Source organism: Moschus berezovskii, chromosome 25 (assembly GCF_049115385.1).
Source record: "Moschus berezovskii isolate FMDL1 chromosome 25, NW_MosBer_1.0, whole genome shotgun sequence".
Lineage (NCBI taxonomy): Eukaryota > Metazoa > Chordata > Mammalia > Artiodactyla > Moschidae > Moschus > Moschus berezovskii.
The window spans coordinates 48,406,864-48,546,114 of NC_142484.1; the positions used below are offsets into that span (position 1 = coordinate 48,406,864).

Sequence of the window (139,251 nt, forward strand, 5' to 3'; positions counted from 1 at the left end):
CTTCATTCATTTATTTAACAATATTGGTTGAGCGGCTCATAGTAATGCCACGTTCTTCTTCAGGCCTGTGTTTTAATCCCACAGGCATGGCTTGCTCCCAAATGCCCGGAAGACAGTAACAGAACACTTGTTTGGTGACTCAGAGACTCACTGAGCACTGCCATGCGCTGGGGCACTGTGCTCAGCCTTGCGGAGGTGGTGATGAGCAAGACGGACAGAGTCCTTTCCCTTCAGAGTTTACGCTGGCAGAAAAAATAAACAAACTGTGTTTACAGTAAAGGGGATACATGTTGTTACAAGAAAGAAAATGGTGTGAAAACCATTCTTTTTGTTCTGTTGTTTTCCCCCACATCAGAATTCTAATTAAAATCCAGTCAGGTTATTCATAAAGGAATTAGTAATTCCTCTCCTCAGACTGGTTTTAGGTTTTATGTAAAAACTGAGAGCCTTTGGGCCTTAGCCCAGGAATACTGGAAGACTTCAGGATGCTTTTTTGTACTTCAAACCGCTCTGGTGTCACAACTGGTATGAAGGCTGTTGAATAAGCCAGTCAAAGGGACATCCCTTGTTCAGGTTAACTCTGGGTATTTTAGAAGGGGATTCTAGAAGTTCTGAGTCCTTTGAGTTCATGTACCTTTTTCGAACCTTATCGCAACAGAGCTCATTTGTACTCCATTTTTCAAGGAAGTTCTTATTCAAAACATGAAGATGGTATTAATGTAGACCATGCAATAACTGCAATAGTAACAAAATACATCCACCAACTCTGCTGCCAGTGTTCCTGATCACTACTGTCCTCAACACTTTAATAGGGAAAATGAAAATTTTCAATTTTGTGTGTTACACTACAAACAAAGCCATAACTAAACAGAGAGGGGAAGAAGAAAAACACCATCTTTTGCTGTGGATACAGGAAGGCACTTAATTTAGAAGCAGCTGTCTAGAATCTAGTTCTGGCTCTTCCATTAATTAGTGTGTGACCTCGATGGGTCTGGGCTTCAGTTTTTTTTAAATGCTAAATGATCCTTAATTAGCCCTAAAATTCTCATTCAGTGAAACTAGATGGAGGAAATGGTGTCATTTTACACTTACCTCTCCTGCCTTCCTCCCAGCTACACAAATACATCAGAAGCCCCATCACCACTGAACAGATGGATACTGAAGCAACTTGCTTCTCTAACCTTGACGTTTGTGCGAGCCGTAAGCTAAAGCCTGAGACCTCGATGTCTACCTGCTTATCAGGACTGAATAGTGAACTGACACCAGGTCCTTGGGGAGTGCTGCGGCTTCTCTGAAGGAGAACCCTGCGCCGGGAGCGTTCACAACCTCAGCAACTCTCAGCCTCCGTAATGCTAGTTCGCGCAAAGGGTCCCGTTTCAAACACCGTAGACCTTCCTAGGACCAACTATTCCTACTTTTCTGACTAATAATATCTGCACTGTCTAAAATCTTACGTTACTCTGCCCACATCTGTGCAATCAGCTTTCTTCCAGCAGACACCACCGGCCAGATAGCATCAAGCTTCTGTCCTGAAGGAGCAGCAGTCGCCCAGGTACCTGTGAACCTGGTCCTACCTTGCCTGGGTCTGTTCCTCTGCCCGTGGCAGGCCCTGTGAAGCCCCGGTTAGCCTGCCCTCAAACCTCCTCAGGTTATGATAAGCCCATAGGCATATGTATGTTTACATGTCAGAAGATGGAATTATTTTTTAAATATTTATGTATTTGTTTGTTTTTAGCTGCATTAGGCCTTGGTTACAGCATGGGGTCTAAGTAGATGTGATGCATGGGCTTAGTAGCCCTGCTGTATGTGAGATGTTTGTTAGTTCCCAGACCAGGGATCAAACTCACATCCTCTGCATTGCAAGATGGACTCTTAACCCCTGGACCACGAGCGAAGTCCCTGGGATTATTTGTTATAATTAGAATTTTCCTCGAATTAGCCCTCTCTAAAATTTATTACTTTTAAATTAACTTTATTTACTGTGGCCTTATTTCTGATGTAATCCACATGATACATACGAAGAGAAATGCAGATTGTAACTGTATCAATAAATTAACTTTATCAATATATTGCATTATAGTATGGCACAGCTGTACTTGTTAAAATGCCACTGAAAAGTATATACTCTGTTAGCTCTCAAATTAGCTTTTAGTTTTAATTTAAAATGATAGCCTCTAGTTTTCAGAATTCTTCCTATTTAAATAACTGAAAATTTTGAGAAAATAATGATCAAGATAGTCAAAGCAAAATTGTAAGTTTTCTTGTTCTCACATTTCAGTCTTTTTAAATGTATTTCACTCTTCTGCAATTGGCAGAGCTTCTCCTTGTGAGGCTGAGCTTCAGGAATTAATGGAACAAATTGACATCATGGTAAACAACAAAAAATTGGATTGGGAAAGGAAGATGCGGGCTCTGGAGACACGATTAGATCTTCGGGATCAAGAGTTGGCAAATGCACAGACGTGTCTGGAACAGAAAGGTCAAGAGGTACTGCATAGCTGTGTTAATAAATTGTTCATTCCTCAGGCTGTTATAAATAGTGCTAGTTCCATCAGAATGTCTTTTTCATTATGTATACTTTGTATAGGCATCCACAATAGCTTGAAACTCCCTGAAATTCTGTCATAATGGGCTAAATGTATGTGTTCTATCACGTAAGTGTCAAGCAGAGCCTAAACCTATAGTAATCTGCCGATGCAGACGGAGTCCAGTCGATGCCATCTAGGAAAGGAACCGTTTGACATGCATGTGAAATACTGTTTTCAAGCAAGGATGTCAGTGCTTTCGCTGCTACAGAAACAGTAGCCATCAGAGCTGTGCCTTTGGAGCAGGCAGACTTCAGGAGCATTTGCCTTTTCTCGTCTGCTAGAAAAGTCTTTCCTAAAAGAAGTGAAAGATAAAGCCTTGATTGGAGGTCAAGAGAGAAGAGAGTTTGGTGAAGGGGGTAAGGCCTGGGCGCCCACACAGCTCAGTGATACAGAATCTGCCTGCCAGTGCAAGAGACACGAGAGACGCAGGTTTGATCCCTGGGTTGGGAGGATCCCCTGGAATAGAAAATGGCAACCCACTCCAGTATTCTTGCCTGGAGAATCCCATGGACAGGGGAGCCTGGTGGGCTACATAGAGTTGCAAAGAGTCAGACCTGACTGAGTGACTGAGCATGTGCACCACTTAGGAGGAGCATCCTGGGCCTGGGGAGGCTGCTTGCGGCCAAGCTGGTGAAGCTAGAGGGACGTCTGAGTGCTCTCGGGCCTGCTGTGGAGTTCAGCAAAGTCATATGCTTCACCTGACGGGGACTTCATGTCTGTGAATTTTCTTTGGGACAAGGCATAAGACAGGTTTACTGATCGTATGCTAATAACTAAAATGTCAACAGTCAACTTGTTCTGCAGCTGTTTTCTACCTCTGCTAGACTCAATGGAACTTAAGTTTTGTCTTGGTTAACTATGTTGTTGGTTGGCCCAGTTAACATAGATATCAGTAGAGGCAGGTCATGAGATTGCACATGCAAGGGACTACTTTCTGACTCTTGGTCCTGTCACAACCCAGATGTGCAAAAAGAAGCCTCACGTGCTATTTAAGCAGGCAAATTCTGTCAGTCAAATCCCTCTGCACTCCTAGACATTTTTTCCTTTTTTCTTTTTCACTCTGCTGGGTCTTCTTTGCTGCTCCTGGGCTTTTTCTAGCTGTGGTGAGCAGGGGCTACTCTTGGTTGCACCGGCTTCTCGTTGCGGTGTCTGCTCCTGTTGCAGGGCACAGCCCCTAGGCCCACGGGCTTCAGTAACTGCAGCATGAGGCTCTGCAGTTGCAGAGCCCGGGGCCTCGAGCATGGGCTCAGTAGTTGTGGCACAGGGGTTTAGTTGCTTTGTAGCACGTGGAACTTTTCCAGACCAGGAGTCCAGCCCTTGTTCCCTGCATTGGCTGGTGGATTCTTACCCACCGCACCACCAGGGAAGTCCTATTTTTCTTTTCAATTTGTTAGTTTTTATTAAAAAAATAAAAAGGCAACAATTATTCCATAACACCACTAAAACAGAGCTCCTGTTGAAGGCAGCAGAGCCTGAAATAAAGGCTGAAATGTGTTGGCAGGGATTCTGCCCCAAGAGTGATGACATAAGTCTCCCAAAAAGACAATGTGAAGTAAATTTTAAATCTTGCTTTAATGTGCCAGTGAGAAGGCTCAACATCCATACCATACTGTCCTAATGTGTACCCAGTGGAATAGCCCCTAACAACATCTGGTCTTTGTGAATTTAATTATTAATGACTATTTTAAGAATCTGGGTGGATCACAATAAACTGTGGAAAATTCTGAAAGAGATGGGAATACCAGACCACCTGACCTGCCTCTTGAGAAACCTGTATGCAGGTCAGGAAGCAACAGTTAGAACTGGACATGGAACAACAGACTGGTTCCAAATAGGAAAAGGAGTACGTCAAGGCTGTGTATTGTCACCTTGCTTATTTAACTTATATGCAGAGTACATCATGAGAAACGCTGGGCTGGATGAAGCACAAGCTGGAATCAAGATTGCCAGGAGAAATATCAACAACCTCAGATATGCAGATGACACCACCCTTATGGCAGAAAGTGAAGAGGAACTAAAAAGCCTCTTGATGAAGTTGAAAGAGGAGAGTGAAAAAGTTGGCTTAAAGCTTAACATTCAGAAAAGTATGGCATCTGGTCCCATCACTTCATGGCAAATAGATCGAGAAGCAGTGTCAGACTTTATTTTTCTGGGCTCCAAAATCACTGCAGATGCTGATTGCAGCCATGAAATTAAAAGATGCTTACTCCTTGGAAGGAAAGTTATGACCAACCTAGATAGCATATTAAAAAGCAGAGATATTACTTTGCCAATAAAGGTCCATCTAGTCAAGGCTGTGGTTTTTCCAGTGGTCATGTATGGATGTGAGATCTGGACAGTGAAGAAAGCTGAGTGCCGAAGAATTGATGCTTTTGAACTGTGGTATTGGAGAAGATTCTTGAGAGTCCCTGGGACTACAAGGAGATCCAACCAGTCCATTCTAAAGGAGATCAGTCCTGGGTGTTCATTGGAAGGACTGATGCTAAAGCTGAAACTGCAATACTTTGGCCACCTCATGAAAAGAGTTGACTCATTGGAAAAGACTCTGATGCTGGGAGGGATTGGGGGCAGGAGGAGAAGGGGACGACAGAGAATGAGATGGCTGGATGGCATCACCGACTCGATGGACATGAGTTTGAGTGAACTCCAGGAGTTGGTGATGGACAGGGAGGCCTGGCATGCTGTGATTCATGGGGTCACAAAGAGTCGGACACGACTGAGCTACTGAACTGAACTGATTCTAAGAAGCACACTACAAATATTTACTCTTGGTTTGGTATAGTGGTTTTATTTGAATTGTACTCCTCTTTTGTACATTTTCTGATTTGTCAGCAAAGTTTAGAAAAATTAAAATTAAATTTTATTGTTAATGCAGATGGGGTTACTTCGACAGAAGTTGGACAGTTTGGAAAAATGTAACTTAGCAATGACTCAAAATTACGAAGGACAGCTACAAACCCTGAAAGTTCAAGTAAGGAAACTTATTACAATTTAGTATCATGTTTTGATACATGTTTTGACCTATAAAATTGTGTTAATTTTGCTAAAATTAATTATTTTAATATAGGCAAAAGTTGTTGTATTTTAAGTGCAGGTTGTATGTTCGGCCCTGTCTTTCATTGTTTTCCGAGTATTGTTTTCGTCTGTTGTATTAGATTGTAAGCTCTCTATCCCTCTGATAACACAGTGCTAGACTAATGGTTTTCTATTAATCACTTTCACTTTTCACTTTCACACATTGGAGAAGGAAATGGCAACCCACTCCAGTGTTCTTGCCTGGAGAATCCCAGGGATGGCGAAGCCTGGTGGGCTGCCGTCTATGGGGTCACACAGAGTTGGACACGACTGAGGCGACTTAGCAGCAGCAGCTGATTATATTATGATAATTAGCTATGTGAAAAACAACAACAAAATATCATATTAGTCACTGCTTCCTAATAGGGGTGTCCTTTCTTCTGTGGCAGTTTAAAATATGGAGGTCAGGAAGATCCCGTGCAGTAGGAAAGGGCAACCCACTCCAGTATTCTTGCCTGAAGAATTCCATGGAGAGAGAAGCCTGGCAGGATACACAGTCCATGGGCTGTAAAGAGTTGAACATGACTGAGCGACTTTCACTATTATAAAATAGATCGTTGAAAGAACAAAACTGATCTTTATTGGTTTGTTACGCATAGGTGTTTCATAAATGAGAGGGCTTCTGCTTATATGGTGGGAGGGATTTCTTTATGATTTATCCCTATGTCATACTCCCTACTGTGCTGGCAAACAAAAAGTCTCTTTCTTCACACAGATGACACGCAGGGCAATAAGCATCTGAGCATCTCAGGTCTACTAGGTACTAACTACATCCTTGCTTCACTTAGTAAATTAATCAATGGGGAAAATGGTTTGATTATGAATTTTACTTTATAACCAACTCTTATTGAAGTGCAGGGATTTCACAAATGGTAATGTGGTTAGCGGAGAGTCGGACACGACTGAGCGACTGAACTGAACTGAACTGAACTGAATGTGGTTAAGGGAGCCCAAAGTAGTTAAAGCTCCTCCTAACATACCTTATTTAAGGAAGTGATCAGCCATTACAATAGGACTATGAAGCATTTGATGCACTTAACGGATATGATCTTACAAGACTAGCTCTTAAGTCTATCTAGATATTTTGCCTTCAATTTAAATAGCTGCTGCTAGATGGTAACTTGAATTATGAAACTATATATGCTTATTTTCTTAGCTAAGATTCGAAGCATTTAACACTTAAGTCAAACAACCTTGTTTTTTCTATTAATATAAAGATGAAGCTCTAATATAGCAACATAAATATTTAATCACTATAATAATTCAGTGTAAACAAAGAGAACATGATCTAGAATAAGTCTGAAAAAAACACAGAGATCTAGATACAAGTTAAGTACCATCTCTAAATTACATTTAACTAGTTCAGTCACGGAGAAGGCAATGGCAACCCACTCCAGTACTCTTGCCTGGAAAATCCCATGGGCGGAGGAGCCTGGTGGGGTGCAGTCCATGGGGTCGCGAAGAGTCAGACATGACTGAGCGACTTCATTTTCACTTTTCACTTTCATGCATTGGAGAAGGAAATGGCAACCCACTCCAGCTTTCTTGCCTGGAGAATCCCAGGGACAGGGGAGCCTGGTGGGCTTCCGTCTATGGGGTCGCACAGAGTCGTACACGACTAAAGCGACTTAGCAGCAGTAGCAGCAGCAGTTCAGTCACCAAATCTTTAATTTCTGTTTTGTTTTGTTTTTTTTCCATGTCTATTGTTTAAAAGTTTTGGGCTTGTTTACTGAGACTGTCATTTACTATGTGAAATAAGTAAGGGTCATTTACTATATGAACCCTTACCATCTGATGCTTTGCAGCTCTGTTTTATCACTTGGCTGCCAGCTAGCCAACAGCTCTATTTACAGCAGTTTTCACAAAAATGTGTTGTGTACACCAACACTGAGGGCTCAGGAAGCGCTGTTCACTCCTGGACATTTATTGCTGGGCATTTGCGGTACACAGGAGCATGTTACAGGCTGGGAGAAGCCCTGCTCTACAAACATCCATCTAGCCTTTTTAATCCACCACTTTTCAAACGTATTTGACCACGGAACCCTTTTGTTTTTTAAACTAAAGCCAGCAAACGCTGTTGCACAGCTACAGTGTAAACACCATAAAGAGATGTTTGGCAGAACACACTTTGCAAACACGACACCGTTGTTGGGCGAACAGCCAGCAGCTTCCAGTGCAGTTTTCTACATTTCTTTTCTTCTCTGGCTAAAAGGAAGGGAGAGAGGGAGGGAAAGCAGAAGAGAAGGAAGAGAAGAGAAGGAAGAGGAAAGAAGGGTAAAAGAAAAAAGTACTGTGTGTTTGCCTCAGTTTGCATAATAGCTAGTAATATGTCATTTTTTCTAACCAGAAAATGATACCTTGTGACAATCGTGCTTTTGTTGCTGCTAGTTTACTGCTTCCTTCTTTGATATTCTTCTTTTATTTATTCTCTTCACAACCTTATTTTCCTAAAATACTTTAAGGATACGTTTTACCACATTCTGCCTTAAAAAAACTCTGACAAAACTTTCTTTCGAAATTGCTTCCTTTTTTAAAATGGTGTGTTTTCTTTTCCTTATAAAATTATAAGACTATAATTTATATATGTATATATTATATGCATTTGAGATTTATTCTTCTGGAAAGGTGGAGTTAATGTACTTTCCCCTATTCCTCCTGCTAAATGCAACTAGAAATCCTAGACATTATTTATAAAACAACATAAGACTGAGAAGTGGAGAGGAAAGACAGACCAGCTAGGATCTTGGGACCCAAGGCAAAACATGGTGTTGAGTTCCTGGAGTTTGTTTCTGCCTCTCATATCATAGACTGGATAACAGAGACTCCAGCAGGCCTGACTCTCCAGTGGGCACAAACCAACCAAAAGAGGAAGAAAGCCTCTTCCTTGCAACTGAAAGACCCAAAGAAAGACAGCCTACCAAGATTAAAGGCTTTTTGATAATAACTGCTTGACTCTAGCCGAAGGGCGCAGAAAAAGACTACAGCTGCAAACCCACTTCACCAGCAGAGACCGAGTAGATAGCCCCAGCTCCGCCCTCGCCTTCTGTAATGAGGTGGTCCAGGCCACAGCCTCAGGGGAGTCGGAGCAGACAGTGGAAACGCAGTCCGTGGTGTCAGGGCCACCGTAGCAGAACCTGGGCTTCTCTGCACCTCTGCTGGTGGCGTGGCACCCTTCTCTCTGCAGTGGTGTCAGGGGAAGCCTAACGAGGGTCTGGACATTCACTGCGTCTGTGGTAACAGGGCTCCTTCCCTCACCACAGTACCACTGAAGGCCGTGCGAGAAGCAGGCACGCAGCATCTGTGCCCCTTTGGTCAACGCAGTGCCAGTGAAAGATGTGCAGATCCTGAGCTCCCACTCCCACTCAGCAGTAACGAGTAACACCGACCTCCTCCCGGTTACCAGCTTAGGCCAAGTTAAGACCTGGACTTTCACTACCACAAGGCAGTAATGAGGCGCCGTTCCATGTTTCCCTGCTGGAACATTGTCAGAAGAGGACTGCTAAAACACAGGATTTCTATGAACTCTGGAGTCACATCACAATACCCCAGAATGGTTTCAATTTTTAAAAAATCACTCATCGTAGCAAAAACAAGGAAGATCTCAACTTGAATGAGAAAAGTCAATTAAGAGCCACCAACACTGAGTTGATACAGATGTTAGAATTATCTGACAAGGAGTTTAAAGCAGCTGCTATAAAAATGCTTCAATGACCCATTATAAACATGCTTGAAACAAATTAAATTAGAATGTTTTAGCAAAGAAAACTATAAAGAACAAGCAGCTAGAAATTGTATAACTTATAAATACAATAACCAAACTAAAAAATTCAATAGATGGATTCAAAAGCAGAATAGAGAGGACAGAAGACACACAATGAGTGAACTTGAACATAGCACGATAGAAATTACCCAATCTGAACAGCATATTAAAAAACAACAAAGACAATCTCGACAGCATATTGAAAAGCAGAAACAGTACTTTACCAGCAAAGGTCCGTCTAGTCAAGGCTATGGTTTTTTCAGTGCTCATGTATGGATGTGAAATTTGGACTACAAAGAATGCTGAGTGCTGAAGAATTGATGCTTTTGAACTGTGGTGTTGGAGAAGACTCTTGTGAGTCCCTTGGACTGCAAGGAGATCCAACCAGTCCATCCTAAAGGAAATTCCCTGAATATTCATTGGAAGGGATAATTCCCTGGTGGCTCAGGGGTTAATGCGTCTGCCCCCAGTGCGGGAGACCCGGGTTCGATCCCTGGGTCGGGAAGATCCTCTGGAGAAGGAAATGGTAACCCACTCCAGTATTCTTGCCTGGAGAATCCCATGGATGGAGAAGACTGGTAGGCTACAGTCCACGGGGTCGCAAAGAGTCGGACACAACTGAGCGACTGAACAGAACAGAACAGATTCATTGGAAGGACTGATACTGCAGCTGAAGCTCCAATACTTTGACCACCTGATGCAAAGAGCTGATTCATTGGAGAAGACGCTGATGCTGGGGAGGATTAAGGGCGAGAGGAGAAGGGGTCAACAGAGGATGAGATGGTTGGATGACATCACTGACTCAATGGACATGAGTTTGAACAAACTCAACGAGATAGTGAAGGACAGGGAAGCCTGGTGTGCTGCAGTTCATGGAGTCGCAGAGTCGGATATGACTTAGCAACTGGGCAACAACAAAGAGGTTTTGTTATCAATAGATCTACCCTAGAAGAATAGCTAAAGGAATTTCTCCTTGGTAAAAAGGAAATGATAACAAAAATTGGAAAAGTGATAGCATGGATAAATGCAGTAGATTTTACTTCTCTTGAGTTTTCTAAATTTTTTACAACTGAAGCAAAAATTATAATAATAGTTAAAGTGGTTCTTAATGTATACTGAGAAAATAATTAAGATAATAATGTCAGAAATGGATCATGGCAAAAAGAACTAAGATTCTAAACTTCACTTGAACTGGTAAAATGTCAACACCAGTAGACTATAATAAACTCTATATGTATAATATTATACCTAGAGCAATAACTAAAAAAGCTAAACAAATAAATACATTTAAAAGTACTATAGATACATCAAAATGACATTCTAAAAAATGTTCAAAGAACCCAGAGGAAGATAGGAAAGCTAAAACAGATAAACCAAAAACTAGGCAACAAGCATGAAACAAAGTCAGTCTTAAACGCTAATATAACAATAATTACATTAAATGAAAATGGTCTAAATATACTAGTTAAAAGAGATTTGCAGAGTAAATAAAAAATATATGACTCATCTGTATGCTTTGTTGCAGAAAGTCACTTCAAATATAACTACTTATGTATGTTGAAAGTAAAAAAATAGAAAAAATGTACCCTGCAAAGACTAATCTAAAGAAAGCAGAAGTGGTACAAAAATAATTCAGTGGAAAAGGAATAGTCTTTTCAACAAAACAAGACAATTGGATATCCACACGAAAAAAAGCTAGACTGGACCCTTACCTAAACCATAGACAAAAAATAACACAAAATGAATCAAAGACCTAAATGTAAAAACTAGATCTGAAAAACTCTTAGAAGAAAACATAGGAGTAAATCCTGATGGTTTTGGATTAGGAACAGTTTCTTAGATTTGGTACTAAAAGTGCAAGAAAAATTAGATAAATGATTTCATCAAAATGTTAACAACCATTGTGCTTCAAAACACACCAAAAAAAACTACAACAACAACAAAAAGCTCACAAAGTGGGAGAAAACATTTGAAAATCACATATTTAATAAGGTACTCATATCCAGAATTAAAAAAAACTCTGAGTAGTCAATAGTAAAAAGACAAATGACCAAATTTTAAAATGGGCATAGATATAAATAGGCATTTCTCCAAAGGAGATATATAAATGGCCAAATAAGCATGTGAAAAAGTGCCCAATGTCATAAGTCGTTCAGTTCAGTTCAGTCGCTCAGTCGTGTCCGACTCTTTGCGACCCCGTGAATCACAGCACGCCAGGCCTCCCTGTCCATCACCAACTCCCGGAGTTCACTCAAACTCATGTCCATCGAGTCAGTGATGCCATCCAGCCATCTCATCCTCTGTTGTACCCTTCTCCTCCCACCCCCAATCCCTCCCAGCATCAGACTCTTTTCCAGTGAGTCAACTCGTCGCATGAGGTGGCCAAAGTATTGGAGTTTCAGCTTTAGCATCAGTCCTTCCAATGAACACCCAGGATTGATCTCCTTTAGAATGGACTGGTTGGATCTTCTCGCAGTCCAAGGGACTCTCAAGAGTCTTCTCCAGCACCACAGTTCAAAAGCATCAATTCTTCGGCGATCAGCTTTCTTCACAGTCCAACTCTCACATCCATACATGACCACACGAAAAACCATAGCCTTGGCTAGATGGACCTTTGTTGGCAAAGTAATATCTCTGCTTTTTAATATGCTATCTAGGTTGGTCATAACTTTCCTTTCAAGGAGTAAGCTTCTTTTAATTTCATGACTGCAATCAGCATCTGCACTGATTTTGGAGCCCCCCCAAAAAAAGTCTGTCACTGTTTCCACTGTTTTCCCATCTATTTCCCATGAAGTGATGGGACCAGATGCCATGATCTTTGTTTTCTGAATGTTGAGCTTCAAGCCAACCTTTTCACTCTCCTCTTTCAACTTCATCAAGAAGCTTTTTAGTTCCTCTTCACTTTCTGCCATAAGGGTGGTGTCATCTGCATATCTGAGGTTATTGATATTTCTCCCAGCAATCTTGGTTCCAGCTTGTGCTTCTTCAAGCCCAGCATTCCTCATGATGTACTCTGCATATAAGTTAAATAAGCAGGGTGACTATACACAACCTTGACGTACTCCTTTTCCTATTTGGAACCAGTCTGTTGTTCCATGTCCAGTTCTAACTGTTGCTTCCTGACCTGCATACAGGTTTCTCAAGAGGCAGGTCAGGTGGTCTGGTATTCCCATCTCTTTCAGAATTTTCCACAGTTTATTGTGATCCACACAGTCAAAGGCTTTGGCATAGTCAATAAAGCAGTAATAGATGTTTTTCTGGCACTCTCTTGCTTTTTCCATGATCCAGTGGATGTTGGCAATTTGATCTCTGGTGCCTCTGCCTTTTCTAAATCCAGCTCGAACATCTGGAAGTTCATGGTTCACATATTGCTGAAGCCTGGCTTGGAAAATTTTGAGCATGACTTTACTAGCGTGTGAGATGAGTGCAATTGTGTGGTAGTTTGAGCATTCTTTGGCATTGCCTTTCTTTGGGATTGGAATGAAAACTGACCTTTTCCAGTCCTGTGGCCACTGCTGAGTTTTCCCAATTTGCTGACATATTGAGTGCAGCACTTTCACAGCATCATCTTTCAGGATTTGAAATAGCTCAACTGGAATTCCATCACCTCCACTAGCTTTGTTCGTAGTGATGCTTTCTAAGGCCCACTTGACTTCACATTCCAAGATGTCTGGCTCTAGATGAGTGATCACACCATTGTGATTATCTTGTTCGTGAAGATCTTTTTTGTACAGTTCTTCTGTGTATTCTTGCCACCTCTTCTTAATATCTTCTGCTTCTATTAGGTCCATACCATTTCTGTCCTTTATTGAGCCCATCTTTGCATGAAATGTTCCCTTGGTATCTCTAATTTTCTTGAAGAGATCTCTTGTCTTTCCTATTCTGTTGTTTTCCTCTATTTCTTTGCATTGATCGCTGAGGAAGGCTTTCTTATCTCTCCTTGCTATTCTTTGGAACTCTGCATTCAAATAGGAATATCTTTCCTTTTCACCTTTGCTTTTCGCTTCTCTTCTTTTCACAGCTATTTGTAAGGCCTCCGCAGACAGCCATTTTGCTTCTTTGCATTTCTTTTTCATGGAGATGGTCTTGATCCCTGTCTCTTGTGCAATGTCACGAACCTCCGTCCATAGTTCATCAGGCACTCTATCTATTAGATCTAGGGAAATGCAAATCAAAACCATAATGAGATGTCCCTTCACACCTGCTAATTCCTATAATCAAATGATAGATAAAAGCAAGCATTGCTAAGGATATGGAGAAATTGGGGCCCTATACATTATCACTGAAAAGGGGAAAATGGTACAGCCACTTTGGAAAACTGTTTGGCAGTTCATTAAAAAGGTAAACTTACAGTTTCTACATTTCAGTTCCCAGTTTCAGCTATTCTACTCCTAGGTGTATATAACCAAGAGAAATAAAAACCTACATCCACACAAAATCTCCTCCACAAATGTTCATAGCAGCATTTCGCCATAATATTGAAAAAGTGGAAACAATCCACATGTCCATGAATTGATGAATGAATAAGCAAAACATGGTATATCCATGCAATGAAGTATTATTCAGCCATTGAAAGGAATGAAATATTGACCCAAGCTACAACGTGGATGAACCTTAAAAGCATTATACTGAGTGAAAGAAACCAGACACGGAAGACTGCTTATTGTATGATTCCATTAATATGAAATGATCAGAATAGGTAAATTCTGATTAGAATTAGAGATTCGAATTCTGATTAGAAACAGAAATTTGTTGTTGCTAGGGCCTGGAGGAAGGAGGAAACGTGTAGTCACTGTTAATACAGTTTCTTTTGGAGATGATGAAAGTGTTTTGAAATTAGATAGTGTGATGGTTACCCAACTGAATATCCTAAAAACCAGTGGAGTAATACTCTAAATTTTGTGGCAGGTGCATTATATCTCAATTGTAAAAACTATGTGAGAAAGAAAAAGGAAGCAGAAATGACTACATTACTGTCAGATATAAAATAGACACAGTTGTTCATAGCTTTCTTTGTAATAGTAAAAAACTGGAAACAACCAAAAATATCTCAATATGTGAATGGTTAAACAAACTGTGGTTACATCTGTACCATGGTTTAATACTGAGCAATAAAAAGGAGTGAACTATTGATACATTGATCACATATTGTACTGATATAAATTTCCTGAGTTTGATACTGTACAAAATTCAATAAGATGTAAATATTGGGGGAAACTCGGAGAAGGAAATGGCAAGCCACTCCAGTTCTCTTGCCTAGAAAATCCCATTGATGGAGGAGCCTGGTAGGCTGCAGTCCGTGGGGTCGCTAAGGGTCGGACACGACTGAGCGACTTCACTTTCACTTTTCACTTTCACACATTGGAGAAGGAAATGGCAACCCACTCCAGTGTTCTTGCCTGGAGAATCCCAGGGACGGGGGAGCCTGGTGGGCTTCCGTCTGTGGGGTCACACAGAGTCGGACACGACTGAAGTGACTTAGCAGCAGCAGCATTGGGGGAAACTGGGTGGAGAGAACCCAGAATCTCTCTGTAATATCTTTGCAGCTTCTTGTGAATCTGTAATTATTTCAAAAGAAAAAGAAAAACAAATTTTGTAAACAGTTTAGAAATTTCCTAACAGATGTTGATAGACCATGCTGCTTTTAATCTATTATTTGAAGGTAGAACAAGAAAAAAAAAATTACAGTCTAAGTTATAACAAGAATTACAGATAAGAGAAAGATTATATCAAACTTTATATTTCTGTCTGTCTGATAGTCACTCAGTCGTGCCCGACTCTTTGCGACCCCATGGACTGCAGCCCACCAGGCTCCTCTGTCCATGGGATTCTCCAGGCAAGAATACTGGAGTGGGTTGCCATTTCCTTCTCCAAAACTTTATATTTAATTTTATTTAAACTTACATCGACATAAGTGTGTTTGTATTTTTTCTGTTAAGTCCTCCATTTCCTTAAAAGAAGTGTAAGTTGGTCATTTTATAGATTGAGTTATTGAAATTAAAATTGTCAACACAAGATGGCACTAAATAAAAGTAAGAAAAAAAAACTTGGTTGTTTTAAATTGTGAGCTTTTCTATATACGGTTGAGATAAAACTGAACAAAACATTTTATCAAGTGAATTGTTGTTAAACTGTGCAGTAAATGAAATTCCAGATTTACTTGAAAGCTGAATTGTGTTCAGCTTCAACAATTTAGTTTTAATAACTGGTTCTATATTCACTACTTGGAACATTTAGGCTTTACTGCATTTCCTAATCATGACCTAAATTTTGAAAGAGGTATGCATGAGAACTATCATGAAATCAATTTAAAAATAACCAGTAGTAAAATGTTAGCATTCTCTATTATTTACAGTTTTCCAAACTAACTAATAGCTTTGAAAAACTGAGATTACACCAGATGAAACAAAGTAAATTTCGACGAAAAGAAGTACCACACCTCAAAGAAGAAATGCCGTTTGAACTGAACAGTTTGAACCAGAAATTAGAGGTAAGCTGTATTGTCTTAGTTTATCCCTGTGTGTATTAAGATTGGTTTTTGTTGTTGTTGAGGGCTATTTGTCTCCAGAATGCACAGTGGCGTGTCCCGTTGTGGTAACAAAGCACCATTAGAAACCTGCTTCCCATTGAAGACAGTTTCTTAGTGCACCTTCCTTCAGGCACTTAGTGAATTAAAACATCACTTTGATTTATCCATCTTTTGTACATATCAGCACTTTGGAGAGCAAAAAAATGTTCAAAGAAACTGCAGATGTTGAGTGAAATTGAAGGACATCCCTGGGGTCAGTTAAAGTGAGTGTCTAATAAATCTTTTAATGGCTATTTAACTGTTAGGTACTTAAGTCCCGATGAAGCCTCATAGCAATTTTCAGAACAGAGCTTGAAGTTTCAGGATCTTTAAAGAGGTAGTTTCACTCCAATATAGTGACCCTGGGTCACCCAGAACTCCTAAAATCTCAGTCCCTAAAAAGGTTAACCATGTCATAGAAACACTTATTTCAATCCCCTTAACTTTCCAACCTTGGAAAAAATAAATAAGCTATTTTTCTTCTCTGTGCCCTTGTGCATTCCTGCTACTGGCCACGTAACAGCAGATAGAGTCTACTGTGAGTTCCTTTTCTAACATTAGCTAAATTCCCACTGTGGCTCAATTATTGTTTTCTAATTGACCTCCAGTTGACCCCATCATGTTCTCTCACTCAGGTTTTTTTCCCCCACCATTCTCACGGCCTAAACAATGGTTTCTGCCCACAGCCAGCCAATGATTTCAGTTTCTTCTGCTTTGTTCATAGTTAATGGCTCCCTATGTCCCTGATCAGAGAAGGCAATGGCAACCCACTCCAGTACTCTTGCCTGGAAAATCCCATGGATGGAGGAGCCTGGTAGGCTGCAGTCCATGGGGTCGCGAAGAGTCGGACACGACTGAGCGACTTCATTTTTATTTTTCACTTTCATGCACTGAGAAGGAAATGGCAATCCACTCCAGTGTTCTTGCCTGGAGAATCCCAGGGATGGCAAAGTGGTGGGCTGCCGTCTATGGGGTTGCACAGAGTCAGACATGACTGAAGCAACTTAGCAACAACAACAACAACAAATGTCCCTGATAGCTCAGCTGGAAAAGAATCTGCTTGCAGTGCAGGAGACACCAGTTCAGTTCCTGGGTCAGGAAGATCCACTGGAGAAGGGATAGGCTACCCACTCCAGTATTCTTTGGCTCCCTGGTGGCTCAGATGGTAAAGAATCAACCTGCAATGCAGGAGACTTGGGTTCAGTCCCTGGGTTGGGAAGATCCCCTGGAGAAGGGAAAAGCGACCCACTTCAGTATTCAGGCCTGGAGAATTCCATGGGTTCGCAGAGTCAGACACGACTGAGCGACTTTGACTTCACTCACTGTGCGTCCCAATCACCCAGGTAGAAACCTCTTAGGAATCTTTGATCTGTTCCTTTCTTACTCCTCCTACAGCCCAGATTTGCCTCTTTTCTGTGTCTAATGCCTCTTATATCTGTCTTCCTCCTGTCATTGTCCTGTTTTATACTTCATCTTTGTCATCTAACTCTTCAGTTAACAGCCCTTCTCAAAATTTTCCTCCAAAATATTTTTCAGTGCAGGAAAAAAAACCTGGAACCACAGCCCTAAAACCAGCCTATTGCAAGAATTTTGCTGGAAGTGTTTAGTTTTAGTTTTTAAATTCCTGTAAATTTTACATTGTACTACGTAAGGAACATACATTTTAAAAATATAAAATTACTACCACTAAGTAAGGATGACCCTCTAGGAAAATGCACTGTGTATAACTTCCTGCCTCTTGCAGTGATGTAACTAGACTGATTTTTAGAATATTCTGGTCTCGCAGAAAATGCCCAAAGATTGTATTATACATGGGCTTTCGCTGAAAATGCAGTTAAATCACTGACTCATTTGATTGACTTCTCATGGGGATTAGTGGGAGAACTACATTCATAAAATGGTTCAAACAAAGAAAAAGCCTTAAATTAGTATCAAGTACTTTGTGCACATTTTACATTTAGAGATCTAAATACGTAAAATGTACCTCTGAAATTATAGTGGAAATTAGTAGCAAATATGTGATATATTTGTATTTATACAAAATTTTTAAGCATAATATGTAAATACAGTCTCATCTATATCATAAAGGAAACACTTCATGTACCTGTTTTTGTTTAGAGGCAGCTGAAAAATTAATGTGTAGGAGATGGATTGTTCCAGTTTTAGCCTACATCTAAGCATGTTTTTCCTTTGGGACAAACATTTAATACACTGATACAGTGATTGAACAGTGGGAAACAGCATGCGCCAGTGAAAAAACGTGACAGTTTACAGCTTAAAATAGGGCCTGATTGTCTCCCTTATTTGCCCCGTGACCTTTGGACAAGCTGGTGACCTCACGGAGATTACATTTTTCACCAATAAATGGGGGCTAAGATTATCTTATAAGTGACATTGTGGTTATGGAAGAGGAAAATACGTGTGTGCATGTGTGTTTCGATGCTCTCTGAAGCATCTGGGGTAGAAACACATGAGGTCTGAAAGTTGCCTTAAAATACTCCAGTGAAAAAGGTAGAGATGAGATACAGATGCACTGATTTGACAGGAGTTAAACTGGGTGAAGGGTACATGGGAGTTTGCTTTACTCTCTGCTTTTGTATAAGTACAAAAATTTTCATAACAAAAAGTTAAAACTATCTTACAAATGAAGGTTCATAGAGTCCCTGACCTATAGTAATCACTAAAGAAATGTTCATTCTACCTCTTAAGATTTAGTTCAGTTCAGTCACTCAGTCGTGTCCAACGCTTTGCGACCCCATGAATCACAGCACGCCGGGCCTCCCTGTCCATCACCAACTCCCGGAGTTCACTCAAACTCATGTCCGAGTCGGTGATGCCATCCAGCCATCTCATTCTCTGTCGTCCCCTTCTCCTCCCGCCCCCATTCCCTCCCAGCATCAGAGTCTTTTCCAGTGAGTCAACTCTTCACATGAGGTGGCCAAAGTATTGGAGTTTCAGCTTTAGCATCAGTCCTTCCAATGAACACCCAGGATTGATCTCCTTTAGAATGGACTGGTTACTAGATGGATTAAAATATATATTTAACAACATAACTTCTGCTGTAAACTGATTTTAATGCCTCTGATCCACTCTCAACCTTAAAGACCCAGAAAAGGTTTCTAGCCACGGAGAACTCAATCTGGAGGGTTAGACAAGTGTAGAGGCGCGCCAGAGCTGGACCCTGGGCTGACATCTCCAGTGTCTACAAAATTTTCACAGTCTCTTTCTCAGTCTCGGCGTGACCCCAAAACTACTGGATAGTGTGTGCTTGAAACCAATACATCTAAGACCAAGAAAGCCAGGACTGCTATAAGTACCAGCTGACATGTTCATGACACACATTTTAGCCTTGCTTGGCCTCATTCTTGGCCTCATTTCTACCTGTTGTAGAATTTGTAAGGGAGAGACTGATGTTCCTGCCTTCTCCTGTAGCATGCTAGGAAATGTGTATTTTCAAGATTGAGGTTGTTGGGTGTATATATTAGTATTATTGCATTTATTAGTATTATTGCACAGTTCATATCATATCATCACAAGATATGAACTGTGCAAGTCAACCTTAGCCACATTTTGACTTCTGACTCCAAAAACTCCTTCCTAAATTAAATATTTTTTATAATCCACCTTGTATTCATTTGAAATGTTAACCTTTTTTTAATTAGAGCCTAGTTTTGTAAATTTGTCACTATTTCTGAAGACCCTGTTTTCATATACCTTATTTAAAACTGTCAAATGTCAGAATCAAAGTCAGTTACTTTAAATGAACTGTCTCCATGTATCTTAATAAATATAGTCTACTTATCAGGGTATTATTATACATTTAAAACAGGGTCTATCTATATTTCTCCAACTTTATTGCTGCTGCTGCTGCCAAGTCGCTTCAGTCGTGTCCGACTCTGTGCGACCCCATAGACGGCAGCCGACTAGGCTCCGCCATCCCTGGGATTCTCCAGGCAAGAACACTGGCGTGGGTTGCCATTTCCTTCTCCAATGTGTGAAAGTGAAAAGTGAAAGTGAAGTCGCTCAGTCGTGTCTGACTAGGAGCGACCCCATGGACTGCAGCCCACCAGGCTTCTCTGTCCATGCGATTTTCTAGGCAAGAGTACTGGAGTGGCTTGCCATTGCCTTCTCCGCCAACTTTATTACCACCACTCAATTTCAGGTCACTTTTAATTACTACAAAAGCCTACTAATTTAGTAGTGAAGTCTTCCCTCACTGATTATTTGGCAGCTTGTGGATTTATAAAATGAAGATTTCCCCCCAAATTCTTTAAAATCATTACTCTGTAGAAAATGTGAAATACCATATTCTCATTTTAAACAAGATATAGCTTTCATTCTCTAGTCTATTTATTTTCCTGCATAGCCAATCCAGTCATTTCACCCGTCTTTGAAACACCACCAATCTCTCCAAATAGTTCAAATGAACTATTTTCCAATTTGATGTGTTATTGGAGATGGCTGAGATAACTGTGGCGTCATCTGTATGACTTACGTGGCACTGTTATTGCACTAATACTGTAAAATCGTTTGTTTACATGTGCATTTCCCTACTTTGTTATGTGCATGTGTGCTCAGTCATGTCTGACTCTGTGTAGCCCTCCCGGCTCCTCTGTCCATGGGATTATCCAGGCAAGACTACTGGAGTAGGTTGCCAGCACCCTCCTCCAGGGAATCTTCCTGACCCAGGGATCAAACCCGCATCTCCGGGGTCCCCTGCATTAGCAGGCAGATTCTTTACCACTGAGCCACCTGGGAAGCCCTCAGTCCTTTTTTTTTTTTTCCTTTCAAAAATTTGTTTCTTTTAAACATGTATTATTTTTAAATCCTCCTCTTTCCACGGTACCTGCTGGACACTAGACACTTAATACTACTGAAATGATGACAGGAAAAATCAATATGTTCCTGCCATGTATCTACATTCAGTAATATCTCACATGGACTCAGTAGCTATAGTGTTTGTTTCCAGCCGTGTTATTTTCTTTGCAAAATTTAGTGAGAAATGTTTACATTTCTGGAAATACTAATACTGTGCTTTTCTTTGTACATTCAAGAAATGTAAGTGGTGCCTGGCACCTTGTCATGTACTGTGAACAATACAAAAGTAATGAAATCTGTAGTACTTAGTCTTAAGTTGCTTATAGCTTGGGCAGAAAGAGAAGATACAATGGCCAACCTGAGGCAAAGTGGAAGTTGCTTAGTCGTGTCTGACTCTGCAACCCCGTGGACTATACAGTCCATGGAATTCTCCAGACAAGAATCCTGGAGTGGGTAGCCTTTCCCTTCTCCAGGGGAATCTTCCCAACCCAGGGACTGAACCCACATCTCCCACAATGCAGGCAGATTTGTTACCAGCTGAGCCACCAAGGAAGCCCGAAGCTGTGAAGTTTTCTTCAGGGTCCCCAAAGCCACATCCTTTTGTCTTGTAAATCTGTGAACTGATAATCGTTCTCCATGAAGACACAACTTGAGCAAAAGTGTGAAGAACTGAGTGTCGCTTCTTTCCCAGCTCAGCCCAATTGGTTCCACATAAAAGGTCCGTCTAGTCAAGGCTATGGTTTTTCCCGTGGTCATGTATGGATGTGAGAGTTGGACTGTGAAGAAAGCTGATCGCCGAAGAATTGATGCTTTTGAACTGTGGTGCTGGAGAAGACTCTTGAGAGTCCCTTGGACTGCAAGGAGATCCAACCAGTCCATTCTAGAGGAGATCAATCCTGGGTGTTCATTGGAAGGACTGATGCTAAAGCTGAAACTGCAATACTTTGGCCACCTCATGAGACGAGTTGACTCACTGGAAAAGAGTCTGATGCTGGGAGGGATTGGGGGTGGGAGGAGACGGGGACGACAGAGAATGAGATGGCTGGATGGCATCACCGACTCGATGGACATGAGTTTGAGTGAACTCCAGAAGTTGGTGATGGACAGGGAGGCCTGGCGTGCTGTGATTCATGAGGTCGCAAAGAGTCGGACACGACTGAGCGACTGAACTGAACTGAACTGATGCTTAAAATTCTCCAAACCAGGCTTCAGCAATACGTGAACCGTGAGTTTCCATATGTTGGCTGGTTTTAGAAAAGGCAGAGGAACCAGAGATCAAATTGCCAACATCCGCTGGATCATTGGAAAAGCAAGAGAGTGCCAGAAAAACATCTATTTCTGCTTTATTGACTATGCCAAAACCTTTGATTGTGCGGATCACAATAAACTGTGGAAAATTCTGAAAGAGATGGGAATACCAGACCACCTGACCTGCCTCTTGAGAAATCTGTATGCAGGTCAGGAAGCAACAGTTAGAACTGGACATGGAACAACAGACTGGTTCCAAATAGGAAAAGGAGTACATCAAGGCTGTATATTGTCACCCTGTTTATTTAACTTATATGCAGAGTACATCATGCGAAACGCTGGACTGAAGGAACACAAGCTGGAACCAAGATTGCTGGGAGAAATATCAATAACCTCAGATATGCAGATGATACTACCCTTATGGCAGAAAGTGAGGAAGAACTAAAGTGCCTGTTGATGAAAGTGAAAGAGGAGAGTAAAAAAGTTGACTTAAAGCTCAACATTCAGAAAAGTAAGATCATGGCATCTGGTCCCATCACTTCATGGCAAATAGATGGGAAAGTGAAAGTGAAGTCGCTCAGTCATGTCCGACTCTTTGCGACCCCGTGGACTATAGCCCACCAGACTCCTCCGTACATGGGATTCTCCAGGCAAGAATACTGGAGTGGGTTGCCATTTCCTTCTCCAAAATAGATGGGGAAACAGTGGAAACAGTGGCTGACTTTATTTTGGGGGGCTCCAAAATCACTGCGGTTGCTGACTGCAGCCATGAAATTAAAAGATGTTTACTCCTTGGAAGGAAAGTTATGACCAACCTAGACAGCATATTGAAAAGCAGAGACATTACTTTGCCAACAAAGGTCCGTCTAATCAGGGCTATGGTTTTTCCAGTAGTCATATATCGATGTGAGATTTGGATGGTGAAGAAAGCTGAGCGCAGAAGAACTGATGCTTTTGAACTGTGGTGTTGGAGAAGACTCTTGAGAGTCCCTTGGACTGCAAGGAGATCCAGCCAGTCGATCCCAAAGGAGATCAGTCCTGGGTGTTCATTGGAAGGACTGATGCTAAAGCTGAAACTCCAATACTTTGGCCACCTGATGCGAAGAGCTGACTCATTGGAAAAGACCCTGATGCTGGGAAAGATTGAGGGCAGGAGGAGAAGGGGATGACAGAGGATGAGATGGTTGGATGGCATCACCGGCTCAATGGACATGGGTTTGGGTGGACTCCGGGAGTTGGTGACGGACAGGGAGGCCTGGCGTGCCACGGTTCATGGGGTCGCAAAGAGTCGGACACGACTGAGCAACTGAACTGAACTGAAGGTAGGCCTGAGAAGGCGGCTCTGTTCTTGAGAACGGAATGCTCTTGGCTTCTCCTGAAAGCCACAGGGGACAAAGTCACTAAATTAGCCCAATCCACTCCTCACAAACAAGGTAGCAGGTTTGGTGACTGAGTATAAAGAAGGGAAAAAAAACTTCTGGTGTCAGCTTAGGAAATAAAAAGGAAGTACTGGTTGATGCAAAGAATTGTTTGAAACTCCATTATTCGTATCTGTTACAAGAATAACATTCTTAACAAAATCCTTATTTTAAAAAAAAAATGCAGATTAAGTTCCATACTTTTTCCCCAGAACAAAGGTGCAAATGAAAGGTCTTATTTATTGTGCTTTAAAATGAATCATTTTTTTAGCTTCTATTTCTCTCTCTATTAAAGGAATTTAGAGCAAAGTCAAGAGAATGGGACAAACAAGAGATACTGTATCAGACTCATCTGGTTTCTTTAGATGCTCAACAAAAAATATTATCTGAGAAGTGTAATCAATTTCAGGTACATTTTCTAATACTATCTAATACTAAATTAGAATAAATTAGAGGTTAAACACTACTACTCTCTTTACCATTTAGCATGTAATCTTTCTACAGATAGAAATGCCAAGCAAAGAAAATAACCATAGTAGGTCTAACACTCGGTAGAGTTACAGGTGCATGGAATATCATTAATGACTTTATTTGTCCCAGAAGGTGGTGCTATTAAAAGTCTCCATTGTTATTATGTCATTAAATAGCATGCTTTTGCATGCCTATGGGCAAGTCATTGACGTTGAAGAAGGCTTGGTCCTTGCCCCCTAGAACTTTACATTCTAGACACAGAGATAATACAGGTACAGGTCGACAGATAATTAATGACAAGTGAATGGAAAGGATTCAAATCCTTTTAGAGGTCACAGGAATAAGAAAAATTTGAACTGAGATAGTCAGGTGGAACAAGGCGTGGACCTTGAAGAAGGGAGGCATTTTGAGACAGGAGATAATATATTCGGGGTAGTGGAAATAACAAGAGCAAAGTCACTGAAGCAAGAGAGCAGAAGGCGAGTTCGCGGCATGGCGGGTGGGCTGGCAGGGTGGAGGGCGCGTGGGAGGCGGCGGGCGGCGGCGGCGGCGGGGGCGGCGGCGGCGGCGGGGGCGGCGGCGGTGCCTGGGGCTGCTGCGGGTGGTAAAAGCCGGAAGCTTGCCCTCGGGAGTTGGAAGGTTTATTCCTGCCCGTAAGACGCCGTTTTGTTTTTTTCCTATGTACTTCTTTTTCATTCTTTCTTTAAGTTACTTGAATATGTTACACGTGTTCCCTGAATTCAACAGCACAAAATAATCTGATAATCTGATAAAATTGGTACCCTCATCCTCCATTCTTCTCCATTTAATACAAACACTGTAAACAACTGTAAACTTCACATAATTTTTCTTTCGTTTGTACACATATGAAAATCTGTGGATGGAAATTAAATGTTTCTTTTTTCAATTTTGCGTTTTAATCTATGGATAGCGTTTTGAATCACTGCTTAATTATATTTCAGAGTACTTAGTGTATATATGTGTGTGTGTGTATATATATCATATACACCGTAGTATACAGTAGATATATCATAATTCTTTCAAACATTTCTTTATTAATGAACACTCAGGTTGTTCCCAGTTTTCTGCTGTTACACAGTAGTGTAACAAGTGTCCTTGTATAAACATCTTTAAATATCAATACTCTCATTTTGTTAAATAAAAATCTTAGAAATGTTTGTTGAGCCAAAGGGTATGTTCATTCAAATTTCTAATAAATATTAGCAGATTGTTTTATTTAAAAAATTATAGCAATTTACAATTCATGAACAGTCAGAGACTACTCCTGTCTTGCCAACATGAAATATCAGTCTTTTGATTTTTACCAACTTGAGAAACTGATAGTAGTTGGCTTAATTTGCTTTATGTTTCCCTGGCTGCTTGTAAGGTTGATCGTCTCTTCATGTATTTCTTAGCCTTTTTCATTTCCTGATCTGGGAATTGCCTGTGCACAAACTTTGCCCACTTTTCTTTTGTGCTATTTGTCTTTTTCTTGTGATGTATAGAAGTTTTTGTACTTTGGGAATTAGACGTGTTATATGTGTTGACAACTTTTTTCTACAATCCAGAGTTGTTTATTTTATTTTTGGTCATAGAGACATTTTCAACTTTTTTCCTCTTTTTCATATCTTCTGTATTTTATTTTTTGCTGAATAAGAATTTCCTACCCAAAGCCCTCTACCCTATTCTGCATCTTTGCAGATTATAGAAATATGACTTCTCTTTTTGCCATCTGAAATTGAGGTTTTAGAATAAATACAAGGCTGAATTATGAAGGACAGAGCTTCATTATCTAATAATATATTTAAAGATTTTTTCCTAATTTTTTCTGTCACTCTTGAACTTAATATATAAGCTTAGATGTTCCCCACTTCACTGACACAGGTTTCAAATTTCTCAGAAACAGGCACAAAGTTACCAAACTCAGCTAAACGGTAAGAAACAGGGCATGGAGGACAGCAGCCCTGGGATTCCGCGGTTGGTATGCGAACCGGATTCCACTTGTGAAACCAGTGAAAGAGATGAATTCATTATTGAAAAATTAAAATCGGCTGTGAGTGAAATAGCATTAAGCAGGAATAAGTTACAAGATGAAAATCAGAAGCTCTTACAAGAACTGAAAATGTACCAAAGACAATGCCAGGTAAAGATTTATTTATTTTTCAACTGATACTGCCCTTGAGTTATACAAATGGTGACTCAACAGGTATATGGATTAGGAAGCTAATTTTTTTATTACACATGCAAATTCAGTTCACATTTCTTCTTAATAAGTAATTCTTCCTTGATGAGTGAATTTAGTGATCCTGTGCGTACTGTCCCCCGTTAGGTGCTCTTGGGATCTTCAGCAATGCAGTAGTAATTAGCGGCAGCAGGTCTCTCACAGACCTCTGTTCCATGGCTCTTTAGCCTCTCCACACCCTCTGAACCCACTGTTCATTCTCTGACCCTGTGCCTCTGACTCTCAGGAAACCATTAAGGGTTAGACCCTCTAATCACCTCGGTGAAAGGCATGCGGATCACTCCCTGTGATTTATCACTGTTAGGTTTATCATAATGGTTTACCAGAGTTTTATTTTTTTTTTAGGTGACTCCATATTAATAGATATGATCGATGGTTTTTCCAAGGATTAATTTTTTAACTCAAACATCTTTCTTTCTGTCTCTCTCTTGAAACCACAAAGAAGGTTATGTAGCATTCGTTAAAATTGGTCATCACCAACTTCTTGCCCAGATATGTACTTCATATTCATGGCTGTCCCAGTCACTTGAGATGTTCAATGGTTTTGTCTCCCATTCTCCGTCAGACCTCCCGCCTGCAAACCTTCAGCCTCTTTCTACCGATTCCTCTGTGTCAGCCCATTCCTGAATCCCACTCTCTTTCCCCCCAGGTGGAGATCAGGGCTCCAGGTCACCGCCTGAGCGCTTCTCTAAGATACTCCGCCAGGCTCTGCTTCCAGGGCCATTTCTCAGTGTTGGGTCAGCTGCCTCCCTCCTCCTGCCGCGCTGTCTGTGAGATGACACATGGGCCTCTTCTTTGCCCTTCTTTCTCTACATCCATCTTCTGTGTCCCCCGTCCCCAGGCTGGCATGGAGTCAGAACACGGACTCCCAGCTTCTCCTGCCCTGCAGCATTTCTCAGAGAAGCTCTCCACCCCAAACTCCAGCTCCATTGGAGGAGGGGGTGTTATTCTAATGCACGAGAGGAAGCAGATGTAAACAAAGAAGTCAGGCTAAACCGCAAATACTAAATGCTGAGGAACTCATCCAGTTTCTAGAAACAGAAAAGACTTTTCTGGCTTTTCTAGAAGGTGAATGAGACGAGCACCTCCTCTTCTGCTCTAGGGCTCCTCTGGTGTTCAACTCACCATCAGCCCCACAGTGCTGGCAGAGCTGGGTTTGTGGTTCATGCTGCTCTCATGGGCTTCCCTTCCCCTCGGGGCCTGCTTCCCCTTCATCTCCCGGTTAGGAGCCACCGGTCACGCCTCTGGCCCTGCATTAAAGGCAGCTTATGCTTACATCTTTGTAGCTGTCTTTGTACTGGTTGGATCCTGCACCAGGGTCACAGTCAGTAAATGAAATTGATTTTCTGGGTATTACCTGAATATTCTCCCTTTATTTCAGGTTATCCTGCTCAGACTGAGGACTTCTCTTTGTCCCTTCTGGAGGTCTTTTTGGCTCTGGTCCCTAGGAATCTGTTTTCTGCTCTGACCTATTTGTTCTGTTTTCGTTGGTTTGCCTGAAACATATTTCTTCCGTGGCTCTAGTTATGAAGCTTGGTTCTCACTTTTGGTGAGATCCTGATTGTTCAAGAACATTAATTCCTTTTAATCTCCCCCAAAAGAGTTCTGTTTGGACTTATTACAGCCCAAGAATGTTGTCTTTAATAGACAGGGGTTCAGCTTTTGGTTCTTGGCTCACATGTGGAATAGAAATCTCTATTCTTGCCCAGATTTCTAGGAAGAGGTTCTGTTCCCCTTTCATGGCAGCGTGACTGACCTTCTCTGTAATGCTTTCCTTCATCAACCCCACTTTTCTCCTTCTCAGAACTTCATCTTTTATATTTTTCCAAAAAGTACACTGGAGAATCTTGTTAAAAGAAAGAAGGCTACAAATGGAGGAAGTGTGTGCATTGAGAAGCATTAATAAATTAACGTTCCCGGCCCAGATCACAACCCCTGCTGTCTGTATGAGCACCGCAAGCCTGTGCAGCTCACCTGTCATGCTTGGGCTCCTGTGCGCAAGTGAGACAGTGCAGCCTGAGAGTGAGCGCATCGCCGGAGGCAGAGGGCATGAACCTCCTAGTGGCCACGGCCGCAGTATCCATCCTTTAGCACGACTGTCATATTGACTGACCCTTCTAACCCACGATATGACTCATCCCTCACCCAAGATCTTTACAGACTTGCCGGATTGGAGTGGGGGGCTTACCTGGACTCCTGAGAAGGCTCTGTAGGTTGTCTGAGCTAAGGAAGGTCCATGTGAGCAGGAATAGAGACACAGATGTAGAGAACGAACTCCTGGACCCTGCAGGGGAAAGGGAGGGTGGGACAAACTGGGAGAGGAATGTTGCCGTATACACAGTCCCACGTGTAAGATAGGCTGCTGGTGGGAAGCTGCTGTGTAGCTCAAGGAGCTTAGCTCGGTGCTGTGATCTGGACAGATGGGGTGAGGAGTGGTTGGGAGAGAGGCTCAAGAGGGAGGGGCTCTATGTACACATACAGCTGATTCACATTGTTATACGGCAGAAACTAACAGCATTATAAAGCAGTTATGTTCCGATAATAAAATTTTTTAATAAATGAAAGTCCATGTCACCCACTTTGACTTTTCCTTATAAATATTTATTAATGTACTGAATTTATTAACATTCCTAAATATATGCCAACAAAATAAAAACCCAGCTACTCATAGAAGTCTGGGCTTCTATGAGGAACACTAGGCTGGAAGAAGCACAAGCTGGAATCAAGATTGCTGGGAGAAATATCAATAACCTCAGATATGCAGATGACACCACCCTTATGGCAGAAAGTGAAGAACTAAAAAGCCTCTTGAGGATAGTGAAAGAGGAGAGTGAAAAGGTTGGCTTGAAGCTTAACATTCAGAAAACAAAGATCATGGCATCTGGTCCCATCACTTCATGGGAAATAGATGGGAAAACAGTGGAAACAGTGTCAGATTTTATTTTGGGGGGCTCCATTTTTGGGCTCCAAAATCACTGTTGATGCTGAGTGCAGCCATGAAATTAAAAGAAGCTTACTCCTTGGAAGGAAAGCTATGACCAACCTAGATAGTATATTAAAAAGCAGAGACATTACTTTGCCAACCAAGGTCCGTCTAGTCAAGGCTATGGTTTTTCCAGTGGTCATGTATGGATGTGAGAGTTGGACTGTGAAGAAAGTTGATCAACGAAGAACTGATGCTTTTGAACTGTGGTGTTGGAGAAGACTCTTGAGAGTCCCTTGGACTGCAAGGAGATCCAACCAGTCCATTCTAAAGGAGATCAATCTTGGATGTTCATTGGAAGGACCGATGCCAAAGCTGAAACTCCAATACTTTGGCCACCTCATGCGACGAGTTGACTCACTGGAAAAGACTCTGATGCTGGGAAGGATTAGGGGCAGGAGGAGAAGGGGACAACAGAGAATGAGATGGCTGGATGGCATCACCAACTTGAGGGACATGAGTTTGAGTGAACTCCGGGAGTTGGTGATGGACAGGGAGGCCTGGCGTGCTGTGATTCGTGGGGTCGTAAAGAGTCGGACACAACTGAGTGACTGAACTGAACTGAACTCATAGAAGTCAATATAATTATAAAATATTTTAATTGATATTTATACTAAAGTTTATAAATATAACTATCTTAATTGCCTAATTGTTCTGAAAGAAAAGTGTTAGTTGCTCAGTCATATTTGCCTGTTTGAGATCCCATGGACTGTAGCCCGCCAGGCTCCTCTGTCCATGGGATTCTGCAGGTAGGAATACTGGAGTGGGTTGCCATTCCCTTCTCCAGGGGATCTTCCTGACCTAGGGATCGAACCCAGGTCTCCTGCACTGCAGGCAGATTCTTAACCATCTCAGCCATGAGCCACCAGGGAGGCTGATGTTCCTTTAAATCAGTGATTCTCTACTGAGGTGATTTTGCTTCCCCAGTGACACTTGGCAATGCTAGAATACATTTTTGGTTATCACTACAGAGAAGAGGGTTGTTATTGGCATTTAGTTGGTAGAGGTCTGGGTTGCTGCTAAACATCTAAACAGTCTCACAATGCACAAGACAACCGCACAACAAAGAATTATACAGATCAAATTGTAAATTTTGCTGAGGCTGGGAAACCTTGCTTTAAATTTTGAAATGTTATTTTTCTCATAGGCTTCACCAGTAATTCTCTAAGTGTACTTGTGATGTTTTCCAGAGTTAATGATAAATTTTACTGTGACGGAAATTTATTTATTTATAATCCACCAATTTCTATGAGAAAATTTACCAAAATTAGTTTTACAGATTTTTGTTCATGTAAAAATTAATTTATTTATCCTTGGATCTGGGAGCATTAGTAAATTTAAACATCTCCATTTTATACTTTACAAGGGATTCACTTGTTTAAAAAAAGCAATTCAAATTATTCTGGATTAAGTTTCACACACCAAAAAGTATTATAGTTCTAATGAAAAGACTTTTCAGAAATAATTTGCTTCAAAACCTTCAAGATGTCTAAAAATTTTATAACTAAACAGATGGGCCTTAAGCTTGTTTTACAAAAATTATGTTTTACCAAATGGGAATAATTAGAGGTGAACAATCACTATAACCAGTGCATGTTTTTAGAAATTTCTCGTCTCTTTGCAAAACTGTCATATGTTAGTGCTCCACATCTTGCACATGCATTTATAAGGACAACCATTTCAGCCTGAATTGCTGTCACTTATTGTATATAAAATTCTCTTTCGTTTACAACACACCTTAATGCCAGCTGCATCTGAATTTTCACAGACTCACACCTTCTCACGTGTCTTTCTACAACCTTGAAATGTGTCAGCAGACTCATCTGTTCCATTACGTATATTTATTTTCTGTGCTGCACTACACTCACATTTTGAAAGTGTGCAATATTTCCCATTGGTAGTCAATGACAGAAATAAATTGCTCTGTATTTTTTCTAATATCTATGCCAAAAAATATGACCGTTTTTGTTTGCTCGTTAATGTGTCATTAAGGTATTAGAGCCGCTCAGTCCTATAGAAATATAATACTCAAATGTAATTTAAACTTTACTAGTAGCCACATTTAAAAACATCATAAGAAATGGGTAAAATTAATATATAATAATAATATATTTTATTCAGCACAACATGTATCCAAAGTGTTATCATTTCAACATACAATCAATGTCAAAAAATTAATGAGATATTTTACATTCCTTTTCATAATTAGCCTTCAAAATCCAATGTATATATTACACTTGTTCAGTTCAGTTCAGTCGCTCAGTCGTGTCCGACTCTCTGCGACCCCATGAATCACAGCACGCCAGGCCTCCCTGTCCATCACCAACTCCCGGAGTACACTCAAACTCATGTCCACAGAGTCGGTGATGCCATCCAGCCATCTCATTCTCCGTCGTCCCCTTCTCCTCCCGCCCCCAACCTTTCCCAGCATCAGAGTCTTTTCCAGTGAGTCAACTCGTCGCATGAGGTGGCCAAAGTATTGCAGTTTCAGCTTTAGCATCAGTCCCTCCAATGAACATCCAGGATTGATCTCCCTTAGAATGGACTGGTTGGATCTCCTTGCAGTATAAGGGACTTTTAAGAGTCTTCTCCAACACCACAGTTCAAAAGCATCGATTCTTCGGCGATCAGCCTTCTTCACAGTCCAACTCTCACATCCATACATGACCACGGGAAAAACCATTGCTTTGACTAGATGGACCTTGGTTGGCAAAGTAATGTCTCTGCTTTTTAATATACTATCAAGGTTGGTCATAACTTTCCTTCCAAGGAGCAAGCGTCTTTTAATTTCATGGCTGCAATCAGCATCTGCAGTGATTTTGGAGCCCAAAAAAATAAAGTCTGACACTGTTTCCACTGTTTTTCCATCTATTTCCCATGAAGTGATGGGACCAGATGCCATGATCTTTGTTTTCTGAATGTTGAGCTTCAAGCCAACCTTTTCACTCTCCTCTTTCACTTTCATCAAGAGGCTTTTGAGTTCCTCTTCACTTTCTGCCATAAGGGTAGCACATCTCAATTTCGATATTAAGTATCACCGGGAATACCTGATCTGTATTTAGATTTATAAAATTTACAGTTAAAATTTTAGACTTCCATACACACACAAGTTGTTCCAAATAAACTTGACAAGGTTCCCAATAACTGAATCAAGTACCAAAGAATCATTTTCTTGATTATTTGCATCCACACTGGCAAATAATTGATGACTTTTTATGCAAAAGCATGCTAATTTTCAAACTACATCTAAGTTAAATCCCCAATTCTTGTGTCAACCCAGTACTATTGACTTGGAATTCAAAAGGGTATTACGTAAGTCAAAAAAGCAACTCAATTTATCTATATTAGTAAAGCTTCTTTTCTTATACTCTGTAGTAAATTTACATAATGATGTCAGTTAAAAACTCACATATTCCTACATGTTAGAAAAATGTATCAGATTATTATTTATTGTAAGTTTCAGTTTTAATTTCTCTTATCTGTGTAGCTGAATCACAAATAAGCCTTTTATCCCTTAATGATATCTCCAGATGTCACGCTTTTAGGTATTATTGTCTAATGACAGTACATAAATAGACTCCATTATTATCAGATTTTACAGAATTTTTGTCAGTTCTCACCCATGGTGATACTACATTTCGCTGGTGTGGAGTTAGAGCCCTCTTGTGACCCCTCTTCCCCAAGGAAGGCAGGCCCACTCCTCTACATACAGATTCACGTTCGATTGCTCCCTGGTGGCAAATTTGCAATGCAGGGAGCCCAGAGAATACCTTCATAAATTAAATAAAGTAATGCATGACATTCACATAAAGTTTATTTCAGTTCAGTTCAGTCGCTCAATCGTCTCCGAATCTTTGCGACCTCATGAACTGCAGCACGCCAGGCCTCCCTGTCCATCACCAACTCCCAGAGTCCACCCAGACCCATGTCCATTGAGTCGGTGATGCCATCCAACCATCTCATCCTCTGTTGTCCCCTGCCCTCAATCTTTCCCAGCATCAGGGTCTTTTCAAATGAGTTAGTTCTTAGCATCAGGGGGCCAAAGTATTGGAGTTTCAGCTTCAACATCAGTCCTTCCAATGAACACCCAGGACTGATCTCCTTCAGGATGGTCTGGTTGGATCTCCTTGCGGTTCAAGGGACTCTCAAAAGTCTTCTCCAACACCACAGTTCAAAAGCATCAATTCTTCTGCATTCAGCCTTCTTTATAGTCCAACTCTCACATCCATACATGACCACTGGAAAAACCATAGCCTTGACTAGACAGACCTTTGTTGACAAAGTAATATCTCTGCTTTTCAATATGCTGTCTAGGTTGGTCATAACTTTCCTTCCAAGGAGTAAGCATCTTTATCAGCAGTGCCCTAAGAGCAGCCCTGCCGCCATCTTTACCAATAAGCTACTTTATTTTTACTTATTTTACTTATTTTTCATGAAACAATTATTTTTGAGTCTTAAATGTCCTAACTGGACTAGTAGACAAAAGATTTGGATTTTTCCATTGCAGAATCTGCCACTTATGAGCTGTGTAACTTTGGGCCAAGCCTGGCCCTCAATTTGCTCATCTGTGAAAATGGCAATGGATTTGATGACTGATTCACTGCAGGCCATCTCGAACCTTCTCCATTCTCAGAAATTCCCTTCCCAAGCTCCACTTCCACCTCTCCTTCCACTGGCATTGCCTTTGTCCTTCACAAGGAAAATACAAGCCAACTGATAGCCCTTCTCCTACCCCCCCTTCCAAATGCCTGTGTCTCCATTCCATCTTTCTTCCTTCTTTCCTGTTGCCTCTTCTCTTTTAGGCAATTCTTTCACTCGTGCTTTGGGACCCAACTCACCCACCTTCTCAGGACCATGACACCCTTCTCTCTCCCAGCTGGATCCTTCCCAACAGCTTCTAAACTTGCTCAAGCCTCTGCTGTTATCCAAATAAAACATGGGGCTCACAGGATTGCTGGTGTTTCTAGTTACCAGCTAAAGTAGGGCTACTGTTGGGCAATAATGGAACCATAGACCACAGTTTATAATTCAGTTTGTTGTCCAGCTTTGAAATTAGGTTTTTCTTGACCATTCGCAATTATTTGCATTAATCCAAATTTTATGCATTGGTACTCATACTTTTATGTTTCCCTCTTTCATATAGTATGGCCATATGTGGATGATTCTGTGTCTTTATCACTAGACTGTTAGCTCATGAGGACAGATCTGTGTCTATATCCTCAGCGCTGAGCAGAGTTAAGAGTTCAGTAAATATTTGTTGAATAAATGAATGAAATTCTGTGAGACTGAGCCAGCAGAGGACTAGGTATCAGGTCATTTGAAATTAGGATGCTTCATAGATATTAAATATTTTTAAATGTATTGCATACATCATGATATCCAAATGTGAGCATTGAAATTTTCTGGTGTTTTTATTTAGGCCATGGAAGCAGGACTCTCAGAAGTGAAAAGTGAGTTACAGTCACGTGATGATCTCTTGAGAATTATAGAAATGGAACGATTGCAGTTGCACAGAGAACTGTTAAAACTAGGAGAGTCCCAAAGTACTCAAGAAAATAAAAAAAGGTATATTTGTATATTCAGCAACCTGAGAAGAACTGTTCACAACATGATGCTTAAATATTTTTAAGAGTTTTATGTTTGAAATTGGAATTAAAAGTCTGTTTTGTATTATTATGCTATTAATTATTAGGTAATATTAGATATTAAAAATAAAGCTAGTGATTATATTATCTTCAAAGTCAGTGTCTTTACTTACCTGGAAAATTATAGCATGTTCTGATATTATGGATACTTATGAAGTCACATACTTTCTTAGAACTTTTATTCTTCAGAATATTTTATGAACAATAGTATAGAGCTAATATTTAATTATCAGTGTTTATAAATAAGATTTACTACATGTTTTTCAAATGTTTTTATGTTGATGGCCTTAAGTCTCAACTTTTCACTCATAAATGTTTTATTTATTTTGGCCTCCAAACTCATCACCTTGTCAGTTCCATTAAGAGTTTTGTTAGAGCAGATGTTTTTTTCCTATTTTAAAGTCAGGAATAGTGTACTGTATAACCACAAAGGAAATGGCACTGCTGAGGATTATTAAATGTTTATGTTTGTGAATAAGACTGTTCTAACTATTCCCTGTTGTTCCAGTTCTCAGTAGACCTGGAATCCTTCTCACATCTGAAGGCCAATGCCAGATCAGTGATAGTACTTTAGAAACTGAATAGCCAAATGATGATGGATATTTATTGAAAGATGATTACATTGTTTTAAAGTGTTAGTCGCTCAGTCGTGTCCAACTCCTTGTGACCCCATAAACTGTAGCCCACTGGGCTCCTCTGACCATGGGATTCTCCAGGCAAGAGTACTGAGTGGGTTGCCATGCCCTCCTCCCCGGGATCTTCCAGACCCAGGGATCGAACTGGGGTCTCCCGCATTGCAGGCAGGTTCTTTACTATCTGAGCCACCAAGGGAAGCATTATTTTTTCAAAGCTGTAGGACCTGCTAGCATTCCTTTGAGGTCTTCAAATGGCAAATCAGTATTCCCCAAAGTAACCTCTTGTCCCTCTAACCAAGGGTGGTAGAATGCCTATTAGCCAGTATGCACTTTAGAGTGGTCAGATATACAAGCTATATGTCATCACCACTGATCATTAATAAATCCACTGGAAATATATTATGTGTTCTGGTGTGATGAGTTGGTGAAAAATGTCTTCACGTATGGAATGTATATGCCTAAAAACATAAGAAATTTCCTAGAAGAGCAAACCATTCAGCCCATGTCTAGCTTTGGTTTATGAAGAGCATTGTAGGTATTTCCTCTGGAGCTCTATTTCACACAGTCAATTTTTAATTCCAGACATGGCCAACTTTCCTTGAATATATGATTTAATCTAAAATCTTGCAGTTATTTGCATATTTGGCCAATACAACTCTTCTGTTATGCCTGCTTACCATTTTCTGTTTAAGCTGGTATGTATTTTCATCTCCAAACTACATCTTTCTCATTTGGAGGATAGTCTTCAGTTCTAGTATTCTGAGATTCGATGAAACATAGGTATTTAACTTTTCACAGCTTCTGTTGTGTTTTAGACTTCAGGCATAGTCTTCTCAGCCTTCATCTTTCCCATTGAGACTTTTTAATCCTTTTGTTTTCATTCGAATGTGATTCTGTCCTCTTTATTGTTTTTTTTTTGTTTGAATTCTGTTTCTTTTTTACAGTTGTATTAGGGTGAAGCAGCCAAGGCTACCGAGTGTAAACACACAGTAGTTTTATAACAGTAGCATTGTAGTGTTTTTATTTTCAAAACTTTTCTCCATAATGCCAAGATTTTGTTAGCTTTTTCTTTTCTTTACTTATAGAAGCATCTTGAGCTGACATGTTCTGAGAGTTATTAAAAATAATTCCTACATTCCCTTCTTACATGATAAATGACAGTTCCTTTATGTTTTTATGTTAACATGATTCTTGTTTTCTTCTTGAACTTGTCCACATTAAAGCTTGATGTTTGTTCCACTCACTCACTGAAATTTATAAGATCATTATGAGGTCTTTACCATTCAGTTCAACATTCCACTCCCTGAATTGCTTAGAAAGAATTAAAAATAGGAAATTTCATTTTTCACCATTTTAAAATCATAGCAAAGAAGACAAATTTAAGATTGATCCTAAAATAATGTTTTAGGAGAATACTGGATAACATGCTCACAATATATTACTGAGGGGAAACAAAAGGGGCCTGAAAAGCAGCGTGCTATTTGTATGGGAAACATGTGTTTATACACATGTGCATAGACAAAAAAGACAGTATACACAACAATGCGGACAGTGGTTTTTCCTAGATGACAACTTACAGCAGTATATGTACTCTGATAAACTCTGTTTTCTACAGAGTTAACATGTATATTTGATGACCAAAAAAAAGTAGTCCAGTCCAGACACATGCACCTCAGGAATATCACTATAAATTTATACCTTTTATTTTTTTTATCTTTTTATTTTATATTGGAGTATAGCCAGTTAACAATACTGTGATGGTTTCAGGTGGACAGGAAAGGGACTCCGTCATACATAAACATGTATCCATATACACTCTGTTATATTAAAATGGGTAGCCGACAAGATCCTATTGTATAGGACAGGGAACTCTGCCTGAATGGGAGGGGAATATGGGGGAGAATGGATACATGTATAATTTATACGTTTTAAAAGAGCCCTTTATTTTCCATCTTTTCATTAGTTATTTCTCTCGTCTCTCAGATTTTGTTTTGTTTGTATATGTGGCTTAAGTTTCTGCCTTGTGGAACTGTTTTAAAAGCCCTTTGGAAATCTAAAGTCATGCTCAGTTACAGGCAGGTACATTCCTCAAAACCCCAGACACTATCAGGTTAGCCCAGCAATAGTGGAAAGCATGCTGCGTTTCTTGCATGATTATTTTTTTTTAAAGTTTCTAAAAAAATTAATGTATTTAATTGGAGGCTAATTACTTTACAATATTGTAGTGGTTTTTGCCAAACATTGACATGAATCAGCCACGGGCACACATGTGTTCCCCATCCAGAAACCCCCTCCCACCTCCCTCCCCATCCCATCCCTCTGGGTCATCCCCGTGCACCAGCCCTGAGTGCCCTGTCTCATGCATCGAACCTGGACCAGTGATCTGCTTCACATATGATAATATACACATTTCAGCGCTACCCTCTCAAATCATCCCACCCTCACCTTCCCCACAGAGTCCAAAAGACTGTTCTTTATATCTGTGTCTCTTTTGCTGTCTCGCATATAGGGTCATCGTTACCATCTTTCTAAATTCCATATATATGTGTTAGTATACCACATTGGTGTTTTTCTTTCTGACTTATTTCACTCTGTATAATAGGCTCCAGTTTCATCCACCTCATTAGAACTGATTAAAATGCATTCTTTTTCATGGCTGAATAATAGTCCATTGTGTATATGTACCACAGCTTTCTTATCCGTTCATCTGCACATGGACATCTAGGTTGCTTCCATGTCCTGGCTGTTATAAACAGTGCTGCGATGAACATTGGGGTGCACGTGTCTCTTTCAATTCTGGTTTCCTCGGTGTGTATGCCCAGCAGTGGGATTGCTGGGTCCTATGGCAGTTCTATTTCCAGCTTTTTAAGGAATCCCCACACTGTTCTCCATAGTGGCTGTACTAGTTTGCATTCCCACCAACAGTGTAAGAGGATTCCTTTTCCTCTGCACCCTCTCCAGCACTTATTTTTTGTAGACTTTTGGATAGCAGCCATTCTGACCGCTGTGAGATGGTATCTCATTGTGGTATTGATTTGCATTTCTCTGATAACGAGTGACGTTGAGCATCTTTTCATGTGTTTGTTAGCCATCTGTATGTCTTCTTTGGAGAAATGTCTGTTTAGTTTTTTGGCAGCATGGTTATCTTTATTTTTCATGTTTCAGTGATTTTTTATTTTACCAATCTGCCTGATGTGGAAGTGAACATTACCTGTTTCTAGTTTTCCAAATTTCCTGTGAAATTGTACTTTTCTTACCAGCTCTTGCCTTTCCTCTCTAGCGCCAATATGTGGTTGCTATTCCGTTTTATAAATTGAGCAGCTGAAGAATAGACTATTTGAGGTTTCTCTGGGTAGGCTGTCAGATTTAATCATTTTGGATCACTTTTATGGAGTAGTTGTTCCCCTCAGACATATCCTGACATAGTTCCTTTCCACAATGTAGAAGGAGGTCAGGTGTAGTTCCTTTTTTAAACTGGCTCCCAAGCTATTTTATTATATGAAACAGTCTTTTTCTTCTTATCCAAAAATCTTATCTACATATGCAAATTGAGTTTTCAGCCAATTTTTAATGTGTAATTGAAATTCCATATTAATTACTGTGTTTTATTTTCACTAACACTATTATTTGCACTCAGTTAAATATGTAAATACTTATGGGACCTGAATGTATTAGAACTTGCCATGTGTGTAACTAGAAATGTCTCCAGCAGATGAATAATCTGTCTCTGCAGCCTACGATGGCCTAAATTAACAAAGTAATCATAACAATTTATCAAGTTTAATTTTTATTCATTTTAATTTGTAGACTTGAATCGTCTTATTCACTGTCTATTAAAGAATCAGAAAAAAAAAGGAAAGAGCTATTTTCAGTGACTCCAGATCAACCAGACCATGAAAAAGAGTTGAACAAGGTATGGCAAATAAGGAGCTCTGTTCTTCCAGGCAGATCTGAAATCTTTGAATACAAAGGGGAAAAAAATCTTCCCTCTCACTCCCTTCTTCCTCCTGCTATTGATGTATTTTCTCCTAAAACAATATCCTACCAAGCTGCTAATTGTGACACTTCTCAGTGTGAAGCTATAGGGAACACAAACTTTAGGTCAGCACTCTGCTGCTGGGACACTGCTCGTGACAGGTAGAGTGCCTCGGGCTCCATGAAAGGCAGCTGATGGCAAGAGTGAGAGCTCAACCAAGCGCTCAGCCACACGCCAGCTGCATAAGCATGGAAGTCGCCTGTGCCGGTTGCTCCAGTTCCTGTTTCTAGGATGAAGTGAAGTGAAGTTGCTCAGTCGTGTCTGAGTCTTTGCGACCCCATGGACTGTAGCCTACCAGGTTCCACCATCCATGGGATTTTCCAGGCAAGAATACTGAAGTGGGTTGCCATTTCCTTCTCCAGGAGATCTTCCCGACCCAGTGATTGAACCCGGGTCTCCCACATGGTAGGCATTGTAGGCAGATGCTTTACCGTCTGAGCCACCAGGGAAGATCTTCTAGGATGCTGCTGCTGCTAAGTCACTTCAGTCGTGTCCGACTCTGTGTGACCCCATAGACGGAAGCCCACCAGGCTCCCCTGTCCCTGGGATTCTCCAGGCAAGAACACTGGAGTGGGTTGCCATTTCCTTCTCCAATGTGTGAAAGTGAAAAGGGAAAGTGAAGTCGCTCAGTCGTGTCCGACCCTTAGCGACCCCACGGACTGCAGCCTACCAGACTCCTCCATCCATGGGATTTTCTAGGCAAGAGTACTGGAGTGGCTTGCCATTGCCTTCTCCACTTCTAGGATGGGGCTGGGCTAATTAGTCCTACCTCATAAGGTCATGGGGCTTCCCTTGTGGCTCAGCTGGTAAAGAATCCGCCTGCAATGCAGGAGACCTGCATTCAGTTCCTGGGTTGGGAAGATCCCCTGGAGAAGGGAAAGGCTACCCACTCCAGTGTTCTGGCCTGGAGAATTCCATTGACTGTATAATCCATGGGGTCGCAAAGAGTCAGACATGACTGAGCGACTTTGACTTCACTTCAGTTCACTTCATAAGGTCATGATGAGGAGTAAATGAGCTAATACTAGCTGCTAGTTAAACAACTCTTGGGCTTCCCTGGTGGCTCAGATGGTAAAGAATCTGCTGCAGTGCAGGCGACCCCGGTTCGATCCCTGGGTCAGGAAGATCACCTGAAGAAAGGAATGGCTATCCACTCCAGGATTCTTGCCTGGAGAATTCCATGGAGTGAGGAGCCTGGGGAGCCCTAGTCCATGGAGTTGCAAAGAGTTGGACACAACTGAGCAACTAATGTTAAATTGCTCTTGCCATGTGCCAGAAGCTGTTGTAAGGGCTTAGCAAAACCTGATTCTTATATTCCTCACAGCCGTCTGATAAAGTGAAAGTCGCTCAGTCATAGCCAACTTTTGTGAGCCCATGGACTATACAGTCCACGGAATTCTCCAGGCCAGAATACTGGAGTGGGTAGCCCTTCCCTTCTCCAGGGTATCTTCCCAACCCAGGAATTGAACTTGGGTCTTCTTCATTGCAGGCAGATTCTTTACCAACTGAGCTACCAAGGAAGCCCTCCCATCTGATAAAGTAGGTACTAATACTATCCTTTTTTATATTTAAGGAAACTAAACCACAGAGAAGGTCAGTAATTTCGACCAATATTATAGCTATTAAGTGGCAGAGGCCAGATCTGAATCCAGGCAATCTGGCTCTAGAGTTCATCAGTTCAGTGCAGTTCAGTCGCTGAGTCATGTCCGACTCTCCGCGACCCCATGAATCACAGCACGCCAGGCCTCCCTGTCCATCACCAACTCCCGGAGTTCACTCAAACTCATGTCCACAGAGTCGGTGATGCCATCCAGCCTTCTCATTCTCTGTCGTCCCCTTCTCCTCCTGCCCCCAATCCTTCCCAGCATCAGACTCTTTTCCAGTGAGTCAACTCTTCGCATGAGGTGGCCAAAGTATTGCAGTTTCAGGTTTAGCATCAGTCCTTCCAGTGAACACCCAGGATTGATCTCCTTTAGAATGGACTGGTTGGATCTTCTTGCAGTACAAGGCTCTCAAGAGTCTTCTCCAACACCACAGTTCAAAAGCATCAATTCTTCAGCAATCAGCTTTCTTCACAGTCCAACTCTCACATCCATACATAACCACGGGAAAAACCATAGCCTTGACTAGATGGACCTTTGTTGGCAAAGTAACGTCTCTGCTTTTTAATATACTGTCAAGGTTGGTCATAACTTTCCTTCCAAGGAGTAAGCGTCTTTTAATTTCATAGCTGCAATCAGCATCCGCAGTGATTTTGGAGCCCCAGAAAATAAAATCTGACACTATTTCCACTGTTTTCCCATCTATTTCCCATGAAGTGATGGGACCAGATGCCATGATCTTTGTTTTCTGAATGTTGAGCTTCAAGCCAACCTTTTCACTCTCCTCTTTCACTTTCATCAAGAGGCTTTTTAGTTCCTCTTCACTTTCTGCCATAAGAGTAGTATCATCTGCATATCTGAGGTCATTGATATTTCTCCCAGCAATCTTGATTCCAGCTTGTGCTTCTTCCAGCCCAGCGTTCCTCATGATGTACTCTGCATATAAGTTAAATAAGCAAGGTGACAATATACAGCCTTGACGTACTCCTTTTCCTATTTGGAACCAGTCTGTTGTTCCATGTACAGTTCTGAGTGTTGCTTCCTGACCTGCATACAGGTTTCTCAAGAGGCAGGTCAGGTGGTCTGGTATTCCCATCTCTTTCAGAATTTTCCACAGTTTTTTGTGATCCACACAGTCAAAGGCTTTGGCATAGTCAATGAAGCAGAAATAGATGTCTTTCTGGAACTCTCTTGCTTTCTCCATGATCCAGTGGATGTTGGCAATTTGATCTCTGGTTCCTCTGCCTTTTCTAAAACCTGCTTGAACATCTGGGAGTTCACGGTTCACATATTGCTGAAGCCTGGCTTGGAGAATTTTGAGCATGACTTTATTAGCGTGTGAGATGAGTGCAATTGTGTGGTAGTTTGAGCATTCTTTGGCATTGCCTTTCTTTGGGATTGGAATGAAAACTGACCTTTTCCATTCCTGTGGCCACTGTTGAGTTTTCCAAATTTGCTGGCATATTGAGTGCAGCACTTTAACAGCATCATCTTTCAGGATTTGAAATAGCTCAACTGGAATTCCATCACCTCCACTAGCTTTGTTCATAGTGATGCTTTCTAAGGCCCACTTGACTTCACATTCCAAGATGTCTGTCTCTAGGTCAGTGATCACGTTATCGTGATTATCTTGGTCGTGAAGATCTTTTTTGTACAGTTCTTCTCTGTATTCTTGCCACCTCTTCTTAATATCTTCTGCTTCTGTTAGGTCCATACCATTTCTGTCCTTTATCGAGCCCATCTTTGCATGAAATGTTCCCTTGGAATCTCTAATTTTCTTGAAGAGATCTCTTGTTTTTCCTATCCTGTTGTTTTCCTCTATTTCTTTGCATTGATCACTGAGGAAGGCTTTCTTATCTTTCCTTGCTATTCTTTGGAACTCTGCATTCAGATGCTTATATCTTTCCTTTTCTCCTTTGCTTTTCACTTCTCTTCTTTTCACAGCTATTTGTAAGGCCTCCTCAGACAGCCATTTTGCTTTTTTGCATTTCTTTTCCATGGGGATGGTCTTGGTCCCTGTCTCCTGTACAATGTCACGAACCTCCATCCAGAGTTCATCAGGCACTCTATCTATCAGATCTAGTCCCTTAAATCTATTTCTCACTTCCACTGTATAATCATAAGGGATTTGATTTAGGTCATATCTGAATGATCTAGTGGTTTTCCCTACTTTCTTCAATTTAGGTCTGAATTTGGCAATAAGGAGTTCATTGTCTGAGCCACAGTCACCTCCCAGTCTTGTTTTTGCTAACTGTATACAGCTTCTCCATCTTTGGCTGGAAAGAATATAATCAATCTGATTTCCTTGTTGACCATCTGGTGATGTCCATGTGTAGAGTCTTCTCTTGTGTTGTTGGAAGAGGGTGTTTGCTATGACCAGTACGTTCTCTTGACAAAACTCTATTAGCCTTTGCCCTGCTTCATTCCGTGCTCCAAGGCCAAATTTGCCAGTTACTCCAGGTGTTTCTTGACTTCCTACTTTTGCATTCCAGTCCCCTATAATGAATAGGACATCTTTTTTGGGTGTTAGTTCTAAAAGGTCTTGTAGGTCTTCATAGAACCGTTCAACTTCGGCTTCTTCAGCGTTACTGGTTGGGGCATAGGCCTGGATTAATGTAATATTGAATGGTTTGCCTTGGAAACGAACAGAAATCATTCTGTTGTTTTTAAGACTGCATCTAAGTACTGCATTTCGGACTCTTTTGTTGACCATGATGGCTACTCCATTTCTTCTAAGGGATTCCTGCCCACAGTAGTAGATATAATGGTCATCTGAGTTAAATTCACCCATTCCAGTCCATTTTAATTCACTGATTCCTAGAATGTCTGTTCACTCTGCCATCTCCTGTTTGACCACTTCCAATTTGCCTTGATTCATGGACCTAACATTCCAGGTTCCTATGCAATATTGCTCTTTACAGCACCGGACCTTGCTTCTATCACCAGTCACATCCACAACTGGGTATTGGTTTTCCTTTTGCTCCATCCCTTCATTCTTTCTGGAGTTATTTCTCCACTGATCTCCAGTAGCATACTGGGCACCTACCGACCTGGGGAATTCCTCATTCAGTATCCTATCATTTTGCCCTTTGATACTGTTCACACTCTTCCTTTAAGTTAAAATCCAGAAAATAATGCAAGTAAAGTGCTTAGAACAGGGCCTCCCTAGCTCAGGGGAAGCACCTAATATATGTTCCCTGCTGTTACTGTTGTTGGTTACACCGAACATGTGGCAAGTACTTTGCCAGCAGCTGGGAACAGGAGGATGAATAAGACCTGGACACTGCCCTGGAAGACCCTGTGGGTTTCAACTCTCCTACAAAAAAATACCTTCTCTTCTTCCTCTAGTAAAATTCCATAGCGGCTTTTTTTCCCATAAGTTTATCATGGTTGCTACTCACTTCCCTATTCTTTAGGTTTAAGGATTACGCAGCATATTCATTACTGTATAGTCTAAACAATTGTTAAAAGTAGGAAAAACCTGGTCATGGCTTTGAATTATCATCCAGTGCCCAGCACAGTACCTGAACACAGTGAGGGAAAAGAAATATTTAGCGACCAAATCAGTATTAACGCTGAGGTCTCCCATAATTGTATAGGGTCATAAATTCTGTTGTTTGTATAAATTCAACAGACATTTATTGAGTATCTAGTAGGATCCCTCGGAGAAGGCAATGGCAAGCCACTCCAGTACTCTTGCCTAGAAAATCCCATGGATGGAGGAGCCTGGTAGGCTGCAGTCCGTGGGGTCGCTAAGGGTCGGACACAACTGAGCGACTTCACTTTCCCTTTTCACTTTCACACATTGGAGAAGGAAATGGCAACCCACTCCAGTGTTCTTGCCTGGAGAATCCCAGGGACAGGGGAGCCTGGTGGGCTTCCGTCTATGGGGTCGCACAGAGTCGGACACGACTGAAGTGACTTAGCAGCAGCAGCAGCAGCAGTAGGATCCCTGGTGGCTCAGCTGGTAAAGAATCCGCCTGCAATGCGGGAGACCTGGGTTCGATCCCTGGATTGGTAGGATACCCTGGAGAAGGGAAAGGCTGCCCTTTCCAGTATTCTGGCCTGGAAAATTCCATGGACTGTGTCCGTGGGCTCAAAAAGAGCTGGACATGACTGAGCGACTTTCACTTCACTTCAGGACTAGTGCTGTTCTGCTTATTTCTGTAGAAAATACAATAATGTTAGAGACAAACCCCATCTCCTGAAAAATTGACTATGAAGCAACTATTAAGTGTAGAAAAAGTTGTTATGAATTCATGAATGTTTTTCTTATGTTTTTCACATAATCTCCTGGAACTAATTTTACTGATATTTTAAAATATAATTTGTAAAACTGTTCTTTACTGGAGACCCCAGTGAATACCTTATGATAAAAGGTTGATTAAAGCCTCCCAGAGTATAGTTATACTGTTCCTAACCCTATAGATTTAGGTAGAGTGATACAGCTTAGCGACAGACGGAATCTACTGGTGCTCCCTAGTTTTGAAATGGAGGGAGAGAATGCCAGGCACAAATCTCTGCATAGGCTCTGGGAGGCCTCTCGATGACGCATTGCTGTGCAGAAAAGCTAGCAAATAAATTGTGTATAAATAGCTATAATTTCCAGGAAGTGTTTGGAGAGAGCATTTCATTCTGTAATAAAACCAACAAGAGTCATATATTATGACTCTTTCAAGTATTTTATTTTTCTCTTTTTTCAGTATAGAATTACTTTTAGTCACTAATTTTGTGATAAAATTGACATTTTTAATAAAGCCAAAAGTCATTTAGAGCTAGGTAAATTAAGCTCATTTAAAGAGTTTTGAAGTACAGAATGCTTTAATATCTAAATGCTGTGAAAATAATAAAAAATAACTTACTTCTTCTTCATGATAGTATATTCATTTTTCCCCACATTTTAGAAGTACTATTTTAAGAGAACATATTAAGCTACATCAGTTCAGTTCAGTTGCTCACTCAGTCGTGTCTGACTCTTTGTGACCCCATGGACTGCAGTACGCCAGGCATCCCTGTCCATAAACACCTCTGGAAGCTTGCTCAAACTCATGTCCATGGAGTCAGTGATGCCTTCCAACTGTTTCATAATCTGTCGTCCCCTTCTCCTCCTGCTTTCAATCTTTCCCAGCATCAGGGTCTTTTCCAATGAGTCAGTTCTTCGCATCAGGTGGCCAAAGTATTGGAGTTTCAGCTTCAACATCAGTCTTTCCAATGAATATTCAGGACTGATCTCCTTTGGGATGGACTTGTTGGTTCTCCTTGCTGTCCAAAGGACTCTCAAGAGTCTTCACCACCACCACAATTTCAAAGCATCAGTTCTTCAGTGCTCAGCTTTCTTTATAGTCCAACTCTCACATCCATACATGACTACTGGAAAAACCATAGCTTTGACTAGATTAACCTTTGTCGGCAAAGTAATGTCTCTGCTTTTTAATATGCTGTCTAGGTTGGTCATAACTTTCCTTCCAAGGAGTAGGCGTCTTTTAATTTCATGACTGCAGTCACCATCTGCAGTGATCTGGAGCCCAAAAATAAAGTCTGTCACTGTTTCGTTTTCCCATCTATTTGTCATGAAATGATGGAACCAAATACCATAATCTTAGTTTTCTGAATGTTGAGTTTTAAGGCAACTTGTTCACTCTCCTCATTCTCTTTCATCAAGAGGCTCTTTAGTTCTTCTTCACTTTCTGCCATAAAGGTGGTATCATCTGTGTATCTGAGATTATTGATATTTCTCCTGGCAGTCTTGATTCCAGCTTGTGCTTCATCCAGCCTGACATTTCACTTGATGTGCTCTACATAAACAGGGTGACAATATACAGCCTTGATGTACTTCTTTACCAATTTGAAACCAGTCTGTTGTTCCATGTTCGGTTCTAACTGTTGCTTCTTGATCTGCATACAGATTTCTCAGGAGGTAGGTAAGGTGGTCTGATATTCCGATCACTTTAAGAATTTTCCGCAGTTTGTTGTGATCCACACAGTCAAAGGCTTTGGCATAGACAATAAAGCAGAAGTAAATGTTTTTCTGGAACTCTCTAGCTTTTTTGATGATTCAGTGGATGTGGCAATTTGATCTCTGGTTCCTCTGCCTTTTCTAAATCCAGCTTGAACGTCTGGAAGTTCACTGTTCATGTACTGTTGAAGCCTTGCTTAGAGAATTTTGAGCATTACTTTGCTAGTGTGTGAGATGAGTGCAATTGTGCGGTAGTTTGAGCATTCTTTGGCATTGCCTTTCTTTGAGATTGGAATGAAAATTGACCTTTTTCCAGTCCTGTGGCCACTGCTGAGTTTCCCAAATTTGCTGGCATGTTGAGTGCAGCACTTTCACAGCATCATCTTTCGGGATTTGAGATAGCTCAACTGGAATTCCCGGAGAAGGCAATGGCAAGCCACTCCAGTTCTCTTGCCTAGAAAATCCCATGGACGGAGGAGCCTGGTAGGCTGCAGTCCATGGGATCACACAGAGTTGGACACGACTTAAGTGACTTAGCAGCAGCAGCAGCAACTGGAATTCCATCACCTCCACTAGCTTTGTTCATAGTGTTGCTTCTTAAGGCCCACATGACTTCACAATCTAGGATGTCTGACTCTAGGAGAGTGATCACACCATCGTGGTTATCTGGGTCGTGAAGATCTTTTTTGTATAGTTCTTCTGTGTATTCTACATCAGAGGGATGCAATCATAAAATCCAAATGGAGACACATTATAGAACAACCCCAGTGTTCATCAGATAAATTGTAAGGAAAAAAATTGGAGAGAGGAGATGGGAGACAAAAGGCAATGTGTAATACTGTTCTGGGCTGAGCGTGCTTGTACTCCAGCCTCCTAGTTGATGCTTCTGCTCTTACGACTGGGTAATTTAGACCCAGCCAGTTCCTTCCCTGAGAGTCTTTTTTTTTTTTCATTTATTTTTTTAAATGATGGAGTTAGACCATGTGATTTCCAAGGTTACATCGATCTCTGAAATTCTAAAAATGTTAGTGTAAAGAATAGATCCAGGTGAGAGATTGGTGGTATGAAGCCTGAGGCTGGACCACCTGCCTTCCTGACCTGAGTACTTTCCATGTTAGGTCATCCCACTCTGGCTTTTTTCCAATGTGGGACCCACATTCCAGGGCTCTGCTCAAACAGGTTACATAGCACAGTGCAGTCAGACCGCCTGTTACCAGGAATGTGACTTATGAACAGTTACGTATCTTAATTTTCTATCTAATTTGGAAAATAAAGATTGTGGGGATTAAGTAAGATGATTTATGTAGAGTATTTAGAGAACACACACATGCACGCAGGCACAAAGAGAGACTTTAAAAATATAGGAGCTTGTCTCAATGCGTGCACCACATTTAGATCTCTATTCAAACAAATAAATTTAAAAATCTTCATCACACCTCTGATACAAATATAAATTTGATAGTGCCCGAGTATTATATGATATTGAGGAATTGTTAATATTTTCAAGACATTATTCTGGTTATGTTTGAAGAGAGAGGGCACACCCTTAATCTTTTAGAGGTTTTGTCTAGAAATTTTTAAAGATGAAATGAAAAAAAGTTTTTGAAGTAAGTTCCCTGGTGTAAATTCATATAAATCTCTTTGTGCACGGCCCCCGCTTCACCTCCAGCCTTACTTCTCACAGCGCGCTGAGCCCAGCCTCGTCAAGCTGCTTGTGGCTCACTGGGCGCGCCCCGCCCTCTGACCCCTCTCCTTCGGCCGCGCTCGCTGCCTGGGAGCCCATCCCCATCCCGCTCTTCCCTCGGGCTTCCCTTCATCCCTCAGTGTCAGCCCCAGGCCCTTCCTCTGGGAACCCTATCCTGACTCCCACAGGCTGGAGGCAGCCCTGCCTCCACCACACGCTGCTGCTACTGGTTGCTGCACTGTTTGTTTTCCTGCTTCCCCTGATGGACTGTGATTTTCTTTTTTTGAGAACAGTAATTATGTACCTTATCTCAGAACCTCAAGAATCAGAGACAGTGAATTAGAAATGGTGAATGATTTCTAAGGGCCTCCCAGATGGCTCAGTGGTAAAGAATCTGCCTGCAATGCAGGAGACACAAGAGACATGGATTTGATCCCTGGGTCAGGAAGATCCCTTGGAGAAGGAAATGGCAACCCGCTCCAGTATTCTTGCCTGGGAAATTCCATGGACAGAGGAGCCTGGTGGGCTGTGGTCCACAGGAGTGCAAATGAGTTCTAGGAAGATGAGAGGAGGCTGAACTGAGAGGTAGTGGGAATGGAGAGCAGAGGCAGGACTTAGGAGAGGCTGAAACAGAAGGACCATGATCTCCTCCCTGACTTGATTTGGGAGGATGAGGGAGGGGAGGAGTCCAGGGTGACCAGTGGTTTCTACCATGGGAGGTTTAGCGAATGTTAAGAATATGAGATTCCACAGGCTAAGAAAAGTGGGTGATGCTTTTTCGTGAACACAGGAAGTTTGAAATTTATTGTAGCATGATTCTGAAAAACACAGTGTTCAGTCACAAATAGTACAGCACAATTTAGTCCAAAAAAAAAGCACGGAATTTAGAGCCAACAGTCCTAAGTTCTATACCTCCTTCTTCCAGTTAATAGCTTTATGACTTTGAGCAAGTCCCTTCTCTGAGCCAACTTTTTTCTCCCTAAACACTGGTTTGTCAGTCTCTGGGTGGGAAGTCCAGCACTCTTCCATGGCACCATCCCAGAGTGGTGGTTTAGTGGGTATAAAGTCAGTTATACAAGACAAGCAAGTTCCACATCTGCTTCACAACACCATGCAACAGTCAACAGTACGGTATTGTGCGGTTAAAGATTTGTTAGGAAGGTAGAAAAGTGTTCTTACCACACACACAAAATTATTAATAAAACCACAAAGGGACACAGAGAAACTTTTAAAGACAACTGTAATGATTATTAAGTCTATGTCCAAACTCTGATTTTAACCGTGAACTGTGTGCAGTTTTTTCGTATACCAAGTATACGTCAGTGAACCTGGGGGAAACATGCTAGATAATACATTACCCACCTTCCCGTCAAAGTAGTCATCGAAGTGGTATCGGTAGTTGGTGATGACTTGCATACAATAGGAAGTAGAAGTGAAAAAGAAATTTTGAAAGTGGAAGGAAAAAGTAAATGAATCATTATTGTAAGTATCTTTTTAATTCAGTATTGATCAGCAAAGGGGGGTAAGGTGGGGTCTGCCTAAGTTTAAGGTAGGATAAAAAGATAGCACATGGCCAGTGAACCCTTTCAGCTGCCTTCTGAATGATTTGTTACTGTTTTCTGGAAAATATCTGCTGCAGATAAGAAGTCATCTCTATCAGGAGGAAGAGTACCGCAGCTCTGAGCAGGAAAGAATGAGGAATGAAATCTCTGACCTGACGCAGGAGCTTCATCAGAAGGAGATCACTATAGCAGCTGTCATGAAGAAAGCTGCCCTGCTGGAAAGACAGCTAAAAATGGAGTTAGAGATAAAAGAGAAAATGCTATCGAAACAACAGGTATGCAAGGGGCAGGAGCGCCTGTCCAGGTCACCCTTGCTCAGTGCAGAGTCGCCGTCCTCCCTGATTACAGAAAGCGTTCTATTTCTTCTACGGTTTCTGAGTCTAGCAGGACAGAAAGGCTTGTGGAGTCACATAACACCTTGGTGAGATAGTGCAAAGTGTCACCAACCAAAAACCAGGGAAGCAAGTGACAGCACAAGATAATTTCTGTAAATCTCACACTAACGTTTTCTTGTGACCCATATTCTGATCACCCCCAACAGCAACAGCATACAGTAGTCACAGATTGCTTCCCAAATTTGTTTCCCTTAGTTCTCGTCAATTAACATTTTTAACTTAAGAAGAACTTTTACTCCAGCTTTTTGTGGACACTTCTCACTCCCGTTTCATATCTTTATTTTAGAATTTTGAAAAATGGATATTAAAAATGAAGATTAGCTAATATGCACTGAATATTCACTTAATGCATAGCATGGTTCATGGAAAAAAACAGCAATTATAGCATTCTACTGTTCAGATACCGCAAGTGACTTCTAAGTCTTCCCTTCCTTCTTCCCTCCCCTCCTATTTGTTTGGTGGTGGTTTAGGCACTTAGTCATGTCCGACTCTTTGCAACCCCATGCACTGTAGCCCACCAGGCTCCTCTCTCCGTGGAATTCTCCAGGCAAGAACACTGGAGTGGGCTGCCGTTTCCTTCTCCACCTCAGTCCTGTGCTCATTATCAAATTGGTGACCGGCTACGGAAAGTGTAGGGCTTCTCTGCATTATTACCCCAAGTATAGTTTTTGAGAGCACCATTCAATAATTTTCTAGATCTATGACGGTTACTGGGGCGTCCCTGCTGGCTCAGATGGTAAAGAATCTGCCTGCAATGCGAGAGACCCAGGTTTGATCCCTGTGTTGGGAAAATCCCCTGGAAAAGGGAATGGCAACCCACTCCAGTATTCTTGCCTGGAGAATCCCATGGACAGAGGAGCCTGGTGGGCTACAGTCCATGCAAAAAGTCAATAACAGGGCTATTTAAATCCTGTGTGTTGTAAAAATAAGAATATTCTGGCTTTGCCCTATTATAAGCCTTAAACTGTGATTAACCTGTAAAATACACAGGAAAACTACACATGGGATGATAGCACTGGCTGCACTGTATAGGAAATGATATTTTACAGGTGTTAACAGTGATCTAGTTAGTTGGATTATGAATGGTTTTCATTTTAACCTTTATACTCTTCTATATTTTTAGACTCTTGTCAAGGAGAATATAATTTGTAATTTACAAAAGTAAATCTTTTTAAGGAAAGTGCTTTATGTAGAAATGAGCCCTAGATAAATAAAAGGGCAGATGCTGTGTCTAAGTACTGTCAAGTAGAAGAAATTAGGGAGAAAATAAATTAGGAGACAAATGAAGTAGTCATAAAAAAGAAGGAAATTTGGCAGGAGCATCAGGAAGAACAAAACTTAATGTGAAATCATATTTGCATATTGTAAAAATTAATCAGATAATGAAGAAACTTAATGGACAGTGTTATTCAAGAATGTTTTTAAAATTGTGATTTTTTTTTTCTGGTGATAATTTGCATACCATAATAAAACAGAAGTGAGAAATGGAATTGGGGAATGGGAAAGGGTAATCAGTCAGTATAGTTTGTTTTTAATTTGGCAACAATCAGGAAATGAGGGTCCAGTGGGGCCTGCCGAAGATCAGAGAACTGAATGAGAATACCCGATTTGTGACGAGCCCGCCTGTGTCTCCCCTTTGCTACTCTTAGAAGATATTTACATTAACAAAGTAAAGTTAATTTTCATAGAATTGTGGGCTCTCATTATGAATTTTGCATTCACTTTTAACTACTAATCTCCTTTCAGATATTGGATACGCGGTACAAAGGTGTCAGGACTGAAAACACACACCTGAAGGGCATGATGGGAGACCTGGACCCCGGACGGTACATGGTAATGCGCTGACGCCACTCAGTAGCTTGAGCAGAGAGCTCGCCTCCTTGGCCAGACACTGTTTACTGAACACCTCTGCCTGTCAGGCGTGCAGGAGTCGGGCTGACAAAGTATCTCGCGCTTGGATGGAATTTACTTTTATCTGCAGGCTAGAACATTTGAATTTCTGGTTTTCTCCTTGTTCTTTTCTTGAATTGGGCTCAATTCAAATTATTTCCTCAAACATATATTACTGTCCTTGCCTTTGCGTCTGGTCTCCTTCACCCTGCGTGGCCTGACGCCTGTCAGTTCCACCTGATGCCCTGCCCCTGAGACTCCAGACTGGGTAGTTCAGCCGCACTTGGGCCAATTTGTCTCATAGCTTGTCACTCCCCCCCAGATGGGGAGCACGGACGGAGTGGTGCCTTATTAACGTGTCACCAGCACCTCCCAGCATCAGGGGGACAGTCGTCAGTGAATGTTGATTGAATAAAAAGAACAATGGGTCAGTGAACGATTGAGGTCTGACCTTGTGGTTTCTGACTGGTGTCCTCACAGGCTTACACAGGACAGCTTAAACAGATTATGTGCCTTTCTTTTCAGTTGTTTAATATAACAGTTGAGGTTTGGTTTTTTACATGTGAAATAGGAGAACGTTTATTTATTGAACTAACAAAATATCATAGTTACTTGTTTATCATTTATTTGTTTTGAGTAAAAATTCTGAGATAAAATAATTTTCTGCCAATTCAGGGAATGCAGGGGATCCGAGTAAGGCAATTGCTTAACCTGGCCTCGGATTCCTCCCCATAAAGTGATAAAGTTGGATTAGGCATTCTCCATGGTCCTTTCTTAAGTCAGGATACTGTATTTCTTTCCTTGTCAGTATTTTTAGTTTTGAATTTTTAATTGGAGTATAGTTGGTTTACAGTATTATGTAAGTTACAGGTATACTACCTAGTGATTCACAATATTTCAGGCTATTCTCTATTTATAGTTATTATAAAATATTGGCTATGTTCCCTGTGTTGTACAGTATATCGTCATAATTTATTTTATACGTATTAATCTGTACCTCTTAATTCCCTCCTGCTTATTCTATATCTGTGAATCTTTATTTTTTGCTATTTCACTATTTGTTGTATTTTTTATATTATACATAGAAGTGCTGTCATACAGTATTTGTCTTTCTCTGACTTATTTCACTTGGCATAATACCCTTCAAGTCCATCCATGCTGTTGCACATGGCAAAATATCATTCGTTTCATGGCTAAGTAGTATTCCATTGTGTGTGTGTGCGTCCCACATCCTCTTTATCTGTTCATCTGTTGATGGACACTTAGGTTACTTCCATATCTTGGCAATTGTAAATAATGTTGCTATGAACATCGGGGTGTATGTATCTTTTTGAACCATGTTTTTGTTTTTGTTTTTTTCAGATATTTATATACCCATGAGTGAAATTGCTGGGTCATAAGATAGTTCTATCTTTAGTTTTCTGAGAAACTTCTTTACTGTTTTCTGCAGTGGCTGCACCAATTTGCATCCCCATCAACAGTGTATGAGGGTTTCCCTTTCTCCGTGTTCTCACTAACACTTGTTATTTGTATTCTCTATGATAGCCATTCTGACAGGTGTGAGGTGATAATCTCATTGTGGTTTCAATTTGCATTTCTCTGATGATTAAGAATGTTGAGCAATGTTTCTTGTGCCTGTTAGCCATCTGAATGTTCTCCTTGGAAAAATATCTATTCAGTTTTTCTATTTTTTTAACTGGGTTGTTTTTTTGATGTTGAATGTATGAGATGTTTACATACTTTTGATATTAACCCCTATTGATCAAATCATTTGCAAATATATTCTTGCATTTAGTAGGTTGTCTTTTCAATTTGTCATTAGTTTCCTTTTAATTAGGTCCCATTTGTTTATTTTCGCTTTTATTTGCTTTGCTTCAAGAGGTAGATGCAAAAAATATTGCTGCAGTTTGCACCAAAGTGTCCTATGATGGTACTGTATGTCTGTGATAGTATGTCTTTAATTCTCCTAGTAGTCCACAGTCTAGCCTCAAAGAATAGAATCACTCTGGAAGCTTTCTGCATTCTTCTTTGCACCTTGTTATGGATCCTGTGATTGGAGTAAGTGCTGTGCTATCATAGTCACTCAGCTGTGTCTGACTCTTTGGACCCCGTGGACTGTAGCTCACCAGGTTCCTCTGTCCATGGGATTCTCCAGGCAGAAATACTGGAGTGGGTTGCCATGCCCTCCTCCAGGGGATCTTCCCAACCCAGGGATCAAACACAGGTGTCCCTCATTGCAGGCAGAATCTTTACTATCTGAGCCACCAGGGAAGCCCCATTGGAGTATAGATAAAAATAAGGTATGCCAACCAGTCCATTCTAAAGGAGATCAATCCTGGGTGTTCATTGGAAGGACTGATGCTAAAGCTGAAACTCCAATACTTTGGCCACCTCATGCGAAGAGTTGACTAACTGGAAAAGACTCTGATGCTGGGAGGGATTGGGGGCAGGAGGAGAAGGGGACGACAGAGAATGAGATGGCTGGATGGCATCACCGACTCGATGGACATGAATTTGAGTGAACTCCGGGATTTCACTCAGGTAGGCCTGGCATGCTGTGATTCATGGGGTCGCAAAGAGTTGGACAGGACTGAGCAACTGAACAAACTGAAACTTGCCTTTTGACTATATATCATGGATATCTCTACAAGTCAGTAGAGAAACTTCTTTTAATTTTTCTTAATTTCTCAGAAAAAAACATATATACTCATGTAAAAACATAAATTTTAATGAATTGAAGCGTAACTCATATACCAGTGATTTTAGTGAGTGTTGTCACTCTTTTTCTCTTGTTTCTCCCCTTCCCTCCATTTCTCCAGCCACCTCATAACCGATCCATTAGATAACATGTTAGCTCTTCGGTATGCATAGTTTTATGTTTTTTCGTGTGTCTGTGTGTAGTCATATACCTATTCAGGGGTTTTAACTTTTTTAAAAAATGGATTGCATTTTGTACACTTCTCTGTGTCTTTTATCCTTTGTTAATCCTTATAAATCAGCAGGTTTAGGTCTCATCTGATTATATATAGTAGCTTAAGAATATCCCATGATTTTCATGAAAAAATTCAGCTGTTTTTCCAGAATTACAGTTGATCCTTGAACAACACAGGGGTTAGGGGTAATGACTCCATGCAGTCAAAAGTCTGCAGCTAACTTTACAGCCAGCCTTCCTCCATATCTGAGGATTCAACCAAATGCAGACGTGTAGTACTGTAGTGCATATTTAAGAAAACTGAAAAAATCTGTGTACAAATCCACACAGTTCAAACTCATGTTGTTCAGGGTTACTGTAAATCGTTCATAATTAGCAACTCTATCTCTAGATCTTTACACAGATACACAATACTGTGAAAAAGGTCCTTGTCCATACATCTTGGCATACCTTCCTGAGAATGGAATTGCTGATTCAAAGGATATGTATGTTTTTTTTTCAAATGTTTGTTGTCAAATCATATTTCTACCATCTCTATAAGAGAGTAACCTTTTCTTTCATCCTTACTGGCATTAGGTGTTATTGCTCTTTTAAATTTTTGCTGGTCTGATGGGTGTAAAGTGATTTCTCAGAAGTCTTTTAATTTTCATTTCCCTGACTGCAGAGGGCATATTTTTGCATATTTATTAGCAATATACTATGACTTAGTTACATTTTTTGATCATTTTTCTTGGGCAAAACTGAAACTCATTTTCTTTGGGCTTTCTTTTTTTCTTGTCAGTTTATAACAGCATTTTTCTAATTTGTTGTTTCTGACTTTTATATCTTTTGTCATATGAAATGTTTTAAAACTTTATTTGTCAAACATGTACAATTTTTTGCTTATAGCTCCTGAATTTCCTTCCTTGTGTAACATGGTTCCTCTAACTTCTGGACAATATGTGTAATTTCTTCAAAGATTTTTATATTTTTCATCTAAATCTTTAATTCATTTGAACTACACTTTTGCATATAGTATAAAATAGGAATCCAATTAAAGATTTTTATAATAAATGTTAAGCTCAATTAATCCAGTTTCTCCTGATAATTTCCTGTTGGATTGTATTTGGAACTGAATTAAGCTTATATATTATCTTTGAAAGAATTGGCATTTCTATAAAAATAAATTTCCCTGTCCAGTAATATGGCATGGCTTTCTATTTCTTCATCTCTTATTTTATGCTTTTCAATAAGACCTTAGTTTTCTTCATATAGTTTCTGTGCCTTTCTTTTTAAATTTATTCTCAAGTATTTTATAATTCTTGTCACTATTGTTAAGTGGAATATTTTCCTTTTTCCATATCCAAAAACTTACTATTAATATAGAAAAAAAGTCAAACTATCTTTTAATTCTAGTAGGCTTTTTACTCGGAGAAGGCAATGGCAAGCCACTCCGGTACTATTGCCTAGAAAATCCCATGGATGGAGGAGCCTGGTAGGCTGCAGTCCGTGGGGTCGCTAAGGGTCGGACACGACTGAGCGACTTCACTTTCACTTTTCACTTTCACACAATGGAGAAGGAAATGGCAGCCCACTCCAGTGTTCTTGCCTGGAGAATCCCAGGGACGGGGGAGCCTGGTGGGCTTCCGTCTATGGGGTCGCACAGAGTCGGACACGACTGAAGTGACTTAGCAGCAGCAGCAGGCTTTTTACTAGAGGTTCTTAAGTGTTTTGAGATATGCAGTTCTATCAACAAAAATAGTTGTATCTGTTTTACAATTAATGTCAGTAATTTTTGTCATATTGAACTTGCTGAAACTTCCAAGACAATATTAAGTAATCATAGTGATTATTGGCAAATTTGTCTAATTTCTGATTTTAGGTGAAACCATTTTAGAGTTTTACTATTTAGGATAATATTCTTGATTTATGGTCTTTATTATGTCTTTCTATTCCTAAATTACTTAGAGTTTTTAACATTTCTATTTTATCAAATGCCCTTTCAACATATGTGACATCATGTAGTTTAGTTTTTTGATGTGTAATACACTGTGATTGATAGATTTCCTGATATTGATCCACCTTTAAATTCCTGGAATAAACCTTTTTGATCATTATATTCATTTTCTAGTGGTGTCATAACAGACTGCCACAAATTGAGTGTCTTAAGACAATAGAAACTTACTGTTATATAGTTCTGGAAGCTGGAAGTCTAAAATCAAGGTGTCATTAGGACTATGAGAAGAAAAAGAAAGTGAAGTAGCTTCAGTTCAGTTCAGTCGCTCAGTCGTGTCCAACTCTTTGCGACCCCATGAATCACAGCACACCAGGCCTCCCTGTCCATCACCAACTCCTGGAGTTCACTCAAACTCATGTCCACCGAGTCGGTGATGCCATCCAGCCATCTCATTCTCTGTTGTCCCCTTCTCCTTCTGCCCCCAATCCCTCCCAGCATCAGAGTCTTTTGCAGTGAGTCAACTCTTCGCATCAGGTGGCCAAAGTATTGGAACTTCAGCTTTAGCATCAGTCCTTCCAATGAACACCCAGGACTGATCTCCTTTAGAATGGACTGGTTGGATCTCCTTGCAGTCCAAGGGACTCTCAAGAGTCTTCTCCAACACCACAGTTCAAAAGCATCAATTCTTCAGCAATCATCTTTCATCACAGTCCAACTCTCGCATCCATACATGACCACTGGAAAAACCATAGCCTTGACTAGACGGACCTTTGTTGGCAAAGTAATGTCTCTGCTTTTTAATATGCTATCTAGGTCGGAGAAGGCAATGGCAAGCCACTCCAGTACTGTTGCCTAGAAAATCCCATGGATGGAGGAGCCTGGTTGGCTGTAGTCCGTGGGGTCGCTAAGGGTCGGACACAGCTGAGCGACTTCACTTTCACTTTTCACTTTCACACATTGGAGAAGGAAATGGCAACCCACTCCAGTGTTCCTGCCTGGAGAATCCCAGGGACGGGGGAGCCTGGTGGGCTTCCGTCTATGGGGTCACACAGAGTCGGACACGACTGAAGTGACTTAGCAGCAGCAGCAGGTTGGTCATAACTTTCCTTCCAAGGAGTAAGCATCTTTTAATTTCATGGCTGCAGTCAGCATCTGCAGTGATTTTGGAGCCCAAAAAATTAAAGTCTGACACTGTTTCCACTGTTTCCCCATCTATTTCCCATGAAGTGATGGGACCAGATGCCATAATCTTACTTTTCTGAATGTTGAGCTTCAAGCCAAACTTTTTACTCTCCTCTTTCACTTTCATCAAGAGGCTTTTTCGTTCCTCTTCACTTTCTGCCATAAGGGTGGTGTCATCTGCATATCCGAGGTTATTGATATTTCTCTTGGCAATCTTGATTCCAGCTTGTGCTTCTTCCAGCCCAGCATTCCTCATGATGTGCTCTGCATATAAGTTAAATAAGCAGGGTGACAATATACAACCTTGACGTACTCCTTTTCCTATTTGGAACCAATCTGTTGTTCCATGTCCAGTTCTAACTGTTGCTTCCTGACCTGCATACAGGTTTCTCAAGAGGCAGGTCAGGTGGTCTAGTATTCCCATCTCTTTCAGAATTTTCCACAGTTTATTGTGATCCACACAAGTCAAAGGCTTTGGCATAGTCAAGAAAGCAGAAATAGATGTTTTCCTGGAACTCTCTTTCTTTTCCCATGATCCAGCAGAAGTAGCTTAGTTGTGTCCAGTTCTTTGCGACCCCTTGGACTATAGCCTACCACGCTCCTCCATCCATGGTATTTTCCAGGCAACAGTACTGGAGTGGGTTGCCCTTTCCTTCTCCAGGGGGATCTTCCCGACCCAGGGATCAAACCCGGGTCTCCCACATTGTAGGCAGATGCTTTACCCTCTGAGACACCAGGGAAGTCTCAATAGGACTATGCTCCCTCTGAAATCTTTGGGGGAGAATTCACCCTTGCCTCTTTATAGCCTCTAGTGATTTGCCGACAGTCTTTGTCAGTCCTTCGCTTGTACATGCATTGCTCCAATGCCCTGTCTTCACGTGGCCATCTTTCTTTCTTTTTGTGTCTTCATACCATCTTCCCTCTATGTATGTCTGTTCTGATGTCCAAATTTCCCCTTTTTATAGAATTCCTGTCATATTGGATTAGAGTCCACCTTAATGACCTCATTCTTTATTTGGTTACCTCTGTAAAGATCCTATTTACAAATAAGATCACATTCTAAGGTATTAATGATGGCTAGGACTTCAACATATAACAGTCATACTCTTAATGGTTTTAATATATTACTGGCTTCTATGTGGTAATATTTTATTTAGAAATTAAGATTTGTGTATATAAATGAGATTTGTGTATAGTTCTCTTTTTTCCAGCTTGTTATACAGTTATGTTGGCTTTATAACATAAATAGGGAGTTTTCCATATTTATGAGTGGTCTGCCATAGTTTCAATAATATTGGAATTACAGGTCTTTAAAGGTTAGAAGGAACTTAGCTATGAAACCATCTTGATTTTGAACCAGTGAAGATAAGCCAAAATGGAAAAGAATATAAAGGAGAAAGTGTATATACAGATAGATGGATACCGCTCCAAGATGGCGGAGTAGCAGGAGACATGCTCATCTTCTTTACAACTCACTTTTGAATAACCATTGGCAGGAGAATGTTGGATCCCACCAAAAAAACATACCCCACGCCCAAGGGCAAAAGAGAAGTACCAGCAAGATGGTTGGAGAGGTGAAATCCAATATACAATCAAACTCCAACCCACCAGAGATGCTCGGAAGGCTCAAACAAAGCCTTGTGCACAGCACAAGACCCCACAGAGACTGCGCTAGACCTGCCTTTGAGTGTTTGAGTGTCTCCTGTGGAGGTATGGATCATCAGTGGCCTGCCGCAGGGGCAGGGTCTCTGTGTGCAGCAGACCTGGCTGTGGCATAAGCCCTCTTGGAGGAGGTCGCCATTAACCGCACCATAGAGCTGCCAGAACTTACACAGGACTGGGAATAAACTCTTGCAGGGAACAAACAAAACTTTGTGCACCAGGACCCAGGAGAGAGAAGCAGTAACCCCACAAGAGACTGACCCAGACTTGCCTGTGAGTGTCCCGGAGTCTCCGGCCTGCTGCAGGGTTGGGGGCACTGCATGCAGCAGTGCATGCATGGGACCTTTTGGAGGAGGTCCCCATTATCTTCATTACCTCCACCATAGTTTCGTCTCAGGTCAAACAACAGGGAGGGAACACAGTCCCGCTCATCAACAGAAAATTGGATTAAAGATTTACTGAGCATGGCCCTGCCCATCAGAACAAGACCAAGTTTCCCCCTCAGTCAGTCTCTCCCATCAGGAAGGTTCCATAAGCCTCTTATCCTTCTCCATCAGAGGGAAGACAGAATGAAAACCACAATCACAGAAAACTAATCAATCTGATCACATGGACCACAGCCTTGTCCAACTCAATGAAACTATGACCCATGCCACGTAGGGTCACTCATGACGGACGGAGAGTTCTGACAAAACGTGATCCACTGGAGAAGAGAGTGGGAAACCACTTAAATATTCTTGCCTTGAGAACCCCATTAAGAGTATGAAAAGGCAAAAAGATATGACACTGAAAGATGAGCTCCCCAGATTGGGAGGTGCCCAATAACTTACTGGAGAAGAGTGGAGAAATAACTCCAGAAAGAATGAAGAGAAAGGCCCAGAGCAAAAATAACACCCAGCTGTTGATGTGGAAGTAAAGTCTGGTGCTATAAAGAGCAATATTGCATGGGAACCTGAAATGTTAGGTTCCTGGATCAAGGCAAATTGGAAGTGCTCAAACAGGAGATGCTGAGTGAACATTGACATTCTAGGAATCAGTGAACTAAGATGGACTGGAATGGGTGAATTTAACTCAGATGACCATTGTATCTACTACTGTGGGCAGGAATCCCTTAGCAGAAATGGAGTAGCCATCATGGTCAACAAAAGAGTCCGAAATGCAGTACTTGGATGCAATCTCAAAAATGACAGAATGATTTCTGTTTGCTTACAAGGCAAACCATTCAATATCACAGTAATCTAAGTCTATGCCCAGTCAAATAATGCTAAATAAGCTGAAGTTGAATGGTTCTATGAAGACATACAAGACCTTCTAGAACTAACACCCAAAAAAGATGTCCTTTTATTATAGGGGACTGGAATGCAAAAGTAGGAAGTCAAGAGATACTTGGGGTAACAGGCAAACCTGGCCTTGGACTACAGAATGAAGCAGGGAAAAGGTTAATAGAGTTTTGCCAAGAGAATGTACTGGTCATAGCAAACACCCTCTTCCAACAACACAAGAGAAGACTCTACACACAGACATCACCACATGGTCAATACTGAAATCAGATTGATTATATTCTCTGCAGCCAAATATCTAGAAGCTCTATACAGTCAGCAAAAACAAGACCGAGAGCTGACTGTGGCTCAGGTCATGAACCAAATTCAGACTTAAATTGAAGAAAGTAGGGAAAAGCACTAGACCATTCAGGTATGACCTGAATCAAATCCCTTACGATTATACAGTGGAAGTGAGAAATAGATTCAATGGATTCAATCTTATAGAATGCTTGAAGAACTATGGACAGAGATTCATAACATTGTACAGGAGGCAGTGAACAAAACCATCCCCAAGAAGAAGAAATGCAAAAAGGCAAAATGTTTTCTGAGGAGGTCTTCAGTTCAGTTCAGTTCAGTTCAGTCACTCAGTCGTGTCTGACTCTCCGCGACCCCATGAATCACAGCACGCCAGGCCTCCCTGTCCATCACCAACTCCCGGAGTTCACTCAAACTCATGTCCATCGAGTTGGTGATGCCATCCAGCCATCTCATTCTCTGTCGTCCCCTTCTCCTCCTGCCCCCAACCTTTCCCAGCATCAGAGTCTTTTCCAGTGAGTCAACTCGTCGCATGAGGTGGCCAAAGTATTGCAGCTTCAGCTTTAGCATCAGTCCTTCCAATGAACACCCAGGATTGATCTCCTTTAGAATGGACTGGTTGGATCTCCTTGCAATAGCTGAAAAAAGAAGAGAAGCAAAAGACAAAGGAGAAAAGGAAAGATATACCCATTGGAATGCAGAGTTCCAAAGAATAGCAAGGAGAGATAAGAAAGCCTTCCTCAGCGATCAATGCAAAGAAATAGAATGGGAAAGACTAGAGATCTCTTCAAGAAAATTAGAGATACCAAGGGAACATTTCATGCAAAGATGGGCTCAATAAAGGACAGAAATGGTAGGGACCTAACAAAAGTAGAAGATATTAAGAAGAGGTGGCAAGAATACACAGAAGAACTGTACGAAAAAGATCTTCATGACCCAAATAACCACAATGGTGTAATTACTCACCTAGAGCCAGACATCCTGGAATGCGAAGTCAAGTGGGCCTTAGGAAGCATCACTACGAACAAAGCTAGTGGAGGTGATGGAATTCCAGTTGAGCTATTTCAAATCCTAAAAGTTGATGCTGTTAAAGTGCTGCACTCAATAAGCCAGCAAATTTGGAAAACTCAGCAGTGGCCACAGGACTGGAAAAGGTCAGTCTTCATTCCAATCCCAAAGAAAGGCAATGCCAAAGAATGTTCAAACTACCACACAATTGCACTCATCTCACACGCTAGCAAAGTAATGCTCAAAATTCTCCAAACAAGGCTTCAACAGTATGTGAACAGTGAACTTCTAGATGTTCAAGCTGGATTTAGAAAAGGCAGAGGAACCAGAAATCAAATTGCCAACATCTGTTGGATCATCAAAAAAGCTAGAGAGTTCCAGAAAAACATTTACTTCTGCTTTATTGACTATGCCAAAGCCTTTGACTGTGTGGATCACAATAAACTGTGGAACATTCTGAAAGAGATAGGAATACCAGACCACCTGACCTGCCTCTTGAGAAACCTGTATGCAGGTCAGGAAGCAGCAGTTAGAACTGGACATGGAACAACAGACTGGTTCCAAATAGGAAAAGGTGTACGTCAAGGTTGTATATTGTCACCCTGCTTATTTAACTTATAGGCAGAATACATCATGTGAAATGCTGGGCTGGAAGAAGCACAAGCTGGAATCAAGGTTGCCGGGAGAAATATCAGTAACCTCAGATATGCAGATGAAACCACCCTTATGGCAGAAAGTGACGAAAAATTAGAGTCTCTTGATGGAAGTGAAAGAGAAGAGACTGAAAAAGTTGGCTTAAAACTCAACATTCAGAAAACTAAAATCATGGCATCCAGTCCCATCTTTTCGGGGCAAATAGATGTGGAAACTTGGAAACAGTGACAGACTTTATTTTGGGGGGTTCCAAAATCACTGCAGATGGTGACTGCAGCCATGAAATTAAAAAGATGCTTACTCCTTGGAAGAAAAGTTATGACCAACCTAGACAGCATATTAAAAAGCAGAGACATTACTTTGCTGACAAAGGTTTATTTAGTCAGAGCTATGATTTTTCCAGTAGTTATGTATGGATGTGAGAGTTGGACTATAAAGAAGGTTGAGTACCAAAGAATTGATGCTTTTGAAATGTGGTATTGGAGAAGACTCTCAAGAGTCCCTTGGACAGGAAGGAGACCCAGCCAGTCCATCCTAAAGGAAATCAGAGCTGAATATTCACTGGAAGGACTGATGCTGAAGCTGAAACTCCAATAGTTTGGCCACCTGATGGGAAGAACTGACTCATTTGAAAAGCCCCTAATGCTGGGAAAGATTGAGGGCAGGAGGAGAAGGGGACAACAGAGGATGAGATGGTTGGATGGCATCACCGACTCAATGGGCATGAGTTTGAGCAAACTCTGGCCGTTGGTGATGGACAGGGAGGCCTGGCGTGCTGCAGTCCATGGGATTGCAAAGAGTCGGACACGACTGAGTGTCCAGTTCACGACTGAGTGAACTGAACTGAACTGTGTGCATATATGTATAGCTGAAGTTTCAGTTTAGCAGATCTCAGGTACCTTTCCCTTCTCTTTTACGGTACTTTGTATATTCAGATTTCACTTGTTCTTAGGTTGTTTTGGTGATTCTTATTTTGCTTGGGAAAAAACTTTACCCATTCCAATATGTCTCCTTGTTATGAAAGTTAGTAATATCCTAGAGTTCTTTGCATCTCTCCGAATTCTGTATTTATGTTTTCTTTCTTATTTCTAAGCTTGTGTAATCTAGCTCTCTCTCTTTTTTTAAATCTGGCACACAAAGGCATTGCTTATTAGTATTTAAAAGTGTTGACTTTATTATTTCCTCTTTCCTCATTTCATTATTGCTATCTTTTATTAATTTCCTCTTCCTGGTTTGTTTTGTTCTGTTGCATTTGTCTGATACGTTTTTAAAATTGTATGTGTGTTTATGTGTTTTTGGCTGCTCTGGGTCTCTGTTGCTGTCTGCGGGCTTTCTCTGGTTGTGGCAAGTGGGAGCTATTCTCTAGTTGCAGTTGCATGGCTGTGGTGGTTTTTTTCATCTTATAAATTAAAGTTGGTATTTTTTTTATTCAACATCTGCTCATTCCACTCCCCAACCCCCCACCCAGACTGCCCCTGACAACCACCATTCTACCTTCTGCTTCTGTCAGTTTGACTTTTTAAAAAAATTCCACATACAAGTGCAAACATACAGTATTTGCTTTTCTCTGTCTGGATTATGTCACTTAACCTAATGTCCTCCGGTTCATCCATGTTGTCTTAAATGGCAGGATTTCCTTCTTTCATGGCTGAGTAGTAGTATGTGGAATTTTCTCTATCCATTCATCCCCTGATGGACACTTTCCATGTCTTGGCTATTGTGAACAATACTGCAGTGAACGTACTGGAGTGCAGATATGTCTTCAATATCGATTTCATTTCCTTTAGATATATACCCAGATGTGAGATTGCTGGGTCAGTATGGTATCAACATATTGATTTCATTTCCTTCAGATATATACAGATGTAAGACTGCTAGGTCAATATGGTAGCTCTATTTTTAATATTTTCAGCAGCCCGCATACTGTTTCCCGTAGTGGCTTCTCTAATTTATATTCCCATCAGTGGTGTGCAGGAGTTCTCTTTCCTGCAGATTCTCCCCAGCACTTGTCATCTTTTGCCATTTTGATGCAGCCCATCCTGACAGGTCTGAGGTGGCACTCGCTGTGGACTCAGTCTGCATCTCCTTGATGGTTAGTGACATTAGTAGCGTTATCATGTGTCTGTGGCCATCTGTGTGTCTTCTTTAGAAAAATATCTACTTAGGCCCTTTGCCCAATTTTTAATTGTGTTGTTTGTATTTTTGCTGTTAAGTTGTATGTGTTTGTTATATAATGTGGAAATTAACTCCTTATTAGATATATAATTGACAGATATTTTCTCCCATTCCATAGATTGCCTCTTCCCTCTGTTAATTGGTTTCCTTTGCTGTGAAAGAAACTTTTTAGTTTGATGTAGTCCCTCTTGTCTGTTTTTGCTTTTGTTGCCTGTGCTTTTGGTGTTCTATCCAAAAAATCATTGCAGGGGCAATGCTAAGTAGCCATTTCCCCATGTTTTCTTCTAGGAGTTTTACAGTTTCAGGTCTTCCATTTAAGCCTTTAATCTATTTTGAGTTAGTTTTTGGGTAGTCTAGGATAGAGGACTAGTTTTACTTGTTTTCTTGTGAGTATCTAGTTCTCCAACAACAATTATTAAAGACACCACCCATTCCCCATTGTGTGTTTTCGGTGCCCTTTTTAAAGATTAGTTGACCTACACGTGTGGGTTTATTATTTCTGCGTTTATCACATGCCACAGTCGCCACAGAATGTTTTCATTCACTCTTTGTTAAATGTCTGATATATGTCTAGCAGATTATGAGTAGGACTAGATCCTTGAACTCATGGAGATTAACATTATTGGCTATAAACATACATTAGTGGATATAAACAGTTAACTGGATGGTTACGCTAGAGTGATAGGAGGTTGTGGCGTGCAGGGGCTGTGTGGGGGCTGCCTGACGCTGTATTGGGATCAGAAAAGGCTTCTGAGGACTAGTTAGCCAGACAGACAGTGGTGGGAAAGAGTCATGATAAGGTGATATAATGCAGGTGCTGCAGGGGTAAGGAATCCACCTGCCAGTGCAGGAGACCCAAGAGATGTGGGTTCAGTTCCTGGGTTAGGAAGATCCTCTGGGGAATGAAATGGCAACCCACTCCAGTATTCTTGCCAGGAAAATTCCATGGACAGGGGAGCCTGGCAGATTACAGTTCATTGGGTCGCAAAGAGTCAGGCATGACTGAGTGGCTGAGCACACAAGGTAATATAATGGGCAAAAACAAGAGACGGAAAGTCACGGAGACTGGTAGAACTTTGCAGCAACAGGGAGCTGCTGGTCATTGCATGTTTACTACATGCCTTGCTGTCTGCCAAATACTTTTCGTACATTAATGTCTACATCCTTATACCGTGTAGGGGTGGGGCTGGGGATAGGAACTGTTATCCCCCACAGAAAAAGAAATGAGCTCTTTCAGTTTTAGAGTAACTTGCCCAAGATCATACAGCTTGTTTGATGGCTCCAGATGCCTAGTGTCGACTGTGAGAGCCCGTGGCCCTGCCCCTTCTGTTCTCATCACTGACCCCCGCCCTTCCATCGCTGCCCCTACTCAGCCCCCGCGTTTCATCCTTGCTCCTCTGCTCCTCCGGCTGTGTGCTTCCCCTTGAAGGATAGAGACACCTTCAGCTTCTCTCTCCTGCATCATAGAATGGCTTCCAAGTTGTCCGTTTTGCCACGCCAGGTATGCTTTCCTAATGTGACCTTTCCTGGTGGGGCATGTGCTCAGTCTCCCACAGGAAGCCAGAACCCTTCACGTCCCAGGCTTCCTTAACCTGGGTCACCTGCTCTGTTGCCCCGTGGAGACCTACACAAAGCCTCCACTGCAGCTGGAACAGCTTATTCTCAGTCTGTGTGTGATTCTCTTTTCTCACGCTCTGTCTCACTTCCTGTCCTTGGCACATGCTTTTCCTTCTACCAAAAAATCCCGTTTCCCTACTTCACATGGCCATGTCCTATTAATGTTTCAAGTTTATCTGCATGAATTTCGCGCTATACCGAAGTCTCCTCTGATTTTCCTCTGTTAGGTGTCACTCCTCGAAGCCATCATAGCGTCCGTTCCTTAGCATCTGTCATGCCACGGTACTGCAGTGGCCTGTTTTTTGTAAGCCACCCATCCCCTTACCAGTCGGCTCACTGGTCACGGTCCTAGTTTACCACTATACCTCAACTCTTAGTATAGTGCCTGAACATGGAAGGCACTGAGAAATGTTTTGTTTGATGAGTAAATGAACAAATGAATGAGTGAATGATGAGTGAATCAGTCCATTATATGTTCTCCACCTGAGTGCTCTCCCTTTTACCAAAGTAAAGCAATCCCTTTTTCTTGACTGAATCCTACCAGCCCCTTAAGGGACTAGATTAAAGTTTATCTCCTCTTTGAATTCATCTACCATTACTCACGGGCCCAGTTAGTTCTCCTTTCTTTGACTTTCTTTAGCAGTGTTAGTTATAACAATTCAGCACTCAGTTTTGAATTGTCTTCTTTTATTTTTTATTATGGGTATGTTTTGTCTGTCATACTTCTTGTGGGAGAAAGGGGTTATATTTCATGTTTTTTCTTCATATAAGATTTGGTATAGTATAAGACTCAGTGAGGGCTTCCCTGGTGGCTCAGACAGTAAAGAATCTGCCTGCAATGCAGGAGACCTGGATTCCATCCCTGGGTCAGGAAGATACCCTGGAGTAGGAAATGGTAACCCATTCCAGTGTTTTTGCCTGGAAAATCCCATGCACAGAGGAGCCTAGCAGGCTACAGTCCATGGGGTCGCAAAGAGTCAGACATGACTGGGCAGCTGAGCACACACACACATACACAAGGCTCAATGAACACCTGTGGGTTTATGGGACTCACCTGTTGTCTAAGAGACATGAGTACGTTATCACCTTACTTCCTACATGATCTCAGTCCCAGTAGTTGTTGACATTGATTGATTCAAAAAACATTTAGGTTCCTACTTCAGTTCAGTTCAGTTCAGTTCAGTCGCTCAGTCGTGTCCAACTCTCCGCGACCCCATGAATCTTGGTGCAGTATAATTTAACACATAAATTATATCATGTCTATATTGTTTACTATTTTTCATGCATGTTACTTTAGTCTACTCAGTTTTATTGTACTTTAAATAAAGGCAGAGTGACTTTTTGATATTTGATTATCTCTGTAGAACCTTTACTTTAGCACATACATAATATATATGTCTAAAGGTTGCTTAATGGGCTGTCATAAAATGGAATGCCATTGGTTATAACCTTCAACGTGATGCTTATTAAAACAGCACTTAATCATTTATATTGTATGAGGATTATCCTTCGTATAGGAAGGTTCTTTTAAAAAATTTTAATGTGGTTTTACTTATTTATTTTGGCAGTGCTGGGTCTTCATCGCTGTGCAGGCTCTTTCTCTAGTTGTGGTGAGCGGACATCTCACTGTGGCGGCCTCTGTTGCAGAGCGTGGGCTCGGGGCGTGCAGGCTCGGGGCTCAGGGCACACAGGCTCGGGGCTTGGGGTACACGGGCTCGGGGCACACGGGCCTGGTAGCTGTGGCTCCCGGGCTCTAGGGCACAGACTTGGTAGTTGTGGCGCACAGGTTTAGTTGCCCTGTGGCATGTGGGATCTTCCCAGATCAGGGATCAAACCCATGTCACCTGCATTGACAGGTGGACTCTTCACCACTGAGCCACCAGAGAAGCCTAGGAAGGTTTTTTTTTAATTGAAATTTCCTTGGCATAAAATATTATGTTGGTTTCAGGTAGTGATTTAACATTTCATAGTGATTTAACATTTGCGTGTATTTTGAAATGATCATCACATTAGTTTAGTAACCATCTGTCCCATATAAAGTTATTTCAGTTTTATTGACCATATTCCATATGCTGTATAGTACATATGATTGCTTATTTATTTTATACCTGGAGGTTTGCACCTCTAAATCCCCTTCACTTGTTTTACCTACCCCCGACACCCTCCCCTCTGGCAACTATCAGTTTTTTCTTTGTATCCTTGACTGTTTAGTTTTGGTTTTTAGATTCCACATATAGTGAGATTATATGATAGTTGTCCTTCTCAGTCTGACTAATTTCACATAGCATAATAGCCTCTAGATTCATCCATGTTGTCCCAAATAGCAAGATTTCATTTTTTTTATTGTGGCTGAATAATATTCCATTGTATATATACACCATATCATTTTTTTATTCATTTGTCTTTTGATGGACACTTAGGTTGCTTCCGTATCTCAGCTGTTGAAAATAATGCTTATGTGAACTTTGGGATAAATGTATCTTTTCAAGTTAGTCTTTTTGTTTCCTTTAGATAAATACACAGATGTGAAATTGCTAAATCATATGACGTTCTATTTTTAATTTTTTGAGTAAACTGCATAGTTTTTCCCATAGAAACTACATCACTTATATTCCCACCAATAGGGCACAAGCACTGCTTTTCTCCACATCTTCACCAACATTTGTAATTATTGTCTTTTTTATGATAGCCTTTCTAACAAGTATAAAATGGTTGCATTGTGGTTGTGATTTACTTTTCTCTGATTAGTGTTGAGCATCTTTTCATGTCTTTTGGTCATCTGTATGTCTTCACTGGAAAAATGTCTGTTCATATCCTCTGTTCACTTTTAATGAGTTTTTTTTTATGTTGAGTTGCATCAGTTCTTTATATATTTTGGATATTAAGCCCTCATCAGAGGTATCATTTGCAAATATCTTCTCCCGTTCGTTAAGCTGCCTTTTTATTTTGTTTATAGTTTCCTTCCCTGTGCAAACACTTTTTAGTTTGATGCAAGCACATTTGTTTATTTTTGCTTTTTTATTCTTACCTGAGGAGACAGATCCAAAAAAATATTACCAAGACCAGTGTTGATAAGTATGCTATGTTTTCTTCTAGGAGTTCTTTGGTTTCAGGTCTTACATTTAAGTCATTTTTTAAGGTTTGTTTATTTATTTTTGGCTGTGCTGGGTCTTCATTGCTGCACATGGGTTTTCTCTAGTTGTGGCGGGCGGGGGCTGCTCCTTAGTAGCAGTGTGTGGGCTTCTTTTCTTGCAGAGTATGGACTCTAGGTGTGCAGGCTCAGTCATTGTGGCCCACGGGCTTTATTGTCCCAAGATATGTGGAATTGTGTCCCAAGATATGTGGGGCATCTGGGAACCCATGTCCCCTGCATTGGCAGGTGGACCTGCTATTTTTAACCACTGGACCACCAGGGAAGCCCTTACATATGTCTTTAATCCATCCTAAGTTTATTTTGTGCATGGTGTGAGAGTAGTCCAGTTTGATTCTTCTGTATGTAGCTGTCCATTTTCCCAACACTGTTTACTGAGGAGGCTGCCTTTTTCCCATTGTATAATCTTTTTTTTTTTTAATTTTTAGTGTGGTTTTCAGACCACGACCAGCAGCATCTCCTAGGAACTTGTTACGAGTTCGCAACCCTTGCTTGCGTGCCCCCCATTGTATATTCTTGCCTCCTTTGTCATAAGTTAATCGACCATGTAAGTGTGGATTTATTTCTGGATGCTCTAGTCTGTCCCATTGGTCAATGTGCTGCTTTTGCCCCAGGGCCATACTGTTTCAGTTACAGTAGCTTTGTTTTTGTTGTCATGCCTGACTCTTTGCAACCTCACGGACTGTAGCAAGCCAGGGTCCTCTGTCCTCCACTGTCTCCTGGAGTTTGCTCAAATTCATGTCCACTGGGTTTATGGTACTATCTAACCATCTCATCCTCTGCTGCCCATTCTTTTTTGCTTTGTAGAACAGTCTAAACTCAGGGAGGCATGAAACATCCAACTTTGTTCTCCTTTCTCAATATTTTTTGGTTATTCAAGGTTTTTGTGTTTTTGAACAAATTTTAGAATTATTTCTGCTAGTTCTGTGAAAAATGCAATTGATATTTTGATCAGGATTGCATTGAGTGTGCAGATTGCCTTGGGGAGTATGGTCAATTTTAAAATATTAATTATCCTAATTTATAAGTACAGCATCTTTCCATTTGTTTGTAATATCTTCGGTTTCTTTCATCAATTTTCCAAGTATATGTCTTTTACCTCCTTAGGTAGATTTATTCCTAGGCATTTTATTATTTTAATGTGATTGTAAATAGGGTTGTTTTCCTAATTTCTCTTTCTAGTTCATTGTTAGTATATAGGAATGCAAAAGATTTCTGTATATTAATTTTGTATCCTGCAACTTTACTGAATTAATTTATTATGTCTAATAGTTTCTTGGTGGCATCTTGAGGATTTTCTATATAGTTTCATGTCATCTACAAACATTTATCGTTTTACATCTTCTTTTCCAATTTGAAATCTCTATTTCTTTTTCTTGTCTCATTACTGTGGCTAGGACTTCTAGTACTGTTAAATAAGTGGCAAGAGTGAGTATCCTTGTCTTGATCCTAATCTTAGAGAAACTGTTTTCAGCTTTTCACTGTTGAATAATATGTTGGCTATGTGTTGTCATATAGGGTCTCTATTATGTTAAGATATGTTCCCTCTATGCTCATTTTCTGGAGAACTTTTGTCATAAATGGACGTTAAATTTTGTAAAAACCTAAATTCTGAAAGAGATGGGAATACCAGACCACCTGACCTGCCTCTTGAGAAACCTGTTTGCAGGTCAGGAAGCAACAGTTAGAACTGGACATGGAACAACAGACTGGTTCCAAATAGGAAAAGGAGTGCGTCAAGGTTGTGTATTGTCACCCTGCTATTTTAACTTCTATGCAGAGTACATCATGAGGAACGCTGGGCTGGAAGAAGCACAAGCTGGAATCAAGATTGCCAGGAGAAATATCAATGACCTCAGATATGCAGATGACACCACCTTTAAGGCAGAAAGTGAAGAGGAACTCAAAAGCCTCTTGATGAAAGTGAAAGAGGAGAGTGAAAAAGTTGGCTTGAAGCTCAACATTCAGAAAACAAAGATCATGTCATCTGGTCCCATCACTTCATGGGAAATAGATGGGGAAACAGTGGAAACAGTGTCAGACTTTATTTTGGGGGGCTCCAAAATCACTGCGGATGCTGATTGCAGCCATGAAATTAAAAGACGCTTACTCCTTGGAAGGAAGGTTATGACCAACCTTGATAATATATTAAAAAGCAGAGACATTACTTTGCCAACAAAGGTCCGTCTAGTCAAGGCTATGGTTTTCCCCGTGGTCATGTATGGATGTGAGAGTTGTACTGTGTAGAAAGCTGATTGCCGAAGAATTGATGCTTTTGAACTGTGGTGCTGGAGAAGACTCTTGAGAGTCCCTTGGACTGCAAGGAGATCCAACCAGTCCATTCTAAAGGAGATCAATCCTGGGTGTTCATTGGAAGGACTGATGCTAAAGCTGAAACTCCAATACTTTGGCCACCTCATGCGATGAGTTGACTAACTGGAAAAGACTCTGATGCTGGGAGGGATTGGGGGCAGGAGGAGAAGGGGACGACAGAGAATGAGATGGCTGGATGGCATCACCGACTCGATGGACATGAATTTAAGTGAACTCCGGGAGTTGGTGATGGACAGGGAGGCCTGGTGTGCTGTGATTCATGGGGTCGCAAAGAGTCGGACATGACTTAGCGACTGAACTGAACTGAACTTATCTATATCTATTGTGATGATCATATAACTTTTATTCTTCAATTTTTTAATGTGTTATGTCACATTGATTTATTTGTTGATATTGAACCATCCATATATCCCTGGGATAAATCCCACTTAATCACAGTGTAGAATCTTTTTAATTTATTGTTAAACTTGATTTGCTGACATTTTGTTGAGAACTTCTGCATCTATGTTCAGCAGTGATATTGACCCATTACTATTTTTTGTGGTGTCTTTGTCTGTTTTTTGCGTCATGCTGATACTGGTCTCCTAGAATGAGTTCAGAAGCATTCCATCCTCTTCAGTATTTTGGAATAGTTTGAAAAGGATCAGCATGAACTCTTCTTGGGTAATTTCCACTACTCTATCTTCCGGTTCACTGGTCTGTTCTTTTCTATCATATAATCTACTGTTTATTCTTTGTAGTGTGTTTTTTTATTTCAGTTGTTGTATTATTAAGCTCTTTTTTGGTTCTTCTTTGTGTTTTCTCTTTGTAAAACTTATTGTTGCATTCATCCATTTTTCTCCTGAATCCACGGAACATCTTTAACATCATTACCTCTAACTCTTTACTGGGTCGATTGCTTATCCTGCATCTTCTTCATATGGATTTATACCTCTCTCACCCCATTTTGCCCGATTTTCTTTTTTATTTCTTCATACTAGGTAGGCTGGTTATGATTCCTGATTTTGGAGAAGTGGCCTTGTGTTGGAGATGTCCTCTGGGACCCAGCAGAGCACTCCCTGTGTTCACTGGAGTCATATGCTCTTGGGTTGCCTCATGTGTGGGCTATCTGAACCCTTCTCTTGTAGCATGGCCAGCTACTGTGGGCATGCTGGTTGGCAGGGCTGGCCCCTTACAAAGGTGGCTGCCAGCCACTGCCTCATGTATTGGCTGCTTTCCCACTGGTGGGTGGGGCTGGATCTCAGCATAGCTGATCATGGGGCCTGTGAAGCCCAAGGCTGATGCCAACCCTCTAGTGGGTGGGGCCAGATCCTGGCACAGCTGAATGTGCAGTCCATGAAATCCTGGGACTGGTGCCAACCAACTGGTGGGCTGATAACCTCCGGCACAAAGAGGTTAGTTAAAGGTGCTTGTCAGTGCTGGCATCCATATGGTAGAATAAAATCCTGAGAATGGTTGCCACCAGTACCTCCATCCCCAGGGGAGTCCTAGTTGCCACTTCCCTCTCCAGGAGTCTCTCCAAGATGAGCAAGTAGATCTGACCCAGGCTCCTTTCAAACTGCTGCCTCTGTGCTGAGACTCAGAGCATGAGAAATTTTGTGTGTATTCTTTAAGAGCAGAGTCTCTGTTCGCGGTAGCCCTCTGGCTTTCTCAAAGGTAAGGCCTGCTAGTTTTCAAAGACAGACATCCTAGAGGCTCATCTTCCCAGTACAACACCCCCAAGCTGGGGAGCCTGATGTGGGGTTCAGATCCCTTGTTGCTTAGGGAGGACCTCTGCAATTGTGATATTCTTTCAGTTTAAGAGTTGCTGATCCAGGGATGTGATTCTGACTACACCCTCCTTAGTCCACCCCTTCTACTCATCTCATTTTGGCTCCTTCTTTATATTTTTAGACTTGTAAAATCTTCTCTGCTAGTCTTCAGGCTGTTCCCTTAGGTAGTTGCTGTGTAAGGAATTATTACGGTTTGCCCCTGGAACAGGTGAGTTCAGAGTCTTCCTACTGTGCTATGCTATGCCATCTGGAACACACTACCCCCATTTAGGAAGTTGACTTTATAACTGCTCTCCATTTTTTATATGTGAAGATTTGGAATTAACTCTGCTAACTGACATAGTCAAGCCATTGCCCAAAGAGAAAAATCTCAAGTGTCTACTGAATAATAAAAAAGAGTTCCGTATGACCCTTGTCCCTTTTAAGCTTTTATAATCTGTTATGTCATTTATTTACCACTTATTAGTTTAAAGATCTCATAAAGAAAATTCATATCTGTTATGTGTTAAAATCCCATAATTAGTTAATTCTCTCTCAAATGATTGGAATGAATAAGTAAACATATAATTAAATAATTTGAGCTGAAATTTTACCTCGGGCAATAAAAACCATAATATTTACATCATTATTTTTAAGTCTTCTAAAATATGTAGTATTTCTGTAATATTAAAATAACAATTATTTTTTCCTTCCTAGACAAGTGGAATTACTGATATAAAGGTAGGTCATTTCTGAATTACTAGAGCTTTGATAACTTTTCTGCTTAAGTGTGAAGCTCCCTGGTTACTTACACTTAGGGGGAAAGGCTGAACGTTCACACCCACCAACAGTAGAAACAGCAGTCTTGCACTCAACCCTTCACCTGTTGCGTGCCTGGGGCTGTGGCAACCCGCATTTTCCTTTGGAGAATTTACTGATGGACTAACCACCTGGCCTGTAAGTTTTACTCTGGTCTTAGTGACATACTTAAGGCCAGAATTAGCAAGAGGTTTTTGGTTTATTTGGATATTTTTTGGTGTGTGTTTGTTGCTTTGAAAACGATGTTTTCCATGGATTTGTGCAAAAGCTTGACTATACAGAGAAAAGTGAGGGGTTTATCTTTATTCTGCTCCTGGGTAATTAACAAAGAATCAAGTTTATCCTGATAGGCTTTTTTGTGATTCCATATTTACTTAGACTTATATTTGTGTTTGTTAGACTTTCTTTCACTTAGGGAATGTGTTATAAAATTAGATTTAGTCAGAACTCAGATCTTACAGTAATTTTTAAGACTAATTGGCTCTTCACTATCCATACAGTTTGCTAAATAAAATAACAGCATAAAAAATTAGTACCCTCATAAGCATCTAAAGGGCTTCCCTAGTAACTCAGTTGGTAAAGAATCTGCCTGCAGTGCAGGATACCCGGGTTCAATCCTTGGGTCGGGAATATCCCCTGGAGAAGGGAATGGCTACCCTCTCCAGTATTCTTGCCTGGAGAATCCCCATGGACAGAGAAGCCTGGCGGGCTACAGTCCTTGGGATCACAAAGAGTTGGACTTGACTATGTGACTAACTTTAAGCATCTAAAACATTGATTTACATGCTATAAATTAATATACTAACCTTAAAACATGATTGAAGTCAGCCCTTCTATAGAAATACCTTATTAGTCTATTATTTAAGAGAAAAAATACTCTTATAAAATACTATCATTCAGACAGTTCAGTGACCCAACGGTGTGTTCAGGCACCATGAGGCCTCGCCATTTCAAGAAGAAAAGTCAGTTAAAACTATGACGCCTTAACATCTGGGGGTGGGGATAGGGAATAAGAAATTGATTGGGCCGGTAAAAAGAACCCATCAACAGTACATAGGTAAAGTTTAGTCAGTGCCTGATTTCACATGATAACTGTCTGCTGGAGGATATATTTTTTAAATCATTGGAAAGTATTTAGGAAAAAATGAAATGAGAGAGCACCAAAAATGCTATCCAGGAAAATGGAAAATGTTTTAAAATACAAATTGTATAAATCCATTACCTGTGTAATTCTTTCAGGTCATACTTACAACACTTATTTAATTATGGTACATTTAGAAAATTGTGGGTTTTTAAAAAAATCATTACTATCATTCTTAAATACTTTAAACCAACACTGGGCGGAAAAGTCACAGGTGAAATCTAATTTTATAGAAAAATTTTTAATGAAATTGTGACAGAGCAGCAGACTATCAAGAATTATATATTTTGACTAGGTGATGTCTTTTTAGGAGAAAATTTTGAATCTTTTCCAAGATTGTTTTTCAAACAGATCTGCCCATGAGTGTTCTCCTTTGGAGAGGAAAATTGTATTAGGTCTACCTTCTTTATATGTATCACAAATGGGCTCAAATTTTAAAATAAGCAATCCTGTCTCCTTTAAAGCAGATTATAGATTACTTTTTTATCTGTACTAGTATATCTCACCCGGAGAAGGCAATGGCAAGCCACTCCAGTACTCTTGCCTAGAAAATCCCATGGATGGAGGAGCTTGGTAGGCTGCAGTCCGTGGGATCGCTAAGGGTCAAACACAACTGAGCAACTTCACTTTCACTTTTCACTCTCACACATTGGAGAAGGAAATGGCAACCCACTCCAGTGTTCTTGCCTGGAGAATCCCAGGGACAGGGGAGCCTGGTGGGCTTCCGTCTATGGGGTCACACAGAATCGGACACGACTGAAGTGACTTAGCAGCAGCAGTATATCTCAAATGAGCGAAGTTAACATATACTAAAGGCAAGGGCCTAACTTCTAAGCATCTAAAGGGCTTCCCTAGTAACTCAGTTGGTAAAGAATCTGCCTGCAGATTCTAAGCAGAGAAGTACCTTGAATGACCCTTCTTTCCCAAAGGTCACATTGGCCAGTATTCTTTTGAGAACGTTTGGCTTCCTGGAGCATTTGTTTCCATTCAAAAGTAGACCTTTCTAAAGATGTATAAACTTCTATAAAAGGATAGTGTAGGTGGCTCAGATGGTAAAGAATCTGCCCACAATGCAGTAGACCTAGTTTCGATCCCTGGGTCGGGAAGATCCCCTGGAGAAGGGAATGGCTACCCTCTCCAGTGTTCTTGCCTGGAGAATTCCACGGACAGTGGAGCCTGCTGGGCTATACTCTGTGGGATCTCAAAGAGTCGGACACTACTGAGTGACTAACACACATACATAATAATTAAGCAGTAAACAGAAGTTTTAATGAGCAGATTTGGCCTTTGAAGCAAAACATAAAACAGGTAAGCATTTTTAATGCTTAATCTATACATTTCTATTCTTATTTATCAACATTGATATTAATATAGTATATGAATAATTTTAAATGTGCAGTTAGTCAAAAATCTTTGAGTGACTTTATCACATGCCAGCCCATATATAATGGCACTCAAAGCCTTAAATTTAGAAACTTAAAAATGACAGTTTTAAGTCATAATCATCTATAGTCTTACAAGCTTTTAAACATAGAAAATTGGAGCTTCAAAAAGATATTTTCCTCATGTTATGCTTTTTGTACTAAAATATTACTCTTCTGAAAGCAGAGAACTATTGTTTAATCAGCATAATTCATGGGTATTCAAATCATAGTTCTATTATAAAGGACTTCATAGGGTTATTTAAAGCATTTTCATGAGTTTTCATGTCAGAATATATCCTGTTTTTTAAAATTTTGTGAGAAGAAAAGTTTAGACTCTCCCTAAGAAACTTCTTACAGCATTTAATTAAGATAGCATCAGAAATCTTTAATCTTGCTCTAAATTTTTCATGTTGTGATTTAAATATGTTTCTTATTCTTTTATGACATTTACCACTGGGTTGCCCATAGCAGACAATAAAACTTTTTCATGATGCTGCATTGCTCAAGACTGCATGTTATTGGCACGGTCTCATCTAGGATCCAGTGATCTTGGTATAGAATGGCCCAGAATCAGACTGCCATCATATGGATTTAATATATAATTTTTCATATCACCCAAAAGTAAGGGGTTGATTTGTGATTTTCTGTAATGACATATATTGTTTTAATGTGAAAAAAAATATTTTAAAATTAAAGGATATGTTAATTCTGGTTCCATTACTAATCAGCACTAGAAGGCATACCCTATTAACTCAGAAAGTCTTAAAACTAGCAATTTGTTCTAGCAACGGAGAACAGTAATGCATGCAGTGAGCCTTTTCTGTAGTGGAGCGTGGGCATCCCCTTCATTGTGATGTGTTCAGTGGCAGCTGTCTCTGAGGACCTGTGTTGTGAGACGGTGGGGGGTGAAGAGAGACATTTAGGAGGTACACAGAAGTAAAGTCACATGACTCGACTTACATGGAAGGGTCTTTCCAACATGTGTCCAAATGCACAGAAAATATGCATCACTTGTAAGTAACGATTTTTTCAATGATAGTTTATTTTATTCTCTAGAGTGTAGACTTCACTAACAGGGAACATTCAAGGCATACATCTATTAACAAACTGGAATACGAGAATGAAAGGCTCCGAAATGATCTTGCAAAACTTCAGTCCAGTGGAAAATCAACATGGGCTAATCAAAATACCTATGAAGAAGCAGGAAGGTATGCCTATCAAAGCCAAATAAAAATGGGGTAAAAATGAAGATGGGTATGCCGACTCCACTTACATAAGGATGTAAATGTACAAACATTCAAGTGAAAATTGTTTTTAAATAATCAAATTGTAATTTTATACACTTTCCCTTCAGCTGCTTAAAATTTGTTTATGGGAACAATTCAATAGTCTAGATACACTGATACGTGAAATTCTATGGTCTCAGTAGCTTTCAAAGGATAACAGTGAAATGTTAAAGTGAATTTTTGTCAGTTCAGACCTTTCTTAGAACCTGATGTGGCATACAGAGTATACAAAAGTTTTTTTTTTTTTTATGTCAGAATACAGGAAGGTAGCATGTCTGGCTTAACTTCAAATATATGTACACTTTATACTGACACTCCAGCAGTGGTGACAAACTATGGTCTTTTCATAGGAAAGAACCTGTGGATGTGTAAGAGAGGTCTTCTCTGAGTGAAGAGAAGCATGTGGAAAATCAATACCTGCTGCCTACATTATCCCCGGGCTTTTTAAAATGTCTTACTTCAAAATTTAAGTAGATATATCAGCCTTAACATTTGACTAATTTCTTCAACTTTAATAAAATATGTTTGGAGTCAGAACTGTCTCTGGAGTTCTTTCACCATTTTCCAGTACTGGGAAAATGCTCAGCAAAACAAACAAGTTTCTTTTCTACAGGATTTTGCAAAACCATTAATGTGCTAATTATTTTGTGAGTTTCCAGGAACAGGTATGGTGTGCAATATTCCCCAAACTTATTTGATACCAGGTTTGTTAACATTCCATGGTGCTGAGAAATAGTGAATCAATAGGTCCAGACCTAACATCATTACAACTTTTGTTTAAAAGCTCATAATACTTAGCATGAAAACTTCACATACAAATAATTAATATTTGCAGTTTTGGGGAATTCAAATATTTAACCTTTATTTTCCCATCTGACAAGTAGGGATAATAATTATAAGGGTTTTCTGAGGATTATAGGAGAAAACTGATTTCTTTGTAAAATGTGTAATTCCCTAAATGTTAGACATTATCATTGATATTATTATTCTAACAAAATTGTTAAATATTTACAATAATATTAATACTTCTCCGACTCCCAGTACCTACAAAGTATATTTTGGTGGATAAACAAATGGCTGAATCTGACGTTTCCTCTAAAGATAGTGCTGTTGGGGAAGGGTGGCGCCCAGCTCCCTAAGCAGCCCAGTGCTACAGGTAGACCGTCCATAAGTCCAGGGCCGTCCTCGACACATCTGCTCAGCATCCTCGTGCGTGTAGTACACCCCCCCCAACTCTCACCACCCCGGCCCTGTGTGTGCCGGAAGGATATGTTCTAACCCAGCGTGAGAAACATCAGGCACTCAGAAGCGCTGAGTAAATGCTCAGGTAAATGCTCAGGTGATCAGGATGGAATGAGGGAAGCCTGCTGCTGCTCCACAGGGGCGCTTCTTTGCTTGTTGGGGCGGTGCAGCAAGAGCCCAAAGGGATGTGGAGAGGATGAGAGGCGTGCGCCCCAGCCAGAGGGCAGCTCCCTGCTGAGTGTCCCCATGTTCACCTGGCCAGAGGGACTGAAAATCTGTCCAGAAAATCTCACCTTGATTTGGGGGTAAGAATATAATGTCTGATATAGAATAAACCCTTTACAAAGCGCTTCTCTCCCCATGGATTCATTTCTCCATGGGTCACATCCCCTCCCCTGAATATGGTTTTCTCTCTATAGAGAAAAACAGGACCCTGGTGATGTTATGAAGGGTCTTCGCCATGTCTTCTCTAGGCTCTGGTCTGTACTGCGCCCCTGTTAATGCAGAACATTGTTTCCTATTCTTGCTTGTTGGGGTAACTTGGAAAGCCTTAGGTGAAGGTACTAGATGTTCTTGTTTAAGCAAAAAGACAGTTCCTCTGCCTTTTACTGTCTTTAAACAGTGTTTTTATTGTTTGGATTGCTTGGGCAGTACGGAATGTGTTAAGAGTGCCTAACAGAAACAAGGCAGTAGGGGACACGCAGCAGTGTAAGAGGTAAATGCTCAGCAGGAGACTGTCTTAATAAGCAGCTTGGGCGACTGCTCCTACTGCAGAGCCCTGTGTCCTGCCAGTCTCATTTGTTGAAAGTTTCATTAAATTTGTTTTAATGGGTTGTCTGATTTCAGTGTTCTCCAGTGACCTGATTTTTAAAAGAAACAGCGTTTCAAGTGTTCTGAATAAATTAGTACCATGTAAAACCCACTATGGGGAAAGAATTGTTGAGAGGCAAGGACATTGTGAAATCACTGGTGGAGAACTGTAAAGCCCATATCTATTAATTTTAGCAAGTGAAAAAGGCAATGTCCTTTCCTTCCCTCACAGCACAGCTCAGTGAAGTCAAATACTAAAAGCTGTATGTGTTTATTAGGAAGAAAATAATAAAAAAACACACAGTCATATTTACATATCAATGGCTAATGCAATAAGGTCTTATTAAAGTATTTTAGAAAGGCAAAAGCTTTTAGATAAAGGTATAGGAACGTAGTCTTCCACAACATGGTAAAGTCTGTCGTCTAATTTTTAACCCCTTCTTGCTTTTGACTGAGGAGGATTTGTATAATATATTATTAAAATAATCTTTTGTCTACTTGGAAGTGAACTTGGTTTTTGTTGTTTTCCACTCCTGTTAGAAGTGGCAAAATTTTTGTGCTCATCCACTTAAAAGGTGAAGCATTTTAGGATATTTCAAAGGATTTCTTTTCTAATAAAAAGTTATTCAGCATTTAAAAAGACTTAATGGAGTTCCTTGGTGGCCTAATGGTCAGGATTCCAGGCTCTCACTGCTGTGGCCCAGGTTCAGTCCCTGGTCAGGGAGCTGAGATCCTGCAAGCAGTGCGATAGGACCAGAAACTCACAGACAAGACTAATGAATGAGATGAAACTGAATCTGGCAATGAGGTAGCCAGTGTTTTCAGCGTTTTTAGAATTAAGTTAGAGTTTTGAAGTTTAAGGATCATTTGCAAGCTAACTTAGAATAGTGGTATCCAGAACTATCAATATATAACTAATTTTAATGGCAATTCAGTTTTGTAGTGTATGGAGTTTTATCTCTATATACAGTTCATACTTAAAACTGAATCTATGGCTTTAAGAATTATATCATGTACTGGAAAGATTTTGGTAATCACAAACTAATCAATAAAATTGCTTCCGATCTAGTCAGCAAATTAAAAGTTTCTAATACTAAAACACCGCAAAGTCAGGTCTGTCATAATCACTCTACAGGATCCCTTGTCAAGGAATGAATAGTTATTTATCTAGAGGCAAAAAAGTAAGCTGAGTCAATTTTGCACCATGGTCTTGGTCAGTTAGGAGGAAAACACAGTAGACTGAAGAGTTCCAGGCTAGGAGATAATGGTGGTGCATGGAATAGGGAGTGTTATGTGGGGTGTTAGAAGGGGAGGCCAGAAGTGGTAAATCAGCTTAGTTTGTGAAGGGATCCCCTTTCATGCTGAAGACGGTACGCTGTATGTAGCCCAGGGAGGCTTGTAGACTCAGCGGACGGCCAGGACTGGCTGTGTAGATGGACGGCTCTGTAAACTGTGCGGTTGACTCAGCTCTTAAGCCAGCTCGAGTTGAGTAGAGCTCTCTCCAGCAAAGACTCCAGCTCCTGCCCTCCTGGCAAAGTAAGGAGAGGCCTTGCAATAGGGTCTATGGAAAAGCTGATTGAACAGACCAGCTTGTGAGATGGTAGTAAAAGCTTTCTGAAATAATTTTTAAATAGCTTTTAAATTGATATACTTAGCATTTTTTTTCCAAGGTGGTTTTATGAAGTATTTGAATAGCTGTATTCTAGAAGAACTTTTCTGTCAGATATAAAGATGATTTAAAGCAAAAGTGCTTTGCTTCATAATGTCTTTCCTTTCGTTCTCTGCACTTTATTGATCTTACAATAAAGAAAATGTTCATATATAAATTTTAGTAATTAAGACCATAAAGTTGTATCTATACATCCAAAGCAAAATGGATAATTGAGATAATTATTTAGATAATTTAAGGCAAATAATACTTTCCCTGAAATCTCTGTATAATTGAGATTACAGAGGGATGTATATTTCTTGAACCATTTCTATAATTACCTTATTTTTTCCACTGTGCTTTGAAGTATGGATGGACTCATTCAGATTAAAAGGTTCAGCTGAAGATTCTATGCAGATGTACAAGGCAATTGTTATAATTCTATTTGAATTGTGGGATGTTTCATTTTATTTTGCACATCATAAACCATGTTATTTCAGTTTAATTTGCTGTTCTGTTTCCATGGTAATTATGGTTTGGAAGAATGGATTAAAAAAAAAAGATCTATTTCAAGATAAGTACAAATGGAAAGCATGTTTTGTTTGTTTTTATGTACTAGTTTACAGATGCCTCACTTAACTTTTATTGCTATTTGTATGCATATCTTTGAAAATGTTTGCATAATAAAAGAAGTCTATATAGATAAATAGTCTTTGGATAAGAACAGAGAAAAATAATGTAAATTTTTTGAACTGTGTGAAGTTAAAATATGAAGACTTTGAAAATGGTTAATCAATACCTGTAGAGAATTTGAATTGTTAGTAAAAATAAATAACTTTCAATTGAAAGGATTTTTATGTTTCCATGGTCTTTGATGATTTTGATTAAACCCCATTTTCATGAATTAATGTTCAGAGAAGATACTTATTTAGTTTCAAACAGCCCATACTGTTAGGACCTTTTTTGGTAAAATTTTAGGGTAAGTTGGTTTGTTTATTTTATTATTCATTTGTTTAGTCAGCACTCCAAAATTTAAAATCCCAATGGTATTTTATTCAGTCTAATATTCCACCCTGTATTTTGGCACAAACAACAAATTCTATACTGTGCTTTTCATCAAAATGTGGAGTTCAATTCTCATAACAACCCTTTTTATAAATGAAAAAATTAAAGTTACAGGTAAATATAGTTACCTGTTGCTCAAGGTCATACAACCAAGTGTGGAGGAGATCAGGAGATGATGTAAATTGAAAACATACTATAAATTATTAAGCTGTACAGAAATTAGAATTATTATTATTGTACAGAGACTTATTCTAGTGTGAAAAAAAAGAGAGGAATGATTATGTTAAGAAAGCCAGTGAGGTTAAGTAAAATGAGAATAGAAAAAGAGTATCTATTTAGAATTGTCAAGGGCAGCCGTGTTAGCTATTTCGAAATTTTTCTCAAACTGGTTTAATGTTATTTAATTAAATAGCAAAGAGACAAAACAGTAAAACACAGAAAGAGAAACAATATAGGCAATAAGAATGGCAGAATATTTTTAACAATTAAGAAAGTTTCCTGCTTCATTATTAATTTTTCTAAGTCTTTTAAGTGGAATAGAAATTTTCAGCAAAATTATTTTCAAAGAAATACCCAGATAACAAGCCCAAATATTTTGTTGTGCTTTCCTCACAGTTAGAAATTGGAGAAATTTAAATTCTTAGCTCCATAAATAAGCAGGCGTCCTTGGTAGCAATAATGACAACCAGTCCTTCTCTTTTAGATTTAACCATGATCGTGAGCCAAACAGAAGCGCAACACCTCCATTGCCATCTTTGCCATTTCAAACCAAAGAAATGACCAGTCCTTTGGTTAGTGATGATGAAGTATTCCCCATGGTGAGTGGCTGATTATTGGTTGCTCGTTTTTCCTTTGTGGAGTGAATACTCTTATACTGATGCTGATATTACTGATGTGTACACAGTAGTTTAAACAATATATTGCTCTTTGAATAGAACTCCAAGATGGGTCTGCAAGTAACTCAGCTGTGACTTTCTATAGAAGGAAAAGCATCCATAATGTTCTGTGAAGTATTTCACCTCAAGGTCAGGCTGAAATTACTGGTGACTTTTAAATATGCAAGTCACTTCTGGACATTCCATGAGCCTCAAAGATCTGTATATTTTAAAAAGCTACAAGTGATCTTTTGTGACTGTTTAAAAAAAATCTCTTTTACTGACTCTGACATACATGGAAAAAGATGCACAAATCAGAATTGGACAGCTTGATGAATTATTGAAAAGGCAACAGAGCAGTGCAGCTACCACCCAGGTAATAAACAGAGCATTAGTAGTATTCCAGAGGCCCCCTTTCCACGCCCTTCCAGTCACTCCAAACTGCTCCCAAGATAACCACTGTCCTGACGTTTAAGGTCATAACTCGGTTGTAGCCATTTGTAAATTTTAGATAAATGGTATCACACTGCATGTGTTCTTTTGTATGGATTCTTTCTCCAACCATTGTTTCAACATTGTTTGATGAGAGTCATTATCCATATTGTTGGCTGTAGTTTATCCATTTTTGTTCCTCTATTAGTATTACATTATATATAAATACCATTTATAATGATACCATTATCCATAATGATACAATTTATCCATTCCACTATTGACATACATTTGAATTATTTCCTGCTCAGACGTGATTACAAATACTTTTCCTAAAAGCACTCTTGTAAGTGTCCTTTGGTGCGCATGTGTGCACGTCTCCACTGGATCGATACCTCGGAATGGAGTTGCTAGGTCACTGTTGTTTAGTTGCTAAGTTGTGTCTTTGCAAGTCTGTGGACTGTAGCCTGCCAGGCTCTTCTGTCCATGGGATTTCCCAGGCTAGAATACTGGAGTGGGATGCCATTTCGTTCTCCAGGGGATCTTCCTGACCCAGGGATCAAACCAATGTCTCCTACGTTGGCAGGTGGATTCTTTACCACTGAGCCACCTCACTCAGAGCTGCTAGGTCATAGAATATGCACAAGGTCAGCTTTAGCATGTACTGTCAAACTCTCTTCCTGTTTGAGTCAGTTCACAGCCCTACAAGTAGTATATGAGTTTCTCCTCTTCTGTATTCTTTCCAACAGTTTTTAACTGTTACTGGTCTTAATTTTAACTTTTATGGTCAGTGGGTGCATGCATGCATGCTAAGTCACTTCAGTCATGTCCAATTCTTTGCAGCCCTATGGACTGTAGCCCACCAGGCTCCTCTGTCCATGGGATTCTCCAGGCAAGAATACTGGAATGGGTTGCCATGCCCTCCTCCAGGTGATCTTCCTGACCCAGGGATTGAACCCACTTCTCTTATATCTCCTGCGTTTGACAGGCAGGTTCTTTACCACTAGTGCCACCTGGGAAGCCCATGGTCAGTGGGTAGTAACATATTATTGTGACTTTAACTCTTATTTCCTGGGGACTAATGAGGTGAGTGCCTTTTCATAAATTTATTGACTATTTTGATATTTGATATCTATTTGATTTGCTTGTCTAATTTTCTTTTGAACTGTCTTATTGATTTATAGGGGTTCTTTGTATATTCTAGATTTAAACCCTTTGGTGGTTATAGGAATTGCAAATATCTTCTCCCATTCATACTTGCCTTCTCACTTAATAGAATGTTTTGATAATCAGAAGTTCCTAATTTTAATGTGTTCATACTTACAAATATTTTTCTTTATGCTTGATATTTTTGGTGTCTTATTTACAACTTTTGCCTGTCCCAAAGTTATAAAAATATTATCTATGTTATCTTTTAGAAGCTTTGGCTCTTTTTATTCATATTTTTTTTATTGGAGGCTGATTATTTTACAATATTATATTAGTTGGTTTTGCCATATATTTACATGAATCCGCCCCGGGTGTACATGAGTTCCCCTTCCTGAACCCCCCTCCCACCTCCCTCCTCCCTTTATCCTCCCTCTGGGTCATCCCTGCACACCAGCCCTGAGCATCCTGTAACATGCACCGACCCTGAACTGGTGATTAATTTCACATATGACAACTTACATGTTTCAATGCCATTCTCCCAAATCATCCCACCCTCACCCTCTCCCACAGAGTCCCAAAGACTGTTCTATACATCTGTGTCCCTTTTGCTGACTCCTATACAGGGTTATCATTTGCATCTTTACTCCGGGAGTTGGTGATGGACAGGGAGGCCTGGCGTGCTGTAATTCATGGGGTCGCGGAGAGTCGGACACGACTGAGCGACTGAACTGAACTGAAATTCCATATATATGCATTAGTATACTGTATTGGTCTTTTTCTTTCTGGCTTACTTCACTCTGTATAATAGGCTCCAGTTTCATCCACCTCATTAGAACTGATTCAAATGCATTGTTTTTAATGGCTGAGTAATACTCCATTGTGTATATGTACCACAGCTTTCTTATCCATTCATCTGTAGATGGACATCTAGGTTGCTTCCATGTCCTGGCTATTATAAACAGTGCTGCAGTGAACATTGGAGTACATGTGTCTCTTTCAATTCTGGTTTCCTCAGTGTGTACGCCCAGGAGTGCGATTGCTGGATCATATGGCAGTTCTATTTCCAGTTTTTTGAGGAATCTCCACACTCTTCTCCATAGTGGCTGTACTAGTTTGCATTCCCACCAACAGTGTAAGAGGGTTCCCTTCTCTCCACATCCTCTCCAGCATTTATTGCATGTAGACTTTTGGATAGCAGCCATTCTGACTGGTGTGAAATGGTATCTCATTGTGGTTTTGATTTGCATTTCTCTGATTATGAGGGATGCTGAGCATTTTTTCATGTGTTTGTTAGCCATCTTTATGTCTCTTTGGAGAAATGTCTATTTAGTTCTTTGGCCCATATTTTGATTGGGTCATTTATTTTTCTGGAATTGAGCTGCAGGAGCTGCTTGTATATTTTGGAGATTAATCCTTTATCAGTTGCTTCATTTGATATTATTTTCTCCCATTCTGAAGGCTGTCTTTTCACCTTGCTTATATTTTCCTTTGCTCTGCAGAAGCTTTTGATTTTAATTAGGTCCCATTTGTTTATTTTTGCTTTTATTTCCAATATTCTGGGAGGTGGGTCTTGGAGGATCCTGCTGTGATTTATGTCGGAGAGAGCTTTGCCTACGTTCTCCTCTAGGAGTTTCATAGTTTCTGGTCTTACATTTAGCTCTCTAATCCATTTTGAGTTTATTTTGGTGTATGGTGTTAGGAAGTGTTCTAGTTTCATTCTTTTACAAGTGGCTGACCAGTTTTCCCAACACCACTTGTTAAAGAGACTGTCTTTTCTCCATTTTATATTCTTGCTTCCTTTGTCAAAGATAAGGTGTCCATAGGTGCGTGGATTTATCTCTGGGCTTTCTATTTTGTTCCATTGATCTATATTTCTGTCTTTATGCCAGTACCATACTGTCTTGATGACTGTGGCTTTGTAGTAGAGCCTGAAGTCCGGCAGGTTAATTCCCCCAGTTCCATTCTTCTTCCTCAAGACTGATTTGGTTATTCGAGGTTTTTTGTATTTCCATACAAATTGTGAGATTATTTGTTCTAGTTCTGTGAAAAATATCGTTGGTAGCTTGACAGGGATTTCATTGAATGTATAAATTACTTTAGGTAGTATATGCATTTTTACAATATTTATTCTTCCAATCCACGAACATGGTATATTTCTCCATCTATCAGTGTCCTCTTTGATTACTTTCACTAGTGTTTTATAGTTTTCTATGTACAAGTCTTTTGTTTCCTTAGGTAGATATATTCCTAAGTATTTAATTCTTTTCGTTGCAACAGTGAATGGAATAGTTTCCTTAATTTCTCTTTCTATTTTCTCATTATTAGTGTATAGGAATGCAAGGGATTTCTGTGTGTTGATTTTATATCCTGCAACTTTACTGTAATCATTGATTAGCTCTAGTAGTTTTCTGGTAGAGTCTTTAGGGTTTTCTGTTTAGAGGATCATGTCATCAGCAAACAGTGAAAGTTTTACTTCTTCTTTTCCAATTTGTATTCCTTTTATGTCTTTTACTGCTCTGATTGCTGTAGCCAAAACTTCCATAACTATATTGAATATTAGTGGTGAGAGTGGGCACCCTTGTCTTGTTCCTGACTTTAGGGGAAATGCTTTCAGTTTTTCACCATTGAGGATGATGTTTGCTGTGGATTTGTCATATATAGCTTTTATTATGTTGAGGTACGTCCCTTCTATTCCCCCTTTCTGGAGGGTTTTTATCATAAATGGATGTTGAATTTTGTCGAAGGCTTTCTCTGCATCTATTGAGATAATCATATGATTTTTATTTTTCAGTTTGTTAATGTGGTGTATTACGTTGATTGATTTGCAGATATTGAAGAATCCTTGCATTCCTGGGATAATACCCACTTGGTCATGATGTATGATCTTCTTAATTGTTGTTGGATTCTGATTGCTAGAATTTTGTTAAGGATCTGTGCATCTATGTTCATCAGTGATATTGGCCTGTAGTTTTCTTTTTTTGTGGGATCTTTTCCAGGTTTTGCGATTAGGGTGATGGTGGCCTCATAGAATGAGTTTGGAAGTTTCCCTTCCTCAGCAATTTCCTGGAAGAGTTTGAGTAGTATAGGTGTTAGCTCTTCTCTGAATTTTTGGTAGAATTTAGCTGTGAAGCCGTCTGGACCTGGGCTTTTGTTTACTGGAAGATTTCTGATTACAGCCTCTAGTTCCATGCTTGTGATGGGTCTGTTCAGATTTTCTATTTCTTCCTGGTTCAGTTTTGGAAAGGTGTACTTTTCCAGGAATTTGTCCATTTCTTCCAGGTTATTCATTTTATTGCCATATAATTGCTGATAGTATTCTCTAATAATCCTTTGTATTTCTGTGTTGTCGGTTGTGATCTCTCCATTTTCATTTCTAATTTTCTTGATTTGGTTCTTCTCCCTTTGTTTCTTGATGAGTCTGGCTAGTGGTTTGTCAATTTTATTTACCTTCTCAAAGAACCAGCTTTTGGCTTTGTTGATTTTTGCTATGGTCTCTTTTGTTTCTTTTGCATTTATCTCTGCCCTAATTTTTACGATTTCTTTCCTTCTACTGACCCTGAGGTTCTTCATTTCTTCCTTTTCTAGTTGCTTTAGATATAGAGTTAGGTTATTTAGTTGACTTTTTTCTTGTTTCTTGAGGTGTGCCTGTATTGCTATGAACTTCCCCCTTAGCACTGCTTTTACAGTGTCCCAGAGGTTTTGTGTTGTTGTGTTTTCACTTTCTTTCATTTCTATGCATATTTTGATTTCTCTTTTGATTTCTTCTATGATTTGTTCATTATTCAGCAGTGTGTTGTTCAGTCTCCATATGTTGGCATTTTTAATAGTTTTTCTCCCATAATTGAGATCTAATCTTACTGCATTGTAGTCAGAAAAGATGCTTGTAATGATTTCAATTTTTTTGAATTTACCAAGGCTAGATTTATGGCCCAGGATGTGATCTATCCTGGAAAAGGTTCCGTGTGTGCTTGAGAAAAAGGTGAAATTCATTGTTTTGGGGTGAAATGTCCTATAGATATCTATTAGGTCTAACTGGTCTATTGTATCATTTAAAGTTTGTGTTTCCTTGTTAATTTTCTGTTTAGTTGATCTATCCATAGATGTAAGTGGGGTATTAAAATCTCCTACTATTATTGCATTGTTGTTAATTTCCCCTTTCATACTTGTTAGTAATTGTCTTACATATTGCGGTGCTCCTATGTTGGGTGCATAAATATTTATAATTGTTATATCTTCTTCTTGGATGGATCCTTTGATCATTATGTAGTTTCCTTCTTTGTCTCTTCACAGCCTTTGTTTTAAAGCCTATTTTATCTGATATGAGTATTGCTACTCCTGCTTTCTTTTGGTCTCTTTTTGCATGGAATATCTTTTTCCAGCCCTTCACTTTCAGTCTGTATGTGCCCTCGTTTTGAGGTGGGTCTCTTGTAGACAACATATATGGGGGTCTTGTTTTTGTATCCATTCAGCCAGCCTTTGTCTTTTGGTTGGGGCATTCAACCCATTTACGTTTAAGGTAATTATTGATAAGTACAATCCCGTAGCCATTTTCTTTATTGCTTTGGGTTCGAGTTTATACACCCTTTCTGTGTTTCCTGTCTAGAGAAGATCCTTTAGCATTTGTTGGAGAGCTGGTTTGGTGATGCTGAATTCCCTCAGCTTTTGCTTGTCTGTAAAGCTTTTGATTTCTCCTTCATATTTGAATGAGATCCTTGCTGGGTACAGTCATCTGGGCTGTAGGTTATTTTCTTTCATCACTTTAAGTATGTCTTGCCATTCCCTCCTGGCCTGAAGAGTTTCTGTTGAAAGATCAGCTGTTATCCTTATGGAAATCCCCTTGTGTGTTATTTGCTGCTTTTCCCTTGCTGCTTTTAATATTTGTTCTTTGTGTTTGATCTTTGTTAATTTGATTAATATGTGTCTTGGAGTATTTCGCCTTGGGTTTATCCTGCTGGGGACTCTCTGGGTTTCTTGGACTTGGGTGATTATTTCTTTCCCCATTTTAGGGAAGTTTTCAACTATTATCTCCTCAAGTATTCTCTCATGGTCTTTCTTTTTGTCTTCTTCTTCTGGGACTCCTATGATTCGAACGTTGGAGCGTTTAACATTGTCCCATATGTCTCTAATATTGTCCTCATTTCTTTTAATTCGTTTTTCTTTTTTCCTCTCTGTTTCACTTATTTCTACAATTCTATCTTCTAGCTCGCTTATCCTGTCTTCTGCCTCTGTTATTCTACTGTTTGTTCCCTCCAGAGTGTTTCTGATCTCATTTATTGCATTATTCATTGTATATTGACTCTTTTTTATTTCCTCTAAGTCCTTATTAAACCTTTCTTCCATCTTCTCAATCCTTTTCTCCAGGTTATTTATCTGTAACTCCATTTTGCTTTCAAGATTTTGCATCATTTTCACCACCAAAATTCGAAATTCTTTATCAGGTAGATTCCCTATATTTTCCTCTTTTGTTTGTGTTGGTGGGCATTTATCTTGTTCCTTTACTTGCTGGGTATTTCTCTGCCTCTTCATCTTGCTTATATTGCTTTGCTTAGGGTGACCTTTCCCTCTTCTGGCCATTTGTGGAGATCTCTTAATTATGTAGTTTCCTCGCTGTGTGTGGGGTTGGACAGGTGACTTGTTAAGGTTCCCTGGTTAGGGAAGCTTGTGTCGGTGTTCTGGTGGATGGAGCTGGATTTCTTCTCTCTGGAGTGCAATGAAGTGTCCAGTAATGAGTTATGAGATGTCAGTGGGTTTGGAGTGACTTTGGGCAGCCTGTATATTGAAGCTCAGGGCTGTTTTCCTGTGTTGCTGGAGAATTTGCGTGGTATGTCTTGCTCGGAACTTGTTGACCCTTGGGTGGTGCTTGGTTTTAGTGTAGGTATGGAGACGTTTGATGAGCTCCTATCAATTAATGTTCCCTGGAGTCAGGAGTTCTATGGTGTTCTCAGAATTCGGGCTTAAGCCTCTTGCCTCTGGTTTTTGGTCTTATTCTTGGGGTAGCCTCTAGACTACTCTATTTGTCATTTCCAAGGTGGTTCTCTCTGTTTTAGCTTCTGTTTGCTGGTCTCTTCAGTGTCTAATTTCCACCCTGACACTAGGGTGCGGGTGGACACTTTTTAAAGGCTCAGTCGTTCAGTCCTGTTCTGGGAAGGGAGGAACACTACAGACAAATATCTCTGGCGTCTGTGGGGAGTGCTCGCAGCGTCTCGGCCACACTGGGTTTGCCCCTGCTCACAGCGTGTGTGTTGTCCCAGTCTACACTGCACAGGCTCTAGGTTGCTCTGCCAGGAACTGTCCGAGGCCGGAGCTGGGTTGTATGCACTTCCCAGGTCTGAGCGGCTGAAGTTCAGGTTCTTGGGTACTCCACAAAGGCGCAGACTTGGCTGGGTCTGCGTTTTGTGCCTTACCCGGTCCGAGCAGCTCAGGTGACCAGGTGTTTGGCGAGCACAGTTGCTGCGACTTATCGCCTCCCCAGTCCCTGCCACTCAGTTTTCTGGGTGTACAACCGGTGCACCTTCTCAGGCGGATATCGACAGGCCCAAGCCTAAGAAGTCTTGATTAGCAACGAAGCCTGCCTGCAGTTTGGTATCGGATGCCTTTCTGGGGCTGCAGTTGCCCCCTCCGGTTCTGGCTGACCTCCCTGCCTGTCTCGGCGGGGGGATGGGGGATGGGCCGACCGCAGCCAGCTCGCTCTGCTCAGTCCTTTGTTCTGTGAGCGGGGCTGGAGGAGTCTTAGGTTAGAGCTTTCCACCTTTTTGTGGGGAAGCTATCCCAGTCTGCTTTGCTATCCCCAGTTCTCTCAGATTGTTCTCACGGCATTCAAGCCCAGTCCTCTCTCTAAACAGTTCAGCCAGCTCCTCCCTGCCCAGCCCCCGCTTGCTAATGGCGTATACAGGCGTCTGCGCTGCTTCTCCGCTGGGAGTTACCATTTGGCGGGTAATCTGTGGGTTTTAAAAAAATCTTAAAAAAAAAAAGAGGGTTATGTGGCCATCTGAGGTTCCAAGGCTCGCCACAGATTCGCCAGTGAGAGTGTTTCCTGGTGTTTGGAAACTTCTCTCTTTTTAAAGCCTCCCTTCCCGGGAAGGAGCTCCATCCTTACTTCTTTTGTCTCTCTTTTTATCTTTTATGTTTTTTCCTACCTCCTTTCGAAGACAATGGGCTGCTTTTCTGGGTGCCTGATGTCCTCTGCCAGCATTCAGAAGTTGTTTTGTGGACTTTACTCCGTGTTCAAATGTTCTTTTTGATGAATTTGTGGGGGAGAGAGTGGTCTCGCCGTCCTATTCCTCTGCCATCTTGTTCCTTCTCCTCCACAATCCTTTTTTTTTTTTTTCACTTAAGTATAGACCTGGAATCAATTTTTGCACATGGTGCAAGGAACAACCTCAGTCCCGTTTCCCATGGAAATATTCAATTTGATTTATATATGCTTTCCAATTCTATAGATTCTTTTGGATTTTCTATACTTAGAATCAAAATTCCCTGGTGGCTTGGACGGTAAAGAATCCACCTGCAATGTGGGAGACCTGGGTTCGATCCCTTGGTCAGGAAGATCCCCTGGAGGAGGGCATGGCGACCCACTCCAGTATTCTTGTCTGGAGAATCCCCATGGACAAAGGAGCCTGGCAGGAATGCAAAGAGTCCATAGGAATGCAAAGAGTCATCCACAACTGAGCGACTAAACACACAGTGTTTCCCAGTTCTTTAGATTCTTTTGGATTTTCTATACTCAGAATCAAAAAAATGATAGCTAGACTTCCTACTTTTAAATCTCTATGCCTTTTTTTCTTTTTCTTGCCTTATTGTACACAAGGCCCTCTAGTAAATGTAAAGCAGTAGAAGAGATATTGCCAGCATCTTTCTCTCATTTTCAGTTGCAAAGGGAAAACATCCAATACGCCACCATTGTGCATAATATTTGCTGTAAATATTTTGCAGGTTCCTTATTAAAAGATTAAGAAGTTCCTTTTATTCCTAGGTTGCTTAATGTGTTTAAACAAGTTGGTATTGAATTTGTCAATTGCTTTTTCCCGTGCTGTTGAAATGACCATATAATTTCTCCTTTGATCTGTTAATGTGGCTTTTTTTTTTTCTTGATGTTGGATTGTTAACCCAACCTTGGAATTCTTAGAATAAACCACACTCGATCACTGGATTTGATATGTTCATTTTGGTTTAGAGTTTTGCTTAATGTTCATGAGAGAAATTAGCCTGTAATGTTTCACTGGAATCCTTGTCTAGCTTTGGTGCCCAACTATGCTGTCCTCGTAAAACAGGTGGGAGAGGTTTTGCATTTCGCATTCCCTGTCCTCTCTCCTGTGCTGTCTTCTGTGCATAAAGAGCCACTGCTCCCAGCCTTGAGGAAGTGGCCTCATACTGTAGGCTAATTTTTTTTTTTCTGTTCCTGAATTTTCATTTGATTTTTTTTTTTTTTTAGTTTCCAGTTCTTTGCTGAAATTTTCTACCTTGTGATTTGATTTATTGAACATAATCACATTTTTTAAAGATATGTAGGTTTTTTACCTCAGAAACTAGTAGTGCTCTTGCAGTTACCTTCACTTGTATTCAAAGTGTATTATATAATTTTTCACTACCTGTCCATGATATACCAATATTGGGTACAAGTGATAAAAATAAACAACAATAGCAAAAAAAAAAAAACCAGAAAATGTTTGAGCTGGTCGAGGCATGCCATGAACACTTCTCTGCCTTTCTGGAATCTGTCAGTTGCTTTGGGAGAGGCTGGTAGTAAGATTTAAGGTGTTGTGGGAGAGGAAGACTTCAAACCATCAATTATGGAAGTTTTAGAGATCTCAACCAGTCCATCCTAAAGGAGATCAGTCCTAACCAGTCCATCCTAAAGGAGATCAGTCCTGAGTGTTTGTTGGAAGGACTGATATTGAAGCTGAAACTCCAATACTTTGGCCACCTGATGCGAAGAACTGACTCATTGGAAAAGACCCTGATGCTGGGCAAGTTTGAGGGCAGGAGGAGAAGGGGACAACAGAGGATGAGATGGTTGGATGGCATCACCGACTCAATGGACATGGGTTTGGGTTGACTCCGGGAGTTGGTGATGGACAGGGAGGCCTGGCGTGCTGCGGTTCATGGGGTCGCAAAGAGTCGGACACGACTGAGAGACTGAACTGAACTGAACTGAAAGCCCAGCAATGCTCTTTTGTTTCATCTCAACATAAAATGTCAAAATTATCTGAACAGAATAAAATTCCATAACAATAAAGTAAATAAACTTCCTCATTTAAGCCAAGGGAACCTCCAAGAGGACTTAGCAAGTTCTGTATCAACAAAACTTCTCAAAGGACTCCAAAGTAAACACAACCCCAAACCAGCAAGAAGGGGAAAAGAATGATAAATTGCTAAAGGCTTCACCGCAACTCACTTCAGTATTCTTGCCTGAAAAAGTCCCTGGACAGAAGAGCCAGGTGGGCTACAGACCATGGGGTCACGAAGGGTCGGACACGACTGAGCATGCACGTGATGTGACTTCACTGTTGGCTAATATCAGGTGACTTTAGGATGATTCAGTTCAGTTCAGTTCAGTTCAGTCGCTCAGTCGTGTCTGACTCTCTGCGACCCCATGAATCACAGCACACCAGGCCTCCCTGTCCATCACCAACTCCCGGAGTTAGTTTCTGCTTAAATATCACCTCATCAGAAACACCTGAGGAACAGTAGCACCTTCCTCATCATATTCTATTTTTTGTTTTATCCATAGCACTTTATTATAACATATTTTGTTTGCCTCCTTCCTCTAGAATTTAAGTTCCATTAAAGTAGGATTTTTTTCTATTTTTATTTACTGTTTTAACCCTAGCACTTAAAATAATGTCTGGCACTAACAGGCACATAAAAGACATGCAAGAGTGTCTGTTGTATAACTTAATGAACACTGGATTTCTTTCCACCTCTAAAATTCTACATTATTACTTGAGGAGCTCAAACTGCAGAGTCATCCAGGAAAGAACATTCTCTACTCTTGTAGGTCTGGGCACGGGGAACTTTGGCTGTGATGGCAGCCCTGGAGGCTCCTGAAAGACATGGCCCAGACCACAGTTCTGAGTCCAGTGACTTCCATCCACTGTTGCATTCTTTATTCCCCATCAGCACTGTTCCTGCTTGGACCACCAATGACATCCTCATTGTTAATTAAATAGACAGTTTAAAGAACTCATCTTCCTTAATTTTCTTCTCTGTTATCATGTTCTCTGACTTCTGAGACACTATTCTCGACTGATTCTCGCGTTGCCTTTCTGATCACTCTTTCCCAGTCTGCTTCCAAGGTTCTCCCTCCTGTACCTGTCCCTGAGCTACTAGTGTTTATCATTAACTCAGTCGGTGATGGAGTAAACACGCATTGAGCACTCACTATGTGGCAGGTTCTACTAATGAGATAGGCAATCTACAGTCTGGTGGAAAAAGAGGGGACCTCCATCAGTGGGTGAATGGACAAACGAGGAGTGGTATGTATACACAATGGAATACTACTCAGTCAGGAAAAGGAGAGACATGCTGATACATGCTGTAACGTGGATGAACCTGGATAATACCATGCTCCCTGAAGGAAACCAGACACAAGAGGTTATATATTGCATAAACATGCCCATAACAGGTAAATCTGATTAAAACAGATTGCAGGTTAGTGGTTGCCAGGAGTACAAGGGGACGGGAAAGCCAGGGAGCAAGGCTTGATGGGTACAGCTTCCTCTGGGGATGATGAAAATGCTTTGAAACTAGATAGAGTTGTGGTTTTAATACACTGTGACTATACTAGATCCACACCAAATTATTCATTTTGAGATGGTTAATCTTTATGTAAATTTTATCTCAAAAAAGAGGGAACAGTTAATGACTAGAAACAAATTAAAAAATCAAAAAGTTATAAATACTATAAAAATTGATGAAAAGATAGCAAATGATGTGATAGGAAGGGATGACAGTGCGGGGGGATGACTTCAGGTTAAATGGCTAGGAAAGTGATTACTGAGAAGGGGACCTTTAGGTTGAAATTTAAATAACAAAACAGGGTCCAGCCTTGCAAAAAGCTGGAAGTAGTTTTGGGCAGATGGAATGACAACAAAGTTTGTTAAGTTTGAGAACCAGAAAAGGGGAAGTGGGTGGTCTGCAGCTAAGAAGCGTGTAATGAAACAGGGACAGAGAAACGGGCAGAACTCCAGATCTGTGGAGACAGTGGCCATAGGGAGCAGTTGGGAGGTTTTTTTTTTTTTTTTGGTTTACTTACTGTGTTTTTTTTTAAATTTATTTATTTTAATTGGAGGCTAATTACTTTACAATATTGTGTTGGTTTTGCCTTACATTGACATGAAACCGCCCCGGGTATACATGTGTTTCCCATCTTGAACCCCACTCCCACCTCCCTCCTCCCCTTATCCTCCCTATGGGTCATCCCCATGCACCAGCCCCGAGCATCCTGTATCATGCATCAAACCTGGACTGGTGATTCGTTTCACATATGATAATATAGATGTTCAATGCCATTCTCCCAAATCATCCCACCCTCGCCCTCTCCCAGAGTCCAAAAGACTGTTCTATACACCTGTGTCTCTTTTGCTGTCTCGTATACAGGGTTATCATTACCATCTTTCTAAATTCCATATATATGCATTAGTATACTGTATTGGTGTTTTTCTTTCTGGCTTACTTCACTCTGTATAATAGGCTCCAGTTTCATCCACCTCATTAGAACTGATTCAAATGTATTCTTTTTAATGGCTGAGTAATATTCCACTGTGTATATGTACCACAGCTTTCTTATCCATTCGTCTGCAGATGGTCATCTAGGTTGCTTCCATGTCCTGGCTATTATAAACAGATATGTCTCTTTCAATTCTGGTTTCCTGGGAGTTTATTTTAAAGCAATGGGAAGCTATGAGAAAGTTGCAAATGGTAGAGAATATAATCTGTTTAAATGACTTTTTGAAGATCCATTTGACTGCCAAATAAAGAAATTATAGATGGACAGAGGTAGAAGTGGAGAGAACAACTGTCAGGCTATTTCAATAGTCGAAGCAAGAGATGGTGCTGCTAGCTTGGGAACAGTGGAGGCAGAGCCAGGAGGTGTCGGATCCAGGAAATATTTTGGAGAGCAAATGAGACTTGACAGTGGATTGGCTGTGGAGAATGAGGGAAAGAAAAGACTCAGAGATGACTCCTAGGATCTCTGCTTGAGCCTCAGGTACATAGTAGCACCACTTTCTGACATGGAAGACTAGGAAGGAGCAGTGTTAGTGGACAAAATTCATTATTTCCAGGTTAGACGTTTGAACTTAAGTGTTTACTAGACATGCAAATTAAACAAGCAATAGGATATGTGAATCTGGTGTTCAAGGAATAGACCAGAGCTGGAAATTAAAAAGGGGCATTTTAATCAGCATGAGGCTGATGCTTAAATCTATCAGACTAGATGATAATACTTAGAAGAGTGTAAATGGAGAAGCTGTCCCAAGACAAAACCTTAGACCATAATGTTTAGTGCTCCAATGGGAATCTTCAAAGAGAGGAGGAACATCTGGTGGTGAAAGAGGTGGAGTGGGACCCAGGGGCTGAGGCTTGTTTGTAGAAGCAAGGTCATTGAGAAGGCAAGACAGAATAGAACCCACAGTGTAGAAGGGTAGAAGGAAGGGTCTCTGAAACAGAGTGGCCTAAAATGCGGCTCTCAGTGCGAGTGGCACGGAGGGATGAAGGTCCTGAGAAAGAGGCAAGGCCGCGTGGCCGCGATTACGAACGCGAGCAAACAGGGCAGCGCAGGAGCACGGCCAGGCAGTGCTAACTCACCATGTGAATTTGTGCTCATGAAGTTTAAGTGAAACTAGTCCCTGTGTGATGGAATCTCCCCTCCATTCACTTGCCCAGCATTCAGCCGCTCAGCTACATGCTTGGTGCAGCAGTGTTAATTAGGCCTGAGTTTTACCGTGTGTCCAGCATGGAGCTAGGATGAACGGAGGGACCAGTTGCTGAATGGCTATTATGATGGATGTGGAATGTGGGCAGAGTTAGAAAAGAGAGATGAGAGAGTGGGAGTACTAGACCTGTCAGGTGGAAGCACACTAGGTGGGTTACATAAACTCTGTATTAGTAAGTCATGAAGTTCTCACTGACGACAGTGTCAAGAATGTGACCGAGGGAGTGGGTGCCTAAAATGAAGTGTTCGCCAGGATTCCGCTTTTCCATTTCTCCCTCTTCTTTCATTTTCAGGTCTTGGATGATTTCAGTCAGAGTCACAGCTTTATTACCTGTAACTTCCAAATATACCTCTCTGGTCCACACCTGTCTTCTGAGGTCAGGACTGATCTATCCCTCTGTCGTCTTGACAGTCTGTGTCCCAAGTCACCTCTAACTCAGCATTATGCAGGGTTGAATATATTCCTTCGTTAATATATTAATTCAAAAAATTATTGAAAGCATACCTCTGCTAGAATCTGGGGGATCAAAAGTAACTAAGACATTACCCTTAATGGGCCTCTTTTACTGTCTTTCCTTTCTCCCTCCATAACTAGCATTGATGTCATCCAGTCACTTGAGCCAGAATCTAGGAAGTGATTGGTCTGAAGTCAGGTTTCCTAGAACCTGAGATGAAGATTCTTCTAAAAGTGATTTACTAAGGGAGTATTCTAAAGCCTCTTGATGAAAGTGAAAGAGGAGAGTGAAAAGGTTGGCTTGAAGCTCAACATTCAGAAAACAAAGATCATGGCATCTGGTCCCATCACTTCATGGGAAATAGATGGAAAAACAGTGGAAACAGTGTCAGACTTTATTTTTTTGGGCTCCAAAATCACTGCAGATGCTGACTGCAGCCATGAAATTAAAAGACGCTTACTCCTTGGAAGGAAAGTTATGACCAACCTAGATAGTATATTAAAAAGCAGAGACATTACTTTGCCAACCAAGGTCTGTCTAGTCAAGGCTATGGTTTTTCCCGTGGTCATGTATGGATGTGAGAGTTGGACTGTGAAGAAAGCTGATCGCCGAAGAATTGATGCTTTTGAACTGTGGTGCTGGAGAAGACTCTTGAGAGTCCCTTGCACTGCAAGGAGATCCAACCAGTCCATTCTAAAGGAGATGAATCCTGGGTGTTCATTGGAAGGACTGATGTTGAAGCTGAAACTCCAACACTTTGGCCACCTCATGCGACGAGATGACTCACTGGAAAAGACTCTGATGCTGGGACGGATTGGGGGCGGGAGGAGAAGGGGACGACAGAGAGTGAGATGGCTGGATGGCATCACCGACTCGATGGACATGAGTTTGAGTGAACTCCGGGAGTTGGTGATGGACAGGGAGGCCTGGCGTGCTGTGATTCATGGGGTCGCAAAGAGTCGGACATGACTGAGTGACTGAACTGAACTGAAGGGAGTATTCTCAGCAGAAGGAATGAGGGAAGCAGGCCAGGGGAGGGGAGGAAGGCTAGATAAGGATGAGATCTTAGAGATTAGTTTAGTCTGGTCTCACCAGGAGCTTAGAACATGGATTGCACGAAAGAGTTGGTTCCTGGAGATAAGAAGTTTGGCCAGGGTGGGTTTGTTTGTTTTCTATTGCAGTATATTGATTTACAGTGTTTCCAGTGAACAGCAGAGTGATTCAGTTATATATGCATTTCTATTTTTTTAGATTCTTTTCCATTATAGGCTATTACGAGATATTGAATATAGTTCCCTGTGCCAAACAGTAGGTCCTTGTTGTTTATTTCATGGAAGTAGTCTGCATCTGTTAATCCCCAATTCCCAGTTTATCCCTCCCCCACTTTCCTCTTTGATAACCTTAAGTTTGTTTTCTATGTCTGTGAGTCTGTTTCTGCTCTGAATGAATTCATTTATGTCTTTTTGTTTAGATTCCAGTACTAAGTGACATCTGCCTTTGTCTGACTCACATCATTTAGTATGATAATCTCTAGGTCCATCCATGTTGCTGCAGACTGAATTATGTCATGCACTTTCATGCCTGAGTAACATTCTGTTGTGTGTGTTGCGTGTGTCTGTGTATAGATACATGACACATACTCTTCATCTGTTCATTATTTAGGTTGCTTCCATGTCTTAACTGTTGTAAACTGTGTTATAGTGCTGCTATAAACACTGGGGTGCATATATCTTTTTAAATTAGAGTTTTCATCTTTTCCAGATATATGCCCAAGAATGGGATTGCTGGATCAGTTAATAACCCTGTTTTTAGTTTTTTAAGGAACCTCGATAGTATTCTCCACAGTGACTGCACCATCACATTCCCACCAACAGCGTAGGAGAGTTCCCTTTTCCCCACATCCCCTCCAGCATTTATTATTTGTAGACTTTTTGTTGATGGGCATTATGACCTGTGTGAGGTAGTACCTCATTGTAGTTTTGATTTGCATTTCTCTAATAATTAGCAATGCAGTCCATGGGGTCACAAAAAGATGGACATGACTTAGCAACTAAACAACAAATAATTAGCTATATTGAGCATCTCTTCCTGTGCTTGTTGACCATCTGTATGTCTTCTTTGGAGAAATGTCTATGTAGGTCTTCTACTCATTTTTGGCTTGGATTTTTGTTTGTCATTGAGCTGTATGAGTAGTGTGGATATTTCAGAAATTAGGCCTTTGTTGGTCATATTGCTTGAGAATATCTTCCCGCATTCTGTAGGTCGTGTTTCCGTTTTCTTTATTGTTTCCTTTCCTGAGAAAAAGCTTTAAGGTTTATCAGGTCCCACTTACTTATTTTTTCTTTTGTTCCATTGCTTTAGGAGATGTATCCAAAAAGATATTGTTACAATTTATGTCATGGAGTATTCTGCCTATGTTTTCCTATAGGTGTTTTATAGTATCTGGTTTTACATTTAGATCTTTAAACCATTTTTAATTTTTGTATATAGTGATATATCTTTTCTCCACTGTATATTATTGCCTCCTTTGTCGTAGATTAACTGATCATAAATGTATGGGTTTATTTCTGGGCTTTCTATCGTTCCATTGTTTTATGTGTCTGTTTTTGTGCCGGTACCATTCTGCCTTAATTGCAGTAGCTTCATAGGGAGTATGATTCCTCCAGCCCCATTCTTCTTTCTCAAGACTGTTTTGCCTATTTGGAGATTTTTGTGTTTCCATGCACATTTTTAAAATTCTTTGTTCTAGTTCTGTGAAAAGCGCTATTAGTAACTTGATAGGAATTGCATTGAATTGGTAGACTGCCTTGGGTAGCATGGTAATTTTAACAATGTTCATTCTTCCAATCTAAGAACATGGTGTATCTCTCCATTTGTTTTTGTGATCTTCAGTTTCTTTCATTATTGTCTTACAGTTTTTGGATTATAGTTCTTTTGCCTCCTTAGGTAGGTTTATTCCTAGGTATTTTATTTTTTTTGATGTGATAGTAAATACGTTTGTTTCCTTAATTTTTTTTTCTTATATTTCATTGTTAGTGTATAGAAATGCAACAGATTTCTGTATATTAATTTCATATCCTGAAACTTCACCAAATTCATTGATGAGCTCTAGTTTACTGGTAGCATCTTTAGGATTTCCTGTGCATAGTGTCGTGTCATCTACAGACAGTGACAGTTTTCCTTCTTTCCAATTTGGAACCTTTTATTTCTTTTTTTTCCTCTGATTGCTGTGGCTAGGACTTCTAAAACTATGTTGAATAAATGTGACAAGAGTGAACATCCTTGTCTTTTTCCTGATCTTAGAGGGAATGCTTTCAGCTTTTCACCATTTAGTATGATGTTAGCTGAGGGGTTGTCATGTATGCCCCTTATGACACTGAGGTTTCTTCCACTTTCTGGAGAGTTTTTATCATAGATGAATGTTGAATTTTATCAAAAGCTCCTTTTGCATCTATTGGGAAGATCATATGGTTTTTATCTTTAATTTGATAATGTGGTATATCACATTGACTGATTTGAATGTATTGAAAAATTCTTGTATCCCTGGTGTAAATCTTTCTTGATGGTGGAATAGTGTTGGAGTTGGTTTGCTAGCATTTTGTTGTGGAATTTTGCATATAAGTTCATCAGTGATATTGGCCTGTAGTTCTCTTTTCTTGTGTTGTCTTTGTCTGGTCTTGGTATTGGGGTGATGGTGGCCTCGTATAATGAGTTCAGAAGTGTTCCTTCCTCTGCAATTTTTTGGAACAGTTTCAGAAGGATAGGTCTTAACTCTTCCTGAAATGTTTGGTAGAATTCACCGGTGAAGCCATTTTGTCCTGGACTTCGGCTTACTGGAAGCTTTGAAATTACTGATTTAATTTCAGTGCTTGTAATTGGTCTGGTCACGTCTTCTATTTCTTCCTCATTCAGTCTGGAGAGATGGTAACTTTCTAAGAATTTTTTCTAGGTTTACCATTTTACTGGCATACAGTTGCTTGTTAATAGTCCCTTACGGTTCTTTGTATTTTTCTAGTATTGTTTGTATCTTTTTCATTTCTAAGATTTGGGCCCTTTCTCTTTTTCTGTTGATGAGTCTGGCTATAAAGTTTATCAATTTTATCTTTTCGAAGAACCAGATTTTATCTTCACTGATCTTTTCTGTTGCTTTTTAGCCTCTATTTCATTTATTTCTGCTCTGATATTGATGATTTCTTTCCTTATACTAACATTTTACTTTGTTCTTCTTTCTCTACTTGCTTTTGGTATAAGGTTAAGTTGTTTATTTGAGATTTCTCTTCTTTTCTGAGGCAAAGTTGTATTGCTTTAACGTCCCTGTTAGAACTGTTTTTGCTGCATCCCGTAAGTTTTTGGACTGTCGTGTTTTCATTTGTCTCTAGTATTTTTTGGTTTCCTCTGATTTCTTCAGTGGTTGTTTAGTAGCCTATTGTTTAGTGTCTCATGTTTGTGTTTGTTGCAATTTTTTCTTGTAGTTATTTCTAGTCTTATAGTGTTGTGATCAGAAAAGATGCATGACATGATTTCAGTTTTCTTAAATTTACCAAGCTTGTTTTTCAGCTTAGCATGTGGTCTGTCCTGGAGAATTTTCCATGTGCACTTGAAGAGAATGTGTATTCTGCTGCTTTTGGATGGAATGTCCATAAAGATCAGTTGAGTCCATGTGGTCTACTGTGGTATTTAAGACCTGTGTTTATTGATTTTCTATCTGGACAGTTTGTCCATTGAGGTAAGTGGGGTGTTAAAGTCCCCCACTATTATTGTCAGTTCAGTTCAGTCTCTCAGTCGTATCTGACTCTTTGCGACCCCATGAACCGCAGCATGCCAGGCCTCTCTGTCCATCACCAACTCCCAGAACTCACTCAAACCCATGTCCATTGAGTTGGTGATGCCATTCAACCATCTCATCCTCTGTCATCCCCTTCTCCTCCTGCCTTCAATCTTTCCCAGGATCAAGGGCTTTTCAAATGAGTCAGCTCTTTGCATCAGGTGGCCAAAGTATTGGAGTTTCGGCTTCAACATCAGTCCTTCCAATGAAAACCCAGGACTGATCTCCTTTAGAATGGACTGGTTGGTTCGCCTTGCAGTCCAAGAAACTCTCAAGAGTCTTCTCCAACACTACAGTTCAAAAGCATCAATTCTTTGGCACTCAGCTTTCTGAGTCCAACTCTCACATCCATACATGACTACTAAAAAACCATAGCCTTGACTAGACAGACCTTTGTTAGCAAAGTAATGTCTCTGCTTTTTAATATGCTATCTAGGTTGGTCATAACTTTCCTTCCAGAAGTAATAAGCGTCTTTTAATTTCATGGCTGCAATCACCATGTTCAGTGATTTTGGAGCCCCATAAAATAAAGTCTGACACTGTTTCCACTGTTTCCCCATTTATTTGCCATAAAATGATGGGACCAGATGCCATGATCTTACTTTTCTGAATGTTGAGCGTTAAGACAAGTTTTTCACTCTCCTCTTTCACTTTCATCAAGAGGCTCTTTAGTTCTTCTTCACTTTCTGCCATAAGGGTGGTGTCATCTGCATATCTAGGTTGTTGATATTTCTCCCGGCAATCTTGATTCCAGCTTGTGCTTCTTCTTGCCCAGTGTTTCTCATGATGTACTCTGCATATTAAGTTAAATAAGCAGGGTGACAATATACAGCCTTGATGTACTCCTTTTCCTATTTGGAATCAATCTGTTGTTCCATGTCCAGTTCTAACTGTTGCTTCCTAACCTGCATACAGGTTTCTCAAGAGGCAGGTCAGATGGTCTGGTATTCCCATCTCTTTCAGAATTTTCCACAGTTTATTGTGATCCACACAGTCAAAGGCTTTGGCATAGTCAATAAAGCAGAAATAGATGTTTTTCTGGAACTCCCTTGCTTTTTGAATGATCCAGCAGATGTTGGCAATTTGATCTCTGGTTCCTCTGCCTTTTCTAAACCATCTTGAACATCTGGAAGTTCACAGTTCACGTATTGCTGAAGCCTGGCTTGGAGAATTTTGAGTGTGTGAGATGAGTGCCATTGTGCAATAGTTTGAACATTCTTTGGCATTGCCTTTCTTTGGGATTGGAATGAAAATTGATCTTTTCCAGTCCTGTGGCCACTGCTGAGTTTTCCAAATTTGCTGACATATTGAGTGTAGCACTTTCACAACATCATCATTCAGGATTTGAAATAGCTCAGCTGGAATTCTATCACCTCCACTAGCTTTGTTTGTAGTGATGCTTTCTAAGGCCCACTTGACTTCACATTCCAGGATGTCTGACTCTAGATGAGTGTGAGTGATCACACCATCGTGATTTTCTGGGTTGTGGAGATCTTTTTTGTACAATTCTTCTGTGTATTCTTGCCACCTCTTCTTAATCTCTTCTGCTTCTATTAGGTCCATACCATTTCTGTCCTTTATTGAGCCCATCTTTGCATGAAATGTTCCCTTGGTATCTCTAATTTTCTTGAAGAGATCTCTAGTCTTTCCCATTCTGTTGTTTTCCTCTATTTCTTTGCATTGATCACTGAGGAAGCCTTTCTTATCTCTCCTTGCCGTTCTTTGGAACTCTGCATTCATATGGGTATATCTTTCCTTTTCTCCTTTGCTTTTCGCTTCTCTTCTTTTCACAGCTATTTGTAAGGCCTCCTCAGACAGCCATTTTGCTTTTTTGCGTTTCTTTTTCTTAGGGATGGTCTTGATTCCTGTCTCCTGTACAATGTCACGAACCTCTGTCCAGATTTCATCAGGCACTCTATCAGATCTAGTCCCTTATATCTATTTCTCATTTCCACTGTTATAGTCATAAGGGATGTGATTTAGGTCATACCTGAGTGGTCTAGTGGTTTTCTCCACTTTCTTCAATTTAAGTCTGAATTTGGTAATAAGGAGTTCATGATCTGAGCCACAGTCTGCTCCCAGTCTTGTTTTTGCTGACTGTATAGAGCTTCTCCATCTTTGGCTGCAAAGAATATGATCAATGTGATTTCAGTGTTGACCATCTGGTGATGTCCATGTGTAGAGTCTTCTCTTGTGTTGTTGGAAGACTGTATTACTGTCAATTTCTCCTTTTATGTTTGTTAACATCTGCCTTATATATTGAGATGCTTCTATGTTGGGTGCATATATATTAACAATTGTTATATCTTCTTCTTGGATTGATCCTTTGATCATATGTAGTGTCATTTGTCTCTTGTAACAGTATTTATTTTAAAGTCTATTTTGTCTGATATAAGTATTGCAACTCTGGCTTTCTTTTGAGTTCCTTTTGCATAGAATATCTTTTTCCATCCCCCCAACTTTCAGTTTGTATGCTTCCCCAGATCAAAAATGGGTCTCCTATAGGCAGCAATATGCCAGCCTTTTGATCTTGGATCTTTTGATCCATTCAGACAGTCTGTGTGTTTTGGTTGGGGCATTTAGTTCATTTATATTTAAGGTGATTATTGAAGTGTATGTACTCATTGCCGTTTTGTTAATTGTTTTGGATTTGTTTTTGTAGGTCTTTTATTTCCTTTATTTTTTGTGATTTGATGACTATCTTTACTGTTATGACTAGATTCCTTTTTCTTTTTTGTGTGTATTTTTATCATAGATTTTTCATTTGTAGTTACAATGAGGTTTTAGTATAGCAATCTGTATGTATATAGTTTTTTATATATATGTATATAGCAATCCTTTCATATAGTTATATGTAAATGTTTTGAGTTGCTGATCTCTAATTTGAAACACAATTAAAATGCCTTGCATTTGTACTCTCCTTCCCTCACAGTTACCGTATTTTTAATATCATTTTTATATCTAATTGTTTTGTGTATCTCTTAACTGCTTATTGTGGAAATATATGATTTTACTACTTTTGTCCTTTAACCTCCCTGCTAGCTTTGTGTGTGGATGGTTTCCTACCGTTACTTTATGTTTTCCTTTACTAGTGAGAATTTTCTTGTTTCTGGTTGTGGCATTTTTCGCCTAAAGAAGTTCCTTTAATATTTGTAAAGCTGCTTTGGTGGTGCTGAATTCTCTTAGCTTCTGTTTGTCTACAGAGTTTTTTATCTCTCCATCAAATCTGAATGAGAGCCTTGCTGGGCAGAGTATTCTTGGTTGTAGGTTTTTCCCTTTCGTCACTTTAAATATATCTTGCCACTCCCTTCTGAACTGCTGAGTTTCTGCTGTAAAATCAGCTCATAACCTTTTGGCAATTCCCTTGCATTTCATTTGTTGCTTTTCCCTTACTGATTTTAGTATTCTCTCTTCAATTTTTTCATTTTGATTACTATGTGTCTTAGTGTGTTACTCTGTGGGTTAATCCTGTTTGGGAGTTTCTCTACTTCCTGGACATGGGTAGCTATTTCCTTTCCCAGGTTCAGGAGGTTTTCAGCTGTTATCTCTGCAGATATCTTCTTGGGTTCCTTTTGTCTCTTCTCCTCCTGGGACTCCTTTAATGCAAATATTAGTGTACTTGATATTGTCCCAGAAGTCTGTTAAACTATCCTCATTTCTATTAATTCTGTTTTCTGTTCAACAGCAGTGATTTCCATTACTCTGTCTTCCAGCTCAGTGATCCATTCTTCTGAATCATTTATTCTGTTCTTGATTCCTTGTAGTGTATTTTTTCATTTGAATTATTGTATTACTCATCTCTGTTTGGTTGTTAGTTAGAGTTTCTAACTCTTAATTTCTAATTTCTCACTCTGTGCATCTTTTCTTCTCCAGAGTTCTTTGATCATCTTTATGATCATTACTCTGAACTCTTTCTTGGGTTGATTGCCTATCTCCACATCACTTAGTTCTTCTTATAAAGATTTATCTTGTTCCTTCATTTGGAATATACTCCTCTGCCAGCTCATTTTGTCTAAGTTGTTATTTGTATTTTTATGCATATAGTAGGCCAGTTAACATTGCTTGACCTTGGAGAAGGCGTTGTATTGCGTCTGAGCAGTGCACTTCCCTGTTGCCACCCAAGCTAGAAGTTCCCCCTGAGAGGGCTCCATGGGTCCTTCTCTTGTGGCAAGGTGTATGGGTGTCCAGGAAGCTTGGTCAGTCCCTAGTCTGGTTGGTGGCCAGACCCTGTCTTGTGCAGACTTTGCTGGCTGCTGTTCAGTGGGGCGTGGTCGTGAAGTTATGGAATCCTAAGGAGGCCTGGGCTAGTGCTGGCTCACTGGTGGGCAGAATCAGGGTCCCAAAGACTGAGGCTTTTGCCCACTCACTGGCAGGTAAAGGCATATCCTGGAGTTAGGGCCCGCCTACACTCCGGGAGTTGGTGATGGACAGGGAGGCCTGGCGTGCTGTGATTCATGGGGTCGCGGAGAGTCGGACATGACTGAGCGACTGAACTGAACTGAACTGAACTGTCAGGCAGACCTGGTTCCTAGAGTCTGGTTGCAGGGCCCAGGGATCCCAGAGCTCATTTCAGATCATTGTGGGGGAGGCAGTTCATGATACAGTTGAGTATGGGGGCTAAAGTGTCTGGAGGTTGTGTTAGCCTGCTAGTGGTCAGGGCCAGGGCCAGCTAGTACCAGGAAGGTCTGGCCTGTCTTGCAGGATTATCGTTTTCTTGCTTCTGGTGTCTGCTCCCTGGTGGGTGAGGCTAGTCTAGAGGTTTGTGTAGGCTCTCTAGAAAGAGAGGCTGATGCCTGCCCACTGGTAGGTAGAGCTGGTCTTGGCCCTCTGGTCGTCCAGGCCCTGTCTAGGAGTATCCACAGGTGGCTGTGTGTCCTTTAGTCGTTAGGAAGCTTGTCTGCTGACGGGTAGGGCTGTGTTTTCCCCTAGTTATTTGTTTGACCTGAAGTGTCCCAGCACTGTCACATGCAGGCTGTTAGGTGGGGCCAGGTCTTGGCTCTAACGATCCACGATGTCAGCTGCCAAGAGCGTTCGTGCAGCTGAATGTTCCCCAACATGTCTGACACCGGTGTCTTTGTCCCCAGGGTGAGCTGCAGCCATTCCCTGCCTCTCCAAGAGACTCTCCAAGGCCAACAGGTAGATCTGGCCCAGGGTCCTATCAAATTACTGCTCTTTCCCTGGGTCCCCGTACACGTGAGATTTTGTGTGAGCCCTTTAAGAGTGAAGTCTTTTTCCCCTAGTCTTGTGGGGCTCCTGCAATTAAGCCCTGATGGGCTTCAAAGCCAAATGCTCTGGAGGTTCCTCTTCCCAGTGCTGTAACCTGGGCTGGGGAGCTCGGTGTGGCCCTCAGGACTCGCTCTGCTCTGGGAGAACCTCTGCAGTTAATTATTCTCCCATGTGTAAGCCGCTTCCCTGGGGGCTGTGAGATTTCACCATATCTCGGATCCACTCTTCCTACTGTCTTGTTGTGGTTCCTTCTTATGTTGTTCATTGTAGATCTTTCCCAATAGATTCCAGTTTTTTTCTATGATAGTTGCTCTGCAGACAGTTGTGATTCTGATATGCCTGTGAGAGGAGGTGAGCTCGGGGCCTGTCTACTCCACCATCTTCCCCGCTGGTGTTTTGTACCCCCGTGTCAATCAGTCACTGCCCCTGAGAAGAGGGGGGATTTCAACTTCCCAGGTGAGGCAGGAGGCTCCAGTTCAGCCACGGGCAGATCTCCAGAGAAGGGGCCACCTGTGAGCTGTTAGCAGCCAAAACCCAGGGCAGCTGGAAGACAGATGTGCCAGCCTGGCAATGGGGTCCAGGTAGACTCAGGGCATCCATTATGGTCCCCTGCTTGAACCGCTCAGAGCCATGTTCTCTCCACATTTTTCATTCCATTCAGGCCTAGCTTCTCCAGGACTCTGACTGGTCATAATTTCTGGGAAAACTTACAGGAGGAGGGTCAGTGGAACAACCTGTAGCCCTTGATGCCGTCTCAAGGACTTAACTGACACTCATAGTCTCCTCATCCACTCTAGATTCCCTTCCCCCCAACCGACACGCCTCTTGGTCCAGGCGGCTGGCCTTGTGGGGTAAGCCCCTGGTTCCTGTGCCCTTAGCAGGATGTGGTTTGCCACCTGTACTTAAAACTGGGCATGAGAGCACCGACAGAGCGCCTCGGTGGATTACGTATTCTTCGCTGCCCCCGTGTAGTAACGGCCTCGCCCCTGATGATGCTCGGGGTAGGTACCCCTGCCGGAATCACACCTCTTTTCTGTGCCTGCGACCTGTCAGCATGAAGAGTCCTGTGACTAGATGCTGCCAAAGCTTTACGTTTGCGGAGACTCCACAGTCTCACTTGGTGAGAGGCTTTCCTTCTCTGACTCTGAAGACCTTTAGACCAACAGAGCCTAGAGACAGAGAGAGAAGGTGCAAATTCTCCAAGAGGGTGACCAGAAAGTGAAGCTGTTCCTACGTCCTCCCTTCTGTCCCCAGACCACTGTTACAGTAGCCTGTGACAGCCGTTGGGTTAAAGTCCACACCTTATCCTGAAGAATGGCTCGCCATGCTCATAGGATATGGCTGACAAGCTAACGCCTCAGCTATGCCTTCAGGAAGCCGATCAGGTTAGCACCCTCTGAAGACAAATATGGCATGTGTGGTAGAACCAATAGACACCTGATCATGCCCTTACTGCCATACTCCTCTGCTGTAAAGTAGGTTCGTTTATTATTAAACAGGATCTCAGGTCAATCAGTCAGTTACTCTGTGAGCCCTTAGACAGTGGTGCTGGCCAAGGCCCTGCAGGCAGGAGATGCAGACCGTAGGATACACGTCAGTTCTGGTAAGGATGGCATATTGCCCTTTCGGCCCTTTCCAAGGTTTGAGGGACCTGATGTAATCTGTTTGCCACCAAGAGTCCGGTTGATCTCCTTGAGGGATGGTGCCATATCAGGAGCTCAGCTTTGGTGTCTATTGCAAGCAGATCAGACATTCAACAGGAACAGTAGCTAGATGAACCTGGGTAAAGGGAGATAGTGTTGGTGGACCCGTGCATAATTCTATTGGAATAGCTGAGTCAGAGGCTAGGTCAAGTCATCCTGTCTGCTGCTTAGACGCTCTGTCTCAACCAGGGCTCACAAGCATGACAGGAACTGTCTTGCAAACAGTATACAGTGTTCTGCTGCAGATGGCATGACTTAAGGGATGGTAATACAGCTTTCCCTTTGAAACTTGCCAGAGGCTTCACAAAGAGCCTACCACAATTTTTCTCTACCACAACTTCTTCTAGTATGAAATCTGCTAAGTCATTTCACCCAAGGAGCAAGACAGCCTGTGCCCCACTCCCAACTGACTGCAGAGCACTTTCTGCTCTGGGCCCTTTTTAAAAACAAACAAAACAGCCTTCTATGTCACACAATAAATGAGTCAGATTATGCCTCCCCAAGGTGGAACATGCTGCCTCCAAAACTTGAAGAGACCTACCAAGCTTTATGCTTCTTTCATAGTGATAAGAAGTGCAAGATACATTAATTTGTACTTAAAAAGATGTCCTAACATGCTCCATATCTCCAGACACCTACAAACAGAGTGTCAACCCCTGAATTGCTTCTGGGGTTTTCCTCTTCTCTCTGAAGTACCTCTGTCTTTCCAAGCCTTCAGCATGCTTACCAGTTCTTGCTCATCATGTCTTAGCACGATGCTCGTGTTACTGTATCTGCAGTCTTTGGAATGTCCAGCTGATCCAGGCTCCTTCAGAGTGTGTTATGACAGCACCGTTAGCATAAAACATCCTGTTGGGGTGAGAACGTGGATGTGTACTGTTGTCTGTCCCAGAAGAATGCTAGCTACTTCTGACCTTCCTTCTTACTATTAAAAACAATGTATTTGCCAGATCAACAGCAGCGTCCCACGCCCCCCAAACTGTCATATTCTCTTTGAGTGAAGACATGGTACCTGGCCCGGCAGCTGCGCTGGGGCTGCCCTGTGAGCTGGCCGCACGCCACCACCCTTCGCCCCAGTCCATACGCCCCTGCCAGAGACCAGGCTTGCGGACTGTGTTCCGATAGTGGACTCTTCTTAGGCTTTGTAAAAATCCCATTCTTCCAATAAAACAAAAGTTGAAGAAGAGTCTGGGGGTGCTGCAGAACTAAAAAACAAAAGTAAAAATTTCCCCAGCTTATTTTTGTAATTAACCTAAAACACGAATTTTGAACAAAGCACTGTGAAGTTATCTGTCACTGCTCTTTATTCCTCAGTCACACGTGTGTGTGTGTGTGTGTGTGTGTGTGTGTAAATAAGCACTAGACCGGCCACAGTTAACTGAGCACTTCCACACCACATGAAGGGTGCAACCCGGCATGCATCACTGAGGTCATCCCAGCTGCAACTGGACAGACAATATATCATGCTTTTATCCCGCCTCACCTGGCTAACTGCATGCAGCCATGAGCCCCCTTTTTAAGCCAGTTTTTAAATTTGTTCCTTGAGGACTTCATTAGCAGTGACTACATTACACTGGTGTAGAGAGTTCAACTTAAGATATATTTTTCATTAAGAGCTGCAGTGGTTTGATAGTTTGTCAGGGGTGAAGCATACCAAGAAATAGGAAGATTGTAAAAGGCCTTGTGTTCCTCGTCTAACTTTTTCTTCTTCTTTCTTTAGTCTCCCCCAGATATATCCTTCCCGGCTTCTTTGGCCGCACAGCACTTCCTTCTGGAGGAGGAGAAGCGAGCAAAAGAACTTGAAAAACTTCTAAATACACATATTGATGAATTGCAAAGACACACAGAATTTACTCTTAATAAATACACCAAGCTAAAACAAAATAGACACATATGAGCTTTTAAACGTTTTTATTTGCTTCCCCCACCCCCAGAAAACAAAGCTCTGGCAAAATATTTACAAAGCTGATTAATGAAACTGAGAAATTTTTTTCTGTTTTCTTGAGTAAATCATTTCTGTAAGGCAGCTAGAAAATAGTAAGTATTTTGTTTGATAAAGCTCTTTGTATTCCTGTATTAACATAATAAATTGTTCAGCTACAGAGTTACTATAAAATAAACATGACTACTACAAAAGAGATTTGTTCCCTCCAGTCTAAGGAATTGTTTGGAATTAAATATGCAGCTTTTCCCCACTTTCATCATGTGTCCAGGAACCCATTTCCTCTGTAACAACACACGATGAGGGAAAGGGCTGCACTATATTCTGAGTGTAAACACATGAAGTGCAGCTCCATTGTACTAGGTTTGAAAATTCAAGGAGTTTTTTTAAATGAAAAATATTAAGTTTTTTAAACTATGTAAATATCCTAAAATTTATTTTAGAAAAAACCATAGAGCTTACTGTTTCTGCATTCATCTTTGTAATGTCTTTCTGTTTTAACACAAAAAGATGTGGAACATACTGTCTGCACGCTTAAAACATGTGCCAGAGATTAATGCTTCATGTACTAATTACTTCATGGACATAAAATAGAAAGCATCGCTGTTACTTTCTCCTTTGTAATACCTCTGTTTTAAATATAATAAAGGAATGAGAAATTCTTTGGACTTAAAATGAAAATGCCAAGTCTGTATAGAAGAGTAATAGCATGGTAGTGAACAATAAAACTCAAGTTACAAATAAACAAGCATGATAATCCATTTTTCTTTCTTTAAAAATGACATTTATAAAAAGATTATGAAAAATCCCTGTGTCATTATTCCAGGTAAGCCCTACAGCTTTTATAGTGTTATTTTTCTCTTTGAAGAAACTGAATCTTCACATGCAGAGAGATAAGTCACGATGTCCTTTAGATGAGTGTCATTGCCATGGGAAATGAAGAGCCCTGTTCACTTCAGTGACACAGCCACGTGGATTTGTAGAGCTCTTGATATTTGCAAAAAGGCTTCACAGAGAATTATTTATTTCTACCCAGAACAAGCCTGGGAAGTCAGCAAGGCTAGCATCCTTGTTCCTGGGACTCAAGCTGTTAAGAACTTACTAGAATCATGGTGAGTTAGAGAGAAACGCCAGCCTCTGACTCCCGGCTCTGGCTTACCACTTTCCAGCATTGCCTCTTGTGAGCACGCAGGTGGTGAGTAGCACTGTGGCCACAGAAACCAGGTTTCATGACATCGGCAGGTATAAAGTTCCACATGAGGAAAACAACCCAAGTTATCATTCCTTAAGCTACTTAGTGATTTCTATCGTGGACACAAAGGATATTTTTCAGTGTTATCTTTAGAAGACGGGAAATGTTATCTTTAGAAGATGCAAAGAAAATTTGTGTTTAGGAAAAGAACAGTCCGTGGACAAATTCTAAAACCTTTATATCCCTAATGCAAATACAAACAATGCAAAAATTTAAAACATGCTATGTCTGAATGGCATTTCATTCTCTTCAGTGTTAACACATGATTGGAAATTGCATGCAGAAACAAAGATCTAGATGACAATTATCTTCAAATTTAACCGAGTCAAGGGACTTATGATGTGGCTCAGTGGTAAAAAAATCTGCCTGCAGTGCAGGAGTTTCAGGGTTTGACCCCTGGGTTGGAAAAATACCCTGGTGAAGGAAACGGCAACCTGCTCCAGCATTCTTGCCTGGGAAGCCCCATGGACAGAGGAGCCTACAGTCTAGGGGGTCTCAAGAGAGTTGGACACACTGAGCGCACACACACACACACAACAGAGTCAAGAGAGCATGAGCGTGGAGGATGTCCAGAACTGACAGTGCACTTGCCTCTCCGGATCATTTTGTCAAGTCCACAAGCAAGCTTCTTTGCCTTTGTTTTTTGTTTGTTTTTTTATTGGCGTATAGTTGCTTTGCAAAGCAAGCTTCTTTTAAATCACTATTTCAGCTTTCCTCTCCATACACAGTTTCTTAAAACAGTCGTTTTCAATGGGTTTTGCTTAACAGCAGGATTCAACATTCAAAAGAAATCATAGGCTGAGGCCCAACACATACACGGTTGAGATAAAAAGCAAGCAGCTCTAGTTGAACATTGAAAGGAGAGGAGTAAGGCCTGCCTGCTGCTCCTCCCCTCCCCTCCCCTCCCCTCCCCTCCCCCCTCACATACCCCTCCCCTGCCGCCTCCCCTCCCCGTCACCCTCCCCTTCTCTCTCCCCCTTCCCCCCTCCCCAGATCCAGGAGGCCACAAACAATTGCCTCTGGTGTTGCTGTGGGAGGGAGTGAACAAAAAGCAGAGGTCCTGTTATTACATCAGCAAACAGTGGTTATAACTTCCTTTGTACCACACCAACAAAATTCTGTAAAGCAATTATCCTTCAATTAAAAAATGAATTTAAAAAATAAAAAAAGGAAAAGGATAAACCAATATATAAAAAAAAAGTCTATTTAGCCCATGATTGAGGTATGGTTTTTCCCGTGGTCATGTATGGAGGTGAGAGTTGGACTGTGAAGAAAGCTGATCGCCCAAGAATTGATGCTTTTGAACTGTGGTGTTGGAGAAGACTCTTGAGAGTCCCTTCTACTGCAAGGAGATCCATCCAGTCCATTCTAAAGGAGATCAATCCTGGGTGTTCATTGGAAGGACTGATGCTAAAGCTGAAACTGCAATACTTTGGCCACCTCATGCGATGAGTTGACTCACTGGAAAAGACTCTGATGCTAGGAAAGGTTGGGGGCAGGAGGAGATGGGGATGACAGAGAATGAGATGGCTGGATGGCATCACCAACTCGATGGACATGAGTTTGGGTGAACTCCGGGAGTTGGTGATGGACAGGGAGGCCTGGCGTGTTGTGATTCATGGGGTCGCAGAGAGTCGGACACGACTGAGCGACTGAACTGAACTGAACTGAACTGAGCTACAACTTGATGGAGGGAGGAGGAGGAGGGCCACAGGCCGTCTGAGGAAGACCCATCAGGCCGTCTAACGCTGGGAATCACCTCCAAGAGGACGTGGGACTTAAGTTAACTTTGGCCTCGTAATGGCCCAAATATATATTTTTATGTCTTAACTGATTGTGCATACACGTTCAATCATGTCAGACTCTTTGTGACCCCACGGACTGTAGCCCGTCTGGTTCCTCTACCCATGGGATTCTCCAGGCAAGGATACTGGAGTGGGGTGCCATTTCCTTCTCCGGGGGATCTTCCTGACCCAGGAATCAAACCTGTGTCTCCTGCATTGCAGGTGGATTCTTTATCACTGAGCCACCTGGGAAGCCCTTACTTTTAATCATCCAGGAGCAAACTGGTTTGAGAATTGAGCAAATGTGAGGGAGTGGGGGCTGCTGGAAAAACACAGATAACGTCCACGTGTCCATTAACATGATAGCCAACTCTGGATCACGTCAGCAGCGCTGCTACGGCTCAATGGAGGACAAGGTCCCGAGATGCTGCCCTCTGCTGTGGGAGAGCTTCTCTCGGCACCTCACTCCCTAAACAGAGGCCTGTCCTGCAGTGGGTCTGTCTGGATCCCTGCGCTGTCTCAGCGTCGTTAACCTGCCTCCGTGCTGTGGGGTTATCCTGTCCCCATCCCATCCACTCAGGGAATGTACGTTTCCTCCTTCCACGTGCGCCTGCAGCCTCTCCAACTGGCCTGAAAACACTTGCTGCTGCTGCTGCTAAGTCGCTTCAGTCGTGTTCGACTCTGTGCGACCCCATAGACGGCAGCCCACCAGGCTGTCCCGTTCCTGGGATTCTCCAGGCAAGAACACTGGAGTGGGTTGCCATTTCCTTCTCCAATGCGTGAAAGTGAAAAGTGAAAGTGAGGTCGCTCAGTCGTATCCGACTGAGTGACCCCATGGACTGCAGCCTACCAGGCTCCTCCATCCATGGGATTTTCCAGGCAAGAGTACTGGAGTGGCTTGCCATTGCCTTCTCCGGAAAACACCTAGAGAAGAGGAGTAAAGGGCTTCTCTGCCTCCTCTGTGCACCCAGCACAGGTCTTGGTCATGGCAGGTATTTGAGAAGTAGTGATTAATGGGTGCAATGAATCCAGACATGGGAACACAAAGGCAAAAAGCAGAGGAAGTTTGAGGCAGTTTAGACACAAGACAAACTCCTAGCCACGTCAGACTGTCAGCTGCAGAAAAGAGCGCAGCACCGTGAATTCGTCTGAATGCTGGTGGGTGTGGGCGATTTGACGCATACCCGCCCTCACACAGGACCAGCTGAGCATCTACATACTCCTTTTACATGTGTTGCTGCTGCTGCTGCTGCTGCTAAGTCACTTCAGTCGTGTCAGACTCTGTGTGACCCCATAGATGGAAGCCCACCAGGCTCCCCCATCCCTGGGATTCTCCAGGCAAGAACACTGGAGTGGGTTGCCATTTCCTTCTCCAATTTACATGTGTTAACTAATGTCTAATAGGAATCTGATGACAAACAAAAGGAACCATTAGAATCCCAGTAATGCAGTAGTTAATGTGAGAGGGATTTGGGCCCAGCTAGCACCTGAGATGGCAAGCCACTCCAGTACTATTGCCTAGAAAATCCCATGGATGAAGGAGCCTGGTAGGCTGCAGTCCGTGGGGTCGCTAAGGGTCGGACACGACTGAGCGACTTCACTTTCACTTTTCACTTTCACACATTGGAGAAGGAAATGGCAACCCACTCCAGTGTTCTTGCCTGGAGAATCCCAGGGACAGGGGAGCCTGGTGGGCTTCCGTCTATGGGGTCACACAGAGTCGGAGACGACTGAAGTGACTTAGCAGCAGCAGCAGCAGCAGCACCTGAGATTGTCTCACTCTCTAACTCGTAGTCTGGAGCATCACTCAGAGCTGAACCCTGAAGGATAAACCATTCCAAACTGATGAAAGGCTCTTCCACAGAGAGGATGCACTGTGGCCTAAGGATGGTAATGGATGCACGACGGGCTGAGGGAAAAGCCTGAGGAAATGTGAGCTTCAGGGACTCCCAAGGCAGGCGTGAGGCAGAAGCACTGGCCTGAGTCACAGAAACCCAGTGAGCAGTGCTGGGAGGCTCCCCGCCACACATCACTGCCCTCCAACACAAGTCAAGAGGGGTCGCAGCGGCTCATATAGCTCAGCAACAACAGCAACAAACCACAAACAGCCCAATCAAAAGCAAGCAGAAGACCTAAATAGAATTTCTCCAAAGAAGACATACAAAAGACCAACAGGCACGTGAAAAGATGCTCAACATCACAGATTATTAGAGAAATGCAAATCAAAACCACGATGAGGTATTACCTCACACCTGTCAGAATGTCCATCATTTAAAAATCTACAAATAATAAATACTGAAGAAGTTGTGGAGAAACAGAAAATCTCCTACACTATTAGTGGGAAGGTAAATTGGTGCAGCCACTATACAGAAAAGTATGGAGGTTCCTTAAAAAACTAAAAATAGAGTTATCATATGATTCAGCGGTATTACTCCTGGACATATATACAGAAAAGACAAGACAAAAACTCTTAATTCAGAAAGATATAAGCACCCCAGTGTTCATAGCAGCACTGTAATAGCAAAGACATGGAAGCAACCTAAATGTTCCTCAAAAATGAATGAACGAAAAGATGTGTTTTATACACACACACACACACACACACACACACACACACACTGGAATACTATTCAGTCGTAAAGAAAGAAAGAATGCCATTTGCAGTAACATGGTTGAACCTAGAGATTATCATAATAAGTGAAGTAAGTCAGAAAGAGAAAGACAAATACCATATCATTTTTATGTGGAACCTAAAAATATGATACAAATGAACATATTTACAAAACAGAAAAGACTCTCAGACATGGAAAACAAACACATGGTTACCAAAGGGGAAGGGGGTGGAGGGATACTTAGTTTGGGATTAACAGATACACACTACTATAAATAAATAGGAACCAACTGTATATCATAGGGAACTGAATTCAGTGTCTCATAATAGCCTAGAAAAGAATCTGAAACTGATAACATTGGAAATCAGCTATGTGTGTGCGTGTATGTTCAATCGCTCAGTTGGGTCTGACTCTTTGCGACCCTAGGGGCTGCAGCCCAGCAAAATCAACTGTACTTCACTAAAAACAGAATTTGACACCTTGTAAAAAGAGAGGGGTCGTAGTCACAGTCTTGTGATGAGGAGGAACATGAGTCAGGGCCAGTCAGGCAATTACTGTTATGGTGAGCAACAATCTCATTGCACAGCAGAACTGCCAGGTAACCTGGGGGAGCAGGCCTCAAACAGCAACGGTTTCAGCAGGACCAAGTATAGAACAAAGAAGATGCTCTGAACCACCTAGCTGGCCCCACGAGCAGACTAGGAATTCTTAGGTCTTAAAGGGTCCCAGGACATTTGGCCAGGTCAGATCTGCTGGACACGGGATTCACCATGCCACAACCCAATGACCTTAACGAAGCTTCCATTTCCTTTCCTGTAGAACAGGCATGATACTACCACCTGTGTCAGAGAACTGTTATGAGATTAATTCTTAAAGCAGGCCAGTAGCACAGAGTCTGGAAGAGTGAGTGTTAGTCAGTCAGTCGTGTCCAACTCTCTGTGACCCCATGGACTGTAGCCCTCCAGGCTCCTCTGTCCGTGGGATTCTCCAGCTACAAGCGTGAGTACTCAGTAAATGCTAGTTGTGAGCATTTACCATCCTCGGCCTCTTGGGGCATCAGCTCTGAGCTCAGAAGATGAAATACATCCTGAAAGAATTTAATCATTTATTGAGGACCATGTGCCATCCTGTCTAATATAAGCTCATTTTAATCATTATCAGTTCTGTTAATAATTTACATACCATAAAATTCATCCATTCCAAGGTTACAACTCAATGATTTTTACTAAATTTATGAAGTTGTGCAAACATCGCCACAACCCAGTGTTAGAACATTCCCATCATCTCTCAGAAGATCCCGAGTGCCCAGTTGCCATCACCCCTTCCCAAGCCCAGCCCCAGGCAGCCACTCAACTACCTTCAGTCTGTATGATTAACCTGGACATTTCACATAAATGCACTCAGATACTCTGTGGGTTTTTACATCTGGTTTCTTTCATTTGGTATATTTGGTTTCTTTCATATGCATTGATATTTTGTTCTTTTCATTGTTGTTGAGGAGTTGTATTCTGTTGTATTAACAAACCACATTTTCTTTAACCACTGTTTCACTAGTTGATGGGCATTTGAGTTGTTTCCAGTTTGGGGCTGTTATGAATGAAGCTATTAAGAACACTTACATACAGGTCTGTGTGTAGGTATGTCTTGTTTTTATTGAGTACATTCCTATGAGTAGAATTTCTGCTTCACATGGTAAATGTATATTTAATTTTGAAGAGAAACTGTCAAGCTATTTTCCTAAGTAGCTACACCATTTTCTTACCAGCAAGGTCTAAGTGTTCCAGTTTCTCCATATCCCATCTCATATCCTCTTATCTTTTTGGTGACAGCCATTTCACAAGTGTGAGCATCTTTTGTGGGCTTTATTGAGCATTCATATATATTTTTTGATGACATCTTTTCAAATCTTTTGCCAGGTTATAATCAATTCTCCTTTTACTGAGTTATAAGAATTCTTTATATATTTTGGATACAAGTCCTTTATCACATATATGATTTGCATATATTTTTTCCTAGCCTGTGGCTTCTGTTTTCATTTTCTTAACAGTGTCCTTTGAAACACGTAAGTTCTTAATTTTGATGTAGTATAATTCATCAATTTTTTCCATAAAGGATTGTGGTTTTGGTATCATAATTTGCCCCACTCAACATCACAAATATTTTTTCCTACATTTTATTCTAAAGGTTGTATAGTTTTAGGTTTTACACCGGGTTTATGATCCATTTTGATTTAACATTTTTGTATAGTGTAAGGGTCTAGCTTCGTTTTTTTTAACTTGCAGATGGATATCCCAGTGTCTCAGCACCATTTGTTGAATCACCAGTCCAGGTTCGACTCATGATACAGGATGCTTGGGGCTGGTGCACGGGGATGACCTGGAGGGAGGATATGGGGAAGAGGGAGGTGGGAGGGGGTTTCAAGAAAGGGAACACATGTACACCCGGGGCAGATTTGTGTCAATGTATGGAAAAACCAAGCAATATATTAATGTAAAGTAATTTGCCTCCAATAAAATTTAAAAAAAGAGAGAGAGAATATCCCCTGGAAAATAAATAAATAAAATAAAAAAAGAAAAGAAAAGACTGTTCTTTACCCCATTGAATTGTCTTGGGGTAAAAGATTTTGCTGAAAAATCAACTGAATATAAATATAAGGCCTTATTTCTAGACTCTTCTTTTCCATTGATCTATGTGTTTATTTTTATGCCAGCACCACATAGTCTTAATTATTGCTTTGTAGTATGTTTTGATATTGGGAGGTGTAAATCCTCCAGCTTATAAGATTGCTTTTGCCATTTTGGGCCTTCTGTATTTCCAAGTAAGTTTTAGGAGTAGCTTGTCAGATTTTTAGTTTTTACCTCCCACCTCCCCCGAAGAAAAATCCTGCTGGAATTTTTTACAGAGATTAAAATGACAATTCTCTCCAAATCAACCAGTATTGAATCTCAATTTATGGAGAATTACCAGCTTAATAATTGAGTCATGCAATCAATCAGTGAACATAAAATACCTCGCCATTTATTTCCACGCGTACTCAGTTGTGTCCCACTCTTTGTGACCCTGTGGCTGTAGCCCGCCAGGCTCCTCTGTCCATGGGATTTCCCAGGCAAGAATACTGAAGGGGCTTGCCACTTCCTCCTCCAGGGGAATCTTCCTGCCCAGGAATCGAACCTGCTTCCCCTGCATCTCCTGCATTGGCAGGTGGATTCTTAACTGCTGCGTCGGATCTTCTTTAGTTTCTCTTAGAAATACTGTACAGTTTTCAAGGTGTAAGTCTTGAGTTCTTTTGTTAAGCTTATTCCTAAGCACTTTATTCTGTCTGATGCTATTGTGAATGAAACTGTTTTAATTCTGTTATCGTATTATTCGTTGCTGTTACACAGAAACACAGTCGATTTCTGAGCGTTAATTTTGCCATCTGTGACCCTGCTGAGTTTATTTACTCTGAGTGTGGTTTCTTAAAATTTTCTACATAATGATCATATTGTCTTTAAATATAGTTTGTACTTCTTCCTTTCCATTCTGGATGCATTTTCTTTCTTTTTCTTACCTGATTGCACTCGCTAGAAACTCCAGTACTCCAACTTGAAGTAGTGAAAGCAAATTGTTTGCCTTGTTCCTGAGCTTATGAAAAACATTTCAGTCTTTTACCATTAACCATGATGTTAGCTGTAAGGTTTTATCTTTTTTTCTTTTTTTTTTGTATATGCTTTTTATTAGGTTAAGGAAGTTCCCATCTATTCCTGGTTTGTTGAAAGCTTTTATGATTGGACATTAGATTTTGTCAGATGCTTTTTTATTTTTTTTGTATCTATTGAGGTGATCATGTGGTTTTTGTTCTTTATTAATATAGTATACTGGGCTTCCCTGGTGGCTCAGTTGGTGAAGAATTTGCCTGACTGTAGGAGACCTGGGTTTGATCCCTGGGTCGGGAAGATCCCCTGGAGAAGGAAAAGGCTACCCTCTCCAGTATTCTTGCCTGGAGAATTCCATGGACAGAGGAGCCCAGTGAGCTATAGTCCACAGGGTTACAAGAGTCAGACACAATTTAGCAACTAAACCACCACAATACAGTACACTATATAAACTTGCTTTTAGGATGAACCAATCTTGCATTCTCGGGATAAATTCTACTTGATCATGAAGTATTTTTTTCACATGTTTGCTGGATTCAGTTTCCTAACCTTTTGTTGAGGATTTCTGTGTCTATATTCATAAGCAACAATGGTTTACAGTTTTCTCGTCATATCTTTTCTGGCTTTGGTATCAGGGCAATTTTTTACATCATGAAACAAACTGGGAAGTTTCCCTTACTCTTCTGTTTTCCAGTAGTTTGTAAAAGACTAGCACTGCTTCTTCAGTTATCTGATGGAGTTCACTAGTGATGCTATCTAGGCCTGGGCTTTTTGTGGAACATTTTAATTATTAATTCAATGTTTTTCCTTTTTGCAGATCTATTCCAGTCTTCTTGAGTCAATTTTGATGATTGTTGATTTTTATGTTCAATGTAATCTTTATAATCATCTCTCAAAGTAAGAATGCTACTGCTGCTGCTAAGTCGCTTCAGTCGTGTCTGACCCTGTGTGAGCCCATAGATGGCAGCCCACCAGGCTCCCCGTCCCTGGGATTCTCCAGGCAAGAACACTGGAGTGGGTTGCCATTTCCTTCTCCAATGTGTGAAAGTGAAAAGTGAAAGTGAAGTCGCTCAGTCGTGTCCGACTCTTCGGTGCCCCATGAACTGTAGCCTACCAGGCTCCTCTGCCCATGGGATTTTCCAGGCAAGAGCACTAGAGTGGGTTGCCATTGCCTTCTCCACAAAATAAGAATAAGGCCTGCTTTATTTTGAAACTTAAAAGACTGAGTGATTTCTCTCAAGATATCTGGAAAGTGACCAGTCAGTGGGACTGCAAAGTCTATGCTGCTTCTACCAGGCCACACTGCCTCAAAACAGACATAGGACTTCTTAAGGTTGCCCCTACCCACCAGGGTCACCACTAAAAACAACCTTGTTTATTTGTGGAAGCCCCGGTCCATCCAAGTTTAGGCTTTTTTTAGTCAAAGACTTGTGACTCCCTGGAGTTCAGTTGCTGGCAGTAGGGATGCTGCCCACAGCCTGAGTTCTCTTTCTTCAAAAGCCCCATCGAGGGTCTCTGCCTCAGACATTTTACCCAGTGACACTCTCAGGTAAACTCAAGGCTCCAATGCTTTGGTCACCTGACGTGAAGAGCCGACTCACTGGAAAAGACCCTGATGGTGGGAAAGACTAAAGGCAGGAGAAGGGGGTGACAGAGGATGAGATGGCTGGATGGCATCAGTGACTCAGTGGACATGAGTTTGAGCATACTCCTGGAGATGGTGAAGGACAGGGAAGCCTGGCGTGCTGTAGTCCACAGGGTCACAAAGAGTCAGACACAACTTAGTAACTGAACAATAACAACAAAACTCTTTGGGGAAGACACCCAATGACAGAGGCTGCACTTAACAATTTAAAGTGATACACCTTCCTCTTCTCCCTGCAAAGGACATAAATGGTTAGACTAAACCACACTTGTCTTGACAGTGATAGGTGACAATTGATAATCAAGACCACTGATAGATTAATAGAAGCCTGATATGTGACTTCCTGAACTTTGTTTTCTCATGCAGAAATGATATGGTTGCTCTCCTAATGAGAAGAAACATCAGTGAAAAAATTTACTGGACTCTTTGTGCTTCCCATAAAATAAAGGATGAAGCTTCTCCCTTATCTGGTCAACATGTCTTTTATCAGGTGTGGTGAATCTCCTGAAAGATTATTATATAAGATGAGGCCAAAGGGCCCATGCTAAGTAGATGCTATGTTGTATTTAGGACTTCCCTGATAGCTCAGGTGGTAAAGAATCCACCTGCAATGAGGGAGACCTGGGTTTGATCTCTGGGTTGGGAAGATCCCCTGGAGGAGGGAAAGGCTACCCACTCCAGTATTCTTGGGCTTCACTGGTGGCTCAGCTGGTAAAGAATCCACCTGCAATGAGGGAGACCTGGGTTCGATCTCTGGGTTGGGAAGATCCCCCAGAGGAAGGAAAGGCTACCCACTCCAGTGTTCTGTCCTGGAGAATTCCATGGACTGTATATGTTGTATTTAAGATGCACACAACAGATCTCTATCAGAAAATTTTATACACTAAAGCAATAAAACAGAAAAGAGCTGAGTAACATTCTTCCCATTTTGGTATGATTTCTTTGTTGTTGTTTGCTTCTGAAAACAAGAACAGCTTTGAAATTCCTCATATTCATCAGCTTTAGGAAAATCTTCCAAAAGTCAGTACTGTTTGAATTTCAAACCATTACAAATCCCAAACATATCTCTTGACTGAGATAAATTATTTGATGTGTCATTCCCAAATGACTTTGATGGATAAAAGTAACCAAACTGAAACAGCTCTTTGGCTTCAGTTGCTCCATAAAAAGTTTAGTTTAGAACCAAAAGTTTTTATATTAACAAGAGTTGCACCCAAGAAAATCTTGGGAAAATAAACATGTATACATATGTGCGTGTACATGTATGTATATGTAAGCGATGTATACATACTTATATATACACACACATGAAGCTCTGAAAACAGTCAATAATAAACAGAGGGAGAAAACTTTTAGAGGTGGCAGAAACATTAATGGCATAGGTGGTTTCACAAATGTATCATTGTTGTTGTTTGTTGCTGTGTAGTCACCAAGTCGTGTCTGACTCTTTGCAACCCCATGGACTGTAGCCCACCAGGCTCCTCTGTCCATGGAATTTTCCATGCAAGAATACTAGAATGGGTTGCCATTTCCTTCTCCAGGGGATCTTCCTGACCCAGGGATCAGACCCACATTTCCTGCACTGGCAGGAAGGTTTTTTACCACTGAGCCACTTGGGAAACTCTCACAGGTGTATCAGTTCAATTCAGTTCAGTCGCTCAGTCGTGTCCGACTCTCCGCGACCCCATGAATCACAGCACGCCAGGCCTCCCTGTCCATCACCAACTCCCGGAGTTCACTCAAACTCATGTCCATCGAGTTGGTGATGCCATCCAGCCATCTCATTTTCTGTCGTCCCCTTCTCCTCCCGCCCCCAACCTTTCCCAGCATCAGAGTCTTTTCCAGTGAGTCAACTCGTCACATGAGGTGGCCAAAATATTGCAGTTTCAGCTTTAGCATCAGTCCTTCCAATGAACACCCAGGATTGATCTCCTTTAGAATGGACTGGTTGGATCTCCTTGCAGTACAAGGGACTCTCAAGAGTCTTCTCCAACACCACAGTTCAAAATCATCAATTCTTCGGCGATCAGCTTTCTTCACAGTCCAACTCTCACATCCATACATGACCACGGGAAAAACCATACATATCTCCAAATGCATCCGGTTGTATACATTAAACATACACAGTTTTTATATGTCAATAATATTTTAATACGGTGGTTTATAAAAATAAATTGAGTCAAGAACAGCCTCAAGCTTAGAAAATTTAGTTTTAGTCACTATTGTGAATATTAAAAATATGAGTATTTAAGGAAATAAAGGATTTAATGGCCAAACATAATAGCTTCATTTTGGAGAAGATGCACTTATTTCATTGAAGACACTATGCTAGATGTGTTCAGTTCAGTTCAGTTCAGTAGCTCAGTCATACCCGACTCTTTGTGACCCCATGAATCACAGCACACCAGGCCTCCCTGTCTGTCCATTACCAACTCCCAGAATTCACTCACACTCATGTCCATCGAGTCGGTGATGCCATCCAGCCATCTCATTCTCTGTTGTCCCCTTCTCCTCCCGCCCCCAATCACTCCCAGCATCAGGGTCTTTTCCAGTGAGTCAACTCTTCGCATCAGGTGGCCAGAATATTGGAGTTTCAGCTTTAGCATCAGTCCTTCCAATGAACACCCAGGATTCATCTCCTTTAGAATGGACTGGTTGGATCTCCTTGCAGTGCAAGGGACTCTCAAGAGTCTTCTCCAACACCACAGTTCAAAAGCATCAATTCTTCGGCGATCAGCTTTCTTCACAGTCCAACTCTCACATCCATACACAACCACTGAAAAAACCATAGCCTTGACTAGATGGACCTTGGTTGGCAAAGTAATGTCTCTGCTTTTTAATATGCTATCTAGGTTGGCTAGATGTATAAGGCACTCCAAATTTTGGGTCTGCTGTTTAAGCCACCCAGTTTATAACACTTTGGTACAGGAGCCCAGGCGAACATTTACTTTGAGCTGAAAAAGCTTGAAAGAGCAAAGGGCCCAAACAAGCAAACCAAAAAACCAGCAGAGCCTTCTCTCTCTACACAGAAGACAAAGCAAGGGGCAGTAGAGCAAAGCAGAAACCTTTTAGACAGCAACACTCATTCAGTCAAACACCACGGACTGTAACCCCTCCACAACCACACCAGCAAAGGTGGACAGAGCACCTAGATTTCCAGCCTCAACCCAGATCTTGCATCAGAGTGGTGTCCGGAAGGCTGACTAGGGCAGCAAGACAGAAGCACTGTCATCCCTGCCGGGAGAAGAGGAGGCATCACCCCAGCAGTCCCAGTGGGGAGTCTAACGTGCGGAGAGCAGAGGAGGTAACAAGGCATCCCTTCCCCTCTCCACTGCGGGCGTCAGTGAGGTCTAGTGGGGAGGCAGGATATTAACCACAGCTGAGGGGTAATGAGGTCCTCCTCCTTTGCCCCACAGTGGGGATCGAGCCTGTGGAGGAAGCAGCAATGGGGCACCCCGCCCCTCTCAGCCAGGGTGGTATTAGTACAGACTACTGGGGGCCAGAACTACCCCCATCCAGCAGTAATGAGGAGCCCCTTCCCTGGGTGTCAGCAAAAGCTGAGTCAAGAACCGGGATTTCCACTACCATCTGCAGGAATGCTGCTACACCCCATCTGACATTGTCAGAATAGGCCTTCCAAAACATAAAATTTAGATAAGATCCAGAATAAAATGCCCCAAATATTCAAACTCACTTGTCATACCGAGAAGAACTCAGCTTGAATAAGACAGTCAGTGCAGGACACTGAGATGACATGGATGTCAGAATGAGCCCACAAAGCTTTCAAGCTACCATCATAAAATGTTTCAGCAAGCAATAATGGGGGAAATGAAAATATGGAAAGTTTCAGCAAAGAAATAGAAGATGCAAAGTAAAACTGAGTGGAAATCTCAGTATTGAAAAACACAATATCAAATCAAAACTCAGTGGAGGAGCTCAAGCAGAATGGAGGAGACGGAAGAAACAATCAGTGAACAGTAGAGACTGCCCAGCTTGAACTGGGCTTCCCAGGCGGCACAGGGGCAAAGAACCCAACACAGGAGACACAGAGACGCAGGTTCAACCCCTGGGTCAGGAAGAGCCCCTGGAGAAGGAGATGGCAACCCACTCCAGTATCCTTGCCTGGAGAATCCCAGGGACGGGGGAGCCTGGCGGGCTATGTGACCATGGGGGTCGCAAAGACTCACTGAGCACTACTACCATTAACCTGAAAAACAGAAAAAACAGAATGATAATTAAAATCTACCAGCTAAAATAAATAAATAAATAAGTAAAATGAAAAGAATAACATGGAAACTTACATTACCATATGTAAAATAGTTAGCCAACGCGAATTTGCTGTATGGCTCAGGAAACTCAAACAGGGGCTCTGTATCAACGTAGAGGGGTGGGGTGGGAGGGAGGTTCCAGTGGGAGCGGTTATATGTATACCTAGGGCTGATTCGTATTGAAATTTGACAGAAAACAACAAAATTCTGTAAAGCAATTATCCTTCCATAAAAAAATAAATTTAAAAAAAAAAACAAAAATAAACAAGTGAAACCTAAATGAATTCAAAAGCTTTTGCACAGCTAAGGAAACCGTAAACAAAATGAAAAGACAACCCAGAGACTGGGAGAAAATATTTGCAAATGATTTGAACAACAAGGGATTAGTCTCCAAAATTGTCAGACACGACTGAGCGACTTCACTTTCAATTTTCACTTTCACACATTGGAGAAGGAAATGGCAACCCACTCCAGTGTTCTTGCCTGGAGAATCCCAGGGACGGGGGAGCCTGGTGGGCTTCCGTCTATGGGGTCACACGGAGTCGGACACGACTGAAGTGACTTAGCAGCAGCAGCAGCATGTGGCTCTAGATATGAAAAAACAAACAAGCCAATCAAAAATGGGCAGAAGACCTAACTAGACATATATTCAAGGAAGATATCAGATGGCCAAAAAGTACATGAAAAGATGCTTAGCAACACTAAAAATTAGAAAGATGCAAATCAAAACTATATTGAGATATTACCTCACACCAGCCCAAATGGCTGTCATCAAAAAATCTACACACAACAATGCTAGAGAGGATATAGAGAAAATGGAACCCTCCTACATTGGTGGTAGGAATGTAAATTGCTGCAGTCACCATGAAAAAAAAGATGGAAGTTCCTTAGGAAACTAAAAATAGAGCTGCTGTATAATCCGCAATCCCACTCCTGGGCATATATCCGGAGAAAAACATAGTTTGAAAGGATGCATGCACCCCAATGTTCATTGCAGTGCTGTTTACAATGACCAAGACATGGAAGCAACCTAAATGTCCATTGACAAATGAATGGGTAAAGAAGCTGTGGTACATATGCACAGTGGAATATTACTCAGCCATTAAAAAGAAAGAAATAATGCCTTTTCAGCAACATGGATGAACCTGGAGATAATCATACTAAGTAAGTCAGACAGAGAAAGATAAATATCATATGACATTGCTTATATGTGGAATCTAAAAAAAAATGATGCAAATGAACTTATTTCCAAAGGGGAAACAGGCTCACAGACTTAGAGAACAAACTCGTGGTTACCAGGAAGGAAGGGTAGGTTGAGGGAGGATAGATTGTGAGTCTGGGATTGACTTGTAGAAACTGCTGTATTTAAAATAGATAAAATCAAGGACCTATTTTATAGCACAGGGAACTCTGCTCAATATCATGTAACAATTTAAATGGAAAGAATTTGAAAAAGGATACACGTATATGTATAACTGAATCACTTTGCTGTACACTGGAAACAAATGCAACATTGTTAACTAACTCTACTCCAACAGAGAATAAAATTATAATAAAATTTAAAAGATCTGCCAGCTCTTAGGAGCATGTGACACTGTAACAAGGGGCCTAAGAGCTGCGTCTTTGGGCTCTGAGAAGGACGGGGGGAGAAGGCAGCACTGGAAAGTTCTCAAAGATCTGCCTGTGAACCTCCCGAGGGTCTGAGCAAGCCCACAGGATAAACCCAAGAAATCTGTATTGTTACACACAGGTCTTGCCTGCTTTTCAAAAGTTTGCTTTAAACCACTTCACTTCTACAGAAGACCTACATTAGTACCTGTTTTCACTAACTGAAAGCAATCTGAAGAATATTTTTGCTTTTATGATAAAAAAATTGCTTCTTTGCTTTACACCATTTCAGCATACAAAATGTTTCATAGGAACTCTCTGCTTTTAGATAACGGGGAAAGCCTGTATTACAAACATCTGAAAACTGAAAACAAAACAATCTTGAAAGCAGCAATAGAAAACACCTTAACTATAAAGAGAAAACAATTTTAATTAAAGTGAATGTCTAATCAGAAACCATGGAGACCAGAAGTAAATGGCACTGTATTTTTGAGGGCTGAAAGAAAAGAACTGTTAACCAAGAATCTCATACACAGTGAAAAAGTCCTTCAGAAAATGAAGTCAAGATATTCTTGGGTGAAGGAAAAATAAGAGAATTTGTCAGGCTTTATACAACGATTATTTTTGGCAATTAAAAAATTATAAAATTAAGTATACAAAAATGGAGCATGGACTTAAATGTAAAGTTATAACATTTTAGAACAAAAACATAGGAAAAATCTATGAGGAAAAAGCCCTAGACCTAGGGCTAGGCCAAGAGTTCTTTGATGTGAAAGAAAAGAACGTTCCATACAAGGGAAAACTGATAAATTGGAAGTCATCAAAGATTAAAAACTTTTGATCTGCTAAGGGCCCTGATTTGTTGTTGTTTAGTCGCTTGGTCGTGTCTGACTCTTTTGTGACCCCATGGACTGTAGTCCATCAGGTTCCTCTGTCCACGGGATTTCCCAGGCAAGAACACTGGAGTGGGTTGTCGTTTCCTTCTTTAAGAGATCTTGCCGATCCAGGGATTGAACCCAAGTCTCCTGCATTGGGCAGCAGGTCTAACTGCTGAGCCACCTGTGAAGCCCCAGGGGCCCTTATGGGAGAATGAAAATAGTTACCACCAGGAGAAAATATTTGCAAACCACATATCCAGAGAAGAACCAGCATCTGGAGTGTGTACAAATAACTCAAGACTCAACAGAAAAATAGGTTCAAAAAAAAAAGGCAATCCAATTAGAATATGAGTAAAAGATGTGAAGACACATTCTCTGAAGGGAATATACAGGCTGCAAATAAACATATAAAAAGATGCTCAACATGGTTAGTCATTAGGGAAATGCAAATTAAAATCACAATAAGATATCATTACAGATCTATCAGAATAGGTAAAATTTTAAAATAGCGACGAAACAAAATGCTGGCAAGAACACACAGAAATTGGATCACGTTGCTGGTAGGAATGTAAAGCGGTGCTGTGACTCTGGAAAACAGTTTGGCAGCAACCACATGATCCAGCGATTGCACTCTTTGGTGTTTATCCCAGCGAAGGACTTCCGTTCACACACAAAAAGCTATATACATGAATGTTCCTAGCAGCCTTTTCTATAACAGCCCCAAACTGGAAACAACACAGATGTCCTTCAACATAAGAATAATCTAAAATGGGGAAGCGGGTGCAGGGTACATCTATATCATGAAATAACCACTCGGCAATTAAAAAACGAGCAAACAATTGATTCAAACACAACCCAGAGGACACTCCAAAGAATTATGCTGAGCGGAAAAGTTAGCCACAAATGGCTACATTTTTGTTATATAAAAAAATAACAAATAGATGTGACAAGATCATAGGAATGGAGACCCGGTTAGCGGTTGCTGTGGGACAGTGGAGGCAGTGAGGGTGAGACGGAACTGGGCGTCGCTAAAAGGGGACACAGCATCCTTTGGTCTCTGTTCTGTGTCTGGACCATGCCGATGTCAGTATCCCAGCTGAACTAGGGCCTTGTTCTACGGGTTTGAAGAAGTCAATCCTGGGGAGAACGAGGTAGAGGGAACACAGGATCGCTCTGCATTACTTCTCACAACTGCATTTGAATCTGACATAATCTCAAAATAAAAGGCTTAATTTAAAAAAAAAAAAAAAGTAGCTATTCTAAGCTCTCCATCTGTTCAAAAACAGGTGGTAGGCTGAATTTGGCCCACAGGCTGTAGTAGTTTATACAGCTCAAAGCAAACAACCAGAAACACGATACGTTCATTCAGTGGCATCTTAGATGTTAAAACTAACAGATAGATAGATCGGGACACAATTAGAGGTCTTAAAATGTGTTTTCATTAGCTCTTATAATTACGGCAGTGCTTTTCTAGATGGCAAGTGTCCATTCCCAAAGCTAGCCTGAAAGGGATAAGAGCAGCAGGTATGTAACCCCTCTGGTTTTAGAATCTTCACAATCCTCTTTCTCTTATCATTGCTCTCATATACGCGCTCACCTTCTCCAGGTGTATGCCGCCCCTGTCTTCCTACCTCCTGGGTTTTCACTGCATCACGGACACAAGTGTGTGTTTTATTCAGCTCTGGTGTGGGTCATGTAAATACAATCATTCTTTGAACAGGAGTCTTGTTTGAATTGCATAGGCTGGTGTTCACTTTCTCAGTCTTTCCATTTCAATCTCAGTTTTGCCCACTGCGCGGCACACACACAGTTAACAACATTACAGCATCTGTGAGGGCTGCCCAGGTAGCTCAGTGTAAAGAACCGGCCTGCCAATGCAGGAGACACAAGTTAGATCCCTGGGTTGGGAAAATCCCCTAGAGAAGGAAGTGACAACCCACTCCAGTAGGGTTCCTGGGAAAATTCCATAGAAAGAGGAGCCTGGCAGGCTACAGTCCATGGGGTTCCAAAGAGTCAGATGCAACTGAGCACGCATGCATGCACAAAGTATATTCACATTCATACTAGAAAATCTTTGCTCCAAGAATCATTATTCACTCACTGTGGTCTCAGTTTCCTTTGTATCACACTATAATTATTTATATTGGCCTCTCTTTAAAAAAAAAAAAATTGTATTTTGGGGAATTCCCTGACAGTCCAGTGGTCGGGACTCGGTGCTTTCACTGCAATGGCCCAGGTTCAATTCCTGGTCAGGGAGCTAAGATTTCCTCAAGTCATGAGGCACAGCTGAAAAAAAAAGAAAAATGCATTGCGATCTTTAGCTGATTGCATTTAAGGGTAGGGTGCTAAAAAGCTCTGTGCTCATGGGTAAGGCTTCGTGGAGCTTACCGACCAAGGGCTCTGCTGAAGGTTAATCCCAAGTAGATCACTCTTTGACAACATTCGTGTCCTTAGGTCTTTTCTCCTGGGTCTATTAAATTACGTGGAGAAGACACTTTACTTTTCCATCTTAAGGTTATGATCTTCCTTGACACAGTCTGGGTGCTAGATATAGGGGGGAAAGCTGCTCACTTTGCCTTCTTCCGGGGATGAAGTTCTTTTCCTTCACTGTTGCCTTATCATCAGGAGAGAGCACGTGTTTGACTCACCATCACTAACCAGAGGTCTTCATTCAAATCATCATAATCTGCCAACACAGGAGGAATTAAAATGGCAGGAAGGGTTTCACATGACATCTGGGTTTGTCATCACTCTTTGTGTGTGTGTGTGTTAATTTCTGTCTCAGTTTGTCATCATTCTTGGGCCCCAGCCCCGTAGTTATGTCAAGCACATGGACTCAAATGATCATTCTAGATATAGCTGAGATTGGTTCTCTTCACCGGAGATGGTTAGGCTAGAAGGCGGGAAGTCAAATCCCAAGCCTAACTTGAAGGAGGAAGTATCTGGATGTGGCATCTTCTTCAAAATCCTTTTTCTCCTGCTTTTTGTTTTGTCAATATTATATCAGGATTGGGGGCCCATCCTCCCCAGTCGTATGCTCTCCTAATCGTAGACACTTCATCAGAATGGATCAGGGTGTTCCGGGAGGAGGCAGGAGATTGAACCAATAATTTCTATAGATGGGTCTTTTGGCTCTAAGTTTCTGAAATTCAAATAGTTTTTTGTGGGGTGGTCTGGAAATCTAACCATCAAATACGCACCTTTATTGCTTTGTGAAAATGTGCTCTGAGTTCCATGTAGCAACCTGACATGTCAGTAGCAGGTTCAATGCCAGTGCAGGGGACACACTCCCTTGGGGCAGAGCTCCAGACTCTACATTCTGGGTGAGGGTAGCTCAGCAGGGAGTTCCTGAGGACTCTTCAGAAACGGATGGTCCCCAGGGTTGGGCCTGGGCTTCCCCAGTGGCTCAGCAGGCAAAGAATCCACCTGCAGTGCAGGAAACACAGGAGACTCAGGTTCAGTCCCAGGATTGGGAAGATCCCCTGCAGTAGGAAATGGCAACCTACTCCAGTGTTCTTGCCTGGAGAATTCCATGGACAGAGGAGATGGGCGGGCTACAGCCCATGGGGTCACAAAGAGCCAAACACGACAGCAGCTAAGCACACACACCTGTAGCTGTGAGCCTACCGGGGGAACGCGCCGTCCTGCCTGGGGCCTCCTGATGAAGGAAAGGGGAAGTGAGAACCGGACCTAACGCAGCCAGTATGTTTCCACGGGGGCAGGGCTCACCTTGGATGCTTGCATGAGAGCATCAGGAACAGGGAAGAACCTTCCGTGTTATCTGATCTGCTTGACATTTCGCAGAGTTGACGCAGTATCTGGGTTTGCATTTATATATACAAAGCAAGGATTTAGAGCACGTTATTTTGTGTTTTGCAGTCTGACGAGTGACACGGTCTTCTTTTCTTATTTGAACAGGACTCCCCCTGTTTATGGAGGAGCTGTGCCTTTCCCGTCGTGGCCTTACTGGCCATTTGTAACTTTCCCTCTTGTGCACTGTGTTCTTTCGCTTGTTCAGAACTGTCTACTGGTCAGCTTCTCATCTCAGAGCTCATCATTTACAGGAAGCAGACAAACATACACAAATTTTGTAAATGTTTCTGGAACTTGAAAAGACAGCCTCTGTTTTTAGAGACAGAATTTGATATGTCAGATTTATTGATATTTTATTATGTGGTTTGGGTCTTCTAAATCCTTATTTTTTATGTACTTGCCCTGTCATTAGCTGAAAATGGTGAACTAAAGTCTCCACTTATTAATACTAATAGGTTTCTACCACCCTTTGTAGTTTCTGTAATTTTTGATGAGAAAAACGTGATTTTATACATATCTATCCACTCCAGTACTCTCGCCTGGAAAATCCCATGGATGGAGGAGCCTGGTAGGCTTCAGTCCGTGGGGTCGCTAAGAGTCAGACACGACTGAGCAACTTCATTTTCACTTTCCACTTTCACACATTGGAGAAGGAAATGGCAACCCACTCCAGTGTTCTTGCCTGGAGAATCCCAGGGACGGGGGAGCCTGGTGGGCTGCCGTCTATGGGGTCACACAGAGTCGGACACAACTGAAGTGACTTAGCAGTAGCAGCAGCATAGTTTTGTATCTTCATTGTGAATTATATACTTCATCATCACGTGTCCTTTCTGTTAGGCTTTTGCTACCATTCACCTGGAACAGTGAGGCTGTAAACACTGCCTCCCTTTTGTTTCTCTGACAATGTCATTTTATCATGATTGCAGATACAAGTATTTAAAGCTGTAAACGTTCCTCTCAGCACTCCTTGAATGGCATTATTTCCACATGTATCATTAATATACCATACTTTTTGCCCACCAGGTGTTCTGAATCACTTCAGGGTGCATCTTTTTTTATATAGCGTATACTTGGATTTTCCGTAGTGTATCTGGACCATTTACATTTACAGACATGACAGCTGTTTGGTCTTGCTTTCTTCATCATATTTTACATGACACATGGTCTTTCCACTGTGTTTTAAAATAACTTCGTATATATGACTGTTTCCTTTGTTTATGTATGTGCTATGATCATTCAAAAAAAATTTTATACTCTTACCTTTCAATTGATACCTTATTTACAAATCTGACCTTGAGATGTCTAAGTGTGGTCTTGTGTTTAATCTTGCTTTAAATTGATATAATTCTTGAATTTCTGAGTCTCTTTTTCATCGAATTTGAAAAAATTTAAGCTAATTTTTATTTCTGTCCCATGTGTGCTCTTAAAAACTGTTTATTCTCTCTTAAATGAAAAATCTATATTTATCTACTAGATTAAGTTTGTTAATCTCATAAAATAAATATATCGTAATTCAAATCTGTATCTTTGTTTTTTTCAGCTTTCGATCTATCCACTTAAAATCTCCAACTAAAACTGTTGATCTGTTTCTGGCCGACTGTAGTCACTTGCTTTATATATTTTGGTGCTGTATTGGCAGCAACATACATATCCATGATCATAATATCACTTGTTACTAATAATATATGACACCCTTTGCCCCTTACAGCATATTCATTTTGTAATGGTTTTGCTAATGTTAAAATTACTGCCATGGCTTTTGTTCAATCTGTTGACAAGTATTTTTTCCATCTTTTTACTTGTCGGTCTTTAATATACTTTGGCTTTAAATATATCTTTTGTGGATATTACTACATCTTTGAAAACCCAATCTGAGGGAATTTCAATGTCTCAGGAGAATCTAGGTGAAGGAACTAGATGGAAAGACGAATTTCAAGGAAGTTGTGATACAGTTAGAGATAGAAGTAACTCCAGGTGGAGGGCCTTGCAGGAGGAGTTCATCGTGGACTTATTAATTTGTTCCAGTCCCAAGAAGGTGATGCCTTGGGAGTTGGGCCTAACCCCAAAAAGCTCACTGTGCTCTCTGAAAGAGTGGCTGTGATCCATGCAGCTAGCTGTGCTTTGTTCCAATCAGAAAAGAAACAATCACAGGCTGGAGAAGTTTCCTTCCTGGGAGGGTTCAAAGACAGACAGCCTTCTATACGATGGGGAAGTGAACAAAGGAAGCACAGATCCTTAACCATGGCATCACTGAGCACCCAAAGTTCCCTCTGGTCTACCTTCCTGAAGTTATTACTCAACAGCTCAAGAGATTAAAAGCTTTTTGAAAAGACTGGCTCCTTTCCACAGACCTGGCAGGTGGGGAGATAATACGGATGACCCAGCTAGAATACACTGAAGTCAGAAACATTTGCCTTGTAGAGTAATGAGCAAATACTCAGAACAACAGAGGACAGCCTGGCTACTGCAAGATACAAAGAGGCCTAACAGAGTGGGTGAGCCAGGACACAGGTTCACAACTGTGCTTCCCTGGTCTTTGAAGCTTGGGGCAGGTGGGACAGGACTTCAGAGTACGTGCAAGCGCCTACGCAATCCTAGTACAGATATTCTGGAAGGATCGGGAGGAAGCTACTCATCTATTTCCTTGATCCAAAGATTCTGTATCTCATTTTTAATGTTTAAGCAAGTCTCTGGCAAATACTATAGAGAACATAGAATTAAACTTGGTTCCTAAAAATAAAAAGCATTCAAAGTAAAGCAGATAGGGACTTCCCTGGAAGTCCAGAGGTTGTGACTCTGCCTTCCATTGTGGGGGGAGGGGTTTGATCCCTGGCTGGGGAGCTGAAACCCCACAGGCATCACAGCCAAAATGCCCAAAACACAAAAAACAGAAGCAATATTGTAACAAATTCAATACAGACTTTCAAAATGGTCCACATCAAAAAAAATCTAAAAAAAAAGAAGCAAAACAGACATCTTCAGATGACTAAGCATTGGGGGCATTTTTAATATGGAGCTATAAAAGATAAACATATTCATGTACACACACACACACATGCATCCACACACATGTATGTGATGGCAGACTTCCAAAATGAAACCTAAGAGACATAATTTCAAGAGACGTCCTTCTTTCTCTGCCTCTAGCGAGTAAATCGGAGAAAGTAATGGCACCCCACTCCAGTACTCTTGCCTGGAAAATGCCATGGACGGAGGAGCCTGGTAGGCTGCAGTCCATGAGGTCGCGAAGTCAGACATGACTGAGCACCTTCACTTTCACTTTTCACTTTTGTGCATTGGAGAAGGAAATAGCAACCCACTCCAGTGTTCTTGCCTGGAGAGTCCCAGGGACGGGGGAGCCTGGTGGGCTTCCATCTATGGGGTTGCAGAGTTGGACACGACTGAAGTGACTTAGCAGCTGCAGCAGCAGCAAGTAAATAATGATGTTAGGATCCTTTTGGGGAAAGGAGGACGACAATCATCTCTTTCACAGTCCTAAGCAGCCTTGAAGCAGGTGTTAAAAACCGTCTCCCTCTTACAGATGAGTCTGGTCTCCTGTTTCCTTCCTGGTGGTTCATGAAGGATACAGGAGGGAAGATAGCGTGTGCCGCTCTATCTTTGAACCAACCGGGCAGGAATTAAAGGGGCAACTTTAGAACCAGCAGATACACAGACACGTCTTGGTACAACTTTCTTAAAACACATCAAGGAACACCTTTCAAATCAATGACAATGGCTTTGGGGGTTTATTTTGGCTGCACCATGTGGCACGTGGGATCTTAGTTCCCTGAAAAGGGATCAAATCCACGGCCCCTGCACTGGAAGCAAGGAGTCTTAACCACTGGACCACCAGGGAAATCCCTAACAATGGCCTCTGCTCCTGTTTCTAACCTGATTCCTCTTTTGGAATTTGCTCTTCAAGAAACCTGAGGCTCAGAAATAAGGATTGCAAAAACCATGAGCCCCAGATCCTGCTGAAGAACCACAGCACAACTTTCTGTGAAACTCCTAATAAACCATTCGGTTTGGCTTTGAAGCTGTTGAATAACCGGGCATAATTTAGAAGCTGTGTCTCAAATCATTACCCAGCGCCTCCACAGGAGAGTACCATTTACCCTGAGAACTGTTCAGTTCTACCCAGCAAGTCCCGAATAAATTGGCGTCTCGTTCCTGCTAGGAGGGGGCTCACATCAAAGCTCTGTTCACTTCCAGGAGTCAATTCTCAG

The 139,251-nt window shown here is 41.1% G+C and overlaps 1 protein-coding gene across 2 annotated transcripts; it reads left to right on the forward strand.

The window, feature by feature from the left end:
• The first annotated feature begins 2,320 nt into the window (after positions 1-2,320).
• DEUP1 (deuterosome assembly protein 1) lies at positions 2,321-114,596 on the forward strand. 2 transcript variants are annotated; one of them, XM_055416192.2, is made up of 14 exons: positions 2,321-2,487; positions 5,464-5,559; positions 15,779-15,913; positions 23,771-23,884; positions 25,847-26,089; positions 34,591-34,736; positions 39,259-39,364; positions 50,368-50,565; positions 52,432-52,518; positions 75,272-75,295; positions 78,995-79,146; positions 84,693-84,807; positions 109,744-109,795; positions 113,309-114,596. In XM_055416192.2, exons 1-14 carry the CDS (start codon positions 2,350-2,352, stop codon positions 113,389-113,391), a joined length of 1,689 nt encoding a protein of 562 aa, XP_055272167.2. In that variant the 5' UTR covers positions 2,321-2,349; the 3' UTR covers positions 113,392-114,596. The 2 variants fall into 2 exon arrangements, with proteins under 2 accessions (XP_055272167.2, XP_055272166.2); XM_055416191.2 differs by lacking the exon at positions 109,744-109,795.
• Positions 114,597-139,251: the final 24,655 nt, after the last annotated feature.

Bases quoted from the DNA above. Each gene is read 5' to 3' on its own strand.
- DEUP1 (XM_055416191.2), top strand. From the start codon at position 2,350: ATGGAACAAATTGACATCATGGTAAACAACAAAAAATTGGATTGGGAA. The intron at 52,519-75,271 runs GTAATGCGCTGA...TTTCCTTCCTAG, and splicing joins TGGACCCCGGACGGTACATG to ACAAGTGGAATTACTGATAT. The intron at 79,147-84,692 runs GTATGCCTATCA...CTTCTCTTTTAG, and splicing joins ACCTATGAAGAAGCAGGAAG to ATTTAACCATGATCGTGAGC.